This window comes from Phyllobates terribilis, unplaced genomic scaffold, assembly GCF_046119375.1.
Source record: "Phyllobates terribilis strain yellow unplaced genomic scaffold, ASM4611937v1 Scaffold_7__3_contigs__length_470593459, whole genome shotgun sequence".
NCBI classification, from domain to species: domain Eukaryota; kingdom Metazoa; phylum Chordata; class Amphibia; order Anura; family Dendrobatidae; genus Phyllobates; species Phyllobates terribilis.
In genome coordinates, this window is record NW_027362767.1 from 323,352,928 (window position 1) to 323,474,823 (window position 121,896).

At 43.6% G+C, this 121,896-nt stretch overlaps 3 protein-coding genes across 9 annotated transcripts; 2 read left to right on the forward strand and 1 right to left on the reverse strand.

The window, feature by feature from the left end:
• Nucleotides 1–6,315: 6,315 nt before the first annotated feature.
• SEPTIN6 (septin 6) lies at nucleotides 6,316–74,106 on the forward strand. 7 transcript variants are annotated; one of them, XM_073641159.1, is made up of 11 exons: nucleotides 6,316–6,333; nucleotides 12,130–12,191; nucleotides 28,839–28,953; nucleotides 40,203–40,398; nucleotides 41,337–41,523; nucleotides 42,407–42,568; nucleotides 42,643–42,739; nucleotides 43,118–43,286; nucleotides 44,181–44,313; nucleotides 47,686–47,876; nucleotides 73,877–74,106. In XM_073641159.1, exons 2-11 carry the CDS (start codon nucleotides 12,162–12,164, stop codon nucleotides 73,956–73,958), a joined length of 1,362 nt encoding a protein of 453 aa, XP_073497260.1. In that variant the 5' UTR covers nucleotides 6,316–6,333; nucleotides 12,130–12,161; the 3' UTR covers nucleotides 73,959–74,106. The 7 variants fall into 7 exon arrangements, with proteins under 7 accessions (XP_073497260.1, XP_073497259.1, XP_073497262.1 ...); XM_073641161.1 differs by lacking the exons at nucleotides 6,316–6,333; nucleotides 12,130–12,191; nucleotides 73,877–74,106 and adding exons at nucleotides 21,689–21,802; nucleotides 55,017–55,052; nucleotides 60,836–61,076; XM_073641158.1 differs by lacking the exon at nucleotides 6,316–6,333 and having other exon boundaries at nucleotides 12,063–12,191.
• A 7,437-nt stretch (nucleotides 74,107–81,543) lies between these two features.
• NKRF (NFKB repressing factor) lies at nucleotides 81,544–95,559 on the forward strand. The gene is made up of 3 exons (XM_073641162.1): nucleotides 81,544–81,966; nucleotides 84,660–84,784; nucleotides 89,381–95,559. Exons 1-3 carry the CDS (start codon nucleotides 81,764–81,766, stop codon nucleotides 91,417–91,419), a joined length of 2,367 nt encoding a protein of 788 aa, XP_073497263.1. The 5' UTR covers nucleotides 81,544–81,763; the 3' UTR covers nucleotides 91,420–95,559.
• On the reverse strand, nucleotides 94,960–111,838 carry UBE2A (ubiquitin conjugating enzyme E2 A). Its single transcript, XM_073641164.1, has 6 exons — nucleotides 111,574–111,838; nucleotides 111,350–111,430; nucleotides 103,547–103,572; nucleotides 98,431–98,520; nucleotides 96,355–96,443; nucleotides 94,960–96,280 (listed from the first exon to the last, which is right to left on the reverse strand). Exons 1-6 carry the CDS (start codon nucleotides 111,615–111,617, stop codon nucleotides 96,152–96,154), a joined length of 459 nt encoding a protein of 152 aa, XP_073497265.1. The 5' UTR covers nucleotides 111,618–111,838; the 3' UTR covers nucleotides 94,960–96,151.
• Between the last annotated feature and the right edge of the window lie 10,058 nt (nucleotides 111,839–121,896).

A 121,896-nucleotide genomic window follows, 5' to 3' on the forward strand; every position in this document is an offset into this window, starting at 1 on the left:
GATGTGGAATTCGCCTGAAGTGCCCCTGCAATGTGGTGAAAGATCAATGTCGTTTTTAAACCTGACTGCAGTTAAAAGCAGCTTGTAAAGTTGGGGGATGATGTCCAAGGGTACATTTACACAAGCGGTGTTAAGCGACCAACGCCTCACAACATGGTCTGACGGTCTTTTAATAGCCTGTGTATATAGGCTGACTGTGCTTCAGATGAAAGATCTGTAATAGATCATTTAGTGGACAGAGGCTGCCATTGTTCTCAGCAACATAAGTCCTTTTTTTTGCACAGGACAATGTGCTACAGGGAATGATGGTCTTTTGGGCAAACCAAAAGATTATTTCACCCGTTGAACGAGAGTGTTGCCTATTCTCAGTGGCGTAACTAGATTCTGATGGGCCACTGTGCAACTTCTTCTCACAAAATTAGAATATCATCAAAAGGTTAATTTATTTCAGTTCTTCAATATAAAAAGTGAAACTCATTATATAGAGTCATTACAAACAGAGTGATCTATTTCAAGTGTTTTTTTTTCGGTTAATGTTGAGGATTATGGCTTACAGCTAATGAAAACACAAAAAAGTCATTAGCTCATTAAATTAGAATAATTAACAAAAAACACCTGCAAAGGCTTCCTATGCATTGAAAAGGGTTCTTAGTCTGTTTTAGTAAGCTCCACAATCATGGAAAAGACTGCTTCATGGAAAAGACTGCTGACTTGACAGATGTCCAGAAGGCAGTCAATGACACACTCCAGGAGGGTAAGCCACAAAAGGTCATTGCTAAAGAAGCTGTCTGTTCACAGAGTGCTGTATCCAAGCATATTAATGGAAAGTTGAGTGGAAGGAAAAAGTGTGGTAGAAAAAGGTGCACAAGCAACAGGGATAACCACAGCCTTGAAAGGATTGTTAAGAAAAGGCCATTCAAACATTTGGGAGAGATTCACAAGGAGTGGACTGCTGCTGGAGTCATTGCTTCAAGAGCCACCACACACAGACGTATCCAGGACATGGGCTACAAGTGTCGCATTCCTTGTGTCAAGCCACTCATGACCAATAGAAAACGCCAGAAGCGTCTTACCTGGGCCAAGGAGATAAAGACCTGGACTGTTACTCAGTGGTCCAAGGTGGTGTTTTCAGATGAAAGTAAATTTTGCATTTCATTTGGAAATCAAGGTCCCAGAGTCTGGAGGAAGAGTGGAGAGGCCACAATCCAAGCTGCTTGAGGTCTAGTGTGAAGTTTCCACAATCAGTGATGGTTTGGGGAGCCATGTCATCTGCTGGTGTAGGTCCACTGTGTTTTATCAAGACCAAAGTCAGAGCTGCCGTCTACCAGGAAATTTTAGAGCACTTTATGCTTCCCTCTGCCGACAAGCTTTTTGGAGATGTAAATGTCATTCTCCAGAAGGACTTGGCACCTGTCCACACTGCCAAAAGTACCAAAACCTGGTTTACAAACAACAGTATCACTGTGCTTGATTGGCCAGAAAACTCGCCTGACCTTAACACCATAGAGAATCTATGGGGTATTGTCAAGAGGAAAATGAGAGACACCAGACCCAACAATGGAGACGAGCTGAAGGCTGCTATCAAACCAACCTGGGCTTCCATAACACCTCAGCAGTGCCACAGGCTGATCGCCTCCATGCCACGCAGCATTGATGCAGTAATTGATGCAAACGGTGCCCCGACCAAGTATTGAGGGCATTTACTGAACATACATTTCAGTAGGCCAACATTTCAGATTTTAAAATCATTTTTCAAGCTGTTGTTATAAAGTATTCTAATTTACTGAGATAATGACTGTTGTGTTTTCATTGGCTGTAAGCCATAATCATCAACATTAACAGAAATAAACACTTGAAATAGATCACTCTGTTTGTAATGACTCTATATAATATACGAATTTCACTTTTTGTATTGAAGAACTGAAATAAATTAACCTTTTGATGATATTCTAATTTTGTGAAAAGCACCTGTATATCCCCCATCCTGGGCCCCACAGTGATTGTGTATTATATATATATATATATATATATATATATACACACACACAGTACAGACCAAAAGTTTGGACACTTCTTCTCATTTAAAGATTTTTCTGTATTTTCAAGACTTTGAAAATTGTACATTCACACTGAAGGCATCAAAACTATGATTTAACACATGTGGAATTATATACTTAACAAAAAAAGTGTGAAACAACTGAAAATATGTCTTATATTCAAGGTTCTTCAAAGTAGCCACCTTTTGCTTTGATGACTGCTTTGCACACTCTAGGCATTCTTTGATGAGCTTCAAGAGGTAGTCACCGGAAATGGTTTTCACTTCACAGGTGTGCCCTGTCAGGTTTAATAAGTGGGATTTCTTGCCTTATAAATGGGGTTGGGGGCCATCAGTTGTGTTGTGCAGAAGTCAGGTGGATACATAGCTGATAGTCCTACTGAATAGACTGTTAGCTGCTTTTTTCTTGGCATAATACAAATTCTAAGTAAAATAAAACGAGTGGCCATCATTACTTTAAGAAATGAAGGTCAGTCAGTCCGAAAAATTGGGCAAACTTTGAAAGTGTCCCCAAGTGCAGTTGCAAAAACCATCAAGCGCTACAAAGAAACTGGCTCACATGAGGACCGCCCGGGAAAGGAAGACCAAGAGTCACCTCTGCTTCTGAGGATAAGTTTATCCGAGTCACCAGCCTCAGAAATCGCAGGTTAACAGCAGCTCAAATTAGAGACCAGGTCAATGCCACACAGAGTTCTAGCAGCAGACACATCTCTTCAACAACTGTTAAGAGGAGACTTTGTGCAGCAGGCCTTCATGGTAAAATAGCTGCTAGGAAACCACTGCTAAGGACAGGCAACAAGCAGAAGAGACTTGTTTGGGCTAAAGAACACAAGAAATGGACATTAGACCAGTGGAAATCGGTGCTTTGGTCTGATGAGTCCAAATTTGAGATCTTTGGTTCCAACCACCGTGTCTTTGTGCGCCGCAGAAAAGGTGAACGAATGGACTGTACATGCCTGGTTCCCACTGTGAAGCATGGAGGAGGAGGTGTGATGGTGTGGGGGTGCTTTGCTGGTGACACTGTTGGGGATTTATTCAAAATTGAAGGCATACTGAACCAGCATGGCTACCACAGCATCTTGCAGCGGCATGCTATTCCATCCGGTTTGCGTTTAGTTGGACCATCATTTATTTTTCAACAGGACAATGACCCCAAACACACCTCCAGGCTGTGTAAGGGCTATTTGACCAAGGAGGAGAGTGATGGGATGCAACGCCAGATGACCTGGCCTCCACAGTCACCAGACCTGAACCCAATCGAGATGGTTTGGGGTGAGCTGGACCACAGAGTGAAGGCAAAAGGGCCAACAAGTGCTAAGCATCTCTGGGAACTCCTTCAAGATTGCTGGAAGACCATTTCCGGTGACTACCTCTTGAAGCTCATCAAGAGAATGCCAAGAGTGTGCAAAGCAGTCATCAAAGCAAAAGGTCGCTACTTTGAAGAACCTATAATATAAGACATATTTTCAGTTGTTTCACACTTTTTTGTTAAGTATATAATTCCACATGTGTTAAATCATAGTTTTGATGCCTTCAGTGTGAATGTACAATTTTCATAGTCATGAAAATACAGAAAAATCTTTAAATGAGAAGGTGTGTCCAAACTTTTGGTCTGTACTGTATATATACACTCACATGCTGTTATATGTCCCTTATCCTGGGCCCTATCCTGGTATATGTATCCCCCATCCTGGTATATGTCCCCTGTTCTGCCGCTGTTCTTTAATGTATAGAAAAAAACAAAACTATTATACTTCGTACATAGAAGTCATGGGGCCCCACAGCAGAAGTAGAATGCACTCCCCACAGTCCTCCACACAGTAGAATGCACTCCCCACAGTCCTCCATACAGTAGAATGCACTCCCCACAGTCCTCCATACAGTAGAATGCACTCCCCATAGTTCTCCATACAGTAGAATGCACTCCCCATAGTCCTCCATACAGTAGAATGCACTCCCCATAGTCCTCCATACAGTAGAATGCACTCCCCATAGTCCTCCATACAGTAGAATGCACTCCCCATAGTCCTCCATATAGTAGAATGCACCACATAATATAATGCACAGCCCATAAACCTCTATATTAGTATGATACACAGCCTATAGTCATCCATATTAATATAATGCACAGTCCATATCTTTCATATAATATAATGCACAGCCCATAGTCATCTATGTAGTAGTATGGCCACCATGTACTCACCGATTTAAAAAAAAAAATATTCGCCTTCTCTCCGTCACTGCCATGCAGTCGGGAAGCTCATGGCATACAGAAACATTGGGAGATATTCTAGGTGTATACATTAAAGAGATGCTAAATCACAGTGTGACCATGCCCTGTTTATTAACAATCAAACTGCTATTATCTGCGGTTGATCCTCATGTGGTGTGAATGGTGTGGGCGCAGTGTGTGACTTAGATTCAGAAGCCTGTTTTTCAGATAGGACACATACCCATTGTAATCTATAGAGTGGTTCACATGTGTTTTTGATCCAAGTCATTGATCAAATTCACCCATGGAAGTCTACAAGTCTATGAGAGGGAACAATCACTCACAGTAGACATTGCCATCTATATCTATGGAAAAAATAAATAAATAAAAATCGCTAATTAAACTGACTGTAAAAACTGAACCACAGGTCAGACACTGATGAAAATCTGATCTAAAACACCCATGAATATACATTTTTTTTTTACATACATTTATGGACCAGATTGGCGCATGTAAATAACAGGCAGCTCCTGTATCTGCAATGTGGACACAGAGCTGCACAGGGAGCCATATTCCAATGAATGTGCAAAAAATAATGGCTGCCATACAGTCACCATGGTGCTAAACCAACATCACAAATGATCAATGAAGCAATGCACTAATCCAGGGGTCTCAAACTCGGCTGGGTATATGGGCCGCACATGGAAAAAATTTGAATTTGGGGGGCCGCATTCTTTGTTCAATGTGACATTTTTAGTGATACCATTTTTTTTGTATACACCTTTTGAACATTTTTTCCGTGTTTATTTTTTTATGGCTTGGGTCGTTATGGATGTGGCGATAATAAACGTGCACTTTTTTGTGTTTACTTTAGTTTACATATAAAACAGCATTTTTAGCGCCCAATATTTTTTCATGCTTTATTTTTATTTTTTGGATTTTTACAATTTTGTTTCCCCCAATTGGCCACATTCAGTAATATTGTCTTACAATTAGCATCATATAGTAATAATGGCAAACATCTTGTAGTAATGTTCCCCATCCAAGTCCCCATCTTGTACTAATGTGCCCCATCCAGGTCCCCATCCTGTGACTATGTGCCCCATCCAGATCCCCATCTTGTGGCTATGTGCCCAATCCAGGTCCCCATCTTGTGGCTATGTGCCCCATCCAGGTCCCCATCCTGTGGCTATGTGTCCCATCCAGATCCCCATCTTGTGGCTATGTGCCCCATCCAGGTCCCCATCTTGTGGCTATGTGCCCCATCCAGGTCCCCATCCTGTGGCTATGTGCCCCATCCAGGTCCCCATCCTGTGGCTATGTGCCCCATCCAGGTCCCCATCCTGTGGCTATGTGTCCCATCCAGATCCCCATCTTGTGGCTATGTGCCCCATCCAGGTCCCCATCTTGTGGCTATGTGCCCCATCCAGGTCCCCATCTTGTGGCTATGTGCCCCATCCAGGTCCCCATCTTGTGGCTATGTGCCCCATCCAGGTCCCCATCCTGTGGCTATGTGCCCCATCCAGGTCCCCATCCTGTGGCTATGTGCCCCATCCAGGTCCCCATCCTGTGGCTATGTACCCCATCCAGGTCCCCTCTTGTGGCTATGTACCCCATCCAGGTCCCCTCTTGTGGCTATGTACCCCATCCAGGTCCCCTCTTGTGGCTATGTGCCCCCTGTTCTTCACACACATAAAAAAAAAAAAAAGATGATTCTCACCTGTCCTCCGTTCCCTCGGCGTCCTTCCTGCAGATGTGGCCCGCAGGCACCACAGAGTCCGACCCCTTGACGATCCCGACCTGGTCCAGGAGGAGCCGCCGACAGCAGCGCTGCATTGCCGCACAGAGACTGTTTCCCAGCACAGCATTTTCAATGTCAGCCGCCGGCCAATCAGAGGCCAGCAGCTGACATCTGCATATGGCAATGACGTCATACTCGCTGCGCCGACACGCAGATATCAGCTGCTGGCCTCTGATTGGCCGGCGGCTGGCATTGGAAATGCAGTGCTGGGAGACAGTCTCTGTGGCAATTCAGCGCTGCTGTCGGCGGCTCCTCCTGGACCAGGTCGGGATCGTCAAGGGGTCTGTGCCTGCGGGCCGCATAAAGCAGCCTCAGGGGCCGCATGCGGCCCGCGTGTTTGAGACCCCTGCACTAATCCATGTGACATGTGGTGATCCCTGCCTCACATACCCCAGTACAGACCGCAGCCCACCCTCCCCTGCCTCACATACCCCAGTACAAACAGCAGCCCATCCTCCCCTGCCTCATATACCCCAGTACAGACCGCAGCCCACCCTCCCCTGCCTCACATACCCCAGTACAAACAGCAGCCCATCCTCCCCTGCCTAACATACTTCAGTACAGACCGCAGCCCACCCTCCCCTGCCGTACATACCCCTGTACAGACCGCAGCCCACCCTCCCCTGCGTCACATACCCCAGTACAGACCGCAGCCCACCCTCCCCTGCGTCACATACCCCAGTACAGACCGCAGCCCACCCTCCCCTGCGTCACATACCCCAGTACAGACCGCAGCCCACCCTCCCCTGCGTCACATACCCCAGTACAGACCGCAGCCCACCCTCCCCTGCGTCATATACCCCAGTACAAACAGCAGCCCATCCTCCCCTGCCTCATATACCCCAGTACAGACCGCAGCCAACCCTCCCCTGCCTCACATACCCCTGTACAGACCGCAGCCCACCCTCCCCTGCGTCACATACCCCAGTACAGACCGCAGCCCACCCTCCCCTACCCCAGCACAGGCTGCAACCCACCCTCCCATACCCCAGCACACCCACCCCCCCCATATCCCAGCACTGGCTGCAGCCCACCATCCCCTGCCTCACACCCCAGCACAGGCTGCAGCCCACCCTTCCATCCTGCCCTACCCAAGGCTGCAGCCCACCCTTTCATCCTCCCCTACCCAAGGCTGCAGTCCACCCTTCCATCCTGCCCTACCCCAGGCTGCAGCTCATCCTCCCCTGCCTCACACACCCCAGTACAGGCTGCAGCCCACCCTCCCCTGCCTCACATACCCCGGTACAGAGCGCAGCCCACCCTCCCCTGCCCCAGCACACACCTCAGCAACCCCCCCCATGCCCCAGCACAGGCTGCAGCCCACCCTTCCATACCCCAGCACCCCACCCCCCATATCCCAGCACTGGCTGCAGCCCACCCTCCCCTGCCTCGCACACCCCAGCACAGGCTGCAGCCCACCCTTCCATCCTGCCCTACCCCAGGCTGCAGCCCACCCTCCCCTCCCTCACACTCCCCAGCACAGGCTGCAGCCCACCCTTCCATCCTGCCCTACCCCAGGCTGCAGCCCACTCTCCCCTGCCTCACACACCCCAGCACAGGCTGCAGCCCACCCTTCCATCCGCCCCTACCCCAGCACAGGCGGCAGCCCACCCTCCCCTGCCTCACACAGCCTGCAGCCCACCCTCCCCTGCCTCACACACCCCAGCACAGGCTGCAGCCCACCCTTCCATCCTCCCCTACCCCAGCACAGACGGCAGCCCACCCTCCCCTGCCTCACACTTCCCAGCACAGGCTGCAGCCCGCCCTTCCATCCTGCCCTACCCCAGGCTGCAGCCCACCCTCTCCTGCCTCACACACCCCAGCACAGGCTGCAGCCCACCCTTCCATCCTGCCCTACCCCAGGCTGCAGCCTACCCTTCCATCCCCCCCTACCCCAGGCTGCAGCCCACCCTTCCATCCTCCCCTACCCCAGGCTGCAGCCCACCCTTCCATCCTCCCCTACCCCAGGCTGCAGCCCACCCTTCCATCCTCCCCTACCCCAGGCTGCAGCCCACCCTTCCATCCTCCCCTACCCCAGGCTGCAGCCCACCCTTCCATCCTCCCCTACTCCAGCACAGGCTGCAGCCCATCCACCCTTACCCCAGCCCAGGCTGCAGCGCACCCTTCTATCCTCCCTTACCCCAGCCCAGGCTGCAGCGCACCCTTCTATCCTCCCTTACCCCAGCCCAGGCTGCAGCGCACCCTTCTATCCTCCCTTACCCCAGCCCAGGCTGCAGCGCACCCATCTATCCTCCCTTACCCCAGCCTAGGCTGCAGCGCACCCATCTATCCTCCCTTACCCCAGCCTAGGCTGCAGCGCACCCTTCTATCCTCCCTTACCCCAGCCTAGGCTGCAGCGCACCCTTCTATCCTCCCTTACCCCAGCCTAGGCTGCAGCGCACCCTTCCATCCTCCCTTACCCCAGCCCAGGCTGCAGCGCACCCTTCCATCCTCCCTTACCCCAGCCCAGGCTGCAGCGCACCCTTCCATCCTCCCTTACCCCAGCCCAGGCTGCAGCGCACCCTTCCATCCTCCCTTACCCCAGCCCGGGCTGCAGCCCACCCTTCCATCCTCCCTTACCCCTGCACAGGCTGCAGCCCATCCTTCCATCCTCCCTTACCCCAGCCCAGGCTGCAGCGCACCCTTCTATCTTCCCTTACCCCAGCCTAGGCTGCAGCGCACCCTTCTATCTTCCCTTACCCCAGCCTAGGCTGCAGCGCACCCTTCTATCCTCCCTTACCCCAGCCCAGGCTGCAGCGCACCCTTCCATCCTCCCTTACCCCAGCCCAGGCTGCAGCGCACCCTTCCATCCTCCCTTACCCCAGCCCAGGCTGCAGTGCACCCTTCCATCCTCCCTTACCCCAGCCCAGGCTGCAGCCCACCCTTCCATCCTCCCTTACCCCAGCCTGGGCTGCAGCCCACCCTTCCATCCTCCCTTACCCCTGCACAGGCTGCAGCCCATCCTTCCATCCTCCCTTACCCCAGCCCAGGCTGCAGCGCACCCTTCTATCTTCCCTTACCGCAGCCCGCAGCGCACCCTTCCATCCTCCCTTACCCCAGCCCAGGCTGCAGCGCACCCTTCCATCCTCCCTTACCCCAGCCCAGGCTGCAGCGCACCCTTCCATCCTCCCTTACCCCAGCCCGCAGCGCACCCTTCCATCCTCCCTTACCCCAGCCTGGGCTGCAGCCCACCCTTCCATCCTCCCTTACCCCTGCACAGGCTGCAGCCCATCCTTCCATCCTCCCTTACCCCAGCCCAGGCTGCAGCGCACCCTTCCATCCTCCCTTACCCCAGCCTAGGCTGCAGCGCACCCTTCCATCCTACCTTACCCCAGCCTAGGCTGCAGCCCACCCTTCCATCCTACCTTACCCCAGCCTAGGCTGCAGCCCACCCTTCCATCCTACCTTACCCCAGCCTAGGCTGCAGCCCACCCTTCCATCCTACCTTACCCCAGCCTAGGCTGCAGCCCACCCTTCCATCCTACCTTACCCCAGCCTAGGCTGCAGCCCACCCTTCCATCCTACCTTATCCCAGCCCAGGCTGCAGCCCACCCTTCCATCTTCCCTTACCCCAGCCTAGGCTGCAGCCCACCCTTCCATCATCCCTTACCCCAGCCTAGGCTGCAGACCACCCTTCCATCTTCCCTTACCCCAGCCTAGGCTGCAGACCACCCTTCCATCCTCCTCTACCCCAGCCCAGGCTGCAGCCCACCCTTCCATCCTCCCCTACCCCAGCCCAGGCTGCAGCCCACCCTTCCATCCTCCCCTACCCCAGCCCAGGCTGCAGCCCACCCTTCCATCCTCCCCTACCCCAGCCCAGGCTGCAGCCCACCCTTCCATCCTGCCCTACCCCAGGCTGCAGCCCACCCTCCCCTGCCTCACACTCCCCAGCACAGGCTGCAGCCCACCCTTCCATCCTGCCCTACCCCAGGCTGCAGCCCACTCTCCCCTGCCTCACACACCCCAGCACAGGCTGCAGCCCACCCTTCCATCCGCCCCTACCCCAGCACAGGCGGCAGCCCACCCTCCCCTGCCTCACACAGCCTACCACAGGCTGCAGCCCACCCTCCCCTGCCTCACACACCCCAGCACAGGCTGCAGCCCACCCTTCCATCCTCCCCTACCCCAGCACAGACGGCAGCCCACCCTCCCCTGCCTCACACTTCCCAGCACAGGCTGCAGCCCGCCCTTCCATCCTGCCCTACCCCAGGCTGCAGCCCACCCTCCCCTGCCTCACACACCCCAGCACAGGCTGCAGCCCACCCTTCCATCCTGCCCTACCCCAGGCTGCAGCCCACCCTCTCCTGCCTCACACACCCCAGCACAGGCTGCAGCCCACCCTTCCATCCCGCCCTACCCCAGGCTGCAGCCTACCCTTCCATCCCCCCCTACCCCAGGCTGCAGCCTACCCTTCCATCCCCCCCTACCCCAGGCTGCAGCCCACCCTTCCATCCTCCCCTACCCCAGGCTGCAGCCCACCCTTCCATCCTCCCCTACTCCAGCACAGGCTGCAGCCCATCCACCCTTACCCCAGCCCAGGCTGCAGCGCACCCTTCTATCCTCCCTTACCCCAGCCCAGGCTGCAGCGCACCCTTCTATCCTCCCTTACCCCAGCCCAGGCTGCAGCGCACCCTTCTATCCTCCCTTACCCCAGCCCAGGCTGCAGCGCACCCTTCTATCCTCCCTTACCCCAGCCCAGGCTGCAGCGCACCCTTCTATCCTCCCTTATCCCAGCCCAGGCTGCAGCGCACCCTTCCATCCTCCCTTATCCCAGCCTAGGCTGCAGCGCACCCTTCCATCCTCCCTTACCCCAGCCTAGGCTGCAGCGCACCCTTCCATCCTCCCTTACCCCAGCCCAGGCTGCAGCGCACCCTTCCATCCTCCCTTACCCCAGCCCAGGCTGCAGCGCACCCTTCCATCCTCCCTTACCCCAGCCCAGGCTGCAGCGCACCCTTCCATCCTCCCTTACCCCAGCCCAGGCTGCAGCGCACCCTTCCATCCTCCCTTACCCCAGCCCAGGCTGCAGCGCACCCTTCCATCCTCCCTTACCCCAGCCCAGGCTGCAGCGCACCCTTCCATCCTCCCTTACCCCAGCCTGGGCTGCAGCCCACCCTTCCATCCTCCCTTACCCCTGCACAGGCTGCAGCCCATCCTTCCATCCTCCCTTACCCCAGCCCAGGCTGCAGCCCATCCTTCCATCCTCCCTTACCCCAGCCCAGGCTGCAGCGCACCCTTCTATCTTCCCTTACCCCAGCCTAGGCTGCAGCGCACCCTTCTATCTTCCCTTACCCCAGCCTAGGCTGCAGCGCACCCTTCTATCCTCCCTTACCCCAGCCTAGGCTGCAGCGCACCCTTCCATCCTCCCTTACCCCAGCCCAGGCTGCAGCGCACCCTTCCATCCTCCCTTACCCCAGCCCAGGCTGCAGCGCACCCTTCCATCCTCCCTTACCGCAGCCCGCAGCGCACCCTTCCATCCTCCCTTACCGCAGCCCGCAGCGCACCCTTCCATCCTCCCTTACCCCAGCCCAGGCTGCAGCGCACCCTTCCATCCTCCCTTACCCCAGCCCAGGCTGCAGCCCACCCTTCTATCCTCCTCTACCCCAGCACAGAGGCTGCAGCCCACCCTTCCATCCTCCCCTACCCCAGCACAGGCTGCAGCCCACCCTTCCATCCTCCCCTACCCCAGCACAGGCTGCAGCCCACCCTTCCATCCTCCTCTACCCCAGCACAGAGGCTGCAGCCCACCCTTCCATCCTCCCTGCACCTTACTTTGCTTCACATTCGCACTAGTCAAATCTTAATGACATTTCAATGAAAAGCAGACGAGTCCACTGGCTGCGAATAGGGGCCCATTTTTCCTAATTCTATTTCCCTACCCCTTAATGTAACCGCTAGCCCAATACCAGGGAGTGGGTCCCTTCTACAAAAGCACGTTATCTTCTCGTTGCTATTTCTTGCGTTGCACCGGCTTCTGTTATAGAAGGACATCGGGTGTGTGATGGGCGCCACCCCTCCTCCAGCGAGTGGTCGCGCCCAGATTGTAACAGTTTCTCTTTGTAGGTTTCCTGTGCAGTTTCTTTGAGGGATTGACCATGGCGGCTACGGAGATAGCGCGGCAGATGGTGAGTGGTGCCGGCAGTGTGTGTGTGTGGGGGCAGCGGGCGGTGGTCGTACACACGTGTGTGTATGTGGTGCGGCGGGTGTGAGGAGGGGCGGCATCCTCAGCACAGAGCTGCTGCGGGGCGCGGGTACCCGGTTATACCCCGGCATAGCGGCTCCGCTGCACCAGCCGGCTGCCAGGCAGGGCGTTGGCAATGTCCAGGCTGCATAGCATAGGCGGAGGATGGCAGGTGCCCGGCTCCTCCTGTGTGCGGCCGTGGTGCCAGCCTCCATCATGTACCGCAGGCAGCGCCGTGCAGACGTGCATCCAGCAGCAGCAGCAGCGCCGTCCGCTCACCTGCTCAGGCTCACACTGCTTTACTTTGATTCATCATTAATGTTCCAGTCCTTGTGCACATATGTAATATATATATATATATGTATATGTGTATATATATATATATATATATATAATTTCACCGGCTTACTGTCTTAAAGGAGTCATCCCATGGAGTCCGTCCCTGAGACGCTCCTTTAAGACAGGATGATGGGGGTCCCACCAATCACTAGGACTCATGTATACAGCCGTCAGTCATACATAGCGGCAGGATGCATGTGTGACCTCCGGGTCAGTCCAAATCCTCCAGAACGTGACCTCTGCACATCTGAGAAATGCTTTATGGGGACCCCACTCATCCCCGGATCACCTATTCTATAGACTGGTGATAGTTTGGGGGGAAAAATCCATCCCAAATGTGTTATCGTGTCAATAGGCCAACAGCAAGGAGATTGTGTGTTCTCCCAGTGTTTGTGTGGGTTTCCCCCGGGTATAAGATATACTGTCAGTTAAGACATATTGATAGGGAATGTAGATTGTGAGGCCCAATGGGGACAGTGATGATGTCTGTAAAGTGCTGTAGAATATTATGGCGCTATATAGGTGAAGCATAATAAAATTGTCTGGTTATTGCTAGAACCACTTGTTAGCGTTTGCATTGAATGAAAAATTGCTTAGTGTAAATGGGCCGTGACGATAGAGTATTTTTTTAGTCATTTCATGGAGGGTTGGGAAGACGTGCCCAATACATAAATGTACTAGTCCCACAGCGTCTCAGACTTAGCCAGCTCCTAAATTTACCTTTACACTTAAATTCTGTCCCCACTAAATGACCATCGATCGGTGAATATTCACCAATTTAGCAGTGGTTTAAAAGCCAGTTTACAAAGGAAGACGGCGCTAGATTTTTCAGTCTTCATAAGCTGCCATTGTACTCAGCAGCACAAGTCCTGTTTTCACAGGGTGATGTGCTGCTGGGGGCAATGATTTTTAAAGCTCTGCTCCAGTGTTGTTTTTTTTATTGCACCGCTGGAGTGGTGCTTTAAACGTAATTTAATACCTGTCGCAACCTTCATCATTTTCCAGCATTGCTCCCTCTTCTCTCTGGCAAAAAGTGACCTGCCGGCAGCTCCAGTGTTTCATGGAGCGGAGAGGAGGTCACTTTTCAGTACAAGTCTGAGCGTCTCGTTCTGGCCTCATAGACTTGCATTGAGAGTTTGTGACATAGGATCTGACTTCTGGCCAGCCAGAAGCTGCACTCACAAGATGGTGCCGAAAAACGGTGAAGACGCCGGAGGATGAGGTATATGACTGGGGAAAGTGGGCATAGATTTAATGCACCACTGCATAGCTGTGCTTTAAGCAAGTTTAAAGGACACTTCATCCGACTAGGGTTTTACTCATTAATTGGGTGATCGACAATCTGTTTACACTGCAAGATTATTGTGAAACAAGCTTTTTTTTTTTTTATCCGGAGAGCTCCTTCACAATAATCTTTTAGTGTAAATCAACCTTTAAGCCTCCCATACACATTAGACAGATATCAGCCAAAGCTGCCAATATCGATGGGTCTGGCTGAAACTCTAATGTGTATGGATGGGAGCGCTGGAAAATTGATCGTTGTGGGAAATATCGGTCTGGCGTGACTAAGTTTGGACCGTTGATCATATTGACTAGCGTCGCCTCACATGTCTGGGTACAGTCTTTCATAATGAGCACAGGTGAGCTCGGCCAACTGAACGCTACTATGTATGGGAAAGCCATGCGAATGATCATCTAAACAATTGCTCCACTGATAGCCATCTAAAGAGTATGGCAATCCTACAGACTGAGGTAAGATGCCTACATTTGTCACGTCTCTGCCCTCAGCTGAGTGATAATTCTGCATTGAGTGGACAGTCTGAGTGATCTGAGGCCAACTGGTTGCATTGGAAGAACTACCTAGCTATCCCATTGAGAAGACTGGTTGTTAGGCATTGTGTCTGTAGAAATCAGACTGAATGCCAATTTCATGAAGCCCAAATGCCATTTCAGGAGATAGATATAACAGGTTCAGGTCCACGATCCAGGACTCTCTTTACAGGGGAGATTGGTTGTGAATAGTTTTCTTAACCAAGCCAACCAAGGGTTGTAAAATTGGCTAAGAGTCTCAAGGTGCGCCCATTGTATCATCAGGAATGAGCTACTCTGATGAATCTGGCACATGTAGTCAATTCTATGCTTTATACAGCTACTCCAACATTTCCAAATGGTGTTGCTCACAGTTTTATTACTGCTTTGTGCATGAGATGTGCCCATACAGCCAAGGACGGTATTTGACCATGTCCTGTGATATTGGGACAGCCTTCCCTGTTGTCACAAGACAGGATCTGGTCCCATGGTTGGCACTCGCCTTTCTGTTTATTCTCCATTTGAGACAATCCTGATGTGCTGAGTGACTTGGTACTTTATCCACCTCCAGCCTTATTATGTCTTGTTAAGAAAGCTGGCAGAGGTTGGAGCAAAGGAACTGTGTAATGGAAATTGGCCATGATTAACGCGTCCGACAGCTCTGCTCTGTGCTTCTGGTCTTGTGTTACGGAAATCTAATTTTCTGTCCTTTACATATATGGCATAATAATTAGTGCATGGTAAAGTGCTGGTGGACCCATGCAGCTAGGTTCTGTATTATCAAATTATGTAGAAAAGTTTCACATTTGGAGCTTTTGAAAAATGAAGTGGCAAAAACATCTGTCCCAGCCCAGTTCAGCAGTGTGGAGCGTACTTTGTATTCTCGGGATATACCGTAGTGGTGAATATCCTGTTTTGGCTCTTGCACTGCAGCAGCGACCTTGCTGTCCTTTCCAATTAGTTCACGGAGGAGGACTGCAGTAAATAGTTGTATTGCCTGTGGGTAGAGTATGGATTTTGCAAAGCATTAGATCTGACGTGTGGAAATGGCCGATGCTCCATCTTATTGCCATACATTGCATGTTACATATATGCTGCACAGTGCTGGATTTTATGTTGTTTGCTATAATTTAATGAATTAAATTAGAGAAGGGATGTTATGAATGAGAATTCTGACTAGCGGTTTTATATCATGTACAATGCCAAGGAAAATAAATATGGATTGATTACTGTGGTCTTACACTTCCTACCAGTGCTCAGTGTTCTGGCCTCAACCAAGACTAAAATAACTGCATCATAATTGGATTTAGTTAGAAATTCCCCAGATGACATGCAAGTGCAACCTGCAGCTCTCGATTCCACATATCACAATGTAGTGAAATGTGTTGATTTTTTGTTTTAAAAGCGTTGCTCACTTAGGCTTCATTACAACTGGTAAATCGCACCTGTCAGCAGGATTGTGCTCACTAAACTACATACACTGTCAGGTGTCACTGATTAAAATGATACTTTGGTTGATGAAATTCGTCCTGTGGTTCTTGTGTAATCTTTACTTTCAGTTTGGAGATAATGATATGCTCGTGCTCTACTGCGGCCTGTGGGGGGCGCTCTATCTGGTGCTCTGCTTACATATTCATCGGTATGCTCTTATGACAGCTCGCTGTGCCTTCACTGACCTGCCTCCTATTTTACAAAATGCATCTAGTAGTGCGGGGCTAGGTAAAATAGGAGCTTACGTGTTCTAATTTTTGTCTCCATTCTGCAGAAACTGATGTTAAAACCAATACGCTAATTAGTGTTTTTTTTATTAATTGTGGGTGTGGAAAAGCCGCTGAATGCACCAGTCTGCCTACTGGTTTTAAATGCCCCTCCTCCCTCATTGGTGGTTAGCAGTTCTGGCTTACCAGGATTGTCAGCCACTAGTGAGGGAGGCAAGGACATGTAAAATCAGTGGGTGGACCGGTGCACTCACCCTCTTGGCCATATGGATTAAACTGGAGTTTCTGCAGAACAGAGGAATTGATGAGGGCTTTCTAATGAACAAAGTACATTTTAATCAATAGATCTTGGAATAATAATAATTACCACAATTGGATGTGTTTAATAAAATGTCCCTGTGTTGAGATAATCTTATAAATGTGCCTCTGCTGTGTACTGTGTAATGGCTGTGTCTGACAATCAGCACCTGTGCTGCATTCCACAAACTAGTATATTCTCTCCTGACTCCCCCTGTATACCCCAAAAATACCTTTTTGAGTTGTTCCCGCACTGTATGTAAATACGGACGATCCACTTTGATGGGCGGCATTGCTCTGGGCATGCATAGTAATGTTTTATGCCCTCAATAGGTCACAGCAAAATGCGCCTGCACAGGTGCGAGATTTTGTTGGGTTATGTGGAACAAAGCTTGAGGACGGCGATTAGCAGCAGAGAGGAGGGACAGACGCCGCAGTAATGACACCAATCTGACCGTCTGGATTTACATACTGTGCGGGAGCAAATCAAAAGGTATTTTTGGGGTTATCTAGAGGGGGGGATTCAGGAGAATGTAGTTTGTGGAATACAGCATAGGTGCTGATAAAGGTGTTGGTGTTTGTTCAGACACTAAAAGACTGGTGACTGATTACCTTTCTGGGACACTATTAAAAACTGGACTCTCCAAAGCAAAGAACACCTTAAAGTCAGAAGTCTTTGTTGATCTACATCAGGAGCACTGCAGCATACACATTTCAGGCAGTAGATGTTTCTCCATGACCTTTTTGGGCACATTGGGGCCTGACATTAAGTGGAGCAGAATTATCTTTACTGTAATGTAGCACAGATGTGAGGTGCCGATAAACTGACAAAACCCCCACATAGAACAGGAAATAGTGAATTGTGTAGGTTTTCTTTTTCATTTGTCTTAAAAGGAAACCTATTCTAGAAGACGCGTGTCTACAGATTATGGCCTATCTAAGGTCAGATAATGTTATCCTACTCATTGCTTTCATTTTTTTTTTCTGGCCGATCTTGATGAGGAGGCATTATGGATTTGGAGGCATGCACCTATTAATGAATCAGGAGCATCTGATGAGTGGCATGCTGCTGGCATAGGATTTCTGACATATGGAACACCTCACCTAGTCAGGAATTGGAAGAGCTTTTGTCTCACTCGTCCACCGCACCCCTGTCCCGCCCCAGCTTTGGATAATTTTGCGAAGTTGGGAGAAACTTGTGTGATTCCGCCAACTCTTGAGTGGTGCAAAAAATGTTAACTTTTCAAACCAACTTTCTCCAGAATTCTGGCTAAATTGCTTTGATGAATTGGAGCCAGGGAGTTTAATATTAAATGTGATGCCGTTGCTTTGGCCACAATACTTCTATGTTCCTGTAGAAAACTAAGTTTTCTTTAATTGTTTCTTGTACAACCTGGTAATGTGGCCCGTAAACTGTTCATTATCCAGATGTGTCCATTTGATTAAGTACTTTTATTCTTCATGAAGTTCTGTAATGATTCTGGCGTGCTCTTTGCTACAACTATATGTTGTGCCGTTCCTCAGTTATTCCTTTTGGAACTTAATGAACATGATGACAACTAAGACAGATCATATACACAGGGGGAATGATAATGGCTAGAGATGAGCAAAGCTGAACTTAAAAGTTTGGGGATCGTACTGGACAGTTGGTGTCCGGTGCTAAACGCCGAACACTGACTTCTCCTGGAAAACCGTTGCAATGTTTGGAGTTCCTGGGAAAGTTCAGGAGAGAATTTTCCAGCTGAAACGTTCTGCTCACCATTGTTTTTAATGGGGTTCAAGTTCTGGTACCCGAACCGAACTTTGGAATAAAGATCAGGTACCAGAACCCCACGTTCCACAGGTCTGCTCATTCCTAGTAATACCCAGGCCAATAAAATTACAGATTTCTGGGAGAAATAGCAGAAAGACAGGTTCAACTGAGAATTGATTCTCCAGAATTATTCTGTATATGTCTCTGATTTAGGAAATATTTATTTCACATGTCAGGAGTGAGAACAGATTATTTTTAAAATGACTAACACCATGGTAGAAACTTATGGATCCCGTTAAATCAAACTGAATCCATTGGACATCATTGGTGTCCATCATGTGGTTGTTCGGTGTCTGAATTGAATTAAGTTTTATTGTTCCAATGACTGAGCACAAAGGAAGAAATCCTAATGTACATGTGAACAGAGCATAAGGACAGAGGAGTCTTAATATGTCCTTTTGTCTTTCTTTCATGTGCTGAATATCTGGCGGTTGCTTCTGGCATTGGAGTCGTCAGACTGTTCCTTTGTTCTGATACCTTTCCCTTTTTGTTAAATTTAAGAATGGTTTTATATTCGGATTAAAACTTTATTGATTAATGGAAATGCATGAAGTTGAATTTTTATGTGTTTAGGGGAATAGACATACCCCTGGATGCAAATACCCAACATCTGCACATACCCTTTCTATGCTTTAAGAAAAAAAAATCCATCAAATAAAAGGAAAAGTGCAATAAAAATGTATTAATTAGAGACGATTACATTTTGGTGCAGAAAACGTGGATACCAAGCAGTGCAATAAAACGGCTGTGTCAACGCTTCATGTGAACATGGTGTAACAATGACTGTGCACACTTGCATTAGAGAATGATGTCAGGACAGATAGCAGTATACATCTTGCTCGGTTAGGCTTTATTCACACATCAAAAGTTTTGATCAGTATTTGTATGCCAGAATCATGTCTCCAAAACACAGAACAGGTGTCAATTTCAATGATAGTTTTTCTTTGTTAGTTCCATTCCTGTTTTTTGCATACAAACACTGATGCAAAATACTGACGTGTGAATAAGCACTCAATGCCAGTGCCTCTGTGCATAACATTGTATCATAGCCTAGGTTACATTGTTAGAGGATCTACCCCAAAAATAAAGCATATACCAGCATATACAAGTCCATGGATTGCCCTCAATCAGAATTACACCACATTGCTTTGTTTGCATGTTCTTTTTAGATAAAATATATGGCAGTACGGTTCAATACATCTATAATGTATTTTTTCCTAACCAGTTGAGAAAAGAATAAGAAAAATGTTTTCAGTTTAATTATTTATTTATTTTTTTTAAACATAGAAGGTTGAAATTTTAACAAACATATTTTGAAGTACGGCGCACACATTATATGTTTGTGGACGTAGAAATGTGACCCTAACCTAAGACCATGATCTAATGGTCATATCCGCTAAACGATTTCCTAATGTGGTGCCTGCCCATTGCCATTTTCTAAAATAAGGGGAAAAAAATTAACATACTTTTTTGTTTTTAATTCTGTGCCATTCCTTTGTTTACTAACAGATGACCTGATCATGGGAATTGTCACATTAATGAATTGTCGCTATGATCACATGACTTGACAGACAACACATCATTGTGTACAGTTAACAATAAGGGCTCTGGATCAGCAAGGGATTGTCACCATGAGAATGGACATCATCAATGCAAGCAGCTTATTATTATTTTTAATCCCACTGTAAAGGTTTATTACCTTGTTACTTGTGTTTGATAAATTTAGGATCTGTGAACACCATTTGCTAATTTAGGGCGACATTGCCTCCACTTAAGTCAGTAGAGGACTCGATGCACTTGCACAGGTTTATCTCCTAATCATGCATTTATATCATAAATGATAGGAGCGCCCACTGGACCGAAAATCCCAGAAAGAGCAGAGGACTGAGTGAATAAAGCACAGGTTATATTGAATATTTTCCCACAAAACTACAGAAATATCTGCTCAGCCCCCCCTGCTTTATAACATAGTACCTGCAGATTGGACTGCATTTTTATGGTGACGGGTTCCCTTTAAATTCCCTGCAGATCAGTGGGAGTCCTGATCATGAGAAATCAATACATGGATCAAAAGAACAAGCTCAGGAGGCAGAAGTGCACAGTTGTACATTTGTGAGTGGTCTTTTGAATTATTCATGGGGTTCTCAGGAGTAAGAACCCCACTGATCTGCGGAACATTTAAAGACCGAAAAACTTTGTTCTAAAAAAAAAAAAAAAAAAAAAAAAAAAAAAAAGGTCGTGTTACTCTGTAAGGGTATGTTCACACATTGCATTTTCTTCTGCACTGAAAGCCAGAGTGGTGGCAGGAAAATCAATACACATGTTTTTACTTGGAATTTTCACCCATTCATTTTAATGGGTGCAAAGTGCTACAAACACCCAGAAAGAATTAACATGCTGCGTCTTGACAAAAATACAGCAGGACTCAATATGCACATAAAGAAAATGCAACGTGCGCATGAGACTTCAGAAACCTCAGTAACCATGCTGGTACTATAAAACACGTATTTTACTCATCGAATACACTGCATAAAGTATGCAGTGAAAACTCTTGTGAACACACATTAATTACAGTAAAGCTATTTTGCCTGTCACTGTCAGGCCACTGTCCCACTATCAGTATTCAGTTAATATTTGGTCAGTATTTTTTCTCAGGAGTGGGAGCCAAAACCAGGAGTGGGTGATAAATGCAGAATTGGTGACTTGTTTCTATTATACCTTTTCTCTGATTGTTCCTCACCTGGTTTTGTCTCCCACTCCTGAGAAAAAATACTGACTGAATACTGATAGTGGGGCCGTGGCCTTTGGGTTACATTCACATTGCATCTTTTTCTGGTGGTCAAAAATGTACATTTTTCAAGCAGAGATGCTTCATGAAACTCTCCTTTACCCTGCACCCCTACACGTCTTCCGCTATCGCATTTTTTTTAATGTCTCCTGAGGATTTTTTCTGTTATTTTTATTGTTCATTTTTTCTGCCATTTTCTGGTTGTTTTTCGATAACCATAAAAAAATGAAGAAAGTGCTTGTGGTTTTTTGGGTTTTTTTTACGACAAAGACACTAAAAAAAACCACCTGAGCCTCTTTTCAGGCTTTTGTTTCAGCCTGATCATTGACTCTCTAAAAAGATGCTCAAAAGCTTGAACATATGAACAGCAAGTTGTTTTTTTTTGCCTAGAATTGAATGTTCATTTTAGTTTTTTTGTGGCATTTTCCATCCGAAAAAGGCAGAAAAAGATGGTGTGAACATAACCTATCTGATTTGACTTTAAAGCACCACTCCAGTTTTTTTTTTTTTAATTGCAGTGTTGGAGTGGTGCTACTAGTTGCAGTCTTCAGCTCTTCCCAGCGCCGCTCCGGTCCCCTGCCACCATCTTCTGACTGCAATTTCTGATTGACCAGAAGTCAGAGGAAATGATCACAAGCTCTCGGTGTGAGTTTGGCATCCGCGTTCTGTCTCTCATAGACTTACATTGAGTTATGACTTCCAGATCACCCAGCAAATACTGGAATAATCCGATAGGTCACATCCTGCAGAAGACCAGCCGGAGCAGCGCTGATGACAGATTAAGACTGCTGGTGAGTATGATACTAGGTGCAAGGAGCTTAGATTAGTGGCACCACTCCAAAAACAAAAAAACCCGCTGGAGTGGTGCTTTATAAAGGCAATTTTTTTTTTTTTTTTTTTTTATAGTCACTGGAGTGAGCGGTGGCTGTAATCACTACTTGGCATTTTGACAGCCTGCTCTGCACACACTGTAGAGCAGGATTTCAGTCAAAAGTACCTGGCAATGATTACAGCTGTGCTCACAGTATAGCGAGCTGTGACTGTAACCGCTCCCTGCACCGTCCCGATGACTTGAAGCGAGCGGCCACAGGGAGGATAGAAGTTCATTTTCTCCCTATAGCCACTGCTCCAGTAAGGCGGCCAGGCAGAATTTTCACACTATCTGCAGACTATCCCTATATCTTGAAAGAAACTGTGTTTCCGGACTGTAACGCACCACTCCGGTATTTTGTTCTTTCTATTGCAGCGCTGGAGTGGTGCTTTTAATGTAAGGTTCCTGCATCTAGTCTGATGCTTGCCCTCCGGTCGGTCTCCGGCAATTTGTGACCTGCCGGCTGCACCAGTGTTTCATGGAGCGTGCCGAAGGCCACAACTCTATACTAGTCTATAACAGCCTTGTTCTGGCTCTCACAGACTTGCATTCAGAGCTTGTGACGCAACGTCTGACCTCCCGCCAGTCAGGAATTGTGGTCACTAGATGGCGCCGCGGGACAGGACCGGCGCCAAAAAAAGATGAAGACTGCAGCAGGTAAGTATAAGACAGAGGGGACGGACCTTTGAAAAACAAAACGCTGGAATGGTGCTTTAACAAGTTCCTATTTAGGTCGTAATACTTTAGTATGTGATAACTGGTACACATTTTCGTTAGTGTACTTTTTGGTGACTGTACTTCCAGTGTTTACAGTGGTAAATGCTCTGCTCCTTGGCTTTTGAGAGTGGCGGCATTGTGGTATCTTCCAGATGGAGTATTCCCCGGAGTCGAACAAGGATAAATATTTAGTATAATCACTCTGTCACCATGGAGAGTTCCTATTGCCACTTCCAACTAAAGATCACACTGAAGGCTTTTTATCTTCAGCCTCTTGGATTTAGTGTTATTGCTTTGTTGTACTCTACGTTCTGAGCAGCTAAACTTTCTCAGTAAGTTACCAAATAAAGTGTCAACTAAGGACTCTGGTTACATATTATAACAGAGGCATTTTGGGTTGTGCTGTGGATTGTGTCGCATAATTGCTGCAGACTTCAGCATCAAAAACTCAACAACAGCTCCTCATGGGAACGTGGCCGAAAAGATGCGAATTCTTCATTCATACCATTCAGTGCAGACTTCATCCTTGCAATAGATGGTGAAGAATTTCTGCACCTATTATTTAAACTAGGTTACTTGCATTTTCCATTGCATTTTTTTTTAAGCTTAGTTTTGTCTCTTGTTGCTCTCATGCTTTAAATAAAGCTGCTTTGTTTTTAATACTAAATGGTATTTGGGTTTGACAACTTTATTGATATACTTAGGTGCGGAGATTACATGTGTTTTTGATGCGTTTCCGCTGCAGAAGTGCGCTTAAATCGCATGCGGAATCTCCGCACTTAGGCTATGTGCCCACGTTGCGGACCTGAAGCATATTTTTTACGCTTCTCCCTGGCGGGAAAATCGCATGCGGATTTTACATGCGGTTTTCCCGCCAGGTAGAAGCGTATGTGAGGCGTCTTTGCATGCATTTCCGCATGCGGGTTATCAAGCACTTCTCTAAATGATTTAAGCATCACTTGGAAAAGTGCTTGACAACTTGTTCACACTATATAAATCCATGCAACTGGCATGGATTTATATAGTGTGACCAAGTAATAGTTAAAAAAAAAGAATCAGAATGGTAAAAAATAAAAAAATAAAGTTTATACTCACCTTCTGATGCATTCTCTGCCCCGTCCGGAGTCTTGAGCTGCTCACGCTGTTGTGTGCAGGACCTGCGGTGAAGTCATTGAGTCATGTGGTGGGTCACATGACTCAATGACGTGGCAGGTCCTTCACACAACAGCGCGACGGAGGGAAAACATTAGACGATAAGTATAAACTTCATTTTATTCTTTTTCTTTACAGGTTCTTTGGTACCCAGGTCTGGATGTCTCCTCTCCTCCAGACTTGGGTACCAGCCGCACATTGATTCCGCATGCGGAAATGCAAAATTAATGAACATGCTGCGGATTTTTGACCGCAGCATATACGCTGCGGAAAAATCCGCAGCATGGGCATGGACATTGCGGAATGCCATTGGGGACTATGGGGTGCGGATATACATGCGTTTTACAAGCGTTTACGCTGCGGAAATTCCGTAGCCTATACGCTTGTAATACGCAACGTGGGCACGCAGCCTTAATGCAAGTCTATGGGGAAATTCCACACACGCTTGCATTAAGTGTGAAAATTCTGCAGGTAAAAAATGTACATGAAAACTCGGCTTACCCGCAAGAGGGATTGTCATGTTGAGAGTTTGAAACACCCACCGCAGGTCAGTTTATGCAGTGTTAGAAAGAAGCACATAGGGCATGAGATTTCTATAAATCCCATCCACTTTTATGAAACTGCACGACGGTGCATTTTGACAAAGTAAAAATATGCAGCTTCCAAAAAAAAAAAAAAACCTCATCAAAAGCTCATCGTGGGAATGTAGCCTTATAATTTTTTTTGTTCTGAAAGTTTCTACGTCTTTATAGACCTGGTTTTTAAATATCTAAATTGATTGTACTCTTGCGCTGCATATTTACAGGTGAAAAACAAATTTGCAACTTGTGTGAGAATGCATCTCTAACGAGAGACTGTCAGCACAAAATGACTGTTCAAACCAAGTACCAGTGCTTGGTGCACACTTGGTGTGGCCAAACATTTAAGTACACCTTTCCACCTACTTGTTTTCCATTCATCTCTGCCTTTCTCTGGCTCTGTAATGCCAGAGCTGTCAGTCAAAGAGGAGGTGGGCATGAGATGGTGGGAAGGTGCAATTAAATGTTTGGTCGCACCAAGTGCCTGTGCTTAGTTTGAACAGTCATTGTGTGTTGACATATGAAAAAATAAATACATTTTATTCTGTTTCTTTAAAGGAGATTGTCAGTTTTGTTTTTTTTACAGTGTACATTAACATATTTGTGACAGTCTCCATAGTTGACTGAGCACTCCGTACATTTTTCTTAGGCCTTATTCAGACTTCTGTGTGTTGTTTTTGTTGTTGTTTTTTTCTCATATGTTTAAAAAAAACGGACCATTGTTCATCAGCATTTTAGATCCAAGTTTCATCAGTGTTTTAGTTTTTACGACCTGTTTCGTCAGTGATTTTTCACATATGAAAAAAAATAAAATGCAAAGTTTTTTATACATTACAATAGTAATCACAGACAGCACACGGATGATGGCATTCATATGCTGTCCATGATTTTCCAGGACTCATAAACTATTTTGATCAGTGACTTGATAAAAAATGCACGCCTGCAAGTAAAATCATGGAGACATGCAAACCGCTCCATAGACCTTAATGGGTACATGTTCTGTCTATGAAAAACAGAACACGTATGTTAAAAACTGATGTCTGAATGAGGCCTTCAGCTGTTTTTAGTTAGAGCTGGATGCTACCTGCCCTTTGAAGGGAATTTGTCAGCAAGTTTTTGCTATGTAATCTGACAGCAGCCTTATATACAGCAAGCGAGCCCGATTCCAGGGATGTGTCACTTACTGGGCTGCTTGGGGCTGTTTTCATAGAATCCTTGTTTCTCTGCTGTAGATGTAGCAGAGCTAAGACTTGTGGCTTGTGTAAATCTCCGCCCACACCCTTGATTGGCAGCTTGCTGTATACACTGTAAACGGTGAACAGCTGCCAATCAGTGGTGGTGGTGGGGGGGGGTTATACAGATTAGCTAGTTGGCTCTCTGTGAGCTGTAGTGTTGGGGTATGTGCACACGTTGAGTATTTTGTGTGCAGAAATTTCTGAACCATTTCTGCATCTTTTGGCAGGAAAACTCAGGTGCGTTTTGGTGCGTTTCTTTTTTTTTGCCTGCGTTTTTTCAGTGCAGGTAAAAATGCAAGAGAACGGACATGCTGCAGATTATTTTCTGCACCAAATCTGTAAGTCAAAAACACTCAACATGTGCATGACACTTAAGGTTTCTCATTCACTTTGCTGGCATCAGGTTTGGTCACAAATCCGCGCAGAAAAAAATGCGATAAATGCACCAAATCTGCAACGTGTGCACACGCCTTAATCTCCTGATGATAAAACACTGATTGTATTGAAACTATGCACACAGCATAATAAGTGACACATCTCTGGAACCAGGGTCTCATGCCCTATATTATCCTATTTTCAAATTAAATAGCAAAAACCTGCTGACAGATTGCCTTTAAATTTGAAGGCCTGAACCTAGGAAAAAGTAAGCTTCTTACTATTACTGTTCCCAAACAGATGGCTCTCACAATCTGATCAACCTACGTGCTGATTTATATGTATAATCTGTATAGCAGTAATGCAGGTCAGAATTCATATATTCAATGTTCATATATACTTCAGCAAGCCCTGTGTGTGTGTATATACATATACATACATGTGTGTGTATATACATACGTGTGTGTGTGGTATATACATGCACAAGCACACACACGTTTCTGGTGTTGCAGGTTAGCTCCATGCATATGAACAGATAAGGTGCTGTTTTTGCAAAAAAAACCCAAAACCTCAACATATCCTATCCTTTCCTTCCAAACCCGGGCTCTGTCATTGCTGGTATGTTGTATGTAATTTTAGATTGGCAGGAGACAGACTTGTATCTGACTCGTATTCACTATCTATGGCTATGTGCCCACGATGCAGAAATGAAGCAGAAAATTTCTGCAGCATTTCTGCATCTCCCTGGCAGAAAAAAACGCATGCAGATTGTACATGCAGATTGTGCATGCGTTTTTCCTGCAGAATACATGCGGATCCACATGCGTTTCCGCATGCAGATTGACAAGCGCTTTCCAGGCGATAGCATCACTTGGAAAGTGCTTGACAACTAGGTCACACTGTATAAATCCATGCAAAAGGCATGGATTTATATAGTGTGAACCGTAAAAATTAAAACAAATAAAGCTATACTCACCCCCGATGCCCGGCGTGGCTGCAGCGCTCGTTCCTCTCTGCTTCCTGGATGCCGGCATATCGCGAGACAGAGCGGTGAAGGGCCTGCGGTCACATGACTGTGACGTCACCGCAGGTCCTCAAGCGATGCCGGCATTTAGAAAGAAGCCTTCGGAAAGGTGAATATAAACTTTATTTGTTATTTTATTCTTTTTTTACAGGTACAATGGTACCCAGGTCTGGATGAGAGTCTCCTCTCCTCCAGAACTGGGTACCATCCGCACACAGAGACGCATAGAAGCCGCTTGTACAAATGTACAGTCGCGGTTTCTATGCGTTTCAATGCAAGTCAATGGCGGGAGTTCCGCTGCGCTTCCGCAAAATTAAATGACATGCTGCGGATTTTTGTATGCAGCATAAACGCTGCGGAAAAATCCGCAGCATGTGCATAGAACATGAGGAATCCCCTTGGGGACCATGGGGTGCGGATTACCTAGCGTTTCACAAGCGTTTATGCTGCGGAAATTCCGCAGCATAAACGCTTGAAAAACGCTACGTGGGCACCCAGCCTAAAACCTTTCTTAGTGCTCCTTATTGATGTGACCCTCTGTATACCACACTATGGAAATACAGCAAATCAAAATGGTGAAATGGCAGTTAGCGCAGGGCATAATATTATACAGTGAACGAAAAAAAAAAAGACCCTTATTTAAGAGTTTAATGTATTCTACGTTTTCTCTCCAACAACTGTCCCCATTCTTTAGGCTGGGTGCCCACATAGCGTTTTTCAAGCGTTTATGCTGCGGAATTTCCGCAGCATAAACGCTTGTGAAACGCTAGGTAATCCGCACCCCATGGTCCCCAAGGGGATTCCGCATGTTCTATGCACATGCTGCGGATTTTTCTGCAGCGTTTATGCTGCGTACAAAAATCCGCAGCATGTCATTTAATTTTGCGGAAGCGCAGCGGAACTCCCGCCATTGACTTGCATTGAAACGCATAGAAACCGCGACTGTACATTTCTACAAGCGGCTTCTATGCGTCTCTATGTGCGGATGGTACCCAGTTCTGGAGGAGAGGAGACTCTCATCCAGACCTGGGTACCATTGTACCTGTAAAAAAAGAATAAAATAACAAATAAAGTTTATACTCACCTTTCCAAAGGCTTCTCTCTGAATGCCGGCATCGCTTGAGGACCTGCGGTGACGTCACAGTCATGTGACCGCAGGCCCTTCACCGCTCTGTCTCGCGATATGCCAGCAGCCGGGAACCAGACAGGAACGAGCGCTGCTGCCACGCCGGGGCCTCTGGGGTGAGTATAGCTTTATTTGTTTTCATTTTTACGGTTCACACTGCCGGTTGCATGGATTTATATAGTGTGACCTAGTTGTCAAGCACTTTCCAAGTGATGCTATCGCCTGGAAAGCGCTTGTCAATCTGCATGCGGAAACGCATGTGGATCCGCATGTATTCTGCTGGAAAAACGCATGCACAATCTGCATGCGTTTTTTCTGCCAGGGAGATGTAGAAATGCTGCAGAAATTTTCTTCTTCATTTCTGCATTGTGGGCACATAGCCTTAAGACGTTTCCATTCTGCGGTCCTAGTCACTTGAGAATGTCCCATGCTTCTGAGCTGAGATGTTTCTTGTCTCTCAGCTTTCGGACACTGGTGGTTTTGGCAGCCCCCATGAATGATTCCTGCTTCCTTAGTCTCCAGCTCAGTGAACACCTGTTTTGTATGCAGCACATCTCGCCCGTGTACAGATCTGTCCGCTGCGCCGGATCTCCAAGCATCCTGTTTATTTCTGAATGTGACCAGTTGTGCCATGTCTTGTGATTGCTGTATGGGTATCGCTATCATTATTTGTTACGTGAGGTTCTGTAGTGTACATTATATACTCGGCTTATCTCCTGCTTTTTGTCTTTTTCTTATATTTATTTTAGGGTGATGGGTGTCGTTCTCCACCTCTTTCTGGACACGTGGGGTTTGACAGCTTGCCGGATCAACTGGTTAACAAATCTATTAATCATGGCTTTTGTTTCAATATCCTCTGTGTGGGTGAGTATGTACCGACTGTCAGGGGAGACAGTGACCCAATGGCTGTTGTATGAATAGCACAAGAGGAGCAAGATTTGTGTAACTGTGCTGAAAATGAGACCATTCAATGGCCGGATATATATGAATACAGCGTATTGTGTGCATGACTTGTTTACCGCCAGCCACACAGTGCATTGTAACTAGTGGAGCCCCAGCTTCATGTCACAGCAGCAATCAATTCCTTAGATAACGATCTTGTGTGCTCATAACAGTACTGACGATATAGTAACTTGGAAGTGCTAATATACCTGTAATAACATTGTTTGTCTTTTCAGAAGGCTGTCAAACGCATAAAAAAAATAGTCAAAGCCCCAATACACATTTGTCAGGGACCATTTAACGTTTATGGGGCTTTTTAAGGGGCCATCATCCTTAAGAAAAATAGCATTGAAGGCAGGTAATGGTGTAAATTAAATAAATCAGGTCTATTCTCCTTCTCTTACCCACTTCTCCAATGCAGGTCGCTCACAGGGTTCTCTATTGGGACCAAAAGTGATGGCATCCTGTTCTTTGATCACCTGTCCACTGGGACCTCTTGCTGTAGGTGACTGTGCGTCATCAGATGTGCCTGCAGTGATGTACAGTTACCATCACCTAACCGCTGCAGCCAATCAGTCCCCAGCATTCAAGTGACTGAAGAATAGAATATTATCACTTCCATTCCCAATCAAGAGCACCGGCGCAACCTGCGCTGGAACCCAGATGGTAAGAGCTGGTGAATATGACTGATTTTCTTATTTTACACTATTATCTCCTCATTAAGGTCAGACAATCCTATAAAGTCACATGATGCAACTTTCAGGACTTATTTTTATGCAAATTAGTAGTGCAAATTTACAGCTGCTCATAGTCGACCTACAAATAAATGCAGACTATTTAAAATGCGACATATTTATCAAGGGGAGAATGACTTTTAATGAGTTGGGCACAATACCCTTTCTCTAATTTTACTATAGGTCTAAATACAGTTTTAGATAATCATTATTTTCTTATAGACTTGACAGCAAATATTCATTTTGAAAATACAGCTAAATACTAGTGAAAATGTTCCTAAATGCCTCATGTGTGTGAATCTGGCTTTACTGTGGTATGAAAGCTGTGACTGATAAATCTGCGGCTGTATGGTGTGGATGGCACGTTATACTGGCAGCAAATTACTGCATGCGTACACTATATATCCTTTTCTCCTCCTTTTATCATTTATTATATTGATTTTGTCAAATTCTCGAATTTCTCTTAGAAACTTATATGGATTCAAAATATGTTCTGATAAATTTGTTTATTTTTATAGAAGGAAAAGTTGAGCTGGTTAATTTTCTTTTTCCTTAGAGTAGAACAAGAATATATACATGTTGCATTCTCAGTGTGTTGGTTAGCTGCTTGTCATTTTTTTTTAGTTTCCTGATCTGAGGCACAAGCGTATAGTTTCAGGCTTGTGGTAGAGCCATTCTGACTTGTATGCGTTGTTTTTGTAGGCTGTGGTAAAATTGAAGTTTTGTTTGTCTGGAAATTCTACCTTGACTTGCAAGCGTCACAATAAAATAGTCCAAAGTTAGTAGTGATGTACTATGTCCTAAATCTTCGGTAAGTGTAGCCTGGGGGGTACATGCAGTAATGACATTAGTTTGTGTCAGAGATGCGTAGAAACTTTTGAAACTGTTCTAGATAACGTTAGAGTTTTAGGACAGGGTTGTAACGTGCAGCAGCCACATGTCTGAAAGCCGAGCCCATCTGTGTGAGTGAGCGCACGAGTTTGTGGTAACAGTAAGATATTGCCTACAAACTATGGGGGTGATTCATTAAGGTGTTTACTGTTTACCCCAGAATTCTGGCGTAAAATACTTTAAAGGGAACCTGTCACCAGTATTTGAGCCTATGAACAAATGGCACCACCTTTAACTGCTCCTGTGCTGCATCCCACAAACATGCCTATCAGCTCGCAACTCCCCCTGTATACCCCAAAAAATAACCCGAAGAACTGCGCAAGCGCATAGTGACATCATCGGCGTCATTCACATCGATCAAAGCTATGCGCTTGCGCCGCTCTGTTTTATGCTGTGCTCACAGTAGGGCAGAGCAGAGTGCACCTGCGCGGTCCTGTCGGGCTACTGCGCAGGCACGATATCTCAGCTCTGAATGTGAATGACGCGTCTACATCAATCAAAGCAGGAGGATTGGGATCAGAGAGGAGGGACAGACGCCGCAGCAAGGACACCCATTAAGAAGTCTCAATATTTTGGCACAACTAAGAGGTTCTGCAAAAATATTGTGACATTTGGTGTTTACTCGCCAGTCCTGACTAGCTACACCAGTGTTGGCATAGCATGGACTGGTCATGTCTATACCCACCCATCACGTTCATGGTAAGTTACACCATTTTAGTGGCATTAATTCAAAAATGTACTCCAATCCTCGACTAACGTGCATTTCTGACAGTGGTATAAGTCAGGTAACATGTGCCTAGGTGTACTGTACTCCAGCGAGTCCCTTCATTAGGACTGGTGGGCACAATGCCAATCTCAATAAGTCTGCCCCTAGGTATTTATTTGCAACCTCTTTTAGCCGTGGTCTTCCCTTCAAACGTTGGCTGCACTGTGGCTCTGTACCCTTTTTATAGATTGTTTTGTAGGGTAATGTGAGTCATCTAATTTCAGCCACAGAAAAAAAATTGTTAGAAATTCTTGTACTGAAGCTTGAGAAGCAGAGGCTGGGAGACACTACATATACAGTACAGACCAAAAGTTTGGACACACCTTCTCATTTAAAGATTTTTCTGTCTTTTCATCACTATGAAAATTGTACATTCACACTGAAGGCATCAAAACTATGAATTAACACATGTGGAATTATATACTTAACAAAAAAGTGTGAAACAACTGAAAATATGTCTTATATTCTAGGTTCTTTAAAGTAGCCACCTTTTGCTTTGATGACTGCTTTGCACACTCTTGGCATTCTCTTGATGAGCTTCAAGAGGTAGTCACCGGAAATGGTTTTCACTTCACAGGTGTTCCCTGTCAGGTTTAATAAGTGGGATTTCTTGCCTTATAAATGGGGTTGGGACCATCAGTTGTGTTGTGCTGAAGTCTGGTGGATACACAGCGGATAGTCCTACTGAATAGACTGTTAGCTGCTTTTTTCTTGCCATAATACAAATTCTAAGTAAAGAAAAACGAGTGGCCATCATTACTTTAAGAAATGAAGGTCAGTCAGTGTGAACAATTGGGCAAACTTTGAAAGTGTCCCCAAGTGCAGTTGCAAAAACCATCAAGCGCTACAAAGAAACTGGCTCACATGAGGACCGCCCCAGGAAAGGAAGACCAAGAGTCACCTCTGCTTCTGAGGATAAGTTTATCCGAGTCACCAGCCTCAGAAATCGCAGGTTACCAGCAGCTCAGATTAGAGACCAGGTCAATGCCACACAGAGTTCTAGCAGCAGACACATCTCTTCAACAACTGTTAAGAGGAGACTTTGTGCAGCAGGCCTTCATGGTAAAATAGCTGCTAGGAAACCACTGCTAAGGACAGGCAACAAGCAGAAGAGACTTGTTTGGGCTAAAGAACACAAGGAATGGACATTAGACCAGTGGAAATCGGTGCTTTGGTCTGATGAGTCCAAATTTGAGATCTTTGGTTCCAACCACCGTGTCTTTGTGCGACGCAGAAAAGGTGAACGAATGGACTGTACATGCCTGGTTCCCACTGTGAAGCATGGAGGAGGAGGTGTGATGGTGTGGGGGTGCTTTGCTGGTGACACTGTTGGGGATTTATTCAAAATTGAAGGCATACTGAACCAGCATGGCTACCACAGCATCTTGCAGCAGCATGCTATTCCATCCGGTTTGCGTTTTAGTTGGACCATCGTTTATTTTTCAACAGGACAATGACCCCAAACACACCTCCAGGCTGTGTAAGGGCTATTTGACCAAGAAGGAGAGTGATGGGGTGCTACGCCAGATGACCTGGCCCCCATAGTCACCAGACCTGAACCCAATCGAGATGGTTTGGGGTGAGCTGGACCGCAGAGTGAAGGCAAAAGGGCCAACAAGTGCTGAGCATCTCTGGGAACTCCTTCAAGATTGTTGGAAGACCATTTCCAGTGACTACCTCTTGAAGCTCATCAAGAGAATGCCAAGAGTGTGCAAAGCAGTCATCAAAGCAAAAGGTGGCTACTTTGAAGAACCTAGAATATAAGACATATTTTCAGTTGTTTCACACTTTTTTGTTAAGTATATAATTCCACATGTGTTAATTCATAGTTTTGATGCCTTCAGTGTGAATGTACAATTTTCATATACATGAAAATACAGAAAAATCTTTAAATGAGAAGGTGTGTCCAAACTTTTGGTCTGTACTGTACATAGAACCTAGAAATATAAGGTGTATATGGACCTCAAGTAATGTAAGCAAAAAATGAGAAAATATACATATGTAATAAAATTTGATATTTTTTATATTAATAAATACAGTAAAATTATACAAAAATTAAGTAAACGCGTACAAATCGATCAGTGGTGAAGACACAAAACAAAGAACCACACAAGGGGGCAAAAGTAAAAAAAAAATAATAAATAAATATATATATATATATATATATATATATATAATATGTAAAAGTTTGGGCACCCCTATTAATCTTAAGCTTAATGTTTTAAAAAAATTGGTGTTTTTGCAACAGCTATTTCAGTTTGATATATGTAATAACTGTTGGACGCAGTAATGTTTCTGCCTTGAAATGAGGTTTATTGTACTAACAGAAAATGTGCAATCTGCATTCAAACAAAATTTGACAGGTGCATAAGTATGGGCACCTCACCAGAAAAGTGACATTAATATTTAGTAGATCCTCCTTTTGCAAAAATAACAGCCTCTAGTCGCTTCCTGTAGCTTTTAATGAGTTCCTGGATCCTGGATGAAGGTATTTTTGACCATTCCTCTTTACAAAACATTTCCAGTTCAGTAAAGTTTGATGGTCGCCGAGCATGGACAGCCCTCTTCAAATGATCCCACAGATGTTCAATGATATTCAGGTCTGGGGACTGGGATGGCCATTCCAGAACATTGTAATTGTTCCTCTGCATGAATGCCTGAGTAGATTTGGAGCGGTGTTTTGGATCATTGTCTTGCTGAAAGATCCATCCCCTGCTTAACTTCAACTTTGTCACTGATTCTTGAACATTATTGTCAAGAATCTGCTGATACTGAGTGGAATCCATGCGTCCCTCAACTTTAACAAGATTCCCGGTGCCAGCATTGGCCACACAGCCCCAAAGCATGATGGAACCTCCACCAGATTTTACTGTGGGTAGCAAGTGTTTTTCTTGGAATGCTGTGTTTTTTTGCCGCCATGCATAACGCCTTTTTGTATGACCAAACAACTCAATCTTGGTTTCATCAGTCCACAGGACCTTCTTCCAAAAAGAAATTGGCTTCTCCAAATGTGCTTTTCCATACCTCAGCCGACTCTGTTTGTGGCGTGCTTGCAGAAACGGCTTCTTTCGCATCACTCCCCATACAGCTTCTCCTTGTGCAAAGTGCGTTGTATAGTTGACCAATGCACAGTGACACCATCTGCAGCAAGTTGATGCTGCAGCTCTCTGGAGGTGGTCTGAGGATTGTCCTTGACTGATCTCACCATTCTTCTTCTCTGCCTTTCTGATGTTTTTCTTGGCCTGCCACTTCTGGCCTTAACAAGAACTGTCCCTGTGTTCTTCCATTTCCTTACTATGTTCCTCACAGTGGAAACTGACAGGTTAAATTGCTGAGACAGCTTTTTGTATCCTTCCCCTGAACAACTATGTAGCATAATCTTTGTTTTCAGATCATTTGACAGTTGTTTTGAGGAGCCCATGATGCCACTCTTCAGAGGAGATTCAAACAGGAGAACAACTTGCAAGTGGCCACTTTAAGTAGCTTTTCTCATGATTGCATACACCTGGCTATGAAGTTCAAAGCTCAATGAGGTTACAAAACCAAAAAAAAGTGCTTTAGTAAGTCAGTAAAAAGTAGGTAGGAGTATTTTAAACAAGAAAATGACAAGGGTGCCCATACTTATGCACCTGTCAAATTTTGTTTGAATGCAGATTGCACATTTTCTGTTAGTACAATAAACCTCATTTCAAGGCAGAAACATTACTGTGTCCAACAGTTATTACATATATCAAACTGAAATAGCTGTTGCAAAAACACCAATTTTTATAAAACCTTAAGATTAATAGGGGTGCCCAAACTTTTTCATATAGCGGTGTATGTATGTATGTATGTATACACACACATGCCCGAGAGGGTTGTACAAAGTGCACACACAGAGCCTCAATTACAATAGGATCATACTCTAATGCATAGTGCCCATAAAAAATATGTACTCCAAAAGCAGTAATTCCTTAAGTTATAGAGAAAGGTATGAAAACAGCAGTGCATGTAACATACAATGCTTACCAATATAGCTTAGTGTCCCAGTGTGCATCTCCGCAGCCCTGACGCGTGTTTTGTGTGGGCTTACTTGAGAAGCTGTGTCAAGGACTGGTTTGGGGTCAGGAGACAAGGAGTCACTATAAATGGTGCATTCTCTAAATGGGCTAAAGTCAACAGTGGGGACCACAAGGATCTGTATATTTTTTTAATCTGGATAAACTGGCTACATGGTCAAAAACATGGCAGTTGAATTATATGTAATTCACCTGGGCCGCAGGAATTGTATTGTTGCATATACATTACATGGAATGAAACAAGGGATAAAAGAACAGGAGGGGGATTTGGGTTTTCTAGATATGAGTAGCTGCAGTACTCAATGTAAAGCAGGAGCTACAAAAGCAAATAAAGTTTTAGGGTGTATTAAAAAGAGAGCATCCCATGATCCCAATGTAAAATTACCCCTTTGTTTATGGGATTCAGTTTTTAATTCCATATTTTAAAAACGATATGGGATGGGAGGTTTTTCTTACGAGAGGTTAGAAAATTGGGCCTTTTCTCTTGAACAGGACAGTGGCCACTAAAGCCATTGGGAGTTTATCAGACTCCCAACGATCTCATAGTTATGACCTATTCAATGTATAGGTGATCAATATGTTAATCCTGGTCAACCCCTTTAAACATTTACACTAGACATATGAAATTGGTGGGTGAAAGATTCTGCACATGGCTCCAAATATTTAAAGGGGATTCCCCAAAATCCACGGTTAGCACTTAGCCACAATATAGGTGTTGAGGATCTGATCCCTCGGCTCTGGAACAGCCACTAGTCACAAGAACAGGGGATCGCATGCTCGCTAATCATACTTCTCCTCTCTTATGGTTTGGTTGTGAGGAGGAACCGGGGACATGGGATCTCCATATTTCTGAACGGTGGGAGCATCAAACCCCTATATATCCTGTGGATAGGTGATAAAGATCAATTCGTGGAAAACCTATATTTGGCTTTGGCGAGGAGACATGGTGAGCGTTGGGTTATCTGGGTTCTTCCTCCTTGTATAATGTCCATCTCTCTGGATAGATAGATTGTGTTGTTTTATGCAGAATCTGTGGACAATCTGTCAACAATCTCTTGCTTTGTTCCAGGATCAGAGAAGCTTTGTTCAACACGTTGCCAATGTATAGTACCACTATGTTCAGTGTACGCATAAAATAACATGGCCCCGTGATGTGTATGACAGATCAGCTTTCCTAGTCTTATAGTCTAACATTCTAGAGAATTACCGGTAGATGGACATGGCAAAAAAAAAAATATTATCCTACTAGTATTCTGCATATGGACTTGCCGACTTCTACTTTTTTTTTTTGCATTATTTCTTAGAAAATGAATTAGTTGCAGACTGTTGTACTGTCAGACAGCCAGGTGCCAGACTAATGGAATTATGCTCTAATGCTAAAATATTTGTTCAGGTAAATTAAATCATAGAATATACATGACTGTACTCTATTACTATGACACCACTAAATATTTCTTTTACTAGATATTTTGTTTTAGCTTTCCAACAGGGAAACGGTGGAAGTGTGTGGGTTCTAGCTGACAAATTGCTCTACTGGACCCTGTTATAAGTCACTGGGTCTATTGAGCCGTTTTAGGATCCATTGTACAGATTTGTATCGTCTCTCTAAGCTTTACAGTGCTGCTCACCATTATTGGCACACCTTCATTTTTTTTATAGACTGTACAATATCTTCAGAAATAAATGTAAATGTACCAAAGTTTTATCCTCAGAACTTTTTAATTAGTGGTCCAAAATAATACAATAATAAAACAATTGTTTTTCAACTTCCATGTTGCAATTTTAAAGTAGAAACAGAATAACCAGCATGTGCAGCAATAAAGGCACCTCTAATTAATACTTGGTTGCACACCCTTTGGCATAGATGACAGCCTCCAAACTTTCCTTTTAGCCATCTATAAGCTTCTTGTACTTCTCAGCTGGAATTTTCTCCCACTCTTCCTCTGCAGTTTGTTCAAGCTCTTGAATGTTTGCAGGGTTCTTTTTCCCAATGGCAGATTTCAGCTCACCCCAAAGATTTTCAGTGGGATTCAGGTCAGGACTCGTTGCTGGTTATTTTAAAACAGTCCATTTTTTTCTTTTTCAACCGTTCCTGTGTACTTTTGGATGTGTGCTTTGGGTCATTGTCTTGCTGGAAGGCCCATGATCTTCACTGGGTAGGACATATCGCTCTAAAATCTCTTCATAATTCTCGGATTTCATGATACCTGTGATACGGTCAAGGCCTCCATTACCAGACACTTAATTGTTGGTAAGTTGTTCTTTTCCTTATAAGCTTCATTGCGCCATCTGTAAACAGACTGTTGCTTTGCTTTGTCAAAAAGCTCTATTTTTGTTTCATCTGTCCACAGAATATTTTCCCAGAAGGATTGTGGTTTGTCAAGGTAGTTTTTGGTAAAGATCCGTCATTCCTTTTTAGGTCTTTTCTTCAGCAATGGTTTCTTCCTTGGCCTTTGCCCATAAAGCTCTGCTTGGTTTAGTGTGCGGTGTATGGTACTTATTGAAACCATGACCTCAGACTGTTCCAGGTTGGCCTTCAGGTCTTTGGATGTTTGACGTGGTGTTTTCCACCATTTGCACCAACCTTCGAAGATGTCTTTTGTCAATTTTCCTCTTTCCCCCACGTCCAGGGATGTTCTTGACTGTTCCATGCTTGACAAACCTCTTAATAACCTTGCACACTGTTGAAACTAGGATACCACGGTCTTTGGAGATCTTTGGAAGTCTTGTGTTTGCTAAGAAGAGCAGTTCTGATGTCCTCAGACAGCTCATTTGTCTTCACCATTGTGACAAAGGAACAGGGCCTACCATGTGGCTTTTTAAAACACTGAAGTCATCATTCATTGGCTAATTCATGTCACATGGGCACCGACAATTAATCACAGGTGAATCTCTTTTGTGTTTTACCGCAGGCGAGTAGAAATGGGTTTCCATACTAAATTAATGTAAAGGGTGCCAATACCAGTGTGACAGCAAGCTTTAGGTTTTTCTGTTTTTCCCTCCCATTGTTTTTTGTTTTAGATTGTTTATCATTTGCTCTTTTGTATTTAACACGAGGGCTCTATACAAAAAACTGTGTCACTTGATTCATTTTTTCAGGAGATATTCCACATTATGTACTTAAACTTCATGGGTGCCAATAACTATGAGCAGGACTGTATATTTACTCTGACCTAAAGTGTGAATTAATGACCCCTTATGGAACACATTTCTGTTTTTTGGCAATATATTTAATTTTTCCAGCTACAAGACATTTTATGTCTTAAGATTTGCAAAACCTCCGCATGGCTCTTCTCCATTTGCTGTATGTGTTCCATTTTGTGAGCTGGTGATATTCTTAAGGGAACGGAGATGGCTAAATATAGTTTTGTTATTTTGGTAGTTTGGCTTTCCAGACTCTTCTGCTGCCGTTAACCTGTTTTACATATGTTGTAAAATCCGTCTTTACTGGTGAGAGGAAATGAGTTCTTTCCATCCCTTATTTTTGTAATACTGATGTAATTGTGTGACTGGTTTTGTGTGTTAGCAACATGTCAGTGTGCACACAACACTATTCATCCTGGCTAATAATGACATTTACTGATGAGTAGTCCAAGTCTTTGCTTCACTGATGTTATTTAAAAAGGGTGCCCACTAATACACAACCCCTTTTTCAATGTCCCAAATAGAAAAAAAAAACAAACCATGCTTGCCACCTGAACCGGCGCCGCTCTTTCGCTCTGTGTCCAGTGATCTCATGACATTGGCTGCTGCTTCTCATGTGACTTAATCAGCGGCCGCTCATGGGCTGGAGTCTTTGCCGTTCCATCAGATGAAACTTTTCTGACGGAATTTGAAGGTTGCAGCTAATGATGAACGAGCGTGCTCGTTTAACACGTTCACCGAGCATGCGCTGGTGCTTACTGAGTATCTTCGGCGTGCTCATATATTATGTTCGAGTCCCTGCGTCTGCATGATTTATGGCTGTTAGTCAGCCTCAACACATGGGAGGATTCTCTAACAAACAGGCAATCCCTGCATGTGTGGAGGCTAACAGCCGTAAATCATGCAGACGTAGGGACACTAACCTAATATACGAGCACGCCAAAGATACTTGGTAAGCACCCATCCAACATGCTCGCTCAACACTACTTGCAGCCCAACAGCTGCCACTGATAGGCTGCCAAGCTCTACACTGGTCCTATGTTGTTTTTTTTCCCTCTTTTATTAGGGTCATTGAAAAGGCATTGACCAGTAGTTAACTTAAAACATTTTAAAAGAAAGGTTAACTGGTCTAAAAGGTTTAAAGGGAATCTATCAGTAGGATCAACCCTCCTAAGCAATCTATATGTGCATGCTGGTGATGGAGAGGTGAATGAAATAATACCTTTTTATATTTGCAATCTGATGGATGATTCCCAAGAAATCCACATTTTTTTAATATGGAAATAATTCTGGCACAGATCTTTTCAGCTCATTTACATATAAGAAAATCATAGATTTGTTTTCTTTTTTTTTTGTGCAGATTAGAAAATGAAACCTGAAATCTGTTTAATGTGGAAAAGCTATGTCACCCCCCCCCCCCCCAGCTATTTTATTTGTCAAATAATGGTTGTCATCTTGACTACAATGATGTCGTGTGTATAAAGGTGCAGCCTCTGATTTAGCTTTATCGAGTTTCTTTATGTTTAATACTTTAGTAAATAAAAGATTTTCCAATATATTTTTGTGCTTTGCTTATAGGTGAGACGGGTCTTGGCAAATCAACTCTTATGGATACATTATTTAACACAAAGTTTGAAGGGGAACAGATTTCTCATTCACAGCCTGGGGTTCAGCTGAAATCAAGCACTTATGATCTGACGGAAAGTAACGTTCGGCTGAAAATGACCATCGTCAGTTCTGCAGGCTTTGGAGATCAAATTAATAAAGAAGACAGGTAAACAATCATTGTTTGATCGCCATGTAAAGCAGTACCCTGGTTTTATACTAATAACTAGTGATCAATCATTTGTTGACAAGCTGTAGCAATTGTAGTGCGGCGGTGTTCACACAGTGCGATTTAACAGGCAGTGACCCAAGAACGTCCAACTTTAACTGAGTTTTTTTGGACAATAAAGACTTAAAGGCAGATTTAGCCTCCAGATCGCAGCGTCTTCCAATACAGTCTGTACAAAACAACCCCATTGCCGTGGGAGACTGCACCGCTGTGTTACTTGTGGGTGCATCAGTTATGTTGCCTTCTCCGGCCTGTGTTCAGCCTTCACACAGAGCTTCCTACTCTGCTGCTAGAAATCCCAACACTGACACACCCAAACCTTAGCTGCAGGTTTACATGATAACTTTGGCTATGAGCCACTTGTAAGACCTGGGCTGGAGGGAGTGATCCGACCCACTACCATCCTGTAGATCACTCTAAAAATAAAACCCATGTCAGGTTTTCTTAATCTGATTTGGTCAAATAGCTTGACCCAGTCCACACTTGCTTTTATTTTTCACTGAAACCACATCTGTGTTTGTGATTACAATGCCCTCCAGCGGGTTCAATAAACCTCTATGTGCATCGTGGGGGATACATACCGTCCCTCGCATATGATTCCCCTCACTGTCTCACACAAGATGATTACGTCACTCAGCCTTATCCTTTTTGAGTGTTTTTTGCATTTGATGTTTTGTTTCTATAGGTTTAGCTTTTTTCACATATGTATATGGTGATGCGCTGGAGCATACTGATTGAGGATTGCTTGGCAGTTTATTACACATAATTTACCGTAATTGCCATTTTCCAAGATCATGTGCAAAAAAACAAAATGATTTCAATAAGTATGTATATTTTGTACAGATTCTTTAAACAATGATTTTTGTTTGTCTCAAAAGTTACAAGCCCATTGTGGACTTCATTGACTCCCAGTTTGAGGCATATTTACAAGAAGAACTCAAGATTAAGAGAGTTCTTCATAATTACCATGACTCTCGTATACACGCTTGTCTCTACTTTATTGCGCCTACCGGACACTCTTTGAAATCTATTGACCTGGTCACAATGAAGAAACTGGACAGTAAGGTTGGTAATGCAATTATCTGATCATTACAATAAACCAGTATGTAAGGAACAGGATTAATATCTATAGTGCAGCTGGCAAAACAGATTTATTCGTTATTAAAAATCCCCTCCGTTCTCAACAAACGAGGAATTTTGAATTTTATAGTTTACTGCTCATTAGCTAGGTTATTTGCTTTTGCTGAAGTCTACCAGAGGTAGCCGGTTTCCTAGGCAAGGAGTGCAGGGCTTGCTAGCTCTTTGTAATAGAGCTTGCAGGCACTGCCCTGAAACTGGTTGTATTGCTGGATGCAGCCAACTTCAATGCCCCAGTAATCTTCTGATGCCGCAGAGGCAAAGCTGCCCGTCTTCTAGCTTTGGAGAGCGCACAGTTCAGGCCAGCGACTCAACCATACGCTGCCTGAACACTGTCAGTCTAAACCCAGGAGACAGGGGTTTGGGCACTCACATTTAAGCAGATTAGAAAACCCCTTTAATTGCAGTGTGTGATCCCGCTTAGAATTAATTACTTTTATAAAAAATAAATCCTGTGTGGGTCGACCATAGTATCTATGTTCTGGTTGCCAATAACAGATGTCTCACAGTTGCTAGTGAACCAATTTTTTTTTTTGTCTTAAGGAAAAATTGGACCTCACCATACATACATTCAGCAGAAGCAAAAATTGCCAGTGCTGCCTGAGTTTCTTTCATTTTTCCAGTACAACATCCTGGAATTTTTTTTTGTGGTTGTCAAACTTCATGGACTCAACTTTCCGACAAGTGCATATTCTTGCTTCGGCTGAAACCTAGTCCTATAAATAATGTTAAATTATTCATGATATTTAGACAAGTCTGATCCTGATGGCTTTTGTTTTGACTTACAGAGGTTTTTCTTTTTCCTTTTTAGGTCAATATTATTCCAGTTATTGCAAAGTCAGATGCCGTTTCAAAGAGTGAGCTGACAAAATTCAAGATTAAAATCACAAGTGAGCTGGTTAGTAATGGCGTGCAGATCTACCAGTTCCCAACAGATGATGAAACCGTGGCCGAAATAAATGGAACAATGAATGTAAGCATCAGTCATATATTACACTTGCTCCATAGAACTGCTGTGGCGGGCTCACTTACCGATTTCTTTGGCAGGCTCACTTACCATTTGCTGTTGTTGGAAGCACAGAAGAAGCCAAAATAGGCAACAAAATGATGAAGGTTCGGCAGTATCCATGGGGAACTGTACAAGGTAATTTACAATGCAGGGTGATGACCTTGACTGGTTTTAGAAACCCTTTTTTTTTTTTAGATAATGACTAGTGATGATCGAGTATGTACTGTTAACTCTTTCGGCGAGCATGCTCGGGTGCTCGCCGAGTATCTTCAGTGTGCTCGGCCATTATGTTTTAGTCACTCCGTGCGTATGATTTTCAACTGACAGCTTTAATACATGTGAGGAATGCCTAAGAAACAGGCATTCCTCACATGTATCAAAGCTGTCAAACAGTTGCAAATCGTGCGCACGGCATCACTCAAACGTAACCGCCGAGCACGCTGAAGATACTCGGAAAACACCCGAGCATACTCGCTCATCGCTAATAATGACATCAATTTCCTTTTTGGCTAGTTGAGAATGAGACACATTGCGATTTTGTCAAGTTGAGAGAAATGCTTATACGAGTGAACATGGAAGATCTACGGGAGCAAACGCACACACGTCATTATGAGTTATACCGAAGGTGCAAGCTGGAAGAAATGGGGTTCAAGGACACTGACCCTGACAGCAAACCGTTCAGGTATTTGTTAATTGTGGGACAGGTTGACTGTAAATTGTCTCAAATATGACTTTTTATTTTATTTTCAGAATTTGATTGTTTACGCTGTACAACACAATTAGCAAAATTATTATCCTTTAGCTAAAAGCTTTTAGAATTTAAGAAGTTCTTATATCAACCATTACTATTTAGGTATATAGTCGTTCTCTACTAGGCTAGGACCTCTTGGACCAGCCAAAAAAAGGATCTTGTATGAGTGAAAGAAAACTTGCCATAAAATTTTAAAGATAAACTCTCATCTCTGAGATTCACGCAGCTGAACCCAGGGCAGCACGAATCGGACACAGGCTGCTTTATTTATTTTACTCACTTATATAGCGCCATCATATTCTGCTGCGCTTTACAGAGATCTCCACTGTCCCCTTTGGGGCTCAAAATCTAGATTCCTATCAGTAGGTCTTTGAAATGTGGGAGGAAACCGGAGAACCCGGAGGAAACCTATGCAAATATGGGGAGAACATACAAACTCCTTGTAGATGTTGTCCTTGGCGGAATTGAAACCAAGGTCCCCAGCGCTGCAAAGCTGCAGTGCTAACCTCAATGTCTGATTCATGCTGTCCATGGTACAAGCAGCATGAATCCCATGACAGATTCCTTTTAAATCAAATGCATAATATCAAATTATTGCTTTCAAAGTCAAGTTGGAAAACCAGAAATCATAAACTGACCTGCACATAGTTGGATTGGAATACATATAAAAGTACACCATAGCTGTTGGAATTAATTGGAGTATTTCCAAGTGACGAGACCTCAGAGTGTTTGAACTCTTCAGTAGAAAAAGCGCATGCATATTGATAAGTGTATGTAGTTCTACCAAGACGCATGCACCAAAAACACTTTTACTGCTGTATTTAGCTTGCAGGAAACATATGAAGCAAAAAGGAACGAATTTCTGGGGGAGCTACAGAAGAAAGAAGAAGAAATGAGACAGATGTTTGTGCAAAGGGTAAAAGAGAAGGAGGCGGAACTAAAGGAAGCCGAAAAAGAGGTACTAATTTTATTTTCATTTTTTTATGATTCTAGACTTTCTACATCCTTTATTACTTTACTTATACTATAATATACTTTACTATAAAGACTAATTACTGATTTAGTTCTAGAAAAGGAACGCCAAGCAGAAATCTCAACACTTGCTCCCTCTGTTTGACCTATTTTTCCAGTTAAAACTGACAACTATGAAAGACATTTTGTGTGTTCCAGGAAGTCTGCCCCCTTAGTCTGCCCCCTTAGTCTGCCCCCTTAGTCTGCCCCCTTAGTCTGCCCCCTTAGTCTGCCCCCTTAGTCTGCCCCCTTAGTCTGCCCCCTTAGTCTGCCCCCTTAGTCTGCCCCCTTAGTCTGCCCCCTTAGTCTGCCCCCTTAGCCCTTTTCCCCATACGCACTGTTCTGTGTGTCAGCTATAAGAACACTGGCTGCAGCAGATCTCTTCCCTGTCTGCAGTAGGACACACAAATCAATAAACTCAGCCTAGTACTGTCCTCAACAATACCATGGCTGAAAATAGGAGAGGTCATCTGTGTCTCCTGCAGGATTTCTATAGCATTTTTTTTTTTTTTAAGAAACTTGCAGAAAATCTTGTAGACTGACTGTGCAGCGATCCTTCTAGTTAGAACGGTTATTGTTATACAATTGATGTAAGTTGTACGACCATAGTAATTTGCAGCACCAATGTATTCTGCTTACTTTTATCATAAATAAATAGATTTAGTACCGGCCTACTGCTGATGCCACAGCACATGTAAGATACGATTTGGGTTATTTTAAGATGTAGCTATGATTTAGAAAACCAATCACTGGCAGGTTATTTAATCACACTTCATTAGCATAAGGTTATCTCTAGTGTAAAATTAATTTTTTTTGTCTTATTTCTAGTGCATATTAGGATTTTAAGAAGATTATTATTTTTTTTTAGGATTGCATTTGATTGTGTGAATAAAAAGAATGACTAAATTCCCACAGTATCCAGGGACACTCCTAACTCCCACCATGCTTCTCTTGGCTTCAATCATTTAATAACATCTTGATATATCTCTTTTTGTCTGCATACGAGTATAAATCTCGTCCATTATAAGTTGTCCGATTCTATTTCACATCAGCTGCTTCAATATGAACGTTGGTCCTTTTCAGGCTTCTGTGTCAAAATGTTACCAGTGTGTCTATATAGTAAGAACCTACATGCTTGGACCGGATGTAAACCTCTATATGACCACTAAATCTCGTTACGCCCGGTGTTCAATCTATGCATTTACTGTAAAACACAGATTTCATACAAGATTTCCACATAAAGTGCGCACCACTAAAGAATGACTTCAATCGATAAAGTAGGGAAATGGAGATGATGATGTTGTGATATAACTTTTGTTCTTAATAGTATCAAAACATTGACTTGTTCAGTTTAAAATGATTTAAAATCACATGGTTTTGATTACATGAAATGGAGATGCGTGAGATCCATTGTAGGGAGCTAGCCAGCTTCCCCTTATTTATGCATATCCATCATTTTAATTTAAATATGGTTATAGTGTCTGTGTGAAGGTGCAGAGCCGCTGATTGAGTTCAGCGCTGGTAATAAAGATATGACAACCAGCGACTCTGCATGGACACTACAGCCACCGCTCTGTATGACAGCTGACAATGACATTATGTGAGCATGGCTGAAGTGTCCGTACAGAGCCGCTGCTGGAGCGCTGTTGGGATATGACAAAGTGGTCAGCGTGGAAATTGAGAGAGGTGTAACGGTGCACTGAGCTCTTGGCTACGCCAAGGGTGCACTGAGCTCTTGGCTACGCCAAGGGTGCACTGAGCTCTTGGCTACGCCAAGGGTGCACTGAGCTCTTGGCGACGCCAAGGGTGCACTGAGCTCTTGGCCACGCCAAGGGTGCACTGAGCTCTTGGCCACGCCAAGGTGCACCAAAGCATACTAAGTAGTTTAGGGTTTTTTATGGCAATTAAACCACTGTATAAGAGCTTACATTTTTTATTTTTTTTGCTGGGGGCGGTGGGTGGCAAACTTCTTGTGTTTAGATGTTAGGTACTATATAACCCTATTCCTCGCCTCTGAATAGAAATGAACCGCACAGGTATCAGTGATGTACAGCTACCGGGCATCTTCCTCCCGTTCGGGGCGGTCTATTGTAAGCGGCCCACGTGGTGACGGAGACTGCTAAGCACTACAATGAATAATGAGCACCCCGTTCCTGCATCGTTCTTGCACCTCAGCAAACAGATTAGAGCAGCAGTTATTGCTGCGTCTCCATTTGGTTTATGCTTCTGCTATGATTTATTGCGATGTGTGCGATGCTATTGCCTTTTTTTAGTGATGCCCCTCAATTATGCTGACCCATCATATGCATCTGGGCTAGGACCCGTGGCTCATTTGGCTGAGTAAATACAGGCCAATATAAAAGTAGTAGCGGTAGGCAGCAGATACTGGTTTGCTGAACCTTGAGTCTGACCATTGCATTGTAGAGGTACTCATAATGGTGAGGTTAAAAATTCTATTAGAAGAAAAAAAAATTGTTTATTTAATTACTTTCATGCATCCAAACAAAGATGTCATATACGTTAGCTGCCAGACAGATGAGCGTCATCTCCTTACCGCCCTTCATGCACGTGTGCTTGGTTCTGCATGTGTTTTCAGTAGAGAGAGTAAGCTGCCTGACGCCTTTTGTTTGCAGCTTATCTACCAGGGAAAGAAAGATTGGGCATTGAAATTCGACATGCCCGATCCCTCTACAGGTATGTTTACACTGTTTTTTTTTCCCTGTGGGTTTGGAGTCGGTTCGCTATGAAATCAGTCTGAAAAAACACTAATAAAAATGCTAAAAAAAAAAACATATTTTTTAATGTAAAGATGACTTGCTGTTCATATGACCAGGCTTTTGAGCGTTTTTTTAACCGCTTCAGGGTCCAAAGACCCCAAACAGTTAAATCTCACCTAACAATTCTTTAGTCGACTTCCACTTTGAAAAAGCTCTATTCTTCAAAGTCCGAAGTCTTTTCTTTATTGTTAAATTAATAAAGTAAAAAAAAAGTAAAATGCCAGTACAAGAAATGCCTCAAATGCTCGATAAATGGTTAAAAATACATGAGAAACCACCAGAAAAATGTAAAATTAAAAAAGTTGCTTCAGACTTGCTGAACACCAGAAAAAGGCTATTTTTCCTGAAAACGTCTCCTTGAGAAACAGACGATTTTGGACTCCTGAAAAGAAAGTTGTAGAAACTTACCCCAAGGCCCCCATTCACATTAGAATGTTTTATAAAATAGTCAGGTCCACATGACTCTTGTATGTCCGCATTGAAACAAAAAAGCGTAAATTATCAAAGAAATATTGTCTAAGTAATATTTGCCTTTGTTAAAGCTTCATGAGAAGTTTGACCGTCTGAAAAAACTACATCAAGACGAGAAGAAAAAGCTAGAAGACAAAAAGAAAAGTTTGGAAGATGAGGTAAATGAATTTAAGAAACGGAAGACGGCAACAGAATTGCTTCAGTCGCAGGCACAACAAGCAGGAGGATCACAGACCCTAAAACGAGAAAAGGAGAGAAAAAAGTAAGTAAAGCCCCCACAGTGCAGCCCAGGAGATGTGGCCGATTCTGCTACCACTGGTATAAAGTGTATAGTACAGAAGGGAATCTGACATTTGCATAGTTTGTACAGTGTGATGACGAAGGTTCAGTAGGGTAACCTGCATTACTGTATACAATTGCACATATCCTATATGATGGGTTATCAAATGAGTAACTCGCCTCTGACATAGTTGATGTGTAAACTTACTCATGTATAGTATATAAATGTGGACAAGTATTTATAGGTTCCACATCTGTTTTTTTAAAGCATTTTGCACAGCTTCCAGCCATGTTCTCAGCTTGTTTTTTGTTTTAAAGGGACGATCTCCATGTTCATAATTGGTTACAAATTGTAAAGTGTTTGTAAAAGCTAGGAACGTTGCAATTTATTTATTAAACCTCTTCTCCATTCTCAAGAACAGAGGGGATTGTTAATTCTCTAGTGTATAGCTCATTGTTTAGGTCATCAGCCAGTGGCGGGTCTTACTGGGCAATGAGCACCCACTTACAATCTGTTTGCTATGCAGCTTGTAAATGCTACTGTGAAACTGGCCAGATTGCTGGTATCGCCCAGCGCCAGTGTCTCAGTGCTACTCCTGAGGTGCAGAGGCCAAGTGTCTGCCAGCAGCATGGGAGACCATACCGCTAGTCTGAACCGTAGATCTCCGGAAGTGCACTGAAAACAAGGGAGGCCGAGGAGTAACCCTGCGCTCCTGATGACAGATCTTACACCCCTTTATCTGTCGTAGTGTTTCAGGACAAATGATAGATGGCTGCAATGAAGCAGCCTTTTCCTGTTGTCATGTCTGTGGTTTGGGCAGCATGGCTAACCTGACGGATTTCTTTCGTACATTATGTAAGAAATTTAACCCCTTCACCCCCAGGCCATTTTTGTTTTTTGCTCCCCCTTCTTCCAAGAGCCATAACTTTTTTTTTTTTTGGTCAATTTGGCCATGTGAGGGCTTATTTTTTGCAGGACAAGTTGTACTTTTGAATGGCATCATTGGCTTTACCATATCGTGTACGGGAAAATGAGAAAAAAATTCCAAGTTTGGTGAAATGTGAAAAAAAAAAGTGCAATTCTACAGTTGTGTTTTTTTTTTTTTGTTTAACGTACCATGTTCACTATATTGTAAAACTGACCTGCCATTATTATTCTCCAAGGTCATTACGAGTTCGTAGACACCAAACATATATAGGTTCTTTTTTCGTTAAGTGATGAAAACAAAATCCAGTTTGTTAAAAAGAAAAAAAAAAAGTCGCCATTTTTCAGGATCTGGGGCCGGGTGAGGGCTTATTTTTTGTCCGCCGAGCTGACATTTTTATCGATACCATTTTGGGATAGATAACATGTTTTGATCTCCCATTATTGCATTTTATTGCAATGTTGCAGCGATTAAAAAAAAAAAAGTAATTCTGGCATTTTTGATTTTTTTTTTTTTTCTTGTTCTGCAGTTTACCGATCTGATAAATTATTTTTTTTTATATTGATAGATCGGGTGATTCTGAATGCAGCGATACCCAATATGTGTAAACTTGACTTTTTTATTGTTTTATTTTGAATGGGGTGAAAGGGGGGTGATTTTAAACTTTTTATATATTTTTTTTAATATTTAATTATTTTTTTTTTTTACTTTTCACATGCTTCAATAGTCTCCATGGGAGACTAGAAGCACAGATATCGCCTGTGTGTAGCAGAAATGCTCACTTGCTATGAGCTCCAACAAGTGGACAGCGCTCATAGCATTCTGGCAATGTAAACCACAGGTGTCTCCTGCAGACCCAGGGTTGTTATGCCAGCCCATCGGCAACCCGCAGTCATATGACACGGGGCCAACTTATGACGTCCTTCCGCCGCGGCCATGTTTAAATGCTGCTGTCAAAGATTGACAGCGGCATTTAACATGTTAACAGCTGTTAGGGGCACATGACAGCTGTACAGATCAGCTGTCATGTGCTCGGAAAGGTGCGGGCTCATCGCCGGAGCCTGCGCCAAAGGGAGAGACGGCACATGTCAGAAAGGGGTAAGGTGCTTATATGCTTTCTCTAGCTGCCTACTGAAACAGAGTGCTCCTTTTCCACCTGTTCCTTCCAACCGCCCATACACTTGAACACGCTGGCTTTCTGCCATTGGATAATTCATCCTCAAGTCTTGTTGTTAGCTGTGCGGTGCTATTAGCATCAGGTGATAGGATACCCGATCAAAGTGATATAAAATGTCAGATCAGACATGCAACTTGCCAGTAGATAGCAGTAAATGGTGGAAGGGATGCACAATGATTCTCATTGGCCATTTACACACTTATACCACATTCTGAGCCTCTCTTGCTATATAAAGTGCTGCCTGAAGAGGCTAGAATATTTGGTTTTTAAGGTCCACCTTACAAAAGCTTTACATGTTTTCCAGCTTAAACAAGCCCTCCTCCTCCTATCAAAGTTTTTATCCTCTTAATTTATTGCAATCACCATATTATATATCACTGTGTACTTACAATTGCTTATTTTGCCTTTCTACCCAGTGAATTCTGCTCTTTTCCATTAGGCATATGTCCTCATGTGATTAAAAACAGACTAGCTGAATCCTCCTAAGCTCTACGTAGAAGCAGGAAGTGTCTTTTCCCTCCATGAGTCATCTTTAGAACTACAATTCTACATCACTGCAAAATCCCTGACAGGAGGGAGGAGCAACTGGATCAGGAATTGGAGAGGAAGTAGATCTCTGGGCTGCCCGGGACTTTGCAGTGATGTAGAATTGTAGTTCTAATAATGACTCAAGCAGAGAAGAGACCTCCTGTTTTTACATAGAGCTTAGAAGGATTTTGCTAGTCAATTTTTAATCACATGATGTCATAGACCTAATGGAAAAGAGAATAACTTGGTAGAAAGGCAAAATGAGCGATTGTAAGTGCACAGTGCTATATAATATGATGACTGCAATATATTAAGAGGATGAAAACTTTGATGGGAGGAGGAGTGCTTCTTTAATGAAATTGTAGTTAAATCTGCCCAAATAAGTGGGTTATGCAAGGTACTAATGTACTAGACATCTGAAAAGTGCTTCATTGTCTTAAAGTCTATCTGGTTCCAGCACGGCCTCAATTTAGTTGTTTATTCCCCAGGACAGTGTTTTTTGTATCAGCACGTGATTGGATCTTTTGAGTGAAGGCTTTCGGATAACTGCTCCTTTCATTGGCTAAGCCAGCCTCCTTCACACTCTATAGGTATAGGCTGTGGCAGAGAAATGGGCTGGTACAGCTACTATAATGAGCAGTCAGCCCATCCCTTTAACACACAGCTCCTAGTCAGATAGCGACACAGGAAGCTCTCTCCTGTGTGGGACACAAACTGGAAAAGGATCTGAAGACTTGGCACCTGTCAGATGTTAAGTGCAGTATATCAGCAAGTTGCTTAAGGGTATGTGCCCACGATGCAGATTTGAAGCAGAAATTTCCTGAGCATTTTTCCCTCTCCCTGGCAGAAAAAATCCATGCGTTTTTACATGCGGTTTTCCAAGCGATTTTGAGCATCACTCAAATGCATTTGGGAAAGGGCTTCACAATATAAGTTGGTCACACAATCTAAATCCATGCAACTGGCATGGATTTATATTGTGTGACCAACTTATGAGGAGAGTTCTGCTTTCAAATGGTGCATCTAACGTAAAAAGAAAAAAATAACCTTATACTCGCCTCTCCAGTGGCCCCCGGTCTCCTCCCGGCGGCGATCCTCTCTCCTCGGCTTCTCGTGGTGTACCGGCAGGACCTGCGGTGACGTCATTTAGTCAGCTGATGGTCTCGTGACCATCACCTGACCGCTAAAGTCATCAACTGACATCACCGCAGGTCCTGTCAGTACACCGCGGGTCGCCGAGGAGAGAGGATCGCTGCCGGGAGGAGACCGGGGGCCGCCGGAGAGGTGAGTATGAATGATTTTTTTTTTTTTACTTTATAACTTGCAGGTATGATGGTACCTGGGTCGGATGAGAGTCTCCTCTTCTCCAGACCCGGGTACTATCTGCGCATTGAACCGCATAATATCTGCATTCATACCTGTATACATGCGGATGTTATGTGGTTAAATGCAAGTCAATGGGCGCAATTTCGCTTCAAAATTGCGCCCAAATTGGTAGTGCTGCGTATTTTTCCGCAATGATAATCCGCAGTTGAAATTTTCGCAGCATGTGCACAGCACATGCGGATTATTATTGGGAAACATGGCAGACAACTTAACAAGCGATTTTTAATGCGTTTCCACGGCGGAAATGCCGCCGTGGAAACGCATTAAATCCGCATCGTGGGCACACAGCCTAATTTACTAATTTCAGCAGATTTGTTATCTAAAATATTTTTTAAGCAGGAAAGCCTTTTTTAAATGATATTTCAATTATTTTTTATTGCCATTGTTTGCAACTGTATTCATTACAATCTTCATTCTACTTTCTGCAGCATAAACTTGAAGTGAAACAAGATTACAGTACAAATGTTGTAGCTTTTTTTATTTCTAATGCATACTCTCTTATTTTTACAATTTTATTGGATTCTTTGTATGTATTTTTGTGTTATTGCAAAAGTGTGCTGGGTTTTCTCCCCCTCCATTCTGGATTTCGAATGGCTGCACAGATGGGCCGTGCAGATGCGATGGCCAGACCGTACATCTGCTGCTGCTTTTTACTGAAGGAAATGAGTTTTGGTGGGAAGATTACACAGAGTGTCGCAAATCGCACTTCATTTCAATTGAATATATAAAGCTCTAACTTATTGCAGTTTTGTAAACTTGGATACCATCCTTACCCAACTGGAAAAGAGACAGCATAACCTATTTCTGTTTGTAACGAGGATCCCCACCCATAATCCTTTATTCTTGAATATATTGTATGCACAATTTACATTGTGAAGTGTTAAGTACTATGTGTCGGATTAAAATAGCCATACACCTGCTAACAAATGCTGGCGAGCGGCCTCTTTTTTGGCTATCAATGGATCCTCCCAAAAACTAAAGAATAGGCCCGGTTTCGCGGCTCTGTCCAGATGTATGGCATAGATGCATGTTCATAGTATTCTAGGTCCTGTTTAATGCCTTATGTAGTGACTGAGCCTGGACCAGTCTGTGTGTCGAAACGCATTGCAGGACCGATCTCAGTTCAGCTGCATACGGAAATTTGAAGAATCCAAGCAAATTTTGCAAAAATATGTGTAGGTAACTGTAAAGACATGATTTTTTTTTTTTTTTTAGATTTTTAAAAAAGCTATAAAACATATTGAAATGTAATGTGATTGGAGGACCTGACACCCTTTAAAGCTAGCTATAGATTTCAGTAATTGTCAGCTGAAAGATTTGCATGTTTCATCTTCCCCATTAATATGCTTCAAAGGTCCCAAGCCCATGTTCTGCTTGGCTTCAGTAGCAAATGTCTAATACACAATGAATGGAGTTGCTTCATGTGTGTGCAATTATTTTTCTATTAATTTGCTACCCCAGCTAGGAAGAAAAGGTGCTTGGCCTCATTTTAGGGATTTTGGGACCCTCAAATAACAGACAAATATTCCCTTTCATGTGGACACAATTTTTCAAAAGACACCAACACTCTTCACTAGCAATAACATTCTGAGCTGCAAAATATTGTCATGTCCAGAGAATATCCAAAATCCATAGAGGAGCTCTACAGCACTTTAAATCTAAAAGCTAACGCCCAGTCTGTTCTGTTTGCAGACTGACCGGGTATTTTTTCAAAATCTTCTCCTGTAGTGTGGAAAGGAGGGGTAAATGTGCAGATACTGGTAATCACAGATTGGCAGCATCTTAGACTGCTAGATCAGCTGCCGAGCTGTGATTGGCAGTGTCTGGGTAGGAGAGGTGAAGGCGCACATTCCCCTGAGAAGACTATGAAGAAACACCCAGTTGGTCTACAAGCAGAGATTTCACATACTGCGCTCCAAAATCGACAAATGTAAATATCTCTGCAATGTAGCACAAAACGGGAAAATTCATCAGAATCACGGCGCTGCTCAGGGATTTTTATAAAGTATTTAAGTTAATTTTTTTAAACAAGTGACAGGTCATTTTTAACATTGTATATGAAGAGAATGTCGAAGATATTTAGTTGCAACATTTCAAACATTACTGTTTTTTGTCAAATATTATTTATCACGTAATTTAAGGGATACATGTCATTTGTGGGAAAATACTTTTTTATTCAGCCTGAACCAGCTAAAAAAATTCAAACTGTCAAAGTACAGCAGCCAAGTGTCTGGCATCCCCCGTTAGCTTGTCTGGCATCCCCCGTTAGCTTGTCTGGCATCCCCCGTTAGCTTGTCTGGCATCCCCCGTTAGCTTGTCTGGCATCCCCCTTTAGCTTGTCTTTCCTTTTCAATCTGGAATGCGATTGGCTGTACAGTGTATAGAACATTTTCGTTTGTTCATGGTAGCTTGTTACATCTCATTTTCATGATTGTCAGATGAACAAAGTAGATTAACTGCTAATCTCAAAGGGGTTTTCTAAGCTTTTAAAAATACAAAATGGTACCTACATATGGAAATAGATATTCTTCATTTCAAACATCATTTTTTGTAGACTTGCTGTTAGTCGGATTAACAATGTAAAGGACGGTAGTTCCCATGATTGCTCATGCCTCATTTACAGTTGCCTGCATGCCCCTTTAGTACAAAATGTAAGGTAGTGCTGTAATTACTTCCTGTCTTCCCACACAACACTGATCTGCTTCTGACACTGCAGAATCTGCTGCCTAGCATGTGAAACACAATCCAAGATGATACAGAAATAGGTGCGCACTAGAAATAAAAGACTTGTGATATAAGTCCTGTACATCAATGAGGAGGAGGAAGAAATGCATCTTAAGTGTTAGAGATGTTACATGAGAATAAATACACACCCAGCATGGGCATGTGAGTTCATGTGAGAGTGGCTTACAGAAGCATCTCACTCTTGTTGGCAAAAAACATGTGCACACCATTTTTAAACCCCTTTAATTGTAAATGACCCTTAGTTGTATTTGTTTAGTGCATGCAATTGTCTACTTTGTTTTGTTTATTCATATATCCATGTAACATTTTTTTTCTATTAACATTTCACATTTCCATTTGTACTTCTGTGCTGTTTTTACAGTTAATTCTGCTGTTTGCTGCATGACGCATGACTCTGGTAAGCTACTGTAAAACAAGTCAAGGTGGGGAATTCATTACTTGATGTAAGTGCCTGATATTTTAGAAGCTTGGGCAGCAGAGTATGTTCCAAGGCCATTTGCATATATAGTGTTCATTTTAATTTTCAAGACTGACCATTTCTTTACAGTAATAATACTGGAAGGAAATGGGATCTGCTTGGTAAGAGATTAGGGAATGGTCTGCTTGTACTCCCTGAACCAACGGAAGTACTGCACTTGCTTGTGTAGATGGGTATCACATAGGAGGTAGTGCAGTTAGAATTGCTCTTGTCTTATCTTTATTATATCACCATAAAGTAATATATACAATTTGTTTTAAGCATTTCAGTGCATGTAGATAACTAATTACACACTTTAATGTAGTATTTTGGAGAGGTTCCTTCACCAGGAATCTTAGCTGAGCCCGTGGCCTGGCCAGTTAGCATTGCACATGTGGACACATAAGGTTTTTGTCTTTCCCATTCTCTTTTTACAGAGTTGTCTCACATTGCATGAGGACCACGATGCAGTAACGTCTTAGCCCACAATTGACCTTTGACTTACCGGACAGATGCTGGCTCCAGCATCCAGCATTGGTCTAAAACAGCAGCGACCAGATCTGGCTCCTTTTGCTGATGCTTAACCACTAAAATGCTGTCTCATTGACAGCAATATTTAAATGACTGTTTGGCAGTGTGCGACAGTCTCTCATCGTCACTAACACAACGCGATCATTGGGAGCTGATGGGTTACCTTGGGCCAGGTTTCATAGTAGAGCATCACTTACAGTATATACTGCAATACTCTAGTATATAGCATGATATTATCGATTCATCACAGGTTCTAGAACTTTAAAAGTGACTAAACAATAAAGTGGAAATTAAAAAAAGTTGCTTAGAAATGTAAAAGTTTAAATTCCCCCCCCCCCCCAAAAAAAAAAAAAAATCAATACAAAGTGATCAAAATGTTATATAAAACCCATATAAGCTTGGTAGCGCTGTAATCATAATGACTTGCAAAATCAATCAGGTCAGTTTTGCTGCATACTGAATGCCGTAAAATCAAGCCCCAAAAAAACGATAGTGGAATTGCATTTTTTCACCATTCCAGCCCCCTTGCCGGGTTTTTTTTTAATACTTTTCAGTACATTATGATAAAATGAATGGTGTCATTCAAAACCGCAACTCATCCCACAAAAAAAATAAGCTTAAGCTCTGATATGGCTATGTCAATGGAAAAATAACATTGTGGCCCTTGAAAGAAGAGGAGGAAAAAACGAAAGCACAAAAATTAAAAATCGCCTGGTCTTGAGAGGGTGAAGATGGCAACAAAATCACAACTAAATATTCCTTGGTAACTTTGATTTATATCTTGCTGGGACATCATTTTATATGAAACAAACCTTTGTTATATACAGTAGATTGTTGGGTAGGAAAGTGGCTGTCTCCAATTCCGTTTCAATTCAATCTCCTCAGTTCAGAGCCCTTTTCAGTCCCCTTTAAAATCCATCCACAGCAATACAATAAATAACAATCTAGATCCAAGATGAATTCAATAACCAGTAAAGACCAGTGGATGGATATTTGCTTGGTGTGTTCCTTTGTCCTAATGGTGATATTCTAGCAAGAAACTCAACCTTTGCTGTTTTTCCTTCTCTGAAAGCATAATTGTGCTTTTTACCGATGGAAATTTTTATTTTTTTTTTTTTAACTTGTCCACTAGTCCACCACTTTGCTCTTTGTGGACAACATTTTTGACAGTACTACGAAACACAAATCATCCATGGACAGAGTGTGTTTAGTAATACTTTTAGTTATTCTGTGTTTAATAATTGTAATGTAAATTACTTTTTGGAGATTTGTTTTCATTTTACTTTCCTGTTGCATTGTATACATTTCGGAAATGGAGGGTGAGGAGGTGCAGGAACTGCTGTAGAAGGTGGGGGAAACCCTGATTGAGCCAGGTCCCACAATCCTCAGCATCGGGAGCGCGTTTTCCGTCCCAGGGTCCAACTGGGTCCCGGCTTCCACAATGTTCACCCAGTGTGCCATCATGGAAATGTAGCAGCATGTAGAACAGGGGAAGAGGCAGTGGTGTCACCCGCAGACACTGTTTTTGGACCCTGGCGTTTAGCCCAACTAGTCGGGTGCTTTGCTGTCATGTGCCTGAGCATGCCGATGGTGGTAAGGTTGGTTGTTTTGCTGCCTCTGCAGACACTGGCCTGGCAGGTGGTGCAAATGGCCTTTTTTGGATTAACTGGACAGTCTTTAAAAAAGTGTCGGACTCGGGAACACCTAACCCTTGGCCTGGCAACTTCCACCGTGTTTGTGTTCTGCGGAACAGTTGCCCACCTTGTGTCTCTGGCCTCCCCACTGCCTCTTCCTGCCTGTTGTGGTGCTGCGGATCCCTCCCCCACTGCACTGCTGTCCTCGCTCTGCATGTCGCCTTACCAGGTCGGGTCAGTGACTTCATAGTCTTCCACTTCCGCACCCTGGTCCTCCTCCTGACTTACTGACTTAACAACATCACTCGTTGGCAATTGTGTCTCATCATCATCCACCTCTTGCGACAGTAATTGCAGTTTCCCACCGTCGCCTTCGCGTGACCGTGGCTGCTACAATATTTGGGCATCGCTACATGCGTTCTCCTCTTGACTCGCTTGAAGCTTGCCGGGTGAGAGGCCCGAATCTACAAATGGAAATGTAAACAGCTCTTCGGAGTGTCCAAGTGTGGGATCAGTTGTGTTCGGGCACTCGGCATGGTGGGAGGAAGGAGGATCAGGGTGAGGAATATGTGGTCCAGAATCACATCTACTGAGACTTGACCGCGTGGAAGACAAGAGTGGTGGTGGCTAAGTGACTGGAAGCATTATCTGCTATCCAACCAACAACCTTTTGACACTGCTCTGGGTTCAAGAGTGGTGTTCCATGCTCCCCTTAAAAGTGGGACAGGAAGCTAGGTCGACGTGATGTGTCTGTTTGTTGTGCCCATGGCCTCAGCGCTTACCCATCAGCCTTATATCCACTTTCCCATCCCTTACCACATGCCTTCCCATTTTAAATTACATATATTTCCCTGCTGAAAAAACTTTATAGGATTAGTATTGCAAAAAATGTGCCCACCTCAGATGGACTTGTTACATTGCAGTAGCAATATAATGATGCTATTACTAACCAATCAAGTTTGGCTGTATGCTTTTAGCGCACAACTGGCGCAGTTTAAATGACGTATAATATTTTTGATGCTGAGAAAACTTTGCAGGATTTGTATCGCAGGAAATTTAGCACACCTCAGATGGACTTTTTTCACTTCTTGCACTATGTAGCGATGCTACTGCAACCAGGTCTGCCTGTATGCTTTTAATGCACCAATGGAGCACCATAAATGGTGCATTATATTTTTCACAATTTGCAAGATTAAGAGCAAAAAGAATATTAGTAGCCCTGGGAAGGGCTATTGATATGAGTTGCAGCAGAAATGACGTGCAATGACCCCTATCCTGCCTTGCGCTAACCCCCCCGGCACAATCTCTCCCTAAGTGCTGCTAATTAATATTAGTATTAATATTGATTATAATGAGCCCTAATAATGGCTGTTGTTGCAGTTGAAAGAAATAAAAGTGGTGTTGAATTTCTGCCTATACACAGCTAAAACTCTGTCCCTCGCTCAGCAGCAACTCTCCCTGCTCTGCCTGTTTCCGTTGGTAGACTGTGATGAGTATAGGGTCCTGGGTCTTATATAGACCTGATGACGCTGTGCAGCCAGCCAATCACTGTAACGCCACAACCAACATGGCTACGGCATTACAATGACATGCAGGCAATCCCTGCATGTTTATTGGCTGCCTAGTATGCGCCACACACGCGGGGCGAGGACTCGAGCTCCCGCCGAGCAACCCAGAAATACTCGCTGAGTAACGAGCATCTTGAGCACTGTGATGCTTGGACGAGTGACGAGCATGCTCGCTCATCACTAGTAGTTCTCTTCTATGCGGTTTTCTTAATTCCTATTTATTTCTACTGGAGTTACAATATCTGTGTAGCTCAGCTGTTTCCGTCGCTCCACCTACTATGGCTGGCGCATGAATGACGTTATTCAGGTCTCTGCTATAAAAGGCTGAGATGGGAATGACCCCTTAACCCTGTCCCAGGTTGCCATGTAATATTACCATTAAAGCTATGTAATCAGAGAGCATTTCTTAGTTGCAGCTTCTTTTGCTTGCACAAAAAACATGTCTGTTTTTCCTTTCCACTAGATGCATATGCACGTTGTTTTTCCTGCAGATTGTGCTTTCCAAGAAAACTACAGTAAGGGCTGAATGCCTATGTAAAGCTTCCTTCTGCTGCCTGCTTTGGAAATGTCTATGGGACAATCAGCTATTGTCGCACACAAAGGAGAGGAAGGAAATGGGGGAAAAAGAAAATAAGCTTTAAGTGAAATAAGATGGCGTATTATGGGAAATTATTATTGACGACAGGCCAATAGCAAACATTCCTGAAGAGTAGGATTGCTGCTCATTGTTCTCTGTGTAGAGTGTGGCTTAGTGTAATACATAATGCTCGTTATTGCTGTCTGTAACTAACTAGTCCTGGTGAACACTCATTCATGATGTAGACTATGTTGTACAAGCGTATCCAACCACCACTAAGAAGAAGAAAGCCGGGAGGCTGAGGAGAGGAGCGCTCTAGAAGAAAAGATGCCACTTTTAGTTTCAGGGGGCTGTGTAGTGAAAATGGTGCAAACGGGGTTCACAGTACATAACATACTGAGGCTGGATTCAAGCATCCATGTTTTTCAGTTAAAGTGCAGACTGCAATGCACGGACCGACCACAGATCTCAATCCTTCCCGACATCCTTCTGGGCATATATCAGGCTGTCCAGTTCACGTCAGGAGACCACGGCCAATTTGTTGATTGTGGTCCATACTCGGACTGCAACACACAAGTGTGTAAATCCGGCCTTATAGAAGGTTGTGTTTGAAAGTTTCTAAGGTGGAGAAGAGTTTGACTAGTTGGGGTAGCAAATTCCAAAGTACATGGGAAGCACGGAGGACGTTTTAGAGACCGTTCTGTGAGCAGCAGACAAAAGTGGAGAAGAGATCTTATGAGAACCAGACTTTGTGCCAGGAGGTAGAGGGAAATCGGGTCAGAAATGTATGGAGGGGATGGGTTATGGGTGCATTGTAAAGTCATTATTAATGTGTTGAACTGAATTCTTTGTGCCGTAGAAAAGAATCCATAGTCTGCCGGTACCCTGGTGCGCCTGCCGGTGCCCTTGCAAGCCTAATTTACATATCAATAACAGCTGATTTTCACCACAGCAGATGGTGCTGTAATAAGCATCTTTTACGATGTTTTACATTGCCCTATCCCACACTACCTCTGCTTGTGGAAGGGTAATGTTACCGATAGGTTCCTTTTTAACCTCAGGGATGTTGGGGGAATTTCCAAATAACTTCTAATACTCAGTTATGTGTTTAAAGACAAAAATGGAATTTATGATCTGCTGCAACACCTGAAAATAAGAATATATTAACCACTGCTACTTCAATGTGCACGCCAAATGTGTTGTAAGAGGCCACCTTGTGGTAGATCTGTGTGACTGCAGGTATAACACGTGCACACTGCAATTCCCAATAGGCATTTTTTCTCTTTATCATAAAGTAGTTTCTTTAAAAATCCAGTTAAGCCATCTTTCCATTGCCTGCTTTCTGTGCTAACTATTAAGATTTGATTTGGATCATGAGATCAATAACTTATTTTATTTCTGTTTTGTTCACAGTTCTGGTTTCCTGTAATTCATATCCCTTTGGCACATTTGCATTGATCCACCTCCCTCCTTCATGTTCTTTCACCATATCATCTGTTCCCAAACCATCCCCACCTTTTTCTTTTGCATGAATTCTTGGTTGCTTGTAGAAGACTTCATTTCATGAGTTGTACAAGGACTGGCATGAACACATTACTTGTTTTCCTCATTATGTTGTATTGCATGTACTGCTAATAAATCCATTTTAATCATTCTCCACTGACATCCAGACCTTCCATCTACCTTAAAAATCCCACTAAAATATTTGCTGTATTTTTGTTTTGTCTTCTGACTGTTTTCTAAAATACTTATATTTTCTGGTCAGGAATCTTTCTATGCTCAAAAATGAACTGTGGTTCAATAGAAACATAGTAAATTGTGCAGCAAAAAGTCACAGTTGTCACTAGTTCATTATTTAGTTTGCTTTGTGCATTACAAATCGTGCAAATAAATTCTACTACGTCTTCCACTCGTGTCACTGAAACCTTTCCTAAACTTGGATTTTGATATTTAAAATGCATGTGCATTATTGCATTTTTTTTTTTATTTTTCCAATACATTTGAAATTGATTAAAGAGAATCTGTCTCCCAGAGAAATACTATTCATGTGCACATATAGGCATAATCTGCAGGCAAATGGCATTTAATCGTGTTTGGCAAGTTTAAAGGTGCAGCAGGATACAGTGAGAAAATGACGTTGGTCTCCCTGCAGCCCCTCGTTTGCAGTCATCGGGGCGGAGTAAGGAACAGTCAGAGCTTTCTATGCTGTGACGGGGCTGTGATCACGCCCTAGCACATTGATTGACAGTCTTCTCTGCAGCGTGTGTGGAGCAGGCTGTCAAGCACTGTGCTGGGGAATGATTACCATGCACTCACTGGAAGCGAGCAGCTGCACAGAGAATAAAACTCAATTTTCTCCCTGTAGCCGCTGCTCCAATAACCCGGCTTCACAGGATTTAAGTGCCATTTACCTACAGATATAGGGGTAAACTGCAGGTAATCTGTGTTTCTGGGCATGGCAGCTTCCCTTTTTATCTCCCTTTTTATCTCTGTATATGTAGGACCTATGTAGACTTCTCTGTCTCCTTGACTATAATTGAACAGTGTGTAGTCTGATCCCGAAGTCTAGGGTAAGTGCCCATACATATTAGACTGAATGGCGGTGGTAACCATTGATTTTGAAATGTGTATTAGATTTTTGGCCATTGTCTCTGGTGAGGCAGAGGCTTCCTTCCCTATTCCTACTGACACCAACTGTGCACTAGGTGAACCTTTGGCCAACTATTATTGAGGAATATTTCCATCCTTTCATCAGCCTCTTCCTATTAACCTTCTGGGCAGTAAGGAAATGATTAGTAAACCACTACAGGATCAGACAGGACACAGGACTTGTAGTCTGTAACCATGAGACCATTCAATCAATCAATTATATTGTCCTGTTCTTCTAGAGGACCACCCTCCTAGGAAACTATTTTATACTGAACTTTTGGGTGGTCTTCTGAAGAGGTCTTTTGAAAGGGCAAAGCGTAATACTACACTTCCTCTCTAGGGGAAATGACTGGCTTTACACGGCTTAAGGGCAATAATGACCCTTAAAACTCCCTTTGATGAATGTGTAATGGCTGCTTGGTGTACGACACCCTATGATCAGGTTTAATGGTGGTAGGACTGCTGCGTGATTGACAGATTTGAGAATTCATATTTTTTTAGTCTCAATAATTGTATCACTTCATATCACTCACGTTTTTTACTGAAATCTGGACAAACCCTTTAAGGGGAACTAGTCGGCACATTTTTACTCTTGAAGTAGTGGTATCATTGTATAATTGCTTGTTCCCCGATTAAAAAAAAAAAAAGTTACTTTTTTTGTAGATATCTAATGTGTGAGTCATGAGAAATCTAGTGTAAAAGCCATATGCAGTTTGGACTGGAAGTGCACTGGGGGCGTGTTGATGCACTTACAAGCCGTCCAATTGCATTTACACTTTCAATCTGATTTGCATATAGCTTCTACACTAGATTTTTCATGACTTAATACATCAGAGCTCTACAAAAAAGTACCATTTTTTTAATTGGAGGACAAGCGCCTACACAACCATACCTCTACTTGCATATGTAAAAAATTTTCCCTTTAAATACAGATGCTTTGTTTTTGTGTGTTCAATTTTGGATTTTACACCAAGAATTATTTGTATGCAATAATTATTCTTTTACGTTTTTTCTTCTTTTCAGTAACCCTTGGCTGTGCACTGAGTAATATTACTACTTTGATGGAAGATACCTTCCTAAAATTGCACCTATGTCTTACAAACCACATTAATATTACTATGCTCTTAATATCATTAATTGTCAATTTTTGTTCAGAAATCGTTTGAAAATGATGAACTCTTCCTGTTTGAGATGTATCGGTCTTGTGATGGGTTTTAATTTTATCATTTTCTGATGTGCGATTTGCACAAGTCAGAAACCTGTGCTAGTGTAGACCTTTGCATCGTGAGCTGAAGAAATGCCTGAGTCAAAGGACAACTTAAAGGTCGGACACCAATGCAATTTTCTGACTTGTAAGAAAATATAAAAATTGGGGGAAACCAACTTTGTTCTGTATTTTGACAAGTTAAGACAAAATATAATTAAAGGGAATTGGTCGTTACGATTTGTTGTCCTGACTGTAGCATAGAGTAGTAACACACCCCAATTCCAGCACTGGATTACTATTTTTTTTTTTTCAGTAGTTTTCCTAAAATCCCTAGATATCGGCTGTAGCCTTGGAGTCCTTCAAATGATGAGCTGCAGCGCCTCGCCGCCAATGATTGAGAGGTTTACCCCATACTGTACAAAGGTGGAAAACCAGTCGTTCAGTGTCAGGTGGGTGTAGAGAGCCGCAGATCATGAATATCGAGCACTCCTTGAGTGGACTCTTCAGCTTGGCTGGTGCTGCTGCTGCCGATAACTAGCCGGGGATTTTATAAAAATTATTGAAGGGAAAGAAAAAGAGTAATATTGTGCTGAAATAAAGGTTGCTGATGTGACTTGATGCTGCCATTGGATAATGCCATATAAACTTGGTGAAATATTCACTTTAAGGAGAGCATATCACCAGATCAAAAGTAGCCAGTTCTTGCTCTTGCCTTATTCCTGTTGCTCCTCTGAGTATTTTTTTTTTTTGTTCTTTAAATCCGCCATACTGATCCAGAGATTGGGGCCTATTTATTCAGTACTATAATTTTATCATGTTTACCAAGGGGGCGTGGCTTACAGCATTCTCTGGGGGTGTGTCTCCAGACTGTTCTGTATTATTACCCTGTGAGCCACGCCCCCTTGACAAAGACTATAAAGGGCAACACTAAATAAAAAGGCCCATATTGACTAAAAAAATACTCGTGGAAGCAGTGGGAATAATATGAGCAAATGCTGGCCATGTTGGGTCGTCTTTAAGATATTTATGTTTAAAGTTGTAAATGTTGTATTACTTTTAATGTTGGTATTTTACCTAGTTTTATAGATTTTATGTGTAAATGTTCTTCCCTTTTTTTCTATTCCAGTGAAACCAAATTCATTATTTAAAGGCTGTCTGATTACATTATATTTTTATTCCCTCAATGCACATAAAATTAAAAAGGATGCAGCTTTCCAGTACGTCCCTGCAGTAGATACATTTTCTACGGTTTCGTTTCTGCAGCTTCTATGTAAACTTATGTGTCTCTATGGTAGCAGAGAACCATACAAACCTTATATTGTCTGATCCCGGAGTCCTATTTCCTTCAGTCTGTCCTCCTCTCCTGCTGGCTGACCTACCAAATGTGCATTGTTACAAAGTAGGAAACAAATGGAAGACTGTAGAAGGCTTTAAGAAGTAGAAATAGCTTGCTGTCTGTTATCATGGGGGCATGTACACTGCATAGGAGCTCTACAAGCAATAGGAAAATCCCTTTTGCAGACTACTTATATTTTTTTTCTTAGATGTATTGGAGCAAAAAAAAAATATATAAACTTGGCCTTAAAGGGGTTGTTCAGTACTTTTTAATAGATTTATTACTGGGCCCACGAGGTTCAAAAACGTAAAGGTAAAAACGAAAATATGCCCATTAATAACTGGGCTGTTCCACCATTCAGCTACCAGCATCCCCCACAGGTCTGCATCGTTCCCTGATCCTTTGTAGCCTTAACATTTCATCTGAACAGGAAAAAAAAAGTTTTTTTTCCCCAGTTTGGAATGAATATCAAAACTGGAGCTGATCAGAAACCACCTGACACCCCCCCCCCCCCCACACACACCACCACCCTCCTTATAAAAAGATGTCAAACAAGCTGAGGATGTCGGCAGCCATTCAGAAAAGCGAACCCTCCAGTTGGCGAGTATCCCCCTTTTTTACTTTTTGACTACCCTAGATACTTTAATAAAATGTCTTAAAGTAGTGGACAACCCGCTGCTTCCACTTTATTGGTCACCACTGTGCCACCTTCTGAAAACTCCCCAGCGGCTGGCTACTATGGCTGGCTACTATGGCTGGCTACTATGGCTAGGGGAAGCTGACATCCCTTCTAATGCTATCACCGCATAGCATTGATATAACGTGGCCAAACTATTTTTGGCAGTTCAGTCTGGCTCATATAGGGACGGTGGGGGTCTTGAGGTGCATATACCTCTGATTTTATGCTCCAAAAAGGGCAAACCAAAAAGCAACTTGTTTGTTATTCGGCAAGAAAAGGATAAAACTCAGTGATGCTGAAGGAAAAAAACCGACAATCAACCATCCGTCTTCCTAATGCCATGATCTATTTTTTTCCACAGATACTTTAATCACTCACATTGTTAACTTGCGCTCAGCCAATAAACCAGTATTTCTGAGGTGTTCCCCTGATTTATATTTAGTCAGCAGCTGTTTTGCTGGTCTTACCAGTAATGAGAAATTGACACATTGTCACTGTCTGTCTCTTTCTAGAAGTATATTTGTGTATTTGTACCTTTTCTATGTCATGTTATGTCGTTGTTTTTGTCTGAGCTTACTGAAAAATAAAATGTGTTCAGACCAGTGAGGTCGGGTTAGTCCCATTTATTACTGCCAGGTTGCTAAATGTTCTAAAATTGAAATTGGTTGCGTATTCCCCAACAGTGGTGAAAAGTCAGAAGTACTGAGCATGACATTGAAACATAGTGAATGTGCCTCCTGGGGAAATGATAACTACTTTAGTTTAGTTTTAAAACAATAGTTGTAGATAACTACATTGAAGATCTTGTACAAGCTGTACCCCATCCTTACAGACTCCATTAATCACCAGTGTGTAATTTTAAGCTTAAAATACCAAATAGTTCTGCCCATTTATCTTTAAAACAGCTGCAAGTTCATTCTACTGATACAAAGCTCCATATTCCCTGCATACATTTCAAATTGACAGCTTTTTTCTGCCTACAGCCCCATAGGATAAGCTCACTGTGCACGATTATTGACTTGGCACCAGTACACAGTAAGCTCCTTGGCGCCCCCAATTGGTGGCTGCAAGTAGTCAGAATGTTGTTAAAAATGACCTTGCCAGGGGTTTTATGGGGAAAACTAATGCTCCTTCTGAGCTGATTTCTTAATAAACTGTATATTAAATAAAAAATTCAAGACACTTTTTAAATTGGGTAAACCTGTTGTGCCCAAGTTGCAAAGTTCATGTCCTTTTACTCCTTTAATTGCCTACATGCTCAGCTTACATTTAACAAGTGTGCAAATTAGTTTGAATCATTCTGGAGGAGAGCGATCCTACATTAGTCGAACCGGACACAATGATTTGGCGAATATGGGAAGGCTACTTCCTTCTGAGGGAGACCTAATTTGCTTACATCTTTCCCATGAATCATTGCTTGCAAGTACAGCTCCATACACCAGCTGAATCCGTTTAATGACCAACCGTAAATCCCAAAGAAGACGAGTGCAAATCCTGAGTGCTTAGGATGCAAAGGTTGGAACATAACTTCATGAATAGTCTTCTAAGTGGGACATATAATGTTTCAATGACTTGGCCCCATGTCCTATACACAAAGATCCTGATGGTGAATCTGTCAGGATGCTCAGCCCTCCTAATCCATCTACATGGGCATCTAGGTAATAATAAGTTTATATAAAATGATACCTTGATAGCTGCGATCCCATGACTTGTTCCAGAGAAATCCACGATTTTCTTAATATGTAAATGAAAAGATCTATGGGCCGGACACAGATCTCCCTGAGAATCTGTCCCCTGAGATTATTGTAAGTGAAAGGGGAGTTACCAGTGTGAGACATGTAATGACTGACAGTCTGCTCTCCTGATCTACATGTCTCACACTGGTAACTTCCCCCTTCATTTAAAATAATCTTTGGAGGCAGATTCTTAGGGAGATTTGTGTCCGGCCCATAGATTTTAACAGCTCATCTACATACTAAGAAACATGTGTATTTCTCTTAAATAAGACATCGGATAACAGATATCCTGATATGGTTTTATTAAACTTTCAATGACCTATACATCCATATATCCTAATGACAGATGCCCTTTAACTAATGCCATCAGTTAAGTGATGACCTAAAAGTGTTATGAAGCATTAGGTCACATACTTGGTCATCAGCTCTATCTGGTATTACCAGTAATGCAACTTCATAAATCATTGCATCCAAGTATTATGACCATGTCATTATTTTACAGAACAGTTCTGCAAATGTTGAAAATGAAGTTCCATCTTTTAAGCATTATCTGCTGATGGCAGCTATTCAATTGAGTGAAGCTACAATGAAATTCACGCTAATCTGCAAACTCTGGCATCAGATTCTGAATTGACGTATGAGACATTTATTAGAGCGTTTGCTATACTGAGATCATGCCTGGTTCACTTCTACCATGATATTTGATCAGTGGAGTCTATTTCTTGGAATTCCCAAGTAACTGAAGACCTTTGTATAATTAAATGAAATGATGTGTTGGATGGAAAAATATTTGAATATATAGTCGATGGTTACTATTCTACAGCAAACTCGTAAGAGCTTGAATAGAACATGCCATATCCTGTATTTCCTAGCCGTCCACATAAGATTATGAGGACTTAACACTTTTTTTTTCTAAGATTGATTAGATTCTGCTCTGTCCTGTACGTCTAGAATCACTTAGCTAAAATATTTTACACAGTTGGAATAGTAAAAGGGGACATTGAAGCGAAGAGTCCTGTGATTCCAGCAGCCTCAGCACTTGGTTTTAGCAGGGTGTGAGAGTGCATTTGGAAAAGGAGTTCTGTTGCTCCAAGGGCTGCGCTTTGAAGGAAAAGACTTCATAAATGTACTGTACATGAGTATCTAAGAACACAGGGAAGGGGTCTATTTTTCACTGAAGTTCTGTAAGTGGAATGGAATTATGAAGATCTGATTTAAGGTTACATTTATATATCGGGGAAAGTCACGCTGTCATGCTAATACTGTACTGATGCTTTTAAAATTCTTATAAACACTAATGAAGTTTTCTATGACTGAACCGTATCCTTATCCTATCTCTCTCTCTCTTGATAATTACACCTTTTTTCTCTCCTCTTTTTTTCTCTATAGCTTCTTTTAATCTATCTCAGCATCTGTCTAAAGGAGAAGACTTTGTAGAAGATATAGAGGTCCTATTTTATCTGGAAATGGGAAAGGAAAATTGTTTTTAAAACAAAAAAAAAAAGCCTAATAACTAGCCATTGCTGTCAATAATTTCAGTGCTATTCTGTAACTTGCATGGTATACAAAGAGATGTTAGAAAACCATTTAACATGAGGGTTTTTACAATGTATGGCTAACACCACTCCATATTGAAGTCCATCAGTAACAAGAGTACCGATATATATATACTTGCCTTTTTTGCTATGAAGACTGGCTCATGTATATTGCTATATTTACTCACAGAGCGATGCTCAGGTTAATGTTAAAGCCATTTTAAAAAGTAATTCTGGGTTTTGTCCATGTAAAGAAAAAAAGGAACAGGTTGAAGGAGATTGATTTTATTGTGACAGTTGTATTAAATATAATGTGGAAGGGCCTGTTCGCTGAGCAGTATTTTATAGGATCATTTTGCAAACACATTACTTATCTTAAACTAAGTTACAGTCTGTCTACTTTCTGGTTCGGAGTGACCTTTTAAAGGGATTTTTTCTCAACACTTGGTGGCTTATTGCTAAAATCTACTACCAATGTCTAAATAGGGGTTCGGAAATCACGATTTGTACTAGAATAGTGCAAGGAAGGCCTGTTATACCAATACCCAACCCTGAGGCTGCCTGGAACAAAAAAAGCTGATTGAGGGGGAACAACCCCCTGCCAACCAGAGATTGTTAATACATCGTATCAATGTGCCATCAATGTCTATCCTGAGAGAAGCCCTTTATTATCAGGAAATCACATAAGAGCTCCCCAAGGTGTTACATAAAGTGAGAGCTGTTTACTCTCCCGACTGACAAACTTTTGACTGGTTCCTGAAGAATTTGTAATTGTAGCCCTATGGTAAATGCAGATTGTACCTAAAAATTTGTATTATAGGAGTCAAATGGAAGCAACATACTAGCAATGGCGTAGCATGGGACAACAAATTTCACCTTTACTTTTACTCTTCTTTATAGCGAAGCAGTCAGGCAGAGACTGGTCCATATTTGTTAGTCATCAGCTGCTGCACTCTACATAGGCAGCGACTGAGATAACAAAGCTCTCAATATCAATGTCATCTCGATTGGACTATGCAGAGCACCACTGAAGACCAACAAATCGTGACGGCTGCACTCTACGTTGGAAGCGACTGAAAGCATAAACGTTGCAAACCCTTAAAACACTAAAACTAAGTTTTTACATACTTTTTCTAACGCTTGAAGGTTAGGACTAGGTTTAGAGATACTAGCATTAGAGATGGGGTGAAGTTTAGAGCTAGGATAATTAAGAGTTAAAAAATAAATAAATAAAAAAACTAACTTTTGTTTTATATTTGGTACATGGGTTTTTGGCTTCAAAATACTGGCCTTGCCAGGGCCCTAGCAATCTACACTGCTCCCCTGCATACTACCTTCCCATTCACACAATAATGTTTCCCCAGGTACATGCATGAAGGAAAGAGCCTGACATTACAGATGGATCTTGTAAAAAGTTACATCTCTATTTGGTGACACAGGAAATAAAAAAAATGTATCTACAAAAGTTTTCTTACACGTCTCCAACTTTCATTCTAAGTCAACAATCCTCTAAACAGATTAGAGATCAAAGTTCACTATTGGTCAAATCAGAAGAGGATTAGGGTGGCAAGTGATCGCATCTGTTCCTTTCATAGTCATTGTACGATAGAATCTGTAGACGTCCATGGTCTTAAAATTTAATAAAATCCTATTGTAAAAATGAATGCATTTTTTTATAAGTAAAAAAAATGTTGAGAAACGACTGCACACAATATTCATATAAAATGCTGCAAAAAATATTTATTAAATGCTATGCACAATATACCTCCCCCAGCTCTTATTAAAGCTGTAAGGTGAGAGCTCTTCTAAAGCGTGGGGTTTCTCAACCGCAGCGCTGCCATTAAAGCACACCTTTCATAAATCTAGATTTCATTCTAGTTACTGGACGCAATTTACAATGAATATTTGGCACAAAAATGCTTTATTTAGACAAGTGTGGTACGATCATCCAGAAAAATATATATTTGCTGTTAATCCAAATGATGAGTTCCGCATTCACATATGACCATCAACTCCTTAGAAACTTGTGCCATTGAACTACATTAAGTAGTGTTGTGGTTTGTTTTTTTTAGAGAATTTGTTTGTACATTTTCATCAGGCATTGTCATATGTGTTGGGTGCTAGTTTCCCCCCGACGTGATGTGCATATTCATGGCTGATTTTGTGGGTGCTGTTAGTGTATTTGCAAAATCAGCAGTAGGAGTGGTAACGCATAGCCATGTCCCTGCTGCAACTACACAGTCTGCTTTGATCCTAGCAGTTTAACCCCTTGAATGCCACTGTGATCGCCTCCATCACCCCATCGCCTTTTAGTACGTATTTGGGGGTGGATTGAGGGGTTTCAATGGCAATCGGGCACACTAATGATTCACTTGACTGCCATTTTGGCCCATATTTATTAGATCCTGGCGAGGATAGGTTGGATAGAATGCCTATCAGTTTTACACTACCAGGCACTGCACAATGCAATACTAAGGTATTGCAGTTTATGATGAGTAGTGACCAGGCTCATATACGTTCAGATCCCAAAGCAGGATTAAAAAAGTGAGAAAAAAAACATTAAATTTATTTCCTTTAATATTCATAAGTTTTACTACATAAAAAAAAAAATAAGAAAAGGGGACATCTCATTGGTACTGCTGTGTCCATAATGACCCAAGCTGTATAGTTAACATGCTATTTAATCCGTACATGGAACGCTATCAAAAATAAAATAAAACCTGAGCAGAATATATATATTTTTTTGTTTCTCCGATTTCACAAAGAATTGAATAAAGGGAGATCAAAAAGTTGTATGCATGCCAAAATTATACTCCTCAAAACGGCAACTCATCCTGCAAAAAATAAATGCCCTCAAACTCCTTTATCTGCAGGAAAAAAAATAAGTTAAGGCTCTGAGAAAATGTATATTTTTTTCAAACTTAATTTTATAGTGCAAAAATAATAAAACAGATATAAATTTGTCATAATCTTAGTGGTGTGCTTGTCTTTTATATTTACTAGCGCATCCCTCCTCTACCACCTGGCTTCTTACTTGCTGGGGGCAGTGCAGTCCTGAAGATTGACCGTTCAGACCAGCAGCATGGTCGTGCCGCAGCAAAGGCAGCTTTACCTCTGAAGCTCCAGAGCAGCGCAGGGGTCTGTGATGGCCGAATCCAACAATCTTGTAAGCTTTAAAACAAACTGCTTGCAAGTGTGCACTCCATGCCTAGGAAGCTGACCTCCGCTAGGCAACGAGCAGTAAGCTATAGAATTATAAATACCTCTGTGCTGGAGAACAGCGAGGATTTTCAATAAGGGGTAAATTGCAAGGTTCTCATTTTACCTATTTAACAAGTTGAGAGAATCCCTTTTAATTGTGCTGATCCTCAGAATATACTTAACATGTCAAAGCTGAAGTATTAAAAGCAAGCACAAGAAATTTTGCAGAATTTGGGAGGGGGGAGGGTAGGATACAGTAAACAAGACTTAAAATCTATTCAGTACAAAACCATTATTTAAAAAATGCAAGCCCTCATATGGCTACACGGACAGAATGATAAAAAGGTTATAGTTTTGTAATAAGACAGTCAAAAAAAAAAATTGTCAGGTCCTGAAGATGAAAATTATGTGGCTCCTTAAAGGGGTTGTCCGGTCAAAATCGATAAGTCTGCAGTCACCCCTTTGTGACTAAAGACTTATGAATCCACCCAGTGCACTTGTATACAAGTGTATAGAAGCGAGGCTGCGCCCACTGGCCGGGAGTATATATAACTCATACATACCCTCGGTTACCGGGTCTGAAACTAGCGAGTCACAGACTGACTGCAGACTTATCCGGTTTTGACCGGACAACCCCTTTAAATGGAATCTGTCACCAGGTTTTTGCAACCCCATCTGAGAGCAGCAGAATGTAGAGACCGAGACCCTGATTCTAGAGATGTCACTTACTGGGCTGCTTGCTGTCATTTTGATAAAATCCCTGTTTTATCTGCTGCAAATCTAGCAGTTCTAATGCTGACCTCTGTATAACCCCGCCCACTCCACTGATAGGCAGCTTTCTGCCTATGCACAGTGTACACAGAGAGCTGCCAGTCAATGGTGGGGGTGGGATTATACAGAGCTCATGAATATGGAGGATTACATGGCAGCAGGGTTACTAGTCCTCAAGTGATAATCTCCTATTAATAAAACTGTGATTTTATCAAAACTACACAAAGTAGCCCAGTCAGTGATACATCACAGGAATCAGGGTCTTTGTCTCTACATTATGCTGATCCCACATTAGGTGGCAAAAATCTGGTGACTGAATCCCTTCTAGGGATTAAAAAACCTTTGATTCTGTTTTAAATTGCTTATTAAAGGAACATTGGTAAAATTAAACCAAAAATATCTCAAATGCATTAAGTCAGCAGGAACCTCTGACCGCTTCCTTTGGTCATGTTCACACTTCAGCATTTTCCATTAGTGTTTCTAAGCAAAAATCAAGAGTGTGTCAGAAGTGCAAAAGGAGCGCAAATGTTTCCATTTATTCTTATGTTCCATTTTCAGGTCTGGTTTACAAATAGTGATGTATACGTGGCCTAAGGGTATGTGCCCACGTAGCGTTTTACAAGCATATTTGATGCGGAATTTCCGCAGAGGAAACGCTTGTAAAACGCTTGGTAATCCGCCCCCCATGGTGCCAAATGTGAATCTGCAATTTCTATGCCCATGCTGCGGATTTTTCCGCAGTGTTTTTGATGCGTACAAAAATCCACAGCATGTCCATTAATTTTGCGTTTCCGCATGCGGAATTGCATTTTCAATGCAAGAAAAACCGCAAGGCAATTCCGCATGTCGAAAACGCGCGATAAACGCTTGCGTAATTCCGCATGCGTTTTTCAGGGAAAGGACATGCGGAAAAGAAGCGCAAATTTTCTGCTTCATTTCCGCAACGTGGGCACATAGCCTAAGAGAAAATTACGCAGGATGGGCTTATATTTTTCCTCTCTTAGGATTCCCTAGGGGAAAACAACAAGTTGTTATTAAGGCTGCATTCACACATCGGTTGTCATGGCCCATGTTGTACAGACCGGAGGCAGGTCTGTGCATAGCGGTCCCTACTCGGATGGGTGAACCTGGACTATGGCATACAGTCTTAGATCTGAATCTACATGCACACTGGAAATAAACTTGCAGACTGCAGGTTTCCATGATTAGAAGTTGCCAGTTTCCTAGGATAGTTGCTCCCATGTATTTTTAAAACTCACAAACTATATATATTGTCCTCATGTAACCAGACCTCTGCGCGGGTTTCCCAACTGTTTATTATGCTCCTTTCTTAAATCAAGGCTTGAAATGTTTGGATCACCTGCTGTTGACGAACTACTATTCCCATTTTCCGGTACTTCCAATCAACCCAGAATGCTATGAGTAATAGTCGCACATGAACTGGAGGACAAGTTGTCTAAACCTTCTGTGTAAAACAATGTGTGGATGGTAATGCACTGTATACAGATTTACTTTTGAACCAACATGATCTCACTTTCTGTACATTTTCAATAAAATTAAATCAATTAAATTTGTGTCTTCCTAACTTTTTTAATTCACCTGTGTAATGTGTGCACTGCATGCAAGGTAACACATAGCAGAGGGTGATATGGGAACCCAAAAGCATGGGAGACAACCAACCAGGAAAGGCTGGAAATTCATATCTATATTGTTACAAAATTGCTATGGGTTTATGGAGAATTTTGAGTATCATTAGGTCTTTGTAAAACATGGCACAATTAAACCTTATGGTCATTATACATAAAGGTACAACCTCCATATGGTGGAGGACCATAATGTGCCAACCAGAGCTGTGTATCATGGCCCTAATTTGCCTCCTGCAAAGCCCACAGAGGTAAAAAAGAAAAACTATTCCATGTGTAAGGATGGATTTGAGCCCAGGACTCCAGCACTGCAAAGCAACAGTGCTAACTACTGAGCCATCGCACTGCCCAAAACACCTGTATGCGGATTTGCTGCAGTAATGCTGCGCTACCAGACCACAATCACAGTTCCTGAGATCTCTGCTGCTCTTTTGTAGGCTGGGATTGTGGTATGTGTGCCAGTCACCATCACTCCGGAGTGACAATGCCATGGGCTATATTGGATTTTGCATAGTGAATATAATTTATTATCTATTCACAGGATAAGCGATAATTTATAGATAAATGGGGGTCCAACCTCTAATTAGGAATAAAAGTGCTTCGTTCTGCAGATTCGTGCGGGTACCAGTGGTTGGACCCCCCTGATTTAAAAGTTATTGCTAATCCTGTGAGTAGATAACATATTCTCTGAACAACTCCTTTAATACTTCGACTACTTAGTTCTATGATGGATTGTGAAGTGCGGCAGAGTGGTAGTTGCGACCAAGCTGTGGTCCAGTTTTGCTCTGGCACTTTACAGACAATGGGTGTCCCTGTCCTGGTGTGCCGCAGGGTGCGAGGTGCATCACACTCACTTGTAGGCTGCAGGGTACGAGGTGCATCACACTCACTTGTAGGCTGCAGGGTACGAGGTGCATCACACTCACTTGTAGGCTGCAGGGTGCGAGGTGCATCACACTCACTTGTAGGCCGCAGGGTGCGAGGTGCATCACACTCACTTGTGGGCCGCAGGGTGCGAGGTGCATCACACTCACTTGTAGGCCGCAGGGTGCATCACACTCACTTGTAGGCCGCAGGGTGCATCGCACTCACTTGTAGGCCGCAGGGTGCATCGCACTCACTTGTAGGCCGCAGGGTGCATCGCACTCACTTGTAGGCCGCAGGGTGCATCACACTCACTTGTAGGCCGCAGGGTGCATCACACTCACTTGTAGGCTACAGGGTGCATCACACTCAGTTGTAGCCCGCAGGGTGCGAGGTGCATCACACTCACTTGTAGGCCGCAGGGTGCGAGGTGCATCACACTCACTTGTAGGCTGCAGGGTACGAGGTGCATCGCACTCAGTTGTAGGCCGCAGGGTGCATCACACTCACTTGTAGGCCGCAGGGTGCGAGGTGTATCACACTCACTTGTAGGCCGCAGGGTGCGAGGTGCATCACACTCACTTGTAGGCCGCAGGGTGCATCACACTCACTTGTAGGCCGCAGGGTGCATCACACTCACTTGAAGGCCGCAGGGTGCGAGGTGCATCACACTCACTTGAAGGCCGCAGGGTGCATCACACTCACTTGAAGGCCGCAGGGTGCGAGGTGCATCACACTCACTTGTAGGCCGCAGGGTACCGCTGCCTCCAGGCTTCCGTCCTTAGGAGCTGCCGGACACGATTCAAGGGACACCAAGTTCTTTACAACAGGCAATCGTTTACTGGTCAGTTCAAGTTCATCTGGTGGGATAGGGCTCAGCAACTCCTTTTCTCTCCTGACATCCGCTTGTTCTGGACTACCCCAAGCCCACTGACTCCATCAGCCCCAGGGATTCGTTGTGCACCTGGAACCGGCCAATGCCACGCCACGTAATTCCACATCCACCGACCTTGTGATGTCAGAAGACCTGGCCCGAGCCCTAGGCTCCAGACGCTGTAAGAATGGACATCAGGGAACTCTATTTGGCCTCCCACTGCCTCGAATGGTTGGCCCATGCAGCCTCTATCAACCCACTGCACCTGAACTTGACCTTCCCTATGCATTTCACTCACTGACACTGAACTCCCTCTAACCAGGAAGTGCCCCCCTTTTATCAGCACTGGTGCCCACCAACGGAATAGCCCCATCCTTAACCATTTCCTATCTTACATGCTAAACCTATTATCCTTATTCTATATCTTATGCTATCCTAAGCTTCTCCTTATGCATTAACACTTTACATACTGTACATCACCATAATACATTATATTGGACACACGTTACTTTTACATATAAAACCGCATGGCCGTATTCACATGGTGCCTTTATTGTCTTCAAGGGTAGGAACAGGATAAGACAGTCCACATCCCTACAAGATTACTTTCAATGCAGTCTTGGATGTCTGATAATACCTCCTTGTCTACACACAGACTTTAAAGGGGTTGTCTGAAACTTTTATATTGGTGGTCTATTCTTAGGAAAAGTCATGAATATCTGATTGGTGGGGGTGCAACACCCGGCACCCCTGACAGTCAGCTGTTCCCAGTCCTGGCAGTGGCTTGATGTGCTCAGTTATGGAGCTGCACAGCACAGCTCTGTCGACAGTGTAGTGCCTAAGGTCGGGTGCTACACATCCACCACATAGTCGAATCAATAGGGAGTGGATGTGCAGTGCCTGTGCTGTGCAGCTCTACAACAGAGCACATCCAACCAACAGCTGATCGGCTGGGGTTCCGGGTGTCGCACCCCATCGATCTGGTATTGATAATATATCCTAAGGATAGGCCACCAGTTTAAAAGTCCTGGGCAACCCCTTTAAATGCTGCATATATGAGGCTGTTGAGTTAGGAGACCTATGGACGGTACGGACATCACAGTGGGTACTTGGACCATAAATATCAGACATGTGAAACCAGGCTAACAAAATGCAGATCAAATATTATAGTTTATGCCAAATTTCATTCTGAAAAAATGTGAAATCTCCTCAAAGTCTTACAAAAATACAAGTAAACTAGGGTCCATGAATGAGCAACTCTTATGTAATCCCATAAACACACAAGATCATCAGCTGCTACTACTGGGATTTGTGCAGAAACTTGTTAAATGTTTTACTTCTGTACTGAGTCAATGTGGAACATGCCATGACCATGATTTCATGGGCTGGGATACTACAGCAGATTAGATGTGTGAGGAGCATAATGATTCAGTCTGGAGCACAAGTGATGGAGAGACGACCTGCGCAGCCGCCTTTCCTACAGAAGAATCCAGTACACGCCAGGTATGGAGCCCAGGGAGTTTTTTATGTCACTGTCTATATATATTTTCTAAATGTCATGTCTTTTTAGACTGTGAAGAGACTGACTTTGCTACGTTTGCATGTTGCATATCCATAGCTCTGAAGACACTTCAGCGATCCCTACTTCTCTGTAACGTTTTAGAATTCTGAAGCGTCTTTTTTTTTCTCTGCCTTTTTTGGTTATTTCCTGAGCTTTTTTTTGTTTTTTAGCCAGTGTGGCATGTAAGCTTTCTTTGGGGGATCTTTTTACTTGTGTTTTTTGAACATTTTATTACATTTATTAAGCAAAGAAGAAGCTGCTTGTGTTTTGTTTTTTTTTGCATTGAAAATGCTTACTAGACGCTCAAAAAAGGGGGGTGTCTTCTGGACGTCTTTTTAGCCTGCTCATTGACTTGTATTATAAAGTGTTGAGCGTCTTCCTAGTGGAAAATTTCAGAATGTTCGTTACCTTTCTTAAACGTTTTGCGTTTCTTAAAGCATGATCCTAGATGCTCAAAAGCCCGAACAAAAAGTTGATTTTATGTGCAAATGAATTGGATCGTTTTTAAGAGCGTTTTCCACACATAAGGTGCAGTGTGAACCTACCCTAATAATACTATAGAAGCAGGACACTATCTCACAAACAAGAGCATCCATTTTCCTGTAAGAACAATTTAACAACAGTTTTATGATTTATCACTAAACTTTTCATAAAAAGGTAAATATTCCCCCCCCCCCCTTTGGAAGAGGAAGCAAGGAGACCAACGGTGAGACAAAGAAGTAGGGCTCCAGTAGATGAGCATGGTTTTGTTTTTTTCATTTACAACGACAATGGGCACATATGTAAAGTCAAATATTGTTGTGGACAACTATAAAGAGATACTGCAGTCTTAAGCATTTACAGCACATCCACTGGCTCCCTCTTCATTTCTCTGTAAGGAGACAGGAGTCTACAAATGGACCGGATTCACGTTCTCCCAGTAGGTGAGGATACTAGATGCAGGTACCACCATGATCAGTCACTGATGAATGCCCTGAGGGGTGTAGTTTCCAAAACGGGGGTCACTTCCAACTTGGACCTTCATTGTGTGTGAAGGAAGGATCATATCAGTCAAAGCCCTAGCGCCACTATGTGGAATGGCGCTCCAGATAGTGACGCTGTCACTTTACACTAGCACTTTGACTGATATCATCCTTCCTTCAGACACGGGTCGCATTTATCTGATGAAGGTCCAAGTTGGACTGAAACGTCAGAATTGTTTAATGAACTGCTTTAGGTTGTAATAAGATACCACGTTTTTCATCATGTATCCCTTTGAGTGCCGAGATTCACTCACACCATTTACTACGGATTGGAACCACCTGTCCTGTTCTACTCTGGATATTATTATTCACGTATGGGGTATTGCTATATTTGGGAGAATTGCATAACAATTAGTTGGCACTTTTTCTCCTACTACCCCAATGTGAAACAAAAATGAAAGGAGACCTGTCACCAGGTTTTCCCAAAGTAAACTAAAGTCACCACCCTCAACTGCTCTGCTACCGCAGTCTATTGACCTATATCTAAACCCCCAATCCTCCTGCATGTGCCAAAAAATACCTTATATACTTCTGACATTCGGCACAGTCCGGTCCAATGGGCGTCTTTGTTCTTTCCTCATCTCCTCCTCAATCTCTGCAGTGCTGTCCTCCTGTCTTGATTGATGTGGATGACGCGTACTCAGGCTCGGACTGGTCCACAGGAGAACAGGCGAATCCTCCGGTGGGCCCCTATACAGGAGTGGGCCACCAAACTCTTAAATGAGCACTTGATTCACTATTAATATACAAAGGCAGCTTTTTTTTTTTTATTCAACAATCAACCCAACTCAATTTGTGATTGAGGATAATGTCACATTTGCATGTAGCTTAACAGTGGGATCCTGCAATTTATGTTACTGGTGGGCCCTTGGCATCCCAGTCCGACACTGTGCGTGCTATGTCATGCACAGAACGCTGTGAATCTTGCACCTATGCAGCTGAAGCGAAGACCTGTGCAGGCACTCCATGCCCTGCAGTACTAAGAGTAAAATCCTGTCATGTGCCGCACTAGCTCTTTATAGAGCGCTTGTGATCGGCTGATGACATAGGACACATCAATCAGCCAGGAGGACGGCGCTGCAGGGTTTGAGGAGATGCAGAGAAAAGAAGACTCCCATCGGACCAGACTGCACCATATGCTGCAAGTATATAAGGTATTCTTGGCACATGCAGGAAGAGTTGGGGCTTACAGGTCCATGGACTGCGATAATAGAGCAGTTAAGGGGGTTACGTTATATTAAGAATACTGTACCTGGTGACCAGTCTCCTTTAACAAGTGATTTTTACTGCAAAGTATCTAGGGGTAATATTTCTCCTTGCGGAGGTGACGGGTTAAGCATGTCAGGTGCAAAGACTTTTAAAGCCGCAATGCTCCTCTGGGAAATATGCAAATTGTCTCTTCAGAGAGGAAGAGGACTAGAACTCTAGTGCCACCTACAGGAAGTAGGAATCCTAAAAGTCAATAGTGACCCTTTATCGAGCCTTATCACATGACTTAGGATATAAGCCAAGACCACAAACTCAATTTGCAGACACTGTGACGAGAGGCAGTACCCCAAAACACAGTGTCTACAAATTGAGTTTCTGGTCTTGGCTTTTTATCCTAAGTCATGTGATGAGGCTCGATAAAGGGTCGATATTGACTTTTAGGATTGCTACTTCCTGTAGGTGGCGCTAGAGTTCTGGTCCTCTTCCTCTCTGAAGAAACAATTTGCTTACTGCAAAGTGAAATTAATTAACACAAAACAATGGTATATCAGTTTTTCTGCACATTATGGTCAATTGGATGTTAAGAAAAACAAGCCCTCATAGATATGACCACAGAAAAATAAAAAAAAAGTTCTATGGATGCTAATACGAAAGTGAAGAAAAGTTTACTGGGACTCGGCCACCCAAGATGTCCCTGGCACACGCCATCTAGTGGCCACGGTCCATGTTACCCACCAATATAACACTACCATGAAGTGGAGGAAGGCGGCTCTCAAAGTCTTGTTGCAAAATGTGACAGTAATTAATTCAGGTCAAGGGTTTGTCCACATTTCGGGACTTTTTTTTTACATGTATTTTGGCCTAAAAGTAGTTTTTGCAATTGGGTTCCATTAAATGTTTTGCTTTTCCTGCACCTTCAGCTTTGATGAGGTCTTTGGACATAAATGAGCTGAGAGGAGCTCAGAAAAAGACAGATAAAAAGTTGCTCTCCTTTCAGAGGGTTAGGATGTGTTCACAGGCAGGTTTTGTTTTGCTACAGAAAAGAATCTGCTTGTTACAGCACCAGCAAAAGCTGTGAGCTCAGACATCTCATGCACATTGGTTTCTCTGACTGAATCTGAGAAATGCAGCGTTTTTTAGATCTGCATTGTGTCAGTTCTTTCGGTGTTTTTGCATCCCATATAAAGCAGTGAGAAAGTACGGGTTCTGCAGCGTTTTTTAGTGAATAAAACTAACTTTATTAAGCATGTTTTGTAGACAAACCACACATTATCTACACCTAAAAAACACTGCAAAATGCCACAAATATGCAACAAAACCTGCATCTTGAACGATAAGTGTGCAGGTTTTGGCTACAGAAACACCCCCCCCCCCCTTTGAAAAAACGCAGTGTGTGAAAATAGCCTTAGACACAGAGCTTGCTGATGGATTCTTAGCTAACTCATGCAATCTGCAGTGCACCACAGAGGCTATATAAAGCACATGGTGCGGAATTTTAATGAAACCCATTGTCAAAAATGATTTTTAGCCCAAAATACATGGGTTTAGGTTACAAAAATTGTGGACAACCCGTGTAAATGAATGGAAGGTTTTGCACCAGCCCTGTGAGAGCGACCTCCCGTGGCCACACTACTGTACTGGCTGCTTCCTGCTCTGACCAGCGCCTACAGTTGCGTTCTCGTCTTATCCTTTGAGTTGCAGGCAGCTGCACAGCGCCCTCCTGTGGATTGCAGCTGTCACTGGTCGCCCGGAGTGCAGCGCTAGGAAAGTCTCGGCCTAACAGTAATATGGGACCTCCGGCGCTAGGTGTCGCTGTGGCATTAGACCACAGAGAAGGCCGTGCTGTAGAGCCGGTGTCTATGGTTGGTATGTTGTACACGCCGGCCTTCTCTATGGTACCCGCCTGGCTCCGCATGAGACGTCGGGGCCCCGTGCATCTCCGTGAGAAGCCCGCGGTCTGTCCTCCGGGGGCCGCAGCGGTTCCATCTGTCCAGAGCCCTCATTCCGCTGTGTCCCGTTATACCGTGCGGGGCGCACGTATCTGAGGTCCGGTCATGGCCTCTGGGCGCTACCGAGCCCCGGACGCGCAGACACCGGTGTCACTAGATGCTTTCCGCCAGTGTCACGAGAATGACAAGCACTGGGCGGCCCGCAGGGAGTTCCTGACCCGTCACATCCACCTGTACCCGGGCCGCAAGACCGACCAGCTGATCGCCCTGTCAGTGGTGTGGAGCAACATCGTCTTCATAGGGAACCGGTGAGTGCGGAGGTGGCCGAGGGCTCAGCGCCCTGGTGCGGAGGTGGCCGAGGGCTCAGCGCCCTGGTGCGGAGGTGGCCGAGGGCTCAGCGCCCTGGTGCGGAGGTGGCCGAGGGCTCAGCGCCCTGGTGCGGAGGTGGCCGAGGGCTCAGCGCCCTGGTGCGGAGGTGGCCGAGGGCTCAGCATTTCCATTTTATGGAGGTGGTGGTGTGCCTGGTATGGCAGTGCAGTTCCCAATGTCCCCTATACGGAGGTGGCAGTGTAAGCGATGTTTCAACAACGGGGTTGGTGGTGTGCCTGGCTTCCCTAGTGCACTGGTGGCAGTGTGCCCAATGTTTTCAATATGGAGGTAGTAGTGTGCCCATGTCCCTGGTACGGATGTGGCAGTGTGCCCAATGATCACAATACAGAGGTGGCAGTGGACCCAGTGTTCTCGATACTGTGGTGGAGGTGGCGGTGTCCCTGGTGCGTAAGTGGCAGTGTACCCAGCACTGTCCCCGGTGTGGAGGTCTCCGCCCTCACGGGCCACGTCTGGATACTGAAGTGCCGAGCACGCCAAAACTACTCGGCGAGTACCCGAGCAAGCTTGTTTAAAGGGCTAAGCGAGCACGCTCGCTCATCACTAGTTCGAAGTGATCTAACCTGATTAAATGACCAATTTTCATGGAGAGATCAGCAGTAATCAGAATGCTGGAAATATTTTGTTAATTCTCCTCTCATCCAGCATCGGTTCCTTCATGTGTCTGACACGTGGGGCAAATATCTACAATTTAGTGTATTTCTGATGCTACCATGATTAGATCCTCATTATATGAGCGTCCATTAAGCTTTCACTCACAAAAACTGGATCATATATTTGTAATGAATGAACAAAACTGCTTAGAGTGCGAGACCGAGAGATGGGTTGGAGGAATAATTGTCAGCTAAACAAGTGTCTGGCTGATATGTTATGGACACAGCTGACTTGGAATGAGCATTATTACATATATTAGCGGTTACTCTATAAGATTGCAGTTCATTTCAGTCTGCAATATTCATTAACTTTAAAAACCCCTGATCTGTCCCCTCATCTAAGTTTCAAACTTTCCTTTTGTGGGAGTGTCCCTACTGGTAGTACAGGCTGCATGTGAGCCCTGTGTGTATCCAGGGTCAGCACCCTGTCTTCACTTTCATCTGTCAGCACAGCTGCTCTTATTTCTTCTTCTTGTGCTTTCTCCATAATACTAATTACTTTCTCCCCTCTCCACCCCTTCCCTCCTAGTATCTCTAACATTGAGAGTATGGAGTGGGAGGGCAGAGAGGGACATCAGGAACAGGCGCTCTGATGGATTTGTATCTTTTTTTGTTTATTACTCAGCTAGATGAAAGACTTAGGCTATGTGCCCACGATGCAGAAATGCTCCGGATTTTTCCTGAGCGTTTCTGCATCTGCCTGGCAGAAAAAAACACATGCGGATTGTACATGCGGATTGTACATGCGTTTTCCTGCCAGGGACATGCGGATGTGAAGCGTTCTTCACTTGCATTTCTGCATGCGGGTTGTCAAGCGCTTTCCAAGCGATTTTAGCATCACTTGCAACCGGCATGGATTTATATAGTGTGACCAAGTTAATAGTTGAAAAAAAAGATGAAAAATGGTAAAAAAAAAAAAAAATTATACTTACCTTCTGATGGCCCCCGGTCTTCTCTCCGCTGCGTCCAGTCTCTTGTACCGCTTGCGGTGGTGTGAAAGGACCTTACATGACGTCATTTAGTCATGTGACAGGTCACACAACCGCCGACGTCAGCGATCGCGTGACCCGTCACATGACTAAATGATGCCATGGCAGGTCCTTTAAGACCATCGCGAGCCGTAGAAGAGACCGGACGCAGTGGAGAAAAGACCGGGGGCCATCAGAATGTCAGTATAATGTATTTTTTTCTTTTAATTCTTTTTTTTTTTTTTTTTTTTTTTTTTTTTTTACAGGTACTATGGTACCCAGGTCTGGAGGAGAGTCTCTACTTCTCCAGACCCGGGTACCATCCGCACATTGAATCGCTTAATTTCCACATGTGCACATGTAGTCATGCGGATATTAAGCAATTCAATGCAAGTCAATGGCGGTGAAAACGCCACGATTACGCAAAATAATTGGTAGTGCTGCGGATTTTTCCGCAATGATAATCCACAGTGGAAATCTCCGCAGCATGTACACAGCACATGCGGATTATCATTGGGGAACATGGCAGGCCTTCTACCATGCATTTTTTAAGCTTTTCTGCTGCGGAATTGCTGCTGCGGAAGCGCTTAAAAACGCATAGTGGGCACACAGCCTTACAGATGTTCTGCAGCAGCAGTATGGTAGACCATTTTTTACTGAAGACTATAAAAAGTTAACTATGCATTTAGTAAGCAAGTTTTTGTAAAATTAAAAAAAAATAACTGGGTGAAGATGTACATAGCCTTTCAAGGGAATCTGTCACCACTTTTGAGCTATGTAACCTATTAATATGGGCATACAGGCTATAGACTGCTGAAAAAGGGCCTCCCTGTATGTCTCATATCAGATGGCTTGTTGTGGATAAATCATCTTTATCACTTTATATAAATGACCTCTTCCCGACTCTGGGGAGGACGTTGCCCCACTATAATGTCTGTTACCAATGTGTGTCGCCTATAATCTGACATCAGGTCCTAATGTTTGTGCTCTTAGGTACGGTGAGCAACTAACACAAAAAGTCCACCAGATGGCTGATGGGATCGACATTGGTGAGGTGCCATCTTATGAGCTGGTGCCAGGGGCCAAGCCAACAAAACGACCTGCCACTTCAGATGCCGGTAAGTCTTCAGTGATAAATATCGCTTCTTTATCTCTTTCAATGGTATTTAAAAAGAGAACAACAAAAAACTAAAATTAGGCAAATGAGTAGCAAAATAAAACAAAAAAAACACAGGAACAAAAAGAATAGAATTTCCTCCAATAAGTGCAAAGAATGAATCCCAAAAGTCAATAACCAGTTTATTTTATTGGAGCTCCTCAGCTGCCAGGCTTCTCTTTGGGGCTGCTGTAAATAAAGCATTGTAATGTAAATGAATTATTAAAGCCTTAGGCTATGTTCACACATGTTGGGTTTTTTCAGCTTCGCAAATCTGCAGCAAAACCCACCTCTGGCAGGAAATCAGCTGCGTCAAAAATGCAGGTTTTGCTGCTTTTTTTGTGTTTTTTTTTTTTTTTTTCCTGCGTTTTTTTCACTATCCTTTTGTCTTTTTATGCATGTACATAGAGTTCAGTGAAAAAAAAAATCTCATTCTGGTTTTGGCATAGTGGGGGAGATGAATTGTTCAGGAATAGTTTAGATGCTGGCAGTGCATGGAGTTTGTATGACACTATTTACTTTCACACTATGGGGTCTGCCATTCAGTTGCACCGACATTGTTAAATTTCACACCTCCCAGGGCCACAGGTATTGTTCAATCACAGGTAGCTCAGCCAATGTTTACACTGTACAGATCACTAACTTAACTAAACTCTCCTAATACAAACAACCATCTCAGTGACCAAGACAAGATGGTAAAATCACAGAAATAAATGAGTTTCACATACTGCTGTACTTGCTTATTTTCAACACACAGCAAAACTTGATAGCTATGTTCACACCATGTTTTTTTTCAGTGTTTTTTTCACTACCCATTACTTCTAATGGGTGAAAAACTCTGAAAGAAGTGACATGTTCTATTTTCCGAAAACCCAACCAAGGCACAAAATACTCAACAACAACAAAAAAAACAAGATGTGTGAACAGGTTATTCTGGTTTCTCTTAGACTTTGCTGGTAATGCAAAACGCAGCTGAAACGTTGCATAAAAATCTGCTGCAAAAAAACCCAACATGTGTGAACATAGCCTTAGGAGGAAATATTTGCTGGAGCTCTAAATCACAAGCTCTAATTAAGAAGAGGAAATGGGAAGACATTGGGAAAAATAAAATCTGCCGTCAGGACCCTTGGTCAGTGTGCATGGAGAAAGCAATGGATGTGTTATTGATTGATCCCGTGTACTGTCACACATCTATATCTCTCTGTCCGGATCACTGGAGATTAGTGAAAGGCCTCAGATATAAGAGGATACAATAGTATTTCATCTATATCTAGTACAACGTGAACTCTAGCTTCCCTATATTCATAAGTCCAGTCCTGAGCTAAACCTATAGGCAAGATCAAAGGGCTTTTCCTAATCAATAATCAGAATAATTGTCTGCATGGTTTTTGTCTTATAGAGCATCCTCATTTATATATATATATATATATAACAGACCAAAAGTTTGGACACACCTTCTCATTTAAAGATTTTTCTGTATTTTCATGACTATGAAAATTGTACATTCACACTGAAGGCATCAAAGCTATGAATTAACACATGTGGAATTATATACTTAACAAAAAAGTGTGAAACAACTGAAAATATGTCTTATATTCTAGGTTCTTCAAAGTAGCCACCTTTTGCTTTGATGACTGCTTTGCACACTCTTGGCATTCTCTTGATGAGCTTCAAGAGGTAGTCACCGGAAATGGTTTTCACTTCACAGGTGTGCCCTGTCAGGTTTAATAAGTGGGATTTCTTGCCTTATAAATGGGGTTGGGACCATCAGTTGTGTTGTGCAGAAGTCTGGTGGATACACAGCTGATAGTCCTACTGAATAGGCTGTTAAAATATGTATTATGGCAAGAAAAACGAGTGGCCATCATTACTTTAAGAAATGAAGGTCAGTCAGTCCGAAAAATTGGGAAAACTTTGAAAGTGTCCACAAGTGCAGTTGCAAAAACCATCAATCGCTACAAAGAAACTGGCTCACATGAGGACCGCCCCAGGAAAGGAAGACCAAGAGTCACCTCTGCTTCTGAGGATAAGTTTATCCGAGTCACCAGCCTCAGAAATCGCAGGTTAACAGCAGCTCAGATTAGAGACCAGGTCAATGCCACAGAGTTCTAGCAGCAGACACATCTCTACAACAACTGTTAAGAGGAGACTTTGTGCAGCAGGCCTTCATGGTAAAATAGCTGCTAGGAAACCACTGCTAAGGACAGGCAACAAGCAGAAGAGACTTGTTTGGGCTAAACAACACAAGAAATGGACATTAGACCAGTGGAAATCTGTGCTTTGGTCTGATGAGTCCAAATTTGAGATCTTTGGTTCCAACCACCGTGTCTTTGTGCGACGCAGAAAAGGTGAACGGATGGACTCTACATGCCTGGTTCCCACCATGAAGCATGGAGGAGGAGGTGTGATGGTGTGGGGGTGCTTTGCTGGTGACACTGTTGGGGATTTATTCAAAATTGAAGGCATACTGAACCAGCACGGCTATCACAGCATCTTGCAGCGGCAGGCTATTCCATCCGGTTTGCGTTTAGTTGGACCATCATTTATTTTTCAACAGGACAATGACCCCAAACACAACTCCAGGCTGTGTAAGGGCTATTTGACCAAGAAGGAGAGTGACGGGGTGCTACGCCAGATGACCTGGCCTCCAGTCACCAGACCTGAACCCAATCGAGATGGTTTGGGGTGAGCTGGACCGCAGAGTGAAGGCAAAAGGGCCAACAAGTGCTAAGCATCTCTGGGAACTCCTTCAAGATTGTTGGAAGACCATTTCCGGTGACTACCTCTTGAAGCTCATCAAGAGAATGCCAAGAGTGTGCAAAGCAGTCATCAAAGCAAAAGGTGGCTACTTTGAAGAACCTAGAATACAAGACATATTTTCAGTTGTTTCACATTTTTTTGTTAAGTATATAATTCCACATGTGGTAATTTATAGTTTTGATGCCTTCAGTGTGAATGTACAATTTTCATAGTCATGAAAATACAGAAAAATCTTTAAATGAGAAGGTGTGTCCAAACTTTTGGTCTGTACTGTAATATCTATCTATCCTTTGCTTAGGTCCCATTTGAAGCTCCTTTGCATGGAAATAGTCATCTAAAAAATGTATTATGGTTATTTAAATCCCCTCTACCTCAGTATTCCTTGCTAGTAGCGTATAAACAGCTCTGTATACATGCATGTCTTCTGCACAAGCCTAGTCTCAGCAGTATATGGATGGTTTATGTATTATTGACCCCCTCACCCTACAGGAACAGATCATAATGTTACAGGCAGGATCTGTGTCCGCTGCATAGTAGTGTGTGATATAGACTGATGGACATGAACTGTTCTGCACTCCCAGGTTGGGGGCTTATTCATACGTTTATGTCATATGCACAGGATATACTATTAATGTGTTATAAATGCAGGGTCCAACAATGTCAGTCAGTGGAGAGGTGGTCAGAATTCCCATAGAGATTTATGAGCATTTCGACCACCTCTTCCCTGACAGAGGTGCATGTCCGGACCTTGTTCTCGAGATAGATAGATGCAGGGCCCACTGGTGGAATCGACACCTATGCATTGATGGTATATCCTGTGGATAAATGAACGAGATGGGAATACCACTTTAAAACAGCCTTGTTAAAGGGAATCTTACACCAGGTTTTTGCTACCCCGTCTGAGGACAGCATGATGCAGGGGCAGAGACCCTGATTCCAGCGATGTGTCACTTATTAAGATTCTTGCTGAAGTTTTGAAAAAATCCCAATTTTAGCTGCTGCAGATCTAGCAGAGTTCAGAATGCTGAGCTCTGTATAACCCCGCCAAACCACTGATTGGCAGCTCTCTGTGCATAGGCAGAAAGCTGCCTGTGTACACAATCAGTGGTGGGGGAGGGGTTGTACAGAGCTCATGAATATGATTGACTACATGGCAGAAGGCTTACTAGTCCTCTGCTGATAAAACAGTGATTTCATCAAAACTATAGCAAGCAGCCAAGTAAGTGACACATCACTCAGTATCTCTTCCACTACATCGTGCTGATCTCAAATTAGGAGGTAAAAACCTGATGACAGATTCTCTTTAACACTTCAGTTTTCATATTCATTATTATATACCAAAACACCCCAACACAGGACAAGGTAATTTTTGGGGAATTTTTCCTAGAAAACGAATTGCTGCTAAATTCATGGTGTTTTACTTGCTGCTCCAATTGAAAAAGAAAGTTTGCTGCAGTGTTCCCGGCCTCCATTTCTGTTTTTTCTCACCGGAAGCCTAATTACACTTCACGAGCATGTGATCAAGGAGAGCTCGCTGCTGCAGGCTTACTTGTTCCTGGAGGTTTTTTTTTTTATAACTTTTTACAAAAAGTGTAGAGAAAATTGAGAAGTGGTTGTCTTAGTAGTGAACAATCCCTTTAAGTTGTAGATGTTGTGCATTTTATTTTTATGTTTAGATAACTATTACAGAAAATATTTCTATACAATATTTACTTGTAGCTGGATACGGTGACTTATGGTTACTTTTTACTGGTGAAGACATTTTTAACATTATAACACATATTTTTCCCACTTGCAGCTGGACAACCCCAAAAGAAGAAGTTCGGCCCGCGGCCACGTTTCGAGCCAGTCCATTTTGTGGTGAGCACAGTGGAGGAAGATAAGCAGTTTCAAGTAACTGAAAAAGCAATTAACAATACAAGCAATAAGGAAAAAGCGAGCCTTCCTCATACGTCCAATGCTGCCCAGGACCATTTAGAAGCAGAGGAGTCCTCACAAATGGAGTTGAATCCCAGCCCTTACATATATGACCCCTACGTGACGGATGAGCCAAGTAAAAGTGACTGCAGTAACTTCATGACCAAATTGGAGCAGGATTACTCTGCAAAGTTTGAGTCTCATTACTCTAACATGTCCAAAGATTTCCGTTCCAATGTGCTCGATTCATGGAAGGGCATAAACAGACAGGGGAGAAAGGGCATTGGTTTTGTAAAACCACCAAAGAAAGCTGGCAGGTTTGGAAAGGAAACTGCGTCAAGTTCTTTGGGTTGTACAACGCAGATTTTGGATAAACCCAGTTTTATCAACCAACTTTCTGCCTTTGTGAAACAAAATATGCAAAATCCTCAGATGGCGTCCGGTAGCTCGCGAATTAACTACACTTACGTGTTAACCTTGTCTGTTCAGGCTTGTAAAACAAATCCAGAGTATATTTATGTTCCCCTTAGAGAAATACCTATGAGCAATCTCCCTCGACTCAGGAAAGTCTCCTCTGATGGCTTTGCTTGTGAAGTCAGATGCCAAGATGTTTACTTGGCCACAGGGTATTCATGGACCAAAATTGGGGCTCGTGACAAAGCCGCTGAGCTGGCCATACTGCTCTTAGTAAAGCCCATGCTGAACGTAATATCTGTGAGGCGAAAGTCTGGTTCTGGTTATCGTGATGACCTGGTGGTATGCCCTAGTGACTCACCAAGGACTGAATACCCACCAGCTTTGAAACAAGATGATGGACATGAAGGTGCCCCGGCAGGTCAGCAGAGTTCTGAGACTCTGAAAGGTGCATCGAATAAACCATGGTCAGAATTTACTCTCATTGAAAACGCCTGTGACGCAATAGGCATTTTGAACAATTCTGCCACGCTTAACAAAATGACTGTTGAATATAAGTATGACATGGTGCCCAACAACAGCTGGCGGTGCAGTGTATATGTGCAAGGCCATTGTGTAGCCGAGGCATATGGAAATAAGAAGAACAGCAAACATGCCGCAGCCGAAAAGGCTGTCAAGGTCCTAAAGAGTTTGCAGGCAAACCAGCCGAAATCCGACTTGGCTAGATCAACCAGTAATGGAGCAATAACCTCATTAAAGGACATTGTGATTTGTGAGAATGAAGCAAATGCGATCTGCGTTCTAAATGCCACCGCTCAGTTTAACAAGGTCTCCATAGAATATGTATTTGAGAGGACCTCTGAAGTAAACTGGAAATGTAAAGTCTTCATTGCCCAAGAGCTTGTAGCAGAAGCCATCGGCATTAAGAAAACCGTGAAGCGCGAGGCTGCGGAGGCGGCTGTGATGGCTTTAAAGAAGACCCAACCCGTGATCATTAATAATCTGAAGAATGGCCCTGCGGAAGATGCCATTTCTCGAAATCAGATCCGAGGCTTGTCAAATCAAGAGGCCTACACGCAGCAAATCAAGGAGGACAATATCGGAAACCAGCTTCTAAGGAAGATGGGGTGGACTGGTGGGGGCTTGGGCAAGGGAGGGGAAGGAATTGCAGAGCCAATTTGTGTCAAGGAGAAGTTTAGTCGAGAAGGCCTTGGCCTAGCGACAGCCACCCAAAACATCACAAAGGGAGACATTCATAAAATGATCAGGGACTACGCGTCATCTGGCAATCAGGAAGACCTCACATTCTCTAAAGAACTGAGCAACGAAGAACGGAAACAAATACACGAGACAGTCAGGAGATATGGACTTAAGAGCAAGTCATATGGGAAAGGCGCGCAGAGGTTTTTGGTGGTAAGTAGGAAAAGGAAACAAATGGATCTCATACACCAGCTCCGACAAGAAGGCCAGGTCGGCTACTACGCTCTAGTGCTGCCCGATCAGTAACACAATGGCAGCTATTATTTATTATAGGTTCCCTATTTGTCAAACTAAATAAAAGGTGTTTTTACCCTACTTTTTGGGAGCAGACCCAAGCAGATATATTTTTAAAGGAAAAATTAAAGACTAATGTTAAGCTGAATGCCAGACATGGACACGGCTGTTTAACGTATTTATGATAGAAACACCTTGTGGGTTTTTTTTTTATGTTTAGTTATTTCTTTTCGATGCTGTGTAGCAATCTTTTTTTCTTTTTAAGTAAGGCCTCTATGATGGTGGCGTAGTCTCCTCAATGATGTTTAATATAATGCAAATTGTGGTCGTCTCACATTATGTCTCAGTAAACCATTACTGTTATTTACTTGGGTCATTTTCTTTACATTCATATTACACAAAAAAAGTTAAAAGGCTTCCTCCCATCACGAGTGTGTTCTGGTGTATGCACACAGTCAGTAGGCTTCATTATAATAAGGCATCATGTACACTGCCACATCCTGCCTCTGGTTTGCACGGTCTTTATTCCTTCTAATCTGTACAAATTAGAATGTAATGGCCATTATAGCAGAGAGATATTCTCCCCACGATGCAATGGAAAGTGTTCAGCATAGACCAGGTCAGTATAGTTATGGTGATACAACATTTTATTTTTATTAATTTTACAGCTTTTTAAAAAATTCTGGACTTTGGAAAAAATAAGTTATTGGTCTGAGTTTGCTTTTTCTGGTACACTCCAATTAAAATTGGTCTAATAAGTAAAGTAAAGTGGCCACTAACCCCAAATTCTGTCAGTTTAATCATTCTGCCCTGTCATTTACTATACAGGTTACATTTTTTTGTAAAGATCAGATGGATGTTGAAATGTTGAACATTTGTTTTAGGAATAGGGGAGTGCTTTAAACATCTAGAACCCAATTAATAACTTGCAGGTGTTTTTGTCATTTTCTTTTGTCTCTTGGTATTCGTTGAAGTTATTAAACGCCAAAGTTCTTTCAAGCACCACTCCAGCACTTTATTTTACCACTGTAGTGGTGCTTCAAGTCTAAGTCCCCTGCCCCGTGTCTTCATCTGTTATCACTGCAGCTCCAGCAATTTGTGACCTGCCTGCTGCATGGAGCGTGCCGAAGTCAGAGCTGGTATAAAATAGAAGTCTGAGTCGGCCTAAAATATATAATACATTAGGTAGAGTAGTACAATGTAGGATGTGCTGTAAATGTTTCATAAGAATTTGGGAAAGTTATGAAAGGTCTGTTCTGTTCCTGATCCAAGAATTTCAGCTTTTAGTTTAGATGAATCTGTGCTGCACTTTATGTACCATATTTTTCAGATCATAAGATGCACTTGAAATTTAGGAGGCGGCGGTTTGGCTTACAGACTCCACAGCCCTGGTAGCGCAGGACCGAAAAAGGTGAAGCCAGCAGAGGGGGAGTCTAAGAGTAGGGTCAAGAACCTTAAGTTTAACCCCTTTCCAAAATGGGCAGTAATAGTACGCACCTTGTCAGAAAGGCTGGTTCAGTGGGGGCTCCGGCGCTGAGCCCGCACTCTACTGGGCTGATTCTTACAGCTGACATGTGCCCACAACAGCTGCAGGTGGAATTGTGATCTGCCCGCGGCTGTTAACATGTTAAATGCTGCGGTCAATCTCCGACAGCAGCATTTAACAGCGTGGCCTTAGCCCCGCCCATCACGTGCAGTAAAATGCAATAACGGTGATCAAAACATCGGATTTATTCCAAAATGGTAAAAACGTCAGCCCGGCCCGCAAAAAATAAGCCCTCACGCGGCCCCAGATCACGAAAAATAGACGCTATGGGTCTCGGAAAATGCTGTTTTTTTTTATAGCCAACTTTGGATTTTTTTTTTTCACCACTTAAAAAATAACCTATACTGTACATGTTTGGTGTCTATGCACTCTTAATGACCTGGAGAATAATAAGGGCAGGTCAGTTTTAGCATTCAGTGAATGTGGTAAAAAAAAAAAAAAATTATTGCAGTTTTTTTTTTTTTTTTTGCAATTTCACTGCACTTGGAATTTTTTTCCCGTTTGCCAGTACATGATATATTAAAACCAATGATGGCATTTAAAAGTACAACTCGTCTCGCAAAAAAATAAGCCCTCACACAGCCATATTGAATGAAAAATAAAAAATGTTCTGGCTCTGGGAAGAAGGGGAGCAAAAAACAAAAATGCAGAAACGGACATGATGGGGTTAAAAAGCGCCACCTCCAGCACGGGGAGGTAAAAAGTCAAATGTTCCACTAGTATTGAAAAATATTCACAAGAAAAAACAAGCTTCAGGTACCCGTACCTACTATAGTCATTTGAGTACGTTTTTGCAAACATTTTGAATAACCCAAAAAAATCCCTTAAACCCCCAAACCAAGCCCCCCGATACCATACACAATAGATTTTAAAAAAAATGTGAAAGTTACAATAAAAAAGTACCAAAAACTGTAAAAATTGGAAATACGGTAATGAGTTAGCTCTTCTGTTTTTATATTTTCTTATTCCACTTTGGGCTCTCACTTAGACATGAATGTGATCCTAATACTACAATAATAAAGTATATTTTACATTGTACTTCTATAAAGAGCAAGTGATGACATAAGCCACAATGATTTTCAGGTGCGGGGGTGGGGAATGGAGTCAATTAGCCAAGAATATAAAATGATATAAAAGAAAGCCATTACTTATCGGTTGAATCCAGTCTGTCCCGCAGTGATAACATCCCAGCACACTCACTGCTGCTGCCCACACTGGGAAAGCTGGGGCTCAGTGAGTATGTCACCAGTCAGTAGTCTTGGGAGGCAGGGTGAGCAACAGGGGATGTGATGGTTACATTTGATGACGGCTGTTACATAAGAGAATAGCATCACTTGCTCCTGTGTCAGTCTCAACTGTGATGTCAGTGTGAACTAAGCTAATTTAAACAGTTAGGCCTCACAGAACACATACCCACTGTAGTTTATGGGGCCATTTACATGACTTAAGGGCAGTGCCTGCAAAAAAATATATAAATCCCACACAGACATGTCCATTCTTGACCTGAAACATGGATTAAACTCGCTTACGCGAGTCCATGGGTTTGGGAGAAATTTGGACAGGACACAGGCAAGACTAAGTACAATTTATAGGTCTTGAAAAGATGGCAGCAGCTTCTGTGGGTATTCTATACAAATGACCAGCTGGCAGCCCAAAAATTCAGGAAATGGTTTACATTTTCAGGTTATTTTTGGGTACAGCGGCGAATCTGAATTTTTACTATTTAGAAATACTGCCGACGTTACAGGGTTGCTAAAGTCTATAGTGGTGAGAAGATATTTTCATATACACGGTGTACGTTAACATTGAGATCCACTTGTGGTCACCTAACTGTTCCAAAAACAGGCAAAACTAAAAGCATCCCACTACTAAATAATGCAGACTACAAAATGTGGACTTCCCCCACCTGTCAATATGCTAGAAAAATAGTGTCCTTATTTCAAGCTGTGCTGAAAAAAAGTGGGGAAAAGCAGACCAAAATTCTGATGTTACATAGCAAACACAGGTAGGTTACATTTTTGGTTTTATTTACAAGTTTAGGATGTACAGTTTTACATGGGTTACTTGTGTAAAGTGAAAAACAAAAAGTCAGAATTTGCTCCTTCAGTAGAACTAAACAAAAAGGTATATTAATTACCATTAGAAAACAAAGTGCCCGATTTATGTCCTCTATACATTCTCATCCAGCTCCTAGCTATCCGTGAATCTGCTCAATGTAGCTCTGCTGTGATGAATGGCACCTACATGATGGAGGACCTCTAGGTCTCCTCTGTGACACCAAGATCTCTCGCAGATGGCCTCTGGTGGTCTTACGCACTTTGCCTTATATCACTACATGGAAATGTCCATGCAAACACATTAACACTAGAATAAGGAGTTACCCGGAGTCCAGCTCTTATTTTTCAGGGTTTCTGGAAAGTAAGAGCTGCCACCCAATTGGTTACAATGGCCAACACCACCACCTTTCCCCCTAGAACCAGTTTGGTAAATCTCCTCCCAAGTTGTACAAAGCAAGCTGATGTATGACTATGTATTACTGCCCGTGAGCCGCAGCGCTACCTGAAAAAAACACCCATCCGGCAGTACAGAACAGTGGATGTTTTTTTTTTGTTTGTTTTTTATTGCAGATATTGAGAAAATAAAAGCATTTTTAAACCAATTGGAAAAAATAGGAACGAAGAAGTTTTGTTTTTGTCTCCCCCTAGGACAAAGTGAGGCTGAAACAAAGGAGCAAAACTGAATTAAATTAAGAACAATGTTTTACCCAACCTGCAAATCCTGGATGTCGAGAAGGTCATTAAAATATAAAGCCTGATAAAACCAAAAGTAAAAAAAAAAATCATCCACATGAGCAGTGTTACAAGCCCAATGTCCTTGTCTGGTGTCAGACTTGTCAGTCTGTATTCAGCAGAGACAGATGGCGGCTGATGTTCTCCTATAATAGTGAATGACTGAATCACAGAAGAGTAAGCTTTTTGCAAGTAACCCACGTACGGTACATTTGTTTTCAACACGAGTGCTCTCAGGTGTCCGAGGGGGAGGGAGGAAAGCGTTAGCTGGGGCTAAGGAAGTCAGTGACAGCACAACAGCCATTTTGCAGTTGATGTAAATGTAAAGATTCTAGCAAGAGGAAGATCACTCAAACACTTCTTATATATAGATGTATCCTCTCAGAGTGTTCATATATAAGGGCCAGTGTCAACAGTCACGCCAGCTCTGTTCCACTATTGCGGAAACCCTTTTTTCATATTCACGCTTGTTTTCTTGGTACAGTTGAGCTGCCTGGCTGTTTGCAGGACTGTTTGGGTTTGGTTCATCCAGCAGAGACTACAAAGAAAAAAAGTGTTACATTGATGCTACTAGAAAGTGTAAGAGCTAGACAGTCTACAAACTGCACCGACCTGTATAGAGGTTAAAATTGAAGATACATCATATGTTGGACTCCAACGATTCTGAAGAATGTCCAAACATATACTGCCATCAGCATATACTGAGGGGAGAAGCAGAAGGACACATGTAAAACACAGTTAAATTCAAGTTTGATAGAATTGCAGTCACTGCCCCTATCGGCCAAAATGGACACACGCTAAAGGGACTGTTTGTTTTTTTACTATGGGCCTAAAAGCTACCAGGAGGGAACTGCCTGCCTGTTCTACTCACTCAGCACTGGCTCACACACCGGTCACAGACCGCTCCACGTATACAGGGCAGCTCTATAGATGGGGTGTGACGGACAGCCGGCTTCCGGCAGTTATGCAGCAAGGAGCTGGCAGTCACTCTCCATCAACAGAGCAGAGTGGATGAGAAGATGCTGCTCTGTCAGTGTGACATCAGCAGAGTCGCAGACAGGAGTGGTCTGTGACCGCTTTGTTCCAGCAGAGATCGGCACTAGCCATGTAGTTAAGAACTAACAGGGAACGTAGTTGCTAAGTCCATAGTAAAAAAAAAATAATAATAATGAAATAGTTAAGGAAATAAAAAGTTTAAACTGATTGGAGATGCATTTTTCTTCATTCTGCTGTTGAAGTACAGCATAGCAAACCTGGCATCAGCAGTGCCGAGAAGTCCGGCCACACTGCACCTCCCTGCTGATACCCGTTTATTATACAGAACTTCAAGAAAAGAAGAGTAGCATTCACCAGTTCAACTTTAAGATATCCATTTTACACTTTATTAAGAGAAAACTTTTTCTAGCAAATTTAAAGTCTGTTACCATAAAAATAATGACTTTATCTGGAAATAAAATCTAACACTTTTAAAGACCTGGTGATTTCTTGTTTCTTAGGCTGTGTGCCCACTATGCGTTTAAGCATTTACGCAGCGGCTGCAGAAACGCTTAAAAAAAGCTTGGTAGAAGGTCTGCCATGTTCCCCAATGATAATCCGCATGTGCTGTGCACATGCTGCGGAAATTTCCGCTGCGGATTATCATTGCGGAAAAATCCGCAGCATTACCAATTATTTTGGGGAATCGCGGCGTTTTCGCCGCCATTGACTTGAATAATATCCACTTCACTACATCTGCACATGCGGATATTAAGCAATTCAATGTGCGGATCGTACCTGGGTTTGGAGAAGAGGAGACTCTCCTCCAGACTCTGGTACCATAGAATCTGTAAAAAAATAAAAAAATATACATTATACTCCCCTTCTGATGGCCCCCGGTCTCCATAGGGATCCGTCCTGGCTCGCCGGCAGCTCGCGATTGTCTAAAAGGACTTTCCATGGCGTCATTTAGTCATGTGACGGGTCACGTGGCCGCTGACGTCAGCGGTCGCGTGACCAGTCACATGACTAAATGACGTCATGGAAGGTCCTTTTAGACCACAGCTAGACACCGGGGACACCAGACGGATCAGATAAGGACACCGGGGGCCATTAGAAGGCAAGTATAATATTTATTTTTTTACCATTCTTTACGATCACACTATATAAATCCATGCCGGTTGCATGGATTTATATAGTGTGACCAAGTTGACAAACACTTTCCAAGTGATGCTAAAAATCACTTTATAACCCGCATGCGGAAATGCTTCACTTCCGCTTGTCCCTGGCAGGAAAAACGCATGTACAATCCGCATGCGTTTTTTGCGCCAGGGAGATGCAGAAACGCTCAGGAAAAATCCGGAGCATTTCTGCATCGAGGGCACATAGTCTTAGGCTTTTGTTTTTATCCTCCTATTCTTTCAAGAGTCATAAGTTATTTTTTCATCAAGCTACTATAGCTATATTAGGGCTTATTTATGACACCATGAGCTGTAGTTTTGAATGACAATTTTTACCGTATGATGTACTGAAAACTTCTCTTCAATTTTTCATGAAATTGTAAATACAAAAAAAAAAAAAAATGCAATTCCGCTGTTTTAAGTCATTCAATGTGCTGCAAATAACCTGGCAACATGATTCTCCAGGCCAGTATGATAACCATGAAAGGAAAAGGCACCAAAATGTGAAAAAACACCCTGTGGTGGCACTTACCATTTGGATGAAACATTTTTGATACAAATCGCACTGTGGGTGGTTTATTGGGATATTCTTCTGTAAATTCTATCGTAAGTTTAAAGGTTCCTAAAAGGAACAGATATAGATAAGAGATCAGCTATACACACACAATATATGGACATTATCTGTATTAGACAAATCCTCAAATCCTATTGTAACTGGAATAACCTCCCATTAGTCAATTCTTGGAAGATCTGTTTGCACCCTCTGGATCTATAAATGTAGACGTTTCTTATGCCGTTTAGAGGGGCAGTGTACTCATCTGGCTTGTTTTGCTAGTCAGTCATGTAGCAGAGCCCCATCTTACAGGCAACATAGCTGTATGATACACACCAAAGTAATGACCAACATAATTAGTAGGAATCTTGGGGGAAGAAGTGATTATAGTGGAGTCCACGTTACCACATACTTTCCTCTACTGTATTATACCAACGTCTTGAACATTTTGCCATTATTGTATTCTAGCCATTACAGTGCCGGAGGAAAAACCATGAAAAGAAAATTTCCTGAAGCCGCTGCCATCAGCAGAATACAGGCTGCCACGTAATGCAGTGAGCTGCCACGTACCCAAATATCTTTCTGCTCTCAGGAAACAACAGGGTCCTAGGTTTTAGCATACAAGGTCTGGAAAGAATTTCTATGGTAAATGTAAATGCTGTGATGACTGCACAACTAAGCACTGATGCAATCACCATCTAGTCTATTAGTTAACCGGCCATACACATTGGATGGCTGTCAGTCGATTGCTGCTTCAGCCAATTGTTCGGCCGACTTTCCCATACGCAGGAGAGCTCCTTTGTTTTATAGGAGAAAGCTGCTGACTGATGTCAGCTGGCGGCTTACCTCTGGGAGAACAATGCAATCAGCAATCCGAAATAGGACATGTCTGATGCCTCCATACACAGACAGTCTGCTGTACCCGGCGACATTGGCAGGTTCAACCAACATTAGTCTAATGTTTATGGGGGCTTTTAGACTAAATGTATGATACCCACAGAGAAATCAAGAATAGACTGAAGGTACAAATGTCAATGCGTGTTAATCCCACACATTCTGTGACTTTAAAGAAGATCCGTCCCCTCTCCGGACATGTCCGTTTTATTAAATATTTGTATTCCCCAAAATACAGCAATTCTGCATCAATTTTTCCAATAATTCCACATTGTGTTGTTCCACCAAGGAAGTTCTGGATAAATTGACAACTTGGGAGATACTATTCCCCTTGACAAATGGGTGTAACCTTCAAATGTCCACTACCATCAGCACGGATTGTACATTTCCAGTCTGAAGGAACACCTCTGGTTAGTAGCAGCCAGCCGTCAATTTATTCACATATTTCTGGGAGGAATAAAGAGGTTGTCCCATGTTTGTTTTAGTTAATAGATCTTGGAAACATAATATTGTCAATATTCTTACCAATTTCCACAATTTGATAAGGGGAAAAAAGGGGTTCCAGTGCTGAGAATCTTATAAATATTCCCCTGCCATGTACTGTGTAATTGTTGTGTCTGACTGTGCAAAGCTGTTTTGGTTCATTGTTGGCACATACCACAGCTTCTGACTGGAGAGGAGCATAAGTCACTAGTGATACCCGAGTATGTTTTGTTAACCCTTTCGCTGAGTATGCTCGGGCGAGCACCGAGTAGTTACAGCTGCTCGGTGATATATGTTTCAATCGCTCCCGTGTGCATGATTTGGCAGCTTTATTACATGTGAGGAATGTGTAAGAAATAGACATTCCTCACATGTATTAAAGCTGTCAAACAGTCGCAAATCATGCACACGTGAGTGATTCAAACATATATCACCGAGCAGCTGTAACTACTCTGTGCTCGCCCGAGCATACTCAGCAAAAGGGTTAACAAAACGTACTCGCTCATCACTATAAAAGTCACTTCTAATGAGTGAGTATATAGACGAAACAGCCAGGACATGCAGCTGTTTCTTTCTGACACATTTCCCCGCCTGTTTTATCACAGGAGTGAGTGTTTCTGCCACATCCCAAGTCCTATGAGCACATTATAAATCAGTTCAGGGTTCACTGGAGCTCCTACCTCACCAACCTGATTTATGATGAGCTCAGAGGGCTGGTGACGCAGCAGAAATATTCACTCCTGTGATAAAACAGGCAGGGAGATGTGTTACCTCTGAAAACTGCAGCCACATGCCTTTATTATTTTGGCTGTATACTCCCTTAGAATTGACTTATGCTCCACCCCCTCCCCCATTCCCTGACAAGGAGCTGTGGCATGTACCAACAATGAACTAGAGCAGCTCTGCATAATTGGACACAGCCATTACACAGTACATGGCAGGGGCACATTTAGAGGGTCTCAGCACAGAAACGTAAAAAAAAAAAAACATCCAATTATGGAAAAGATATATAGATATACTTTGTTCGTGGGACAACCTTTTTACTAGAATAACGCATTGGGAAGCAAACGCTAGGAGAGAGGTCAGGTTCTCTAGAGGTGTTAAACAAGTTTCCTTATAGACATACTAGTATATACACCACACTGTTTCATTTACAATGGTCTATAATTACACATCACAGAACTATTTGTACAAGTTGCTGGACCAGTTCTTGTAAATGTCAAAAATAAGTGTCCAGCACGGATGTGTGGTGTCCGCACACTCACATCCACCGAGTATGTGACTATTTCCTGCACAGAGTACACCCTCTCTGGAGTGAGGACACAATCATTCAAAATTGCCAAGCCCAGAACACAGTGACTCATTACCGATTTTTTCCCCATGCTGTGAACCAATGAAACCTACACCTAGTTGATCTCACTTTTTTGTGCACCCATTCCCTTTCTAATCTGTAACTTCTGATATCAGTCGTTGAAAAGATGTTATGGCCGACATTGATGGTGCGCACTATATGACCAATTGCATATGGGGGCCTTTCCGAATTTGGAGTTCAGATTATTTAGCATCACCCATAGTAAACAGAAGCATAGAATTAGGCACACCACTACCTATTATGCATAGGGTGCAGCCAAATCTCCACCTACCACTATGGCCAATTACCTCACGACTTTTACAATCGTGTGACCATTGGCCCAGCAGGAGGATGGATCTTCTGCTGTGCAGACACAGCACCATCTAGCTCTACCCACAAACAATGGTGTTATAAGTGGTACTGAAGAGCTTACAGGGGTCATCCAGGTCCAACATATTGATAACCAATCACGAAGTCAACAATATCAGATCGGTGAGGGTCCGATGGCCCCGCTAATCAGCTGCGGTGGTGGCCAGAACAGCACAGCTCCGTACAGTGCACTGGCCACTTCTGAGGTGCTGAAAACGAGAACTCCCACCACACATTGTACGGACCATTGTAGATCCGGCTCATGTCAGCACTGATAACAGCTGATTAGTGGGGATGCCAGGTGTTTGACTCCCAATGATCTGATATTGAGAGCCCAGGGATGTGTCATCAATAGGTCAGTCTTGGAGTACACCTTTAAGGACTTTAAACATGGTACCATCATATGAAGCCTCTATTTCCATAAGTCAGCCTGTAAGGCTATGTGCCTACGATGCAGAAATGCTGCATATTTTTTCCGCTTCTCCCTGGCAGGAAAAACACATGAGGATTGTACATGCATTTTTCCCACCAGGTAGAAGCGTTTGTCAAGCACTTTTGCATGCGGGTTATCAAGAACTTTTCCAAGTGATTTTAGCATCACTTGGAAAAGTGCTTGACAACTTGGTCACACTATATAAATCCATGCAACCGGCATGGATTTATATAGTGTGACCAAGTAATAGTTTAGAAAAAAATAAATAAATAAGAATGGCAAGATTATACTTACTTTCCGATGGCCCCCAGTCTGTTGTATGGGTCGCGGTGGTGTTTAAGGACCTGCCAGGACGTCATTTAGTCATGTGACAGGTCATGCGACTAATGACGTCATGGCAGGTCCTTTCACACCACCGCGACCCATACAACAGACCGGACGCAGCGGAGAAAACACTGGGGGCCATCGGAAGGCAAGTATAATCTTTATTTTAATTTTTTTTTTTTTTTTTTTTTTTTTTTAACAGGTACCATGGTACCTGGGTCTGGAGGAGAGTCTCCTCTTGTCCAAACCCGGGTACCATCCACACATTGAACCGCATAATATCCGCATGTGCAGATGCAGTGATGCGGATGTCACGCTGTCCAATGCAAGTCAATAGCGGCGATTACGCTGCGTGTCCGCAAAATTAATGGACATGCTGCGGATTGTTCCGCAATGATAATCCGCAGCGGAAATTTCCACAGCATGTGCACAGCACATGCGGATTATTGGGGACCATGGGGCACGTATTACCAAGCATTTTCGCTGCGGAAATTCCGCAGCAAAAACGCTTGAAAAATGCATAGTGGGCACGCAGCCCAAAACATCTGATTGGCTCCAGTCAACCAAGTTATCATACAAGAGACTTGCTGCAAAGATGGAAGCATACTGCTGTGCATTTGTCTGGGAAAGATCTCTTCCTAGTCCAGCATGGCTGCAATCCTGTGCACAAACTGGGCTTTACAAGAGACATGGTGCGGTGCACGATCTCAGCTCAGCCATTTCTGGTGGTTGCAATCATGAGTTACCATACAGCAGAGTGGAGACAACATGACAGCGCAGCCCCATCTGCAAGTCACAACGGTCAGGTAGGACAGCAATGTCTGTGATAAACTCCTCAAGGGTAAGTTCACAGAGGGCAACCATCCTGCCGACTCGCAAGATTGATAAGATTTTACCAAAGCTCATCCACAAGCTACGATCAGTGGATTTCCAATGTGAAAAGAAAACCGTGACAAATCAGTGGATTAATGCAGATCTTGATGAGGATAAAAGAGCAGTACATCTGTCCTGAGTGCGGCCATACTGCTCACCAAGCACAGTATTACCAGATCACCTTGTACACGGTTTCCTAATTACAGGAACCCTCAGCTGCTGGAGCTAGACACAGCTTTTCGAGTAATTACGTGGGACATTTCATGCAATGGGGGAGATTTTTTACTTTTGTAAAACCCATTCAGCAAAACCACTGAGACGCAGAAGTAAATATCAACTAATGGAAATAAGTGGAAATAATAGCGTACCATCTTCAAATGGCGTTCCTTCTGGCCTGTGGAAGAGTAAAAGAGAAATTATCAGTAATTACATTTCTCCTGCAAGATACAGAAAAGGCCATCGTATAATGCATTTTTTTCTGAAAATAACTAGAGCCTCATTCACATGTCCATGTTTGCAGACGCATCAAACACAGACTTTTTTTTAGCCATGGGTCAAAAGATTGTTTCACCAAACAAGCAAGCATTTTGCTGGTTCATTGGGTGAATGGCAGCTTGTTAACACTGCCAGATTATCGTATACCGAGCGATCTGAGACATACAAGCATTTCCTTCACACCACACATATGTGCATGACTATTGTCTAGATCTTCTGCATGTTCACATAGAAACACTAAAGCCACGGCCCCACTAGCAGTATTTGGTCAGTATTTTTTCTCAGGAGTGGGTGATAAATGCAGAATTGGTGACTTGTTTCTATTATACCTTTTCTCTGATTGTTCCTCACCTGGTTTTGTCTCCCACTCCTGAGAAAAAAATACTGACCAGATACTGATAGTGGGGCCGTGACCTAAAACCCCCGATACAGACTATTGACTGGTTCAGCCAACAGTAATGTATATGGGAGACCGGGACAACTTATTGTCTGATTTTGAACTGCAGATCGCATGGTCTCCTGAAGACAAGCTGTAGCTAGACATGCCGGCCAATGGCACTCTCTGAGAACAGAGGAGTGCACAGCCAAACAAGTGCTTCTGTGTAAAAGCTGGCTCGCGTCTTCTTAATCTGCGTATGCACCACCTTCGACAGCCATTTTCCCAAAGTCCACCGCAGGGAAATCTACAGGAAATCTACAGGAAAGGGGACACTGCTCACCGGCACCGACATCTGCTGGAAAGACCAAGAACCACAGCATCGCCCCGCTCCTGCAGCAGCAGCCCTGCCTCCTATGACCCCACACCGCCACCGCAGCTGCAAAAACGCATTAAAAACGCATCGTGGGCACACAGCCTAATAGAAACAAGTCACCAATTCTGCATTTATCACCACTCCTGGTTTTGTCTCCCACTCCTGAGAATAAATACTAACCGAATACTGATAGTGGGACCATGGCCTAAGAGGATAAAACAGAACGTGTAATTACAAACAACTATATGTGCAGGTTATACTGAGCCATACAGAGTCTAGCACATGAACCATGACACAATTGTTAATCTTTGTCACCAACTTTGGATACAGGTACTGTGTCAATGTACGACACATTACATACTAAAAGCAGCAATATCTTCTGATACTGTTTAACGGGGTACTCCGGGGAGATAAAAAAGAATGTTGTAGTCTCCCTGCCCTCAAACTATAAAGAGGAGATGCCCAGTGCACTTTTATTATCTTTAGAACTCTTGTAATTCTGTGTGACAGCAGCTGCTCCTCACTGCTCCCCGCTCCAGTCTGGGACCTTACATCACACAGAAGTGTGAGTAACAACCAGTCTGAAAAGAGGGGTCGTGGCCACACCTCTGTCCTATGCAGCCAAACAACTATCATCAGAAGCATGGCTGATAGTAACAGCATAGAGCTGCACAATGCTGTAACATCCCAGACAGGAGGTGTGAGCAGTGAGGAGCAGCTCCTGTCACACCAGCTCCCTGATAATGTCTCCCTGTCTGCAGTCTGAGGTGATGGGGTGTGGAGGGGGCCAGGGACAGTACAACAATTTGTTATCTCCCCGGAGTACCCCTTTAAGACCACCCGGCAGATGTCCATGATTTTTCACATATGCAAAAAGATGGTATGAGTGTAAGTTTTTACCATTAGTGATTTTTATATTCCTATCCACTACAATGTTAACATCTGAATGAGAATGTTCTTCTTCAAATGGGGAAATCCTTTACAAGGAGAGTTCATGCTGCCAGGACAATCATCATCCACTTTTCATGCAGCATGTATTTGGGAGCCCGTTATATATATCAACTGCTCAGCTTGAGTGCAGTCAGTTGCCTCAGAGCTAAAAACAGTTTGTTTGAAAGGAGCAGCACAGGCACAACAGTTACTACACTCCATGATACATTTAGGGGTGAAGTCTCCTATATCACTGTATAGTTAGTCTAAAATACATTTTTGGGTCTATACTAAAGACAACCAAATAATGGGGAGGAATAACCCAAAAGGAGAGTATTTAGGAGGAAAGTAAAGTAGTAAGGCCAAAGGGTGCATAATCAGGAAATGACAGGGGCGGAGAAGTACTCAGATATGAATAATCCAGAAGATTGACACAAAGCAGCCAGAATTTTGGAAAGGGTCTATTAAGGATGGCATTTGTTTTTTTGCAGGTCATTATACAGGTTACTTCTGACAGTCCTATCCATTGTGTTTGTCTTTGGGTTGTTTTTTTTTTAACTCCATTTTTTAGCTCTATTTTAGCGGATGGGCACCATGTCAGAAATCTTCCTGCCAAGGCCAATTTTCTTGAATTTGCACTTAAGTTATGGCTCTTGGAAGAAGGGCATTTAAACACTAATTTTGTCATCAAAGCCATATGAGGGCATGTGTTTTTTTGGGGTACAAGTCAATTTAAAGGGAATGTGTCACCCCCTTGGGTGATATCAGACCTCTACTATGGGCATACAGGTGATAGAAAAGTAAATCTATACTTACCTGTATGGCCCATAGTAGAGGTCTGATTGCAGAGAAATCTGGTTTTATAAAGTCTGCTTTCCAGAGGCTTGGTGCCCGGGAAGCAAACCCCTCCTATCTGCTTATTATTCCCCTAAATCGCCTCCGCTGTGCTAAATTACCATATTCCCCCCTCCCCTGCACATCACAGGGCCCTGTGGCAGGCCCTGTTCTGCCTCCCCTCCCGCGCAAATCACCGCTCCCATGGAGCGCACGCTTTGTTTCCCTCCGCCCCCGTTTGACTGCGTACTGCCAGCGAAGCAGAAGTCTGTGACTCACTGTCGCTTGCGCAATACAAGGCTGCAGCGCAGTACGCAGACAAAGGGGGCCGGAGGGAAACAAAGCGCGGCACTCTGCGCATGCGCGGGGAGGGGGGGGGGGGGGCAGAGCAGGGCACGTCACAAGGCCCTGTGACGTGCAGGGGGGAATATGGTAATTTAAACACAGAAGTGGCGATTTAGGGGAATAGTAAGCAGATCGGGGGACAGCAAGCAAACCCCTCCGGACGCCAAGCTTCTGGAAAGCAGACTTTATAAAACCAGATTTCTCTGCAATCAGACCTCTACTATGGGCCATACAGGTAAGTATAGATTTACTTTTCTATCACCTGTATGGCCATAGTAGAGGTCTGATATCGTCCAGGGGAGTGACACATTCCCTTTACCATATAATCCAGTGAAAAAAGATAAGAAATTTTTTTTTTTCATAAGTGGGGTGAAAAAAAAAAAAAAAAAAAAAAAGTCTGTCATTGTTTGTTGAGCTTTGGTTTGACAATGTCTAATAATGGTAAAGTGACCAGACAACATTCTTCAGGTCAGATTACTGTGATATCAATATTGTACAACTTACTTCAGCAGAAAAAAAAACCAAAACAAATTAAATTTGTAAAAAAAATAAAATAAAAAAAAGATACAAGTACAGTTTCTGTCACCATTATGCGAGACCTATCATTTTATTGTACCATCAATGGACCTGTGCGAGGGCTTCTTTTTGTGCCGGGAGCTGTAGTTTTGATGGATAACATTATGGGGTACCTTTTTTTCTTGCCCCCCCCTCCCAAAAGGTAAAATGATGATTAAAAAAAACAAGAAATTGGCAGTTTGATTTCTTTCCTCTTTATGACATTTACCTTCGGGGATCATTAATTTTTTATTTTCATAGATCAGACTTTCACAGATATGGAGAAGCTGAACACATTTTTGGTTTTTATTTCAAAAAGAGTGGAGATTTAAACAATTATAAAAAACATACATACAGTACAGACCAAAAGTTTGGACACACCGTCTCATTTAAAGATTTTTCTGTATTTTCATGACAATGAAAATTGTACATTCACACTGAAGGCATCAAAACTATGAATTAACACATGTGGAATTATATAGTTAACAAAAAAGTGTGAAACAACTGAAAATATGTCTTATATTCTAGGTTCTTCAAAGTAGCCACCTTTTGCTTTGATGACTGCTTTGCACACTCTTGGCATTCTCTTGATGAGCTTCAAGAGGTAGTCACCGGAAATGGTTTTCACTTCACAGGTGTGCCCTGTCAGGTTTAACAAGAGGGATTTCTTGCCTTGTAAATGGGGTTGGGACCATCAGTTGTGTTGTGCAGAAGTCAGGTGGATACACAGCTGATAGTCCTACTGAATAGACTGTTAGAATTTGTATTATGGCAAGAAAAAAGCAGCTAAGCAAAGAAAAACGAGTGGCCATCATTACTTTAAGAAATGAAGGTCAGTCAAACCGAAAAATTGGGCTAACTTTGAATGTGTCCCCAAGTGCAGTTGCAAAAACCATCAAGCGCTACAAAGAAACTGGCTCACATGAGGACCGCCCCAGGAAAGGAAGACCAAGTGTCACCTCTGCTTCTGAGGCCAAATTTATCCGAGTTACCAGCCTCAGAAATTGCTGGTTAACGGCAGCTCAGATTAGAGACCAGGTCAATGCCACACAGAGTTCTAGCAGCAGACACATCTCTTCAACCACTGTTAAGAGGAGACTTCGTGCAGCAGGCCTTCGTGGTAAAACAGCTGCTAGGAAACCACTGCTAAGGACAGGCAACAAGCAGAAGAGACTTGTTTGGGCTAAAGAACACAAGAAATGGACATTAGACCAGTGGAAATCTGTGCTTTGGTCTGATGAGTCCAAATTTGAGATCTCTGGTTCCAACCACCGTGTCTTTGTGGGACACAGAAAAAGTGAACGGCTGGACTCTACATGCCTGGTTCCCACCGTGAAACATGGAGGAGGTGTGATGGTGTGGGGTGCTTTGCTGGTGACACTGTTGGAGATTTATTCAAAATTGAAGGCATATTGAACCAGCATTGCTACCACAGCATCTTGCAGCGGCATGCTATTCCATCCGGTTTGCGTTTAGTTGGACCATCATTTATTTTTCAACAGGACAATGAACCCAAACACACCTCCAGGCTGTGTAAGGGCTATTTGACCAAGAGGAAGAGTGGTGGGGTGCTATGCCAGATGACCTGGCCTCCACAGTCACCAGACCTGAACCCAAACGAGATGGTTTGGGGAGAGCTGGACCGCAGAGTGAAGGCAAAGGGGCCAACAAGTGCTAAGCATCTCTGGGAACTCCTTCAAGATTGTTGGAAGACCATTTCCGGTGACTACCTCTTGAAGCTCATGAAGAGAATGCCAAGAGTGTGCAAAGCAGTCATCAAAGCAAAAGGTGGCTACTTTGAAGAACCTAGAATATAAGACATATTTTCAGTTGTTTCACACTTTTTTGTTAATTCATAGTTTTGATGCCTTCAGTGTGAATGCACAATTTTCATAGTCATGAAAATACGGAAAAATCTTTAAATGAGAAGGTGTGTCCAAACTTTTGGTCTGTACATACATACCCTAGCTGATGGCGAGAAAGCTTTCAGTAGGCCCCTGGCAGCAACGCAGATCGACAATAGCTTTGAAGGGGGCGATGGACAATGGAGCAGTCATGACAAAAATTTGCATGCCTTTATGGAGTTGTCCACTAAAATTTGTGTGTAAAATTGAAAAAACAAAAAAAAAAAAGCAAAACAAACATGCGTTTGCCTCCCGCACCATTTCAGTGATACCGGTGGTTGTTAAAGGGAATCTGTCGCCCCCGGCACTTATCTGACCTCTAATATGGGCATACAGGTGATAGAAATGTGAATGTATACTTACCTGTATGCCTCATATTAAAGGTCTTTTTATTTCTTCTGGCTTATGATGTGTTCTGGTCCGGGAAGAAATACCACCACCTGTTTTAATTAAAATATTTCCCCCCTCCCCCGCACATCACAGTGTCCTGTGACGTGCAGTCTTTATGGCCAGATCCGACAAGGCACATTTCTTTTTGCAGACTATGTACTGTTGTAGAGCAGGGATCTTGTGCGCAGGCAACGGGAAGTCAGAGTGACTCGCAGGCGCCTGTGCACAAGTTCCCTGCAAAAAGAAATGTGCCTTGCGGAAAAAGGCGAAGTGCGCAGGATCTGACCATAAAGACTTGCACGTCACTGGGCACTGTGACAAGCAGGGGAGGGGGAAAATATTTTAATTAAAAACAGTAGGCGGGATTTCTTCTCGTCCCCCAGACCAGAACACATCATAAGCCAGAGGAAATAAAGACATTTCACAGCAACAAGATCTCTAATATGAGGCATACAGGTAGGTAGAGATATATATATAATTTTCACATTTCTATCACCTGCATGCCCATATTAGAGATCAGAAAAGTGCCAGGGGGTGACAGATTCCCTTTAAAAGGCACATGATGACTGATTAAATCAGCCATCATGTGTCTGGAAAGTTTTGGGCTCGGCAGGGACACTGCATATGATGTACATCATATGTTGCGAAGGGGTTAAATGCTGCTGTCAGACATTAGCAGGTATTTTAAGTGGTAAAACATCAGCTATTAGGAAGTAACTGAACATGTAACACCTCTCCTAATGTGTAACCTACGCAGTTATGACCAGTGTCTGTTGTGTAGTTGTACATGCCAGTGCCTCTACAGTTTTTCCTGAGTGACCGCCTTGAAACTTTATTTCGCGGTCCACATTGCCCACTTGCTTTCGCAGGACGAGTTGTAGTTTTAAATAACAATAATGTACTGAAAATGGGGAAAAAAAAATTCCAAGTGGGTGGATAACCACCAAACATTCCAGCATCACCTGACAATTTTATTCTCTAGGTCAGTACAATTACCACGTGAACCCCCGATACTAAACTGCACAGTTTGTTTTTTTTTGTATTATTCTGATGGGTTCAATGCCACTCTGGACCTAGTATAAAGATTCTGAGGCCATAACTTTCATTTTCCGGTCGCTGTGCGAGGAATGTGAATACTGGGAGATCAGGTTCTCTCTTTACAGAATTTACCACTTTGTTAGATCTGACCTTTATGGACACACAATACTTTATTTTTTTGCTTCTAGTGTAAAACAGTAAGACCCAAAAAGTGGTGGGGAGCCGGCACTGCACGTGGGGAGGAAGCGTACCCGCTCTGTTATTTTAGAACATTTTTGGGGGTCCACCTTCTTGAAAATGGAAAACCCCCCTTTAAATGTCACTGTATGATTGACAGCTGCAGTTACATGGTTAAACAGCTTCTGTCAGAGGTAGGCGCTGCCGGCACGGTACTGTATGGTGCGGCCCCTGAGCCGGCTCCATGGTGGAGATGTATGGCATGGGGTGGGAAGGCGCTGATCCGCTACTCAGACTACCCCTTCTTAGATGCTGTATGCCCCCAGTGTAAAATAAGAAAAACCACCCCCCTCATACTGGCATGACATTGTTATGCCACGTGAGCCCTGTATCCAGTCAGTGGCCACTGATGGGCTGCAGCGCTCACACCCCCCTCAGACTAAACTTACATCCCTGCGAAGTGTGAGCAGACACTGTAGAAGGGTTTATCTGTCATAGGGGACTAAAGCATTTAAGAAACGGTTAGCCAAGTAATGGACAACCCCTTTAAGGTAGAATATGACTAGGGTAGAGCAGAGTACAGTGCTCACCTATTTCCATCAGTCCCATATGTAGTGAGTAATGTGCTCCCAGTGAGGAGGGCACTTGGCTCAGGACCCCGACATTGGGGGACAGATTAGTTATCCTGGGGACAGCTGATAACCCCGTGTAGTAGAACCCCCCCGTGAGCAGCGATGTGGTACAGCCTTACCCGAATATCACCGCGTTCCAGACCATGATGTTGTTCTCGGAGGGCGCACCACTCACTCCGGCGGGGGGATCCTCTTGAAGCCTGTGAGACACACAGCATAAGCTCGGGCACAGACGCCCCCCCTCCAGCCTGTGACCGGCTCCGCCACGTCCGCCTCCTCCCCGGCGGCGCCTCTGCCGGCTCGGTCTCCACAGGGAGACGCCATTTTATAGTCTGCCACTTACCTTTTGAAATCTCTCATAAGGCGCCGTCTCGCCGGAGTTGACATTTGCCGATGTTTCCGGAAATAAATAAAATTAAGGGAAGGGAAAGTAACGTGGACGTATCCGCGGGTTCTGTGAGACCTACGCCCGAAATATCACGGCGATCAACACCGAGAGCGAGAGGCAAGAAGCAAGGCCGGCGGCAGGAGCCTAACCTCTCTTCCGGGAGCTGCCGACCCTGGCGGAGGGATATAGGATTGCACAGCGACAGAAAGAAAAACAAGTCCTGCGCTTAGGCCTCATCCATTATTAACAGGGGTGCTTGGTTATACGTGGCCGGTTTCTGGATATTCTGACAGAGTTCTGACAACTGTGTGTCAACGATGTCAAGTTATAACACTTGTACAATAACGTGAAAAAATAATAGGCTGTCAGTGGGTAGTAAATCGATAACGGAAAGGTAGCGAGCAACACTTACTACCCCATGTTATTTGTGGTACGGTCCATATAGTGTTGTCATCTAAACAGCTGCTCCACCAGCATGACGTCATTCGTCACCGCCCCCGAGAGTGACTGACGTCTTGTCTACAGCGGGGAGTGACGGCTCTCGGTGTCTCACGTGTACACGGGCTTCTGGCTGCTCGTCAGACGTGAGTCTCCTCACAGCTGTGATGTCATTGTTACCGGGCAGCTCACCGGCCACGATCATTAGACGGGAGAATAAAGTTACAGTGAAGGTTTAAAGCACCCAACGTGCCTGACCTGACCATGAGCGGCTGGAGGTGCTAAGGGCTGATCTGTGAGGGTCCTGGTGATCGGACCCCAATCTGATATTAATGACCTATGTAAAAACGGTGATCTACATCATACAGTGATCTACATCATACAGTGATCTACATCATACGGCGATCTACATCATACTGTGATCTACATCATACGGCGATCTACATCATACTGTGATCTACATCATACGGTGATCTACATCATACGGTCATCTACATCATACGGCGAACTACATCATACGGCGATTACATCATACGGTGATCTACATCATACTGTGATCTACATCATACGGTCATCTACTTCATACTGTGATCTACATCATACGGTGATCTACATCATACGGCGATCTACATCATACTGTGATCTACATCATACGGCGATCTACATCATACTGTGATCTACATCATACGGTGATCTACATCATACGGTCATCTACATCATACGGCGAACTACATCATACGGCGATTGCATCATACGGTGATCTACATCATACTGTGATCTACATCATACGGTCATCTACTTCATACTGTGATCTACATCATACGGTCATCTACATCATACGGTCATCTACATCATACGGTCATCTACATCATACTGTGATCTACATCATACGGTGATCTACATCATACGGTCATCTACATCATACGGTCATCTACATCATACGGTCATCTACATCATACGGCGAACTACATCATACGGCGATCTACATCTTACGGCGATCTACATCATACGGTGATCTACATCATACGGCGATCTACATCATACGGCGAACTACATCATACGGCGAACTACATCATACGGTCATCTACATCATACGGCGAACTACATCATACGGTGATCTACATCATACGGTCATCTACATCATACGGTGATCTACATCATACGGTCATCTACATCATACGGCGAACTACATCATACGGCGATCTACATCTTACGGCGATCTACATCATACGGCGATCTACATCATACGGGGATCTACATCATACGGCGAACTACATCATACGGTCATCTACATCATACGGCGATCTACATCATACGGCGATCTACATCATACGGTCATCTACATCATACGGCGATCTACATCATACGGCGATCTACATCATACGGTCATCTACATCATACGGCGATCTACATCATACGGCGATCTACATCATACGGTGATCTACATCATACGGTCATCTACATCATACGGTCATCTACATCATACGGTCATCTACATCATACGGCGATCTACATCATACGGCGATCTACAGCATACGGCGATCTACATCATACAGTGGTGGCCAAAAGTATTGGCACCCCTGCAATTCTGTCAGATAATACTCAGTTTCTTCCTGAAAATGATTGCAATCACAAATTCTTTGGTATTATTATGTTCATTTAATTTGTCTTCAGTGAAAAAACACAAAAAGAATTGTCCTAAAGCCAAATTGGATATAATTTCACACCAAACCTAAAAAAGGGGGTGGACAAAAGTATTGGCACTGTTTGAAAAATTATGTGATGCTTCTCTAATTCGTGTAATTAACAGCACCTGTAACTGACCTGTGGCACCTAACAGGTGTTGGCAATAACTAAATCACACTTGCAGCCAGTTAACATGGATTAAAGTTGACTCAACCTCTGTCCTGTGTCCTTGTGTGTACCACATTGAGCATGGAGAAAAGAAAGAAGACCAAAGAACTGTCTGAGGACTTGAGAAACCAAATTGTGAGGAAGCATGAGCAATCTGAAGGCTACAAGTCCATCTCCAAAGACCTGAATGTTCCTGTGTCTTCCGTGCGCAGTGTCATCAAGAAGTTTAAAGCCCATGGCACTGTGGCTAACCTCCCTAGATGTGGACAGAAAAGAAAAATTGACGAGAGATTTCAACGCAAGATTGTGCGGATGGTGGATAAAGAACCTCGACTAACATCCAAACAAGTTCAAGCTGCCCTGCAGTCCGAGGGTACAACAGTGTCAACCCGTACTATCCGTCGGCGTCTGAATGAAAAGGGACTGTATGGTAGGATACCCAGGAAGACTCCACTTCTTACCCCGAGACATAAAAAAGCTAGGCTGGAGTTTGCCAAAACTTACCTGAGAAAGCCTAAAACGTTTTGGAAGAATGTTCTCTGGTCAGATGAGACAAAAGTAGAGCTTTTTGGGAAAAAGCATCAACATAGAGTGTACAGGAAAAAAAAGAGGCATTCAAAGAAAAGAACACAGTCCCTACAGTCAAACATGGTGGAGGTTCCCTGATGTTTTGGGGTTGCTTTGCTGCCTCTGGCACTGGACTGCTTGACCGTGTGCATGGCATTATGAAGTCTGAAGACTACCAACAAATTTTGCAGCATAATGTAGGGCCCAGTGTGAGAAAGCTGGGTCTCCCTCAGAGGTCATGGGTCTTCCAGCAGGACAATGACCCAAAACACACTTCCAAAAGCACTATAAAATGGTTTGAGAGAAAGCACTGGAGACTTCTAAGGTGGCCAGCAATGAGTCCAGACCTGAATCCCATAGAACACCTGTGGAGAGATCTCAAAATGGCAGTTTGGAGAAGGCACCCTTCAAATATCAGGGACCTGGAGCAGTTTGCCAAAGAAGAATGGTCTACAATTCCAGCAGAGCATTGTAAGAAACTCATTGATGGTTACCGGAAGCGGTTGTTCGCAGTTATTTTGGCTAAAGGTTATGCAACCGAGTATTAGGCTGAGGGTGCCAATACTTTTGTCTGGCCCATTTTTTGAGTTTTGTGTGAAATGATCAATGATTTGATTTTCGCTTCATTCTCTTTTGTGTTTTTTCCTTGCAAGCAAATTAAATGAAGATAATAAGACCAAAGAATTTGTGATTGCAATCATTTTCAGGAAGAAACTGAGTATTATCTGACAGAATTGCAGGGGTGCCAATACTTTTGGCCACCACTGTACGGTCATCTACATCATACGGTGATCTACATCGTACGGTCATCTACATCATACGGTCATCTACATCATACGGTGATCTACATCATACGGCAATCGACATCATACGGTCATCTACATCATACGTTGATCTACATCATACGGTCATCTACATCATACGGTGATCTACATCACACGGCGATCTACATCAAACAGCGATCTACATCATACGGCGATCTACATCATACGGCAATCGACATCATACGGTAATCTACATCATACGGTGATCTACATCATACGTCGATCTACATCAAACAGCGATCTACATCATACGGCGATCTACATCATACGGCGATCTACATCATACGGTGATCTATATCATATGGTCATCTACATCATACAGCGATCTACATCATACGGTGATCTACATCATACGGTGATCTACATCATACGGCGATCTACATCAAACAGCGATCTACATCATACGGCGATCTACATCATACGGTGATCTATATCATATGGTCATCTACATCATACAGCGATCTACATCATACGGTGATCTACATCATACGGTGATCTACATCATACGGCGATCTACATCAAACAGCGATCTACATCATACGGCGATCTACATCATACGGCGATCTACATCATACGGTGATTTATATCATACGGTCATCTACATCATACAGCGATCTACATCATACGGCGATCTACATCATACAGTGGTGGCCAAAGTATTGGCACCCCTGCAATTCTGTCAGATAATACTCAGTTTCTTCCTGAAAATGATTGCAATCACAAATTCTTTGGTATTATTATGTTCATTTAATTTGTCTTCTGTGAAAAAACACAAAAAGAATTGCCCTAAAGCCAAATTGGATATAATTCCACACCAAACCTAAAAAAGGGGGTGGACAAAAGTATTAGCACTGTTTGAAAATTCATGTGATGCTTCTCTAATTCGTGTTATTACCAGCACCTGTAACTTACCTGTGGCACCTAACAGGTGTTGGCAATAACTAAATCACACTTGCAGCCAGTTAACATGGATTAAAGTTGACTCAACCTCTGTCCTGTGTCCTTGTGTGTACCACATTGAGCATGGAGAAAAGAAAGAAGACCAAAGAACTGTCTGAGGACTTGAGAAACCAAATTGTGAGGAAGCATGAGCAATCTGAAGGCTACAAGTCCATCTCCAAAGACCTGAATGTTCCTGTGTCTTCCGTGCGCAGTGTCATCAAGAAGTTTAAAGCCCATGGCACTGTGGCTAACCTCCCTAGATGTGGACGGAAAAGAAAATTTGAAGAGAGATTTCAACGCAAGATTGTGCGGATGGTGGATAAAGAACCTCGACTAACATCCAAACATGTTCAAGCTGCCCTGCAGTCCGAGGGTACAACAGTGTCAGCCCGTACTATCCGTCGGCGTCTGAATGAAAAGGGACTGTATGGTAGGTGTAATGCAGCAGCTTGCTAGCATTACTGTAAATGGTCCAGGATGTGTTTTACCTGACCATGTACCTTCCCATTTAACTGACTGGTCACATGACTGTGACATCACACAGGTCCTGTATGCACAGTAAAGGTCTGTACACATGACTGGGACAGCACACAGGACCTATACACACAGCTGACTGATCACATGACTGTGACATCAGCAAGGTCCTGTCAGTATGGGTGTATGTGTGCACAGGATATATAAACCCCGGTAATTGGAGACAGGTGTGTTCAGTGAGAGAGGCGTGAGGCCTGTGCTCCGTGTGTGTGGGACACCGTTTGTGAGAGGCCTAGTGAGGCCGAGAGTGAAGCCTGGCAGCCTGAAAGGCCGAGCCTGGATCCTGTGCGTGGATGTCAGTGGCCTTTGAGGGAGAGCCGGCTTAGTGAAGAACCCTGAAAGGCAGAGGCTGGATGTCAAGTGTGGAAGACATACCAGTAGCCTACGAGGGGACGACGGCTAGAGACCCTCACCTGGGAGAGCCGCAAAGCCACAGTGGTGGCGGAATAAACGGACTGTAGCAGCAAAAACCCGCTAAAGGTAAAAACGCTGCGTTATATGAACATTTATGTTGTTGCCTAGCCGAGGGCTATAACGGGAGCCAAGTGGACGTATCTGTCGCTGGAAAGGCTCCCGAATTGTGATGTGTGTAATATGCCGGTCTGCCACTTGAGAAGGTCTCGGAGGTGATAGGTGTAAACATGCCGGGCGTATACTAAGATGGACTGTGTGATTAGCGGTTTATGACAAAATAATAAACTGCATTGTGAATTATCGGAAGGACATTTCTTATGTGCCTTAATTGACCCGGTGCAGCGAGTATCCCCCATTATGATGACTAGCGCTGCCTTACATATGGTTCGAGGATGCGGGCAACGACAGCCCGGCTGCTAGCGTCAACGGCACAGGACGACGAGTGTGGATAAAGCATCTTGCGGCAACTCGGCGGGGTTGCGAAGATTGGCTTCGCACTCAAACCTGGTTTGCTGTGGCTTGGCGGGGCTCACGAAGTTTAAAGCATCTTGCGGCAACTCGGCGGGGTTGCGAAGATTGGTGTCGCACTCAAACCTGGTTTGCGGTGGCTCGGCGGGGCCACAAATATTTTTCCGGGAGAGCGGTGAAGTTCTAGTGTGAACAGCATACCGCGATGGCTGTGAGCAAAGCAGCAGATCTGTCTGGAGCTATTGAGCGGTTGACGGGCCGGTTGGGACCGGAGCAGGTATTTGGGAAACTTTTACTGGACATGGTGCAGGAACCGCAGGAGCTGTGGGCACCATATGGAATGGCGGCAGTGGACTATTGTATGGACTCTCCGGGGGCGCCAGTGTTGTCCCAGAGTGCCCGGGGAGGTGGTAAGAGATGTTGTGAACTGAGTCCTAAGACTACTGCTGATTTTTTGTGTAAAAATTACCCTGCCAGTGTGGTTGATAAAAAAGGGGGCGGAGTCTAAAAAAGGGGCGGATTTTCACAAGAGTGTGGACTGCAGAAAACTGGAAATTGTTACTGGTTGTGGGTTGGTACCTCCTAAAAATGACAATGTGACCGTTGATAACGGGGTAACTCCAGTAGAAGGGGGTGACGTCAAAGTGGGAGGTGACCTGTTAGTCCACAACACCATGAGGAGTGACACAGACCCCGTAGCTGACTGTGACACTATGAAAGTAAAAAGTGAGTTCAGTCAGGAGGGGCTAGACGAGGGGAGAGAGTCCCCCTCTCGTCGTCGACGGCGCAAGGGCCACAAAAAGGTTGCTCCGGTAGTACTCCCTGAAAATGAAAATAAAGAGAATATAGTACTGTGTGCCTATGCTTCAAGTGTGGATACTCCTTTAGAGGTAGAAGAGGAGATGACGTTGCCAGTAGCAACCTCCGGTACGGTACTGAGACTGACGAGTCAGGATCCGACAGCCCTGAAAGGGGAGGCGGCCAGTCATGACCAAGAGCTGGAGCCTATCAGGCCGCAGTGTCAGATTGACATGCAGCAGTTATGTGAAAACCTGGGGAACGTGTCCTCAGACCAACTGAACCTGGAGTCTGAGCAGCAGAAAATATACCAGGTTATGAGGAACTGGCAGCGAGACATGGAGGGAAGCAACGCGGGAATTAACCATTGGAAGGTAATGTTCTACGGAATTAAGGAGGGCCGCCGCAAAATCAAGGAGGAGGTTTTTCAATTACAGATTGACAAAGCGGTGTGTGAAGAGGAGTTATGCGAGGTGAAAGATCGCTTCTCCCTGGTACAGTTAGAGCTGTCTGCCCTCAAAGAGGCGCTGCAGCATGAAGTTGCTGGGCGTGAACAAAACCTAGAACGATTGCGTGAACAGTTCAACCAGGAGCTGTGGGACTCCAAGAAGGAGTGTGATGAAAAGTTCGGTATGGAACTGCAACAACTTAAGAGAGATTATGAGGATCTCCTCAAGGTAAAAGAAAAACTAGAGGAGGATAAGGCGGGTGCAGAGCAAGTGCGCCAAGTGGTTGAGACCACTCTGCAAGACACCCGTGAGGAGAATGATGGTCTTCGGGGAAAGACCCTAGATCTGGAAGCTCAGGTGAAGATGCTACCGATGTCCTGTGATACTCTCCAGAAGGCGGAGACGTACCTTAAGGACACAGTCAGCAAGATGGAAGCTGAGCGAGAGAGGATGGAGGAGTCCATCGGAAAAGCCACAGACCAGGGCCAGGAGTTGACCGCTGGTGATGGGAGGTATGAAGCAGATACCTCCTCGAGTGATGCGAGCTTGGATGATACGGTGGAAGTAAGAGCCGAGATCAGGGAGCTCAAGGAATTGCTTCAGGCCCATTTGAAGCAAGAGAGGTCTGAGAGAACTCTATTGTTAAAAGAGCAGTTGAAGCAGTAAGAGCTTCAGAGACGGGCCGCTGAGAGGCGAGTGACGGAACTAGAGGAAGAGGTTTCCAGGCTCAAAAGTCGCATGACAAAGTATCACTCAGTGAACGAGGCCTCCTTGGAGAAGGAAAAGGGCAAACACGTTGCACTCACTCCCTTATACCATGAGAAGGTGGACCTGAGGAGAGCTAAGAGCATGATAACAGAAGATAAATATGAAGTGGAAGTGGTCAAGATGAAAATTTGTGAATTTGTTGCTGTGAGTCAGCTCAGGGTAAGCATACAGGGGGAAGAAGCTGAAAGTCAGTTGTCCCTGAACCCTGAGCTGGTTGATCGTCTGGAAACCACTGGTGAGACCGAAACGTCTTGGTACAAATGCCTCGTAGATGTACCCGAGGATTTGAGGGAAGAATGCACCCGTGAGTCCGTGCATGAAGAGTTTAAGAAGGCTGTGGGAGCCTGTAAGGTGTACTTGACCTCCGAAGCTAAACAGCTGGTGGTTCTGTCCATGACCGAAGTCACAGTGAAGAGGGTGGCGATCCTAAGTGATATGCATTGGCGATGTATTCGCACGAAGCGGTTTCTCCGGTTGAAGACGGAACAAGCCGTTAGACAACTGGAGCTGATGAGGAAAGCTCACAGTATGCGTGAAGAGGTCATCCGGGTGCCTCATGTTCTGGTGAGAAAGCTCATTGGGAGAAGCGGTCGAGCCATGCAGATGATGGTCAAGAAGTCTGGTGTGGTGAAAGTAAGCAGTCCACGTGATCGTCAGGACTGGATACCAGACGAAGACGGCATGGTATCATTCTCCGCTGTAGGAACAGAAGAAAGCCTAAAATATATACGCATACTGTTGGAGTACCGAGTGACCTACCTGCGAGAGGTAGAACAGTTGAATCTCGCTAGACTGCGAGTGGATAGACAGCATCATCTGAGTAACAGAAGATGGCAGCCGTCTAGAAGTTACGAGACCAGACAGAGAAAGGGCCCCCTAAATAACAGAACAGCTATAGCTGGAGTTAGGGACCTTTCAAGATGTCCTGAGAGTAGTGGGCGTGGGTTTAGAGGTAGTGAGACCTCCAGTAACTCAGGTTTGAGCAGCCCATACAAACGACCCAATAGAGGACGGGACATTACGGAGTCGAACCGGACCTTAGATACCAGGGCATGTGAGTCACACCGCTGTATGACTGACCGCTGGGAGCGGGGAAGACCTGACAAGGTTACGACTGACCGCTGGGAGCGGGGGAGGTCTGACAAGATTATGACTGACCGCTGGGAGCGGGGAAGACCTGACAAGGTTACGACCCGGAAAGGTGACCTGACGGAGTCAGTGACAATGACAAATGGTAGGTCCCTAAGGAATGGGCTAATGTCATTGACTAAGGTTCCAGGGGCTGAGTAGCACAATTGGAAAGTACATGGTCTCTAGGTGAGCTGGGGGTTATAATGTTATTGTGTATATTATGTGTTCAACCCCACAAGTTTGAACAGAGGGGGGGGGGGATATGTAATGCAGCAGCTTGCTAGCTAAATGGTCCAGGATGTGTTTTACCTGACCATGTACCTTCCCCTTTAACTGACTGGTCACATGACTGTGACATCACACAGGTCCTGTATGCACAGTAAAGGTTTGTACACATGACTGGGACAGCACCCAGGACCTATACACACAGCTGACTGATCACATGACTGTGACATCAGCAAGGTCCTGTCAGTATGGGTGTATGTGTGCACAGGATATATAAACCCCGGTAATTGGAGACAGGTGTGTTCAGTGAGAGAGGCCTGTGCTCCGTGTGTGTGGGACACCGTTTGTGAGAGGCCTAGTGAGGCCGAGAGTGAAGCCTGGCAGCCTGAAAGGCCGAGCCTGGATCCTGTGCGTGGATGTCAGTGGCCTTTGAGGGAGAGCCGGCTTAGTGAAGAACCCTGAAAGGCGCAGGCTGGATGTCAAGTGTGGAAGACATACCAGTAGCCTACGAGGGGACGACGGCTAGAGACCCTCACCTGGGAAAGCCGCAAAGCCACAGTGGTGGCGGAATAAACGGACTGTAGCAGCAAAAACCCGCTAAAGGTAAAAACGCTGCGTTATATGAACATTTATGTTGTTGGCTAGCCGAGGGCTATAACGGGAGCCAAGTGGACGTATCTGTCGCTGGAAAGGCTCCCGAATTGTGATGTGTGTAATATGCCGGTCTGCCACTTGAGAAGCTCCCGGAGGTGATAGGTGTAAACATGCCGGGCGTATACTAAGATGGACTGTGTGATTAGCGGTTTATGACGAAATAATAAACTGCATTGTGAATTATCGGAAGGACATTTCTTATGTGCCTTAAT

Bases quoted from the DNA above. Each gene is read 5' to 3' on its own strand.
- UBE2A (XM_073641164.1), bottom strand. From the start codon at position 111,617: ATGTCAACTCCGGCGAGACGGCGCCTTATGAGAGATTTCAAAAG. The intron at 111,431-111,573 runs GTAAGTGGCAGA...TGTGTCTCACAG, and splicing joins CTTATGAGAGATTTCAAAAG to GCTTCAAGAGGATCCCCCCG. The intron at 96,444-98,430 runs GTAAGTGCCACC...TTCTCCCCTCAG, and splicing joins AAAAATGTTTCATCCAAATG to TATATGCTGATGGCAGTATA.
- SEPTIN6 (XM_073641155.1), top strand. From the start codon at position 21,704: ATGACTTCCAGATCACCCAGCAAATACTGGAATAATCCGATAGGTCAC. The intron at 28,954-40,202 runs GTGAGTATGTAC...CTTTGCTTATAG, and splicing joins TTTCAATATCCTCTGTGTGG to GTGAGACGGGTCTTGGCAAA. The intron at 42,740-43,117 runs GTAATTTACAAT...CTTTTTGGCTAG, and splicing joins TCCATGGGGAACTGTACAAG to TTGAGAATGAGACACATTGC.
- NKRF (XM_073641162.1), top strand. From the start codon at position 81,764: ATGGCCTCTGGGCGCTACCGAGCCCCGGACGCGCAGACACCGGTGTCA. The intron at 81,967-84,659 runs GTGAGTGCGGAG...TTGTGCTCTTAG, and splicing joins ATCGTCTTCATAGGGAACCG to GTACGGTGAGCAACTAACAC. The intron at 84,785-89,380 runs GTAAGTCTTCAG...TCCCACTTGCAG, and splicing joins ACCTGCCACTTCAGATGCCG to CTGGACAACCCCAAAAGAAG.